Source organism: Hetaerina americana, unplaced genomic scaffold, assembly GCF_022747635.1.
Source record: "Hetaerina americana unplaced genomic scaffold, ioHetAmer1.1.p SCAF_6, whole genome shotgun sequence".
Lineage (NCBI taxonomy): Eukaryota > Metazoa > Arthropoda > Insecta > Odonata > Calopterygidae > Hetaerina > Hetaerina americana.
Window position 1 is genome coordinate 76,822,024 of NW_027287205.1, and position 120,861 is coordinate 76,942,884.

The window sequence follows — 120,861 nt, forward strand, 5'->3', positions numbered from 1 at the left end:
AAATTCCAATATATAAGAGCTTTAACATGACAGTAGAGATTTGTTTTATAAAGGTCTGTATTCTTTTGGGAATTTTATCAGATAAATTTTAAATCAGAAGTTAAAATACATACATTCATGCTAATGAATCTATTTTACGTATAGGCTATCTTGCAGACATCCAGTTCTCTTTGATTCTTCAATATTTTCAGTAAAACATGCCCAAACTTTACAATATCTATTTGAATTTTTGAACATACTATTTTTGCATTTATCAATCTATAATACGTTAAAATACCATTCTATTATAATGACGCATTCACTAATCAATGTGAAGATCATTACATTATTTGAGAGCTTTCATGCATTCCCAAAGTAAACCTTGATGCTAGTGAAAATAAACCTTCATTTGTAGCCATGTGAACTTTTAATAGGTACTGACTCTATTGGAAGATTACTTCTTGCTTTCCAAAGAATAAATATCGAGATTAATTATACAGCAATCATTATTATCATTAACTTCTAAAGTATGTGCCTTGTCACAGCATATGTTGACTTCCATTCTTTTCTAGGATTTTTATATCTTCAAAGAGCTGGTCTTTGTCTCTGTCTTTCTCTGTCATCAATTTTTGGTCATCCTCTATCTTTTTCCCCTTGAAATTTTGCAATTAACATAGCAGTGAGAATGGTAGTTCAAAATTGAATGTCTTTCTGAATTATTCATTTATGCAGCCTACCTTCCTTCAGATTTATATAGCACCACTTCTTTGGCTTCTGAACTCTTGAATTTTCTTATCACCCTTTTTCAAGTCTAATGCTATCTCTACAGCTCTTAACATCACTTCTTCGTTAGTGCCTATTTTACTTTTCAATTAAATTTTTCCATAAATATAACTGTTTCTGGCATCACTTGATGGAAAATCTTAATGTTGACATTGAAAATAAACAACTTGGCTTTTCCACATAGAATTTTTTTAACTATGATCTTACACCATAACGAAACCTAGATTGTAAATAAAAAAATTCCTAGATGGAAAAGCAAAGTGGTTTATTTTCACTTTTAAGTTTTCCATTTGGAAAGCCATCTGTAGTGTAATATTTCTTTAAATTCTTGATCTAAGGAAATTCCAGTTTAATATGTGTTGGTTTGACAGGATGATGATACATGATATTCTTCTTCTTTGGGGTAGAACTGTACTCTTTTTCCCTTTAGCAGCCAGGGCTACACAGGTCCCACTTCTATAGCCTTCTTGTAACAGCAGGCTTTTCACTATCTCACTGGTGACTTTTGGTATTCTTGTCATGAGGGTCTAGCTAAACCTTTAACAAGTGGATCAAATCCATATTGGAGTTCTGTCAACAGGAGCATGGCTACATCCTTATCATTAACCCAGCAAACATACCTTCAGATTTAGTTCCTAACTGTCGAAGAGCAAGAATCAACATCTGTAAATTTTTTAACAGTAGTGAGCACTGAAAGTACACATTCTGACATTGCTGAGAAAAAGTGAGCTGCCTTTGGAGGGTTAATCATTTAAAAACACTGGGTTCACTGCAAGCTTTTTCAACTATCCTTTTTCAACTTTGATGCAGATGAATTATGTGCGTTAAATCTACAAGTAGGATGCACCGCAAGTCCATTTTTGCAGGGCTGATTGATGGGAATCAATATCTTTTACTTCAATGATCTTCCAAAACCCTAAAAAAGTAAACTAAGGCCACCTTAATGGCATTTTCCAAAAATTATAATTTTTTGTACCATCCATCATTTTGATAGATTGTCTGTTACTTCCAAATGTAATGGATCCGGGAGTGTCTGAATTAATTTGAACCTTTCAATTACTAAGAATTATGGAAATGAAAATAAAATCACTAAATGAAGCCCTCAAAAACGTATATGAAAAAAGGCAAAATCTTAATAAAACATTGGATCTCATAGTTCAGATCCTAGATCAAAGAAGCTGTTTGATTTAACAACAGTTTTACTCTTAAAAAAATAGAAATTTCTCCTTTTAAATGGAAACATGATTTTATATTTGGTCAATTGGCTATTTATATTGCAACAGGCCACAAAATAAGGTTGATTCTATTAAACTTAGGAAAAACTACAATTATTTTTATTGTTAAAATGCCACATTAGCCAACTTTTTAAAACATTGCATCACTTTTTGGTGACCTGGGTCTAGTATTATCATATAATAAAGATCATTAAATCATGTCATTTTACTCCATGGACGATAACCATTTTTGCTTGTAGATACAAAGTTAGGTGCTATTCATTAACACTGTATGTTTTCTTTTTTTATTTAGAGGTTTAGAGTCAGTTACGAATAGAAAAACTGTTGGAAAAGAAATCTTTTTCGGAATAAGTTCGTGGATATATTTATGGCTGGTGAATTTTTAAATAGTAGCCACTTATTTTCCCATTATTTGTTATCAATGAGGAAACTTTAAATATCCAAGTCAATACAAATATTATATTATAAATCAAAATTAATCGCTGAAATGTTTTAATATTGTATGTTGTCATATTGATTTAGTACCTTTTGGATATAATACCAGTCTAAAGAGAAAGCCACAAAAATTAAAAAAACCTAATATTTTGTCAATTACTCATAAAAAACTAGAATTATATTTTCCTATTAGGATTGAAATTTTTTTAAAATAACTCTGCCAGTAAATAATGATATTCGGTTTCATAAAATCTCCTCATACTTATTGCATTCCATTTATTGCCATAGATAGTCTGGAGCCGGGTCCGATTCGGTATATTTATGATATACCAACTAAAGAAAGAATTCTACCGTGAAATAATATTCTTCCTTATGTTTAAAAAAATGACAAAAATATCACCATTGTATTTACCTGTGAATTGGTCTTTGCTGCTTGATTGTTCCTTGGGTCGGGCATAACTTTAATTCTGTTGTTCAAATTATTCAAATCGCCCGGAAATATTTGATGTGTTCTTTTGTTTTTCGTATCGTTGGTAATTCGACCGTTGATTGGCCAATAGTCGATTGCTTTTGTTTTCCCACAAACCATCGCTATTATTTCGGCAGTGATAATGGTTATCAATGACAGTATTTAAGAATGGCAGAAAATTTAGGAAAAAGACCTTCTAAGGGCATTCTTAAAACTTCATCGAGTTTTGAAAAGTCGGATGTACCGAAATCGTGAGTACACTATGTTCATTATTATTTGTACTTGATAGCTGGACATGCCACTTTTTGTTTTCACGAACACAGAAATAAATTCTCTGACAGATGTTCAAATAAGTTAAATTAAATGTCGTTGAATGCTTTTTGGCTCCTAAATAATATGTATGTTTCATTATTAGCGTCTTCACGGTTGGCCCATAAAACTTGTTGAATAATCAGTATACCCCGTTGTTTACTTAAGGAAATATAAGGAGACAAAATGGGACGAAATTAATATTCTAGCCACATTACACCCAGCGGATAAAGACTACGGTCACACCAAGATTGATGAACCAAAGACTCCGTACAATTATTGGGAAGACGGAGAAAGTCACTCGGGTGATGAAGCTGATGGCTTGGATGCGGATGTTCTAGCCGAAAGGTATGCATAGTGTTCAACTTTCACTCAATATTTATCACGGATTAATTTCTGCAATGGAATGCATATTAATTGCCTTATGTAGTTTAATAATTTTGTTTGTTTGAATATTAGAATCCAACGCGGTGCAAACATGCCGCCCAAAATCATGATGCAGGAGGAAATAGATGAAGAGGAGGAGGAAGAGGAAGAAGAACTTGATGAAGAAGAAAGAGGTAGCTATTGATGGATATTCTCATTTATTTTGCATTTAATTTTCAATATGTAAGGGCCTTATCGTCGATTTTCTTGTCTTAGGTAGCATTGGCATTTTATTTTTCAATAGATTACAACTTTTACGAAAGTAAGAAGTTTTATAAATTTGTAAGCGTTCAGCTTTAAGGTATCACGTTTGTTGACTACCATGTATTTCCACGAAAATTGAATTAGCTATTCAATTTTCGGAAAATGTAATTACTTAGAATATCCTTATTTAAAGTGATAACGATTGTGTTGTTTGATTTAGGATTCTAAACGTGTCCGAACAATAGTTCTGTCATTCAGGTGTATCTAGACATCTATATCATCTTAACCGTACATGTAGGTTCTCAGTGCTGTGCTCCAACGCATCTGAATGTATTCCAGTTTGGTTAATATCTTTATTAATTTTGAATTCTTGGCATACTTATGTGTAAATAATGTTGTACCCATTTATTTTTTTATTTCTGATAGTTTTTTTTGCAGTTGGATTCAGTACATCCATTTTTCCACCTCCTTTCAAACACCATACCCATTTTCTGCTCTTTCCACATTCTCCACTTCATTTTTTCCTAATAATTAACTTTTATATTTTTATTAACTTTTTGCACTTTCTTCTCAATAATTGCCACTTCACCAATTAGGGGTGATAATATTCTTGATATGTTAGCTACGAACTTAACCGACGAAGCCTTACTGAAACTAAAAAATGAAAAAGTGACCACAGTGCAGTAAATGTTAAGTTTCGGCTTTATGGGGTCAGAAATTTGAAGCCTAAAAGAAAAATTTACTTGTTTAAATGAGATGATAATAATGGCCTAAGGTGACCAATAGAGCCAATTTGCAAATTTTAAGAAAGATAGTAATCACTGAAATACTGAGAATACATGGAATCACTTCCTTGAGACCACACGCTCAGCAGTCAACTAGTTCATTCCCAGCAAATTATTAAAAGATAACACAGAACCTAGATGGTACAATGTGAATGTTAGTAAAGTATTGCGACATCATGCCAAAACGAAAAATATTAGGGATGTTATCCCTTGTGATAAAAGGAATGATATTACGGATTATTACAAGGTATCTAGGGTGAGTGCCGAGAAGAAATTTCGGGAAGAATTAAGCGAATCCAAAAGGAAAAGATTCGCGGAAAATTTGAAAGAGAATCTGAAAGCATTTTGGTTGTACATCAGAGAAGCTCAGGGAGATAAGTCAACAATCAATTCACTCAAAAAAAGAGCAACCAGCAGTTTGGGAAAGACTAACTTATTAAATTCCATCTTTCAAAGCATCTTACTTCCTAAATGTCTCACTGAATGTCTCCGATAGCTTACTAAATCCGCACAATTTAAGCATCAGTTGGCCGGCATAGCCAACGAATGGCTAAAATTGAAATCTCGTATAATGGAGTAGAATGCTTGTTGAAAAATATTAAGCCTAATAAATCCTCCGGGCATGATGAAATACCCACTAGTATACTTAAGGAACTAGCATTGGAAATTGTACCTTAACTAGAAATCATATTTAAGAAGTCCCTAGTAGATCACAAGGTTCCCAGTGATTGGAAAACAGCTAATGTAACGCCAATATTTTAAACTGAGACAAGGAGGAAAAGAGCAATTACAGACCTATTTCCCTCGCATCCATTTCATGCATGGTCATGGAACATACAGGTATACCTTTACCTGTATAGTTGCTAGTTCGATTGTGAGATCCCTCAATGGCCAGGAGTTATTGATCAAAAATCAGCACGGTTTCCGAAAGGGTAGATCCTGGGAGACATAATTTGCACTTTTTGTTCATGATATTTTTTTTTTTTGGCAGAGAGCAGTATTTGAGTTGATGTGGTTTTCCTAGATTTCAAGAAAGCTTACGACAAAGTATTTATGGTAAACTACTCAATAAGCAAGCATATGGCATAGATAAAATTATCCTGGTTTGGATTAAAGACTGAATGGTTGGGTACAAAGAGTAGTTATAGATAGAGTTAGCTCAGATGCAAGTTACTTCATATGCTCCCCAGGGAAGTGTTGATGGGCCTCTTTTATTCCTACGTTACATTAATGACATTGACTGTAATCACTGATACGATACATGTCCCACGTAGGTTTGGGTCTTTGCCCATGATGCAGTGGTTTACAGAGATATCCATAATCCTGAGGACACAGCAACTTTATCAAATGACGTTAATGCTCTACAAGCTGGTGCGACAGTTGGCAATTAGAATTAAACTTAGAATAGTGTGTAGTGATGAATTTTTGGAAAAAGAGCAATTCCCTCCTGAATGCCTGCTGCATCGGGTGCACCAAAATGGAATGTGTAGACTCGATTAAATACTTTGGCATTACCCTCACTCATGACCTCTTCTGGGTGAAACAAATGTGGAGAATATGTGGACTAGCTATACAAAAAAATAGGATTTATTAGAAGAGTACTAGGCAAATGTGATGGAAAGGTCGAAGAGTAATGTTATCTGTCGTTAGTTAGGCATCATTTAAAATGCGCTGCTAGGATATGGGATCGTCATGAAGTTGGATTGAGTGCCTAATTGGATTACTTGCAGTGAGAGGAGCTAGATTTGTAATTCATTATGATAAATGTAGTAGCGTATCAAAAACATTAAGAGGAGTTAGGCTGGAAGACGCCAATGGAGCCAAGGTTAAATTATAGATTAGAACTTGCATAAATTAGAAGGATGTCTAAAAGACCATTTTACTTCCATTAGGAATGAAAGCTTATAAATATTTATTGTCAATCAGTATCTGGTGAATTCATGGAAAGGACGTATTTCCTCAGTTCAGTTATGCTAATTACTTGAACTGGCCCATGAATCACTTCAAAGCCATTTGGCTGATTTCTGTGGGTCTAGATATTTGTATTTACTGCTTCTGTCAATGTCTAATGTGTGGTTAACTAATTAGTGTATGCCCATAATGCATGAAATGTGTAATGAAACTGTTTTTAATCAGCATGATACAATTCCTATCTGCTAGTACTAAAAGGAGGAACACTTCTTAGTGACTGGGATGTTTTGCTAAACATATTTTATTCTGATTAATTACCAACTTATTCTTTCAGCAAAACGGATCCTTTTTGATATAAAACGGAAAGCACATTACAATGAATTCCATGCCATCAAGCTTGCTCGAAAGCTTATGGAAAGGGATGAGTCTGAAGAAGATGAAGACAGTGATGCAAACCAGGAACAGGGTGCAGGGGTTGAGGAACATAATAAAAATGACAAACCTTCATCTTCCTCCACGACGAACTGAGTCATGTCACAGGGTAGTGCATCATGAACACATGATTTCACAGTGACTTCAAGTTTCAAGACTGAAGTGATGAGGCAAGACTTGCTCATTTCTCTTTAATATCTTAAGCTATTTACAGCATTGCCTGAGTGCTTAAAAGTCTGGGAAGATTTCCAAATCGACGAGAGGAAATGTGTGATACACAGCATTGTGACTGCTGTATCTTGGCATTTGTATTCCCTCCCCATTCAGCTATTTAATGGTGTATTAAGAGTTGCAGCTTAGAGTCCTTTTCATGTTTAAAGCCATAGTAATACCCTAGTAATATTTTGCTTTGCCTAAAATTAGCCTGAAGTGTGAGTTGAAATTTTTAGGAAAGCACAATAATGTAAATATTCTTGTACAGTATCTATGCAGGAATTTTTGCAGGCTTATGTACTGTCATTGGTATGTTCTCATTTCTAGCTGTACATTACAGCAATTTCTTTCTAAATTCAATAAATGTCCATGTTATTTTAATAACAATATTGTATTTAGTCATAGAAATATTTTGTTGTAACATCAATATTTATTTTCTGAATATAGAAATAAAATAATTAAGTGGTCGTGCAGCATTTATTTGGTATATTTGACATATTTGCTTTTAATAAGTTCATGGGTGATTTGAATAATTAAATGGATGGGGGTAATCCAAAAAAATGATTTTTCTCAAAAAATTCACCATTAATGCATCAAAATTTTGAAAACGCCAGCCACCCAAATGGTTTCTTGAGGCCTGGAGAGATTAAATCACTGGGGGTTAAGTCTGGACTGTAGGGTTGGTGTTCCAAGCATTCTTAATAAAATGTTTGTAACTTCCTGTGTTTGTCTTGCGGAAGTTTAATACTGATTGACTTACCGTCGTACTTAATCAGTAGATTCCCAAATTTTGCTATCTAATTGACATGCAGCATTTTTGTAATGTTCTGAGGTTTATTTATTGTCTCCTGGCCAAGTAGCATGCATGGCTATCATTCATCAAGTGATTTATAACAATGCTTGGGGAACTGGGGATCAGTACAGTGCAGTGGCTAAATGTACTGGCTTCTCACCCTGAGGGCCTGGATTTGAATCTTGGTAGTGGCTGGATTTTATTTGGTATCCCTTTATGGGATCCCTCGTTGAAGAGCTTTGTCAAGAGCACTGTAAGTGAGCATCTGTCTGTCAGATGAGACGTTAAACTGTGTGCCACCTTTCGTTAGTCTGCCGATTCCAACACCAGGGTTCTCTTCACCCTTCTCTCATTCCCTAAACTTCCTACCCTTACCAGCTGCTTTTATCCCTTCTGTTGTAAATGACCACTGTTGTTGGTTGCCTCCCTTGATAACTACTACTACTTGGGGGTCCTCCAATCAAAGAGTTTGGACATAGAGATTTGGAAATCATGTGCAAAAAAGGTTTTTTGTAGTGGTTTCTATGCTTTTTCCCTTCAACCATTATGTACATCTTATAAATTCTATATCCCCTCAGTTGAGACTACATTTATGGTTTTTTAATGTAGTCGCCAGGGGAAACCCCACAGTACGCGGCTACAAAAGGCATGGTATTTCAGCATGAACCATTCACTCATGACCCTTTTTTTTTGCATTATTCATTAATCTACTGACGTAGATGAAGGCCATAGAATATCTTTTTCCATTTCCTTAGGTGTTATTTCCCATACTTTCATGAAAATTTCCCTTCGGCAAAGCTAATGAGATCAACTGTGTGACCTTTACTGCAAACGGATCATATTTTGTTTATTCTAATAGTTTAAGAGTAGATCTACTTGAAAATTAATGTCCAACTATATTTTCTTTCCCAAGAAGGCATAGCATTCTACTCTAATCTAGTTGATGAAGTGCTAATTAGTCTGAACTGTAATGATTTTATACAAGATAATGTGGCTCCAAGTCTTATACTTAAAACAAATGAACATGACAAGTAACTATTCTGGAAAAATTCCTGTGTACTCTTTCATCTGCTGTTAGATCGCCTGCAATTGGCTAATTAATATTTTGAGAATTATGAGGGCATGAGACCAGTGGTGAAACTTGAACCATTAGGTTCGTAATCACTTAAGGAGGAGTTCAACCATTTGGCACCACAGAAGGTCACCTGTTGGAGTGACTTGAACCAAAATTCTTAGAATGTAAGAAAATAAGATACATTATACTAGTTTGTTTGAACAATTGAGAAAATATTGTGATTATATTCAAATGAAAAAAACCTTTGAGGATTAAGACCGAGTTAATTGCAGATGTTGATTACCGAGTAAATTGCAGTTGCCTTCTGATGACCTAATGTGAAAATAACACTAAAATTTTTAGAAAACCATACATGCCTACTTCTCACAGAGGATCACAAGACTGAGAATTGCAATGGTGTGACATGCTTGTGCATTTTCTTTTGTATGCTATTGTGATAAATAATGTGATTTTCCTTCTTAGATCAGTTCGCAATCATTGGATTTTGTAACTTAGTTTCATTGATTTGTGGCCATGAGTCAACTATGTGTGAATGCAGAATATTACATTTAAAGAATGGTGATAGATTTAGTGTTAGTCATTATGTACATAATGGTTATAGTAATTTGAGTGTGTTATGAGGAACTATGATATCCCAGGTGACAAGCCTGCCAGTCAGCATTTTTAAACTATTTTAATTTTAACACAAAATTGGGAGAAATAAAGAATCCTTTCACCAGACATTTTGAATTTTTTTCTAAACAGAACAACCTCTGGATTTAACCATATCAAATATGATAGAGAAACCCTTTTATAAATGACAAGACAATTAGTAAGAATATGCTTCATTTCTCACACCATCTCAATAAACATTTTTACAAGTTCAAAAAATATAGTACAATTCATTATAATCACAAATTATATAATCTATTCATTATGAAATCTTTCAAAAAAGGCTGACTACTGAATTGAGCAAATTCACCTCGCTCGACCCCTTCCTCTGAATGGCTTCTTCCCTTTACGACTAATTGTTGACACACTTTTTTCTGGTTGGAGAAGGTTGTGCAAAGCTCTCCACAGTGCCTCTCCATTTTTGATGTTACCCAACATATCACCAAGTTCACTCTGCAAAAAAAAAGGTTCACTTTGTGAAAAAACTGCATTTAGAAGTGATATATACACTATAGTCTAATGCACTCATAGCTAATCTAATTAAAACAGAAACATAACTTTATACTTTCAAAAATTCAATTCTAAAATTGAGGACTCGGTTTATGAGATAATGCAACAAATAGAAAATAATGGCTGAAATCATTGCAATGTATGAAACCGCTTGAATTCCACCCTTAATGCATACTGTCCATCTGTTGGCTATTTACGACAGGTAATGCACATAACACTTTCATGTTCCCAAAAAAAAGCCACAGGGGCATGTAATAATATCCAAAATTAATTAAAATATGCATATATGTTTTCCACTAAATGGCCTTGCATTCATCCATTATTGTTAACATAACCCCATTAGAGTAGGAACCATTTAATATTGTTGTCAGGACACAAGATATTCAGCATCCTACAAATGCTTGCCACATGAAAGGCTTTGTTTTTTGTTTTGGAAAACACACTGCCTGCTCCCCGACAAATATTTCAATACAAGCACATGATATGTTCACATTAATTAGGGAGCAATAGGAAATCTGCAAGACACTACAATTTTAGAAAAAAAAACTAGCTGTAAGAAATTATGAACAAAAGGGAAACAATTGCTTGATAAGTAGCCTGGTCAGAGTGTTCGCACATTGTGTGTGAATTAACTCAAAAGGTGAATAATAATGAATGTCTTGACAGAGATACTGTTACTGGTAAAATGAACTCCGAATGTGGAAGTGAGAGTAGCAGATATAAAAGATGAAGCAAGAATGCAGCAATTTCAGAATGTAAATATCATATGCCTTGACCAGGATTCGAACCCGAATGTCCGGTTGAAAGCTTTAGCCATTAAAGCTATCGAGGTATCCTCTTAAACTCTGAAATCTTGAGTTTAAGAGGACCCCTTGATAGCTTGACTGGCTAAAGCACTGGACCAGACATTGAGGGATCTGTGTTCAAATCCCAGTCAAGGCGAATGATTTTTACACTGAAATAGTTGCATTGAAATGCATATTAGCGGATTACTCCATTAAAAGTTACTGTTGCGGCATCTCCCGCAGTTTCTTTGGATGATGCAAGTAGTTTATAAGGAAGAAAAGGCAACTGGAAAAAATTCACTGTTTTGCTAATTTGCTCTGAAAACATTAGTTGTGCTGGTTTAATGGGTTCGGTCATTTAATGGAAGTCCTCCATTTCCTAATATACTCCTGTCAGTCATTCATTTTATTATATTTTAAACAAAATATGGCCTCAAGTTCTTTCTTCCTAAAAATATCATAAGAACAATAATTACAAACTTTCCAGGTAAATTTGTCAAATACTTAATATATAAGATGACATTGGGATTTTAGTAACCACATCTGGAGTTTTAAGAATATTTTTAAAGCTCATTTACAGGTATTTCAAAGGACTCCTTGAATTTTGAAATTATGTTTTTTATTGTATCTATTTTTACTGTGGTGAATTTTATTTATGGCATACATTAAGCATTCTTTATGACAATGGTGATAATATTTATTGTTGCCAGGATGTTACAAAGTAAAATATAAGACAAGCCAAAGAACAACAATCAGCTGTTTTACTGTTCCGAAGACTCCCAGAAACTCTTCCACATTCTAATAGCACTTGTCTATCAAAAAATGTTTGAGTTATTTCTTAAATGTACCCTTAGAAGGAGTAATTTTATGCCTGATGGCAGATAGTTGAAATTTTGATGCCCACATGAAAGGGGCACTTATTATACACAGCAGAAGAGTGGCAGAACAATTGTACACCAACACTCGGTCAAGAACTAAGCCCATGTACTTGAGCATTGGTGATTTGCTGTTTCATATTATCCTTTGCATACATACATAACTAATAAAGAGAGAGACAAGTTAAAGTTAGAATTTTCAATTCTTTAAAATGAGGTTTGCCATGGAGGTATTTTTGTTAGGTACCTCATACATATTTTTGGCATTAAAAACACTCTACAGAAGCAAGGTGATGCCGCCCAAAAAATGATTCTGTAGCTCATATGAGACTAAAAGTTGCCATAGCGAAACATTTTCAGTAATTTCAATCTACAATGCTTGTAAGATTTCGTACAATAAATCCACTTAACTTCACCAAATGAAAATTTTTTATAGATAACATCTCATGATAGATATTATTGATAAATGAACACCTCAGAGACAAAAATCAGTAGGTATTACCATGATATCTTTCAAAGGGACTTCAATTGACTTTGAGCCACCAAATAATGATGCATAAACTTATTGTGATAAGGCAACCAACGACATTAAGAATGCAAGTGGCCCTGTTAGGTAAAAACTTTCAAACTAGGAAATGACTTCCAATAAAAACCTGCAAAAATTGCAAATACTCTAATTAAGTTACTGAAAACTGGAACAAGACACTATGCTCTGGTATCTGTGCTTTGCTTTGACATTCAAACTCCCATATGAGAGAACTATCCTAATGCACTGCGCATCAACTATATCACACCCGACGTCAAGAAATTCTCATTGCTTAGTGATGTCCATGGGGAAGAGCATAAACATATGAACTTGGTTCTTGCACTCCTTAGAAGAATACATGAGGGATGGGGCATGCAATACATTAAAAATTTGCATTCAATCAAGGATGAATTCTCTCCACGATGGAAATTTGTTTTGATTTAATCACATTGGGAATATTCTGGAATTTTTAAGTCAAACCCTAGTGATGCGGACACATTTTGTTGGCACTCAATACCTAAAAATACACATATTCTGCTGCAAAGTAGCTTCTTCTGCAAAAGTTCTTAAACTGTTGCTGATTTAATTTTAAAGCTTCAAAAAGAATTTTGAAAATATTTACCATCAAACCTAGAAAACATACTCGTACATGTGAAATTGCATTTTTTGGATATATTTACAGATATGTCATGCTACCTTCTACGAGGGTCATCCGGAAAGTAGTACCCGTTCGTGCCGCATGAAGTGCTGACGACGCGAGTAGCCGCTGGACGAGGTCAGATAGCTTCAGTGGCTTGTCTGCCTTCTCTGAGCCAAGTTGCGTGACGCTAGCATTGCCTGTGTTGTTTCTGTGATTGTTTACAATGTTTAAAAAAATTGAGAACGCCGCCAGTTGTGAAGTGAGGGCAGTGATTAAATTCCTCAATGCAAGAAACGTTCGCCCATGTGATATTCATCGCCAATTAAAGGAGGTGTATGGAGACAATGTAATGGACGAGTCGTCTGTTCGGCGGTGGTGTCGCAACTTCAACATGGGGAGGGGGAACACACACGACGATGAGCGTTCGGAGAGACCGTCTGTCATTACAGACCAACTGGTGAGCTCAGTTGACGAATTCGTGAGGAACGATCGGCGCGTCACAATTGATGACATCTGTGAGCATTTTCCCAATGTTTCTCGAACAATTGTTCATGAAATTGTTAAACACCATCTGCATTATGCAAAAATTTGTGCAAGATGGGTCCCTCGCGTATCTCAATGAGCTGGCGGCGAAGGACTATGCAGCAGGAATACAGAAACTTGTCACACGTTATGACAAATGCCTTAATTTGCTTGGAGATTATGTTGAGAAGTAGTTTAAAGTATCCTCTTTCAAATAAAATTTTTTATGTTTGTTAATATTTACTTTTGTGTCTTTATTTCACGAACGGGTACTACTTTCCGGATGACCCTCGTAATAACCACATCTATCTGCATCCTACTAATTATAATAATAATAATTTACACCGTCTAACATTTAGGGCTTGACGTTGATGTGTAGTATGATTCCTCTAAACTTAAAAAACCTCACTATCTTTGTTGTAGAAGATATGCCCTTGTCATATGGACTGCCTCATATACTCCTTGCAATAAATATTTGCAGGAAGTGATTTCAGCACAATTAATGTTCAGAAGACTATACCTTAGCTTTGATAACCATTATAGAAATTACTGAAAAGCTGTGAGATGCACTGTTTCAATCCATCATAGTCATATTAAACAAATATATAATTGACATTTTAGCACAGCTTTCGAGCAATCAAAATCAGTTAACAACTTGGGCACAAAATATTAACTAAATAAATGCATTTATATCTGCAGGTATACTTGTATACAAAATATAAATCTGTAAGTTACCTGAGATAGTGACAGTAGGTGATCCAAAGACTTTCCTTTACTCAGCACATAATGAATGTTCTTGGTGGATATTCCTGGTAGCTTCCCCACAAAATCCTATGGAATATTTGAAATAAATTCATCAAAATATTTTTCATACAGGTTTTACATATATCAAACCGGTTTCACATACATCAAACAGGTTTTACATATATCAAACAGGTTGTCATAAAATAAGAAAAACATTTATCCCCATGAATTCATCTAATTTGTTGAGGTTTTATGGCATATATGAAGCAGTAGGAAATACTCTCTGCTGAGAAAATCTGTAGTATGGTGAAGAAAAATTTCATTCCATCTATTCCCAACAGTCAAAAATGAACAGAATTCCATAAACTCTAACTACTCTGGAAATAAAGGGTAAGTCATATTCTGGATTACAGGGTCCCAACGATAAATATCAGGACTGGTTCCAAAAATCAAAATTTATTGCTGTTATTATTACAATTACTTAATAATCTTCAAAATATATTCCTCCTCCATTGAAACACTTAGTTCGGCGCGTCTGCCACTTGTCAAAAGCCAACCCATCTGTATTACGACCATCAGTTGACCCACAAAATTTGCCCTAAAAAAGAAATATTTCTCATATAAAAATATTCCTTTTTCAAATTAAATGTTACCTTATAATGACTACACAATCATGATATAATTGATTCAATGACAATTTTTAATTTGAAGTTCAGTAAGGCAGAATTTTAACTCTACACAAGGCATACAGGCATAGAAATTACATGAAAGTCGGTTTCTGGAATAATGTTGAGAGCCTTTGTCGTCGCTGCTTGAACTGTCTAGATGGAGCCAAACCGATACCCTTTGAGCTCCTTTTGAGCTATCCTTTGAGGTAATAACGTTGTCAAGAAAATCTTCATCTTCCTGGATGCAGTCCAAATTTTCTTGTGAAATTTTCACCCACGACAGTTTTCTTTCCACACTCAAAGACTTTAAGCACCAGCTTCGCACACACTTTCCTCATCACAAGATCCTCAGTTACAATGGTAAGGACAGTTCCCACTGAAAGGCCAGCCTCCTCACTGATAACAGCGATGGTTAAAGGCCTGTCAGAGTCCAAAACTTTTTTCACTTTGGCCACCTGAGCATCGGTTCGAGCGGTCGTTGGGCGTCCGACGCAGTGCTCGTCTTCGATGAGCTCCCAGCCTTCCTTAAACATTTTGCACCTCTCAAAAAACCTTGTGCAGCTTAAGGCATCATCCCCATAAGCCTGTTTAATGAGTTCAAGGGTCTCCGACGTGGATATCTCAGAGTTTAACGCAAAAATTCACAGTGTAGCTTTGTTCAATGGTGTGCTCCATGCTGGTTCACAAAAATACACCTCCTGTTTGATGCATGCCCAGAGGCGACTCAACTAAAGTGCGCCTGAGTGGTGGGCCAGCCGACCGGTCGGACCCCATCCACTACTCCATTGAGGCTACAGCGAACCAGTCGCGATACTTATTGTATGGACCGTACAGATTAAGTTCAGACTATCTTATAAAAACAGCATGAGTTTTTTTTAGCTCTAGTGCAACTTATATTACTGACAACTCTTAATGACATTCTAAATGATGCATAGTACCCTAAAGATAAAGTAATTCCATTTAAATATCAAAATAAAATAGACTATGGGGTACTGCCAAATACCACAAAATTCATAAGTGACTTCAAACAAAATTATATGTTCATGAAGGTATTTAGCATTGATATTATGTTATTTATTTTACCCAATCGGATTCATTAAGTTGAAGATAATTAATTGATTGTTTTTATTAAATTACATCTTCTATGTTAAAGAGTACTATTTTCACTTTACGAGAAAGATCGCAGAACAGATTATGCTCATATTATCAGGTTCCACTGTAATGGACTCCTAACAATGAAATCTTACTAAAGACAACCCATTTAACGGATTTATATTTGCAGATTATCATTTCATCAAGATATCTTTCAAAAAAATTTAATGGATATTTTTACCAACAAAAAAGTAAATAAAACTATCATGAAAAATGCATGATGGGATGAAAGGGCAAAAAACTAATAGCAAGAGAAAATAATCATTTATGTACATTCGTTGAAAATCATTACTGTATAAAAGTTTTTTGACACCGATCGTAAACATGGCTCCCAACTGCAGCATTAAGAAAAAACTAGTGAGTCGATTCAGGTATTAATATTGTTTTTTAAAAGGGTGAATAGGAAATTATTCATTAAAAAATATATTTTGCTTATTTTCAACCATATTCTGAAAAATATTCCATTCAAAGTATATGCACCCACAGAATGCAGTGATGCTGCTGTCTTGTGACCCCTAAATATTATATGGCAATAAAGAGTTGAATTCTGTCTAGACTATGAGTGAATTAAATTTGCTAGGTCTGGATCCTTAAAGGTTTACTGTGCATGAGAATAACTATATTTTAAGAAACAACCTTGAAATATAGTTAAAATATAGACCCTGGCGTTGCTTGATTATGAAATATGCCTGAAGCACAAAATGCTTTTAATTTTATTGAATTATCAATGGCAATAAAGAAATTTCTTTGGGGAAGTAGGTCCAAAATTCACCTCTATCCCAGAGTTGAACTTGACAGAAGCTGAACTTGAAGTCATCTTTGAAGCACCATCATCCAAACCAACAGTGGCTGCTACTTCCGCATCAGGCTCATCTCTTCCTTGCTGATAAGAGAAGGGAAAAGTAAAAACAAAATCATTTTATTTACAACTCCATCCAAGTTGCCACAAATATTAAACAATTCTTACACATAAAAGTTATCATGAACATTAGTTTTGGTAAGGCAGCAATTTAAAGTTCAAAACTGTTTTCTTGGCAGCATTACTGCACCATTCAATATTAAAAAAAAGATCAGAGGGAGACTGCCAACATACAATGACTTGATTGCATTAGGATTCACACAGCTGTTCTTTGTTTTCCTCCAAAGGATTTTGTTGGGATACAAATGTGATCCAGTTTTTATTGTACCGATGCCATATATTCATTTTGCAACAAATAATCAGGTTGTACCAATAGGTGGTTTGAGGCATCACTTCGTGGAAGCAATTCATATTGTAAAAGAAAATATGAGTACTTTGTTCTTCCACATATATTTTATCACACTTGACTAAGGTTTCTTCCTGATGATGACTTTTTACGTCGAAACCTTGGTCGTGCATGATAAAATATATGTGGAAGAACAAAGTATTTTTTTTTCCCGATAAGTTGTATCAAAAGCTTCTCGAGTATTTTACCCATGAGGGCATTAGCGTACGCATAAGCAGTGGCATATGAATTTCCTGAGTTTGTTTCCTTCCCTTCCCATCATTAGTTCTTCACTGCTCTCAATATTTTCATTACTTAAGGGATTTGGGGTAATACACTTCAGCAGTTCCCCTGCAAAACAAAGTGACCACAAGTACTGTTCCAAAAAAGCACCACCAAAAGTGAACACTCCCTCCCAACCTAAGTTAACTCCATGACCCATTGAAAAATGATGCACTTATCATTTGAAGCGACTTATAAAAATTTAAATAATGATGCAACAAAATTTTTCTACAGCCATTTTTTTATAGAACATGACAGCAAATTACCAGTTCAGAAGATTTACGATTAGCCAATGCATAGGATGCATGAACTGAAGGAATGGGAAACAAACCTTGAGCTCATCAAATAATTCTGCGGTGGCATATGGTGATGGTGACCACACTAGACGCAGTCGAGGAAAGTGAATGGTGAGGAGTTGGAGCCGGGAGGCAACATCTGTATTACGACCATCAGTTGACACATAAAATTTGCCCTACAAAAGAAATATTTCTCATACAAAACATTGCTTTTTAAAATTAAATCTTACATAATAATGACTACACAATCATGATATAATTGATTTAACTACAATTTTTAATTTGAAGTTCAGTAAGGCAGAATTTTAACTCTAAACAAGGCTTACAGGCATAGAAATTAACCTCGGTTAGACAGAATATAGAATCTATACAAGGCAAATGGAGTGTAACTAAACTCAGTGAGCAGCCTACAGCTTAAAATTTCTTTCTAACATGCAAGTAAAAATTTGATCTTTAACTTGCAAAAAAAATGCACTTAGTCCATTTGAAACATGGTAACTGAAGATATTAAGGAAAATGAGGACAATGACTGAAACCGATTAAATTCAAATAATAACTAAATGTCTTACCTGAAGTACAAATGGTTTGTCTTTATCAAATTCTATAAGTAAAATTGGCCGTGCATAGTGACGAGTCATGGCAGTAGCTTGGTTGTAGAGCCGACCAGATATAAGTGATCCAATCAAATCACTTACACTCTTTCTTTCCACACAGATATCCTTTGTGAGAATGTAATCACCCACCTGTGAAATAATGTAAAAATAAGTACACACTGAAAATAACATCCATCAAGTTTAAAAATCATTTGTCTAAAACAATTGTATGCATAAAACCAAAATTTATAGAGGAAGAATTTTTCTTCATGAAAATTTACGATTTTTGATTGAGGCACCTCTAAAACATAGTTTTTGAATGCATCAACAGCTTCTTCAAGTGCCAAAAAACATTGGCCATGCAATTTTTTCTTGATAAACAGGAATAAAAAGAAGTCATTTGGTGCTAAATCAGGGCTGTGCGGAGGATGACCCATCAATTCGACATTTTGGCCAGGTAGTTGTTTCAGCTCATCTGTGGGAGCTTGCATTTCCATGATGAAGAATGATCCTTCGTTGCTGCTTTTTTCTGCATTTCCCCAAGCAGTTCTGGCAAACAAATGCTCATGTACCATTCATAAATCACGGTTGTACTACCTGTACATTGCTCTAACAGTACAGTTGCCACATTTCCAGTTATTTTGAAGAAAGAGGCGATCACGTACTTTGTGCACGAATCACTTTCGTTGGATTTGGCTTGTCTTGGAAGACCAGAATCCAGTGAATTGCTGTTTTGTTTTGGGCTCATAGATCCAAGATTCGTCACCTGTGTAAATGCTATACACAGCTTTTGATGCACTGCAATTGTATTTGCTGAACATTTCTTCGCACCAATTGACACGACCATCTTTTGGAGCTTTTGTCACATTATGTGGGATCCAACACGGACAAATTTTTTTCACAGCTAAATGTTCAAGCAATATCTTATTGATGCTCATCATGCTAATCCCCAAGGATACCTCAATCTCACGATAAATCACATGACGATCTTCCTTGACTATTCCTTGCACAGCATCAATGTTTTCTGGCACAACAACTGATTTTGGACGACCTTCACAACTTTCGTCGCTGAGTGAACGGTGTCCCTGATGGACTTCGTTATACCAGCGTTTCACAGTGGCAAAGGATGGGGCTTCATCGCCAAAAGTGGAAGTAAGTTGATCGATACACTCCTGTCTTGAAAATCCACGCCAAAAGTTGTTAAAAATCATTGCACCAAAGTGTTCACGAGTTTAGTTCATTTTTTCGCTGAAACAAAATTTTCGAGTCACTGTAAACAACACAAGTTATGATCAAACAACAAAATGTTCTGAAGAAAGTTAGCATTAAAAGGATCAAAGTTTCAGATGGAAAAGTCAGATGGCACCTGAAGCACTTAAAGAGTTGTCAAGGCTGAAAATTTAAATAGCAACCTTCATAGAGTTGACATCAAAATATTTTAATCTTTCTGATCCAAGTATTATTCATCAATTCTAACCTGACAAATCAGGGTGCATTTTATGGGCTGGGAAATATTTATATGCTAGCGCAGACTGTGAATTTCAGGATTTGAACTCACTTGAAGGGTTATTGGCTCCACATCCATTCCCCTTCGATGGATGATTGATGGAAGTTCACTAGAGAATTCCCTCATGTCCACTATCACCTTGCTTCTTTTGCTTGGATCAGCTGACACCTCCACTCTTCTGCCACCCATTCGACCCGACTGGCCACCTTTATCCCCAATACCACAGGCTTCCAGGGCACTCTTCCCCAAGTCTCGGTCCAATTCAGGGTTGGCTAAATCTTCACAGCGGCCTTCCCTCTCTTCAGGCACCACCATGGACTATTAAAAATAACCAACATTAACAGTTTTAAAATAAAGCATGCCTAAATTATCGTATAGATGTCAACAATTTTTTTATATTCGTTGGCAACAACTCCATCATGCTATTTCAAGGCGATGATGCCAAACTTCCTTACCAGAGAATGAAACATAATTAACCTGCTTTATCATATATTTTCCTGGATTTGGTTTATAATTTTAAAGAATAATGAACAGGGATAGGCATACTACCTTGATCAAAAAGTTCCCGGAATAACCACCGTGTGGCGCTCCCATCGTTCCGATTTGAGTTCTGTTTTTTTGTTAAATTGGTACATCTGTTGTTGATATTCCCTTTAAATCTTAGTGTCATAACTTGACATTTGCAAAAGTTACGGTCGGTTTTCGGTATGTCCATCAGTGCTTCCTGCGATTTTTCCATTACTTCCTCTCGGCTGCTAAAACGCGTTCCCCGTAATGGTTTTTTAACTCGATTGAACATAAAGAAGTCACAGGGAGCCAAATCAGGTGAATTCGGTGGCTGTTGGGTGGTATTTGTTGCATTTTTCGTCAAAAAATTACGAATAATGATAGCACCGTGCGACGGTGCGTTATCATGGTGCAAAATCCACGAGTTTTCTGCCCACATTTCTGGTCTCTTTCGGCGAATTGCTTCACGCGAACGTCTCATAACGCCCAAATAATACTCTTTGTTTACTGTCTGGCCTTCTGGCAAAAATTCATGATGCACTACACCGTTGTAATCCATGAAAACCGTCAGCATTGCCTTCTTTTTTGACTGAAAACGACGTGGTTTTTTTGGTCTCGGCTCATTTGGTGAACGCCATTCACTTGCCTGATGTCTGGATTGCGTGTCGTACTCATAAACCCACGTCTCGTCTCCAGTAATGATCCTTTTGATGAATGTGGGATCGGATTCAGCCTCGCAAATCATGTCTTTTGCGACGTCAACACGGTCTCTTTTTTGCATGAAATTGAGGTCTTTTGGCTCTGCTACACGACGGAAACCCAAATCATTAACCACAATGCCTTGGGCGGATCCATAGGCAATGTTCAAGTCCTCCGCTATTTCTCTGATGGTTAATTTGCGGTTATTGACCAACATTTCTTTTACTTTATCAATTTTTTTCACCGACTTTCGATGTCGATGGTCTGCCACTGCGTTCATCATCTTCGATTGACTCACGACCACTTCTGAACCGCTCGTGCCACTGGTAAACGACCGTTTTTTTTTAGAGAATCGTTGCCGAAACACTTTTCCAACATTTCCAACGTCCGTGCGCCACTAAATCCGTTTTTTACGCAAAATTTAATACAAGTTCGTTGTTGCAAATTTAAATCCATTTCTGAAATTGTAAAAAATCGCCAACACACACAGAGATAGATGTACTCTTGGCTACGTAACTTTTGCAAATGTCAAGTTATGACACTAAGATTTAAAGGGAATATCAACAACAGATGTACCAATTTAACAAAAAAACAGAACTCAAATCGGAACGATGGGAGCGCCACACGGTGGTTATTCCGGGAACTTTTTGTTCAAGGTAGTATTTAAAAAGATATGTTTTGAGATTCTGGTTTTAATTAAAACTCCAAGATTAACTAAATGTTACATTTAAATGTTCCACATTCCCTTACAAATCTTTCAGTTCAATTCAGCAGAAAAAATCACCACAAAATAAAACGGATTCTTCATGTAGACACAGCAAGAGATAATGACTGGCATATGCAAATGTTTTTTTATGACGCCAATACCACACAGGACATGTAAAAGAATATGAAAAACTTAACATAGAGTTACCTTATGTTTAGTTTTTCATATTCCTTTACATGTCCATGCAAACATAAAAGAGCAATTACAATACTTATTATTACGGTATTTCAAGAATTTAATGCTGAAGCTCTGTAAAATCATGAACATGGATGAAGGAAACAATGAGTATCCTACGCCTTTTAAGAGCATATCATTTTGGTCACATTTAAAGTTTGATAGGTAGCCACATGCAATCATAACTGTTGCATTAGAGAATAACTAAGATGAACAATTGGAATGCAGCTAAAATAATCAAAAACACGACACAAAGCTGTATCCTGTAGCTCAGCAACCCTCCATTTTATCATACCGCTTTCTCCTGGATTAGATGCTCAAAGGATTCTTTTTCTTTCCTCAAAGATGTTAAATAAGCTTGCTCCTCCACAGAACCCCCATACATCAAGAAGTACACATGGAGGGGGAATTCTGGATGGTAACCCTGATAAACCTGAAATCAAATCACAGACAAAATAAATCCATGAGATTTGAAATGTAATTAATGTAAAAGTCAAATTAGTAATTGTAATGTAAAAGTAAAAGTAGTAATTTTTAGAGGAGGCAACCGACAGCTAAGGTTATTTGCGCCAGCGCCATTAGGGATGGACTTTCCCGTGTGAAGGATGGAGAGAAACCCGGCATCGGCATTAGCCTACTCTTCGCGAAAGGCACCAGGGGGTCCGCAGCTTAATGTACCATCTGACGGATGGCATACTCACTAAAAGTGCCCGCCACAAAACACCTCAAGTTGGGATCGAGATGCCACTGAAAAATATTCAACACCGCTGGGATTTAAACCCGGGCCCTCTAGGTATGAAGTCACCACACTATCTCGATCCCGTTAAGTAATCGCACGCAGTTTCAAACATGTTAGGCTGGCTAGCTGACACACAATGTATTTCTTCTTAATTTCAACCTAAACATATTTTTGCAATGATTTCATACAGCACGTTGGTCTTAGTACTTTTCATGAACATCATTTTAATGAATCACATGCATAAAACAAGGTCCAGAAAAGATCAAATAGTTATGACTTCAAGCAGACAGTATTTTTAGGCCATGCCTTGGTTAAGGAATGGTCTTCGATATAAATATGAAACCAGACAGTAGGTAGCGAAAATATTTCATCATCAATAATGTTTACTGATGGTGTTGAAAAAAGGAAATAAGAAGAAAAACGGGCATGGCATATTTTGTCCAGACACACAATGTACAATGGGATACCGATTCATGAAAGAGGACAGAGAAGGTCACTATTCTTGTGTAAATGGGCATCTGTACACCTTATTGGGAAGAGGGCTAGGAAATACTACAGCATACTCTTATTTATTGCAACGCATGACCTTCATGTTAAGTGGTCACATAATGTGATTATTTGTGTTTTGAGATAATTATGCAGTTTTTTAAAAATAACAAGTGATCCGAACATTACAATTATTAATAAAAATAATAGGTAGGTTATTAAAATAAGTAAAAACGAAATAATAATGGTATGTACTGGATATATTGAGCAGCACAGAGCAGACAACATTACCAATCTTCAATAATGTTTACTGACAATGAATAAAAGGGTGGTGGATTTGCTGTGCTTCACTCTCTAGAATCCAACTTCTCCCATGAGCTGAAAATGGAGGATATCGTATCTCCGTAGCCTTAATTACTGATGATGATGCGCAGCATCGAAACCATGGTCATAGACCATTAAAAGTGTGTGGAAGTGTAAAGTTTCTCTTATTTTTTACCCTCATTACTCCCGAAATAATTAAATAATCTAAATAATAAACATCAGGAAATAAAAAAGGATACTCCAAAGTTCAATCAATGAAAAACTTTTTTTATTAATTTATTTTGATGGACATGATTTTCATAAAATGTCACGGTATGATAGTGCACCACAGAGAGGGTGAAAAGGTAAGTTCACAGCCTACTGTGCAAATGTACTAGGTATGTTCACAGCAGCAAAAGGGTTAAAAAATTATCATACCTTATGAATAGGATAAAATATAGTAAAGAGAAAGGATTATGAGTCTTCATCTATTGACATCAATATATGAAGAATATGTTTAATGGCATACCATGATAAATGTGGACAAGGATTACAAAGAACCCATCCCTAACAATAAATGATTGGGGGATGGTAAAATGTGGAGAACGGGGTTAAGATCAGTGAGGGTTGGTGAGATAATGAGATGTTAACAGAGGAGGGGTGATGGAAGGGAAGGGGTGGAGTGTGTGTTTGTTTATTGGTTTCAAATGTGCAGAGAGTAATGGGGAAGGGGGGGGAACAATTTGTTCTTTGCAGAGGGTTACACATGAGTTGAATGACATGCTTACAATTTCCATATGTTGGACGGCATTCAATGCTAGGCCTTCAGGCACACTATGTAGCACTTCTGGTACAAAGTCACCGTTGTGATTGTGATTTTATAAATGCTTGACGAAAAGGGAGGTAGAGCCAGAATTTTTAAAACAACTGAAATGTTCTTGAGTCTATTATCAATGTACCTGCCAGTCTGACTGATATAGATTGTATTGCAGTCATTATATATTAAGTTTAAGTGGGAGATTTGACTGATGGCTATTTTTCATAGTTTTTTCTTTAATAAATTTCCAATCAAACTGTGAGTGTAACATTGATTGAGACGATGGATTTTATGCTATCAAGTTCAATGTTGTAATTATTGGGGGTGAGTAATATATTTAGGAGGTGATGAATCATCGTAGTGGGAGGGAGGCTTATTTATGGGAAAAAAGAAGCCATTCGATATTATATAATCAGTATAAGTTGGTTTTCTGAAAATACCAAATACATGTTTTTGATTAACTAATGAGATTCTTCAATCTAAAAAGTTATCAGTGTGCTGTTGATTTTATTCCATAGAAAAGGAGAAGTTTGGATGCAAGGTATTTAAAAGTTTAATAATGGAATCTAAATGGTGGTTGGTGCCCATTCGAAGACAAAGAATGTCATCCACATGCCTAAACCAATATTCTATACATATAATGAGTTGAGTGTTTAAGCTGAATAATATTCCTCCGAGAGAATCAAACGAAGAGATTGGCTACAATAGGGGATAAGAGGGAGCCCTCAGCTAGACCATCTAAATGGCAGTAGAACTGTTACTGCTTATCCCTCACATTCAACACTCCCCAATCACCACTTGCCTTTTGCCACCCCTTTTTGCATTGGCCCTCTTCTTCACAAAACAATGCATAAAGGACAATTTTCAGGTCAACACTGTAATTTTACCTAATATTTGATGATTCAAGGTCAAAATTGATTTGCAGAAATAAAATCTGAGTGGAAAATAAATCTTCAACCACCAAGATCAGGTATCATGCTATTCTACAAAGTTAACCGATAAGGTATTATTCATGCAAGTATTAAAATTTGTCATTTCCTTATTCCTATTCATTTTTAAAAGCAATATTAATGCCAATGCAAATGATCACTATTTTTTTATTCCAAACAAATTTTTGTTCAATATTTTCAAACACACAAACATTCCTATCAATTATCTAAGCCTTAGAAAAATGACTCACCTCAATTTGCCTAACAGCAGATATGTCAGCATCATACATTATTACAAAATGTGGCAGGAAGCTTGACATTGTTCTTCCTAATATGTATGGGTCTTTGCCTTTGGTGGGCAGTATGAGGAGCTCAACATCCCTCTCTTCAATTGCTTCACTTTTTTCCTTGCCATCAGGGCTGTCTTCTTCTTTCAATTCTGCTTCAGATAATCTGTTCTGCTGGGTCAACGTAAGTGTAACTGTTCCATTAAGATCATCTTCTTCTTGTGCCTTTTCTTCTTCAGCCTTTGCACCACCTATGCCATCCTCAACCTCTACCACTCGCTCTGCTTCCAACTCACACACTCTCTCCTTCAGGATGTCGTTGCTATCCTTCCCTTCATTCATGGCCACTGCTCCACCAGAATGCTTGGATCCACTTAATTTGTTTTCTCTCATAGCCTTCTGATATAATCTACTTAGTAAAACCTTTGAGCCAACAGTCAAGTACTGAAATGGAAGTGAGAAAAGTTTTTATTGAATGCACCTTCATTTGGGTATTTCAACTTATACGAACGTGGAACTACAAACCATTAGCTTGTAGCGTGCGCATATACAAATAATTCAATCTATTGCTAATTCTTTCCTTCTGGTATGCTTGCAAACTGGATAATCACAATATTAATCATAAAATATTCACTCAGCAGCTTTAGATTTAGATGCAGAAAGTATATTGGTAACATTTTGAAGCTTCCTATTGTTAACATGATTCACATTTAAAAACAAGCATTTAGTATGTAATTACAGTGACCCTGGTCATTATTATAGCTAACATTCTATTAATAAGTCTTTAGCAGACAGCCCAAAATGTTTACCTCAATATTTTCAATTCCCCATTTTGACAATATTCTTGGTTTTCCACTTATTTCTTCAAAGGTGCAAACAAATGTGTAACTGTCATTTATACATACAAGTTAAATACACCATCAACAACAACATTTCCCAGTTGTGCCTTCACAATAAAAAAGTAATTTTTTCTTGTATCCTGGATAACAATACCGCTGTGCATTTATTCTGTTTCTTCTGATTAGAGCATGGATGGATTTAGAGCCAGGTTTCAGAGGTGGAGCATGATTCAACCATTGGGTTAAGTGAGAGATTGATGTTACTTAACAGTAAGACCACACACCAGTTCACTTTTCCTAACAAGAGTAATTGAAATTATGAACGATGGTATAAATGACTGCTCCTGCCCTTTCAAGTCAACAATGGGAGTTCATTCGTAAAATTGGCACCTTTGCTAGCCTGTTAAAAGTGAATAGGTAAAAGAAAACTGCTGAAAGTTCTCCATTGTAACTTAATCTTTTAAATCTTTTTAACAGTGAAGGCACCAAGGGGTCTGCAGCTTAATGCCCCATCCGACTGATGGCGTACTCACCCAAAGTGCCCTCCACAAAGCACCTCAGGTAGGGGTTGGGGTATCACTGAAAAATATCAACCCCCGCCAGGATTTGAACCTGGGACCTCAGGGTGGTGATTGAGTATGTTAGCCACCGGACCATCCCAAACCCCTCTCTTTACCATTATCTGCCCACAATACATTTTAATGATGAGCTCATTTATCAGTCAGGTATCCCCCAAGTGTTTCCCATCTCAAAGTTGTAGGGATATTTATCCAATTATTTTGCTGTACCTACCTCTTTCAATACTCTGCTGGTTCTAATATCTGCAACTCGAATCAAAACTTTGGTAACTTCAGGATTAGCAGTGCCTTGACTATTAGGAGATGTACGTATTTCTCTCAGAGCTTCAGAGAGAGCTTCCCACTTTGGACTAGTTTCCAGGACAGGAATACCTGCAAGTAGAATGATGGAAATGAAAATGTTCTCAGATAAATTTCACTCCCAGTAACATATCAGCATGCTAGAAGAACAAGCTAAGATTCCTGAAATGCACACAAAGGACTAGTTTGGTCAGGTATGAAAACAACATTCTTTTTTAGAAGTTACTTTTTCAGTATTGCATGCCATTAACACACCTTCGTTGAAGATTATTTATTATGTTTGGGTAGAAAAGGCAAACTATCATGGAGTATGAAAATTTCCAAAGTCGATGTAAGTTAAATGTAGACAACATTCACTGGTCCCAATTAGTTCATCATGTGCTTATCTTGAGATCCACACAATAAAATTCACTAGATCAGACTCATATAACATAATTATTGCTCTGGACATGTATTTTGTCACAAAACATGACTGGTTTTCAGCAGCACCCCACACACAAAAGTTTAAAATTGCAAAAAAATATAATATTCCAAGTGGTAGGGACATAAGGAGGAGAATGTGTTAGGCCAAGAAGCTTCCACAAAGATGAGGTAATTGATGACAGGAATATTAAGTAGGTATACTACGAAAAAAAGTGGAAAATTTGGTAAGGGGCTCTGTTAAGTACAGCTCAAAAACATGGTCATTCGAAAAACAGATATGCATAGATTGGAGGCCTCTGAGATGTGGAGAAAGGTGTAGAGAAGGCTGTGGAAGATACAACAGATGGAAAGGAGCACAAATAACAAAGAGGTAGTAGGTGGGGGAGGAGAGTGTGCTGCTGGGTGAAATGCAACTGAAGCAGGAAAGGCGGATTTACAGAGTGTCAATTGGCAATGAGATGTTGAAGACTGTGATCACAAGGAGAAAGTTAGGTAAATGAGGAAAGGAAAGAATAGGATAGGTAGGTGGGATGGAAAGAAGGGAGGAAGGAAGTATACGTAGAAGAAGAAGGGTTTGTTGTAGCGACTAGTGTCAGGTAGTGTTTTCTTGGAAGAAGCTAAAAAACGTATCAGTTTTCAGTCTGTGTCCATCCAAAACCTACCCTAACAGGTGGAATACCAAATAATAATGATTTTCAGGACAAAAATTCTTACTTTTCAATAAATGTTTGGAATTTACCACTCATATTCAATTTTCATTGCTAAAACTTTTTATCAAACTATAGAACTAGAAAAACAGTATTCCCTGAAAAAACTACAAAACTTTTCTTAAGTTTGTGAGACTTCAAGTAAAAACATGCAGTTCAGCATTCTATCCAAATTTAGTACACATCATATGAGCTTCACAATTCAATCTATCATTTTTGAACCATAATGTGAATGATATCGTCTTCTGCAAGGACTTAAGTCAACTTTATTTATAAATTTAAAAAGCACTGATTGAACTACCAATAATGAAATAAAGAAAGAGCCATCAGAACTGAAAGGCAAAAACAGCCACTCACCCAGACATAAGGAGATTAATTAGCTATAAAAGACCTAATCGAAGACACCAGAAGGAGAATTCATACAGTTTTGGCAAACGTAGCAATAATTTCAAAATATAAAAAACGGGAGTATAGTATCTGTAAATTCTACATATAAATAATACAGTGAGGCCTAGGGCCATCATATTTTATACAACAAAGATTAAGAATATGAAAATGACATGTACATACACAATTAATGGAGAAATTTAATGTATAGATCTTTTTCATTCTTGTACTGATTGACAACTTGGTTTAACTAAATGACATCCAACTAATTGGTCCCATCATATGATTATTAAGAAAAGATCAACATAAATAGCACTTTCATGAAAAAATTTCGATTTAAAATGAGGAATTTCATCTTACGTTTGTTTTCTTTGACTTCATTTTCCAGCTTTGCCTTTTTGCTACCATCTTCTTTTGATGGAGAGACAAGTTTATCAACTCGTGCTCGAGATGAAACAAAAAATGTTTCCGCAGATTCCAAGAGGGGCCACCCAGAGGAGCGCATTGCATATTCCATTGTTCGCAAGGGAGTGACAAGAGTTTCATAGGTCACACAGTCATACTGAGTCAGAGCCCTGTAAAATAAAAATTTTGAAAGTTCAACTTTTCAATGAGATAATATAAGCAATCACTGAAAGCTAGCAATTTTGTGGATATGATACTGTGTAGATGCATAATTATTGAAATGGCTTTGAAAGGATATAGAAGGACTACACAGCACTGATTCTTTTATTAGGCTGTAAAAACCAAGTTAGTCAAATATAATGAGCTCAAAGAAAACTAGACCTTAATCAATTATGATAACAATTGGGAATGATCCATTTTTCATAACACAAGGGCATGGGAACAAATATACAATACAAAAAACAAATACATGTAAATGAAAGGTTTGAAAATTAAAGCAGTAACTATGGCTAATAACGGACACCACAAATCCATCTCAACATTCAACAATCTCACAAAAATAGTTTTAAAGAAAACCAAGGATTATAAAGAGAGAAACAAACATTGACTTTTTGAAACACATTCAATAAAAATGAATAGCCCACGTCACTCTGATCAGTTAGAGCAACTATATGGGTATAAATGCATCAAAGTCCATTTGATCAACCAAGTTCAATGGCATATTTGTTTTGGGATCATACATTGTAATTAACATATTTCATGGGGACATAATGGAGGAAAAGAATAAGACTAGCCTGGGAAGGGGATTAAAAAGTGGAACATAATTTAATGAAGATGATTGCCATATGGGACTCCCGGTACAATATATTACTCTTAAATGTTGAGGAATTGCAATAATAGAGAAGATGGAAGAGGGCAATTTTTTTATCTATGTAATTTTCTTTTCCTTCCAGCTACATTTCAACCTTTTTATCCCTCCTCCCTCCCTTATCCTTCCTCTCTGGCCAACCCCCTCCACCTTATTAGAAGGTATATCTACAAAGTTTCCTTTTATGAGGACCATCTGATGGTGCTCAACATTGAAACCTGGGCCATGTTTTTAAATAAAGTGTGTGGAATTACAAATTCAATCATTTCATTTCTATATGTTATGCAAACTCCATTAAGTTACCCGGAGACAACAAATTATGATGGAGGGTTTGGTGAACACAAATGGCAATTTGTAGGGACAGAAGAGGGCAGCAATATTATTTTATATTTAATTATACCATTTTTTAATTGCGGTATAATAAGTAAAGCCATGAATCATTACAATTGAAAAATCAAATTGATTTCATTATATTTGATTTTAAATAACCAAGGATTTCATGATTATACATTTCATTAAGATCAGACTAATAATTAAAAATATTATATACACATTTATAGATGATTTAATAATGTTTAAATTTTCACCTTTGCAGAAATGACAACGTTTTCAGATCAGAAACCAACTGACGGCTCTTTATACTTAGTTGGTGCCAAATTGGATCCACATTAACTTTCAAATGTCGAGCAAAGTTTTGGGAGACAGCATTTTCCACACTCAATTCATCTGCATCCATCTAATTCATGCAAAAAGAAAAAGGGTGATATTTTTTAAGATGGCCTGTACCTCAATTCTAAATCAAACATTATAATTACTTAATTATTTAACAGAATAAAAGTTAATGATCAAGAAGAGTGAAAGAATAGTGGATGTTAACATTGAATAAATCACAATGAGACCCCATGGGCTTTATGACTCTCTTCATGTTACACATGCCAAATTTGTAAATAAAAACAAACCCTGATCATGGTCATAAAAATGCAGGCCACTACTACAAATATTTTAAATGTTCCGCCTCAATAAACGTTTTGACTTACATATTCTCTATCCTTGCTATAACTCTAACTCACATAGACCCATGTAGTTATTTATACTAACTGTATCATATTGTGCTGGATTACATTTATTCATCAGAAAGTTAATACTTGTGCACTGAAAATAATTCCTCTACCACAAAAAATTTATTAATTGATTTCCATGGGAACGACATTTGAGGTGCAAGTCATGTCAATATACTGAGTATCACCCATACTCATTCTACACTGGGTGAAATACCCATACGCCAAGAGAAATAACTTTTACCAGCTGATCGGTTGTAAGATAGAGATTTAGGGTAGGAGATATTTGCAGTTTCTACGAGTAAAAATTGTGTTTTAATAAATTGAAAACACTTTCTCCTTTTAAATGGTAGAACTATGCCAGGAATAACCCCTAAGCACAAGAGAATATAATTAAAAGTTGGAGAAAAAACTAAAAAGAGGAATTCTGGACAATAAGTTATGTTGGTATTTCTGAAATAGCTTCACATAAAAAAATTAAGGTGTTATAGTATCACTCTGTAGTACACATTTTTTCTGCATACTTTGCCTTTAAAATCTTGAATCAAAATCTCTGCAGTGGATTTTAGTGGAGTAAGAGGCTGAAGCTTCGCTGAGTATGTAAGCCTTTGCCGTCCCTGTAAGGTCATCAAGTCTACCTCCAAGGATTTCCAAGAGCCTTAATTTGTCTTGAGTAATGCTGTGCCCAGTGCAAATATGGTGTTTTGCTTTGTTTGATTCATTGTTTTTTATATTCATAAAGGAAAGTTTTCTTTACACCTAGTTGGATATTTTTGCATGTTTGGCTGTTATAAGAGGTATGCCAAGTATCACAGCTGAATTGATATATTAGTTCCAATGCATTTCAATTTAGATCTCTTGGTGTTACAAAACTGGTTTTTTTAAATGTAAAGTTTATCAAGTCATCTCATTTGGCCTGGGTGAAAGAAAATGCACAAGACAATTTAAAACCAGTTAACAATTGCCCAAGCATTTGCTGGAAGCTTACAAGAGAGTCATACATGAGTCTTTATAATGTCAATCAGACAACATCTTAACAGTGATTCAGGGCCCATTCCCTTCTCCCCTTAATTTTTACTCATAAATCTTAAGTAGTTTGCTTTCAAAGGATTGTGCATCTTTCCTCTCCCCTTAACCTTGACCTCCACTGATGAGAAGGGGTCAGCTGGCAACTGAACTCTATTACCCAACCCCCGCCTCCTTTTCCAAAATGAACTTCACCCTTTACTTTCACTTCCCCTTCTCTATATACTTCAGACATCTCTACACAGATTCACTCCAATATTGTATTCCAGGAACTATCACCCTTCAGTACACTGAAGAGGACCACATTTTGGCTCCAATATATATCTTTTTCTTCACCTTTTGTGCTTCTAATTCCTTTCTGTTTTGACTGGTGGCCTTAAGAAGCTTCTTGTCCCAAGGGTGAAATTAATTAATAATACTAATAATTTCCCACAAAAAATAAAAGAAAGTGTTTGGGTGCCATTCCAGACTTGCATTTAGTAGATCCCTATAATTTCCCCAAAAATCACTCGGCAAAAGCTTTCCTCCCTGCTAGAAGAGAATTATTGTTTAGAATACCATGTCGGGTAAATTTTAAACTGTAGATCCTGAGATATAAGCTCAATGGATGCTTTGTGTAATCATGATGATGCCTATGCCTTGAAAGGCATTTTTAACGTGGGCAAAACAGGTCTTCTGTACAATGTACCATCTCATAAGACCCAAGACATCACAAGTGAACCTTTTCATAGGGTCAAACATAGCAATGCCTGTTTCAATAGCAATACCAATTCTAATAGGACAAGAACAGCATTTAGCAACAATTCTCTGCGACAAGTAATGTTCAATGAACATTTGATTTCTGGTGATTTACATCCAAAATAAATTAATAATGAAAAGACCTATATATTACTCCCTTAGTGTTAGACAAATACATATTATGAGTGATTCAAAATTTCAATGTCTGAGAAGGAAGAAATGCAAATGGTATTTAAGGAAGGATTAGAGGTAAATGAAGAGGAGCAAAGTGCAATGACACCCTCTTGGCGAGGCCATCTTCACCAGACAAAGAATGATAAGTAAATAACTGCACTATAGGTGTTGGCAAGTGAGGAAAGGCAGAAATGTTTGTGGTAGAGTTGATTAGATTTATGAATTTGTTTTTCTTGAGGGTTTGGTCTTAATCTACACTGACGTCCGTTTTTTGTAATTGGAGTTCTTTTTTAAAGGCATGATTATCAAGTGGCCATACGAGAAAATGGTTTACAATGAAATGGAAGGAGGAATATTTTTCTGTAGTGGTGTAATGAATCAAAAGGGATGCAAAGGTGAAGATTTGATGCTTTTCTTTAATATTTAAATACATGACACATGAGACACCTAGACAAGAGATACTGTATTTAAATGTAAGTTCAGATTTAAATTTCCAGAAAAATGCAGTTACCAGGAACAGGTAAGTAATCTTCTCCTCAGATGTTTGTGCCTGTAACCTTCGATCATTGCCATTCAGCAAAGGGTGGCATTCAAGAAGTATCTAGGTTTGGAACCAAATGATAGTTTTGATGAAAATAGCAAGCAATGAATGGGATTTGAAATGTTATATGTTTATATTCCAAATTTTCAAACTTGGGTTCATTAGTTTTATACTTTGTTTGCATTCATATAGATAGAAAAATTTCAGTTTATTTTGATTATTGTATCATTATTATTATTTTCATTAGCTTAATGTACATAGTAGGAAGCTATGTACCAGAAATATGAATACAAATAACACAAAAAATAAACAACTTCTTCAAATTTCACTTCACAAAACAGTTGCATTAGTATTTTCTACAGATGCTAATTGGTATGACATGTTTCATCATATTATAGAATCTTGTCATATTAAATTTCAAACCACTTTCCTAGTTCCCTAAAGGATGCTTTTTATACACCCCTTTCTCCCGTCAAACTCAAGATCAACAGCAAAGACAAGTGACACCGACTCATAAAGCCAAGAGTTTATTACAATAAAATAAGAGCAACTTTGTGCACATTGGTTACACGAGCAGGAACTTCAAAAAACAGATTAAAAAAATAATGGTGAAGAAGTTTTAAAAATGGAGACTACACCTACCTCTTCGCCAAACATCCGTCTGTAATCACAATGGTTACTTAGTGCCTTAAATCCTACACCTTTCACCAAAGCCTAAAATATGGATGCACTTTCACAGATAGAAATGGCAATATCTCCAGAGGATCCAAATGCCAGTGCATGATGCAACAAACGAACATTCCCAGACCATTCCTCATTACTTCAATTGGCACCCTGCATCATTTAAAACTTTCTACTTATAACATTATAAAGGAAAAAAACTTACCATAGGATTAATACGCTTAAGCTCCTTTACGGTAAAATTCATGAGGTCTAGGAGAGAACACTGAATCTGCTGCATTAATGGACTTAGCTGCAAATGTAATTCCACCAACAAAGGCTGAAAATAAAATTTTAATTTTTGCAACTTGAAGATTTACTCACCATTTAATTTTTTAAGAAAAGAATAGATTAATGGTAATGTGACTTATTTGAAAAAAGTGATAAAAATTCAAATCAATGATAATGAACAAATAAACCACAGTAAAATTTTCAAGGCTTATGCAGTGATCACATTTGTTCGAAATACTGATGTGTAGACTCTGGGTACTGATTTGTACTACTTTCTATGATTGGAGCCAAAGGAAAGCACTAATGTCACCTAAACAGGTGATTCAAAGCAAATTTCGAGGCAAAAGCCAATAATTGTAATACTGAAAAATTAAGAAATAATCTTTTAAGTTTATAAGAATGAGCCATTGCACATTTCAATCATTTCAACTTTTATTAAATCACTTTTCCTTTGAATCAACTGTCCATACTTTCTCTAGGTAAATGTGATCACACCAGTTTATACTTTTACTGTTTCAATTCATACAATAAGAGTATACAGTAAAACCAAATTTAACAGATAATGATATTGCTGAATCAATAACAAAATAAAACAAACATTCAAACACAATTAGGGAAATGGTTACCTTTTTCTCGTTCAGTGACGATGCCACAGTTGCATGGAAGCGAGGCCACAACAAAAGGTTGCGGGCAAACAAGGCTCTCATCACCCTCTCCACTCGGGCAAAACCAACAGTAAACGCCTCAGGACAGTTGGAAAATGACTTCACAAAACCTGTCTAAAAGACACAATAATTCTAATTGTAGTAAATCCTAAGTGTCAGTAAATGTATTTCATAATCTTTCAAACGAACCATTTTGGCCCAAATTTTATACCACACCAAATGAAAGGCGACTAGGTTCTTTGAACTGTGTTTTTGGGAAAAAAATTGTTGAATAAAAATAATATGGGAGGAAGGCAGAATGTTTGCTAAGAAGAATTCAATGGAAATCACTTGTTGGTGAGTCAGGTCATTATTTACATACACCCCAAAGTAAGATACACCAAAGGGCCTTATTTCTTACCAATGCCCTATAAGAAATTCCAAGATAAATTTTCATTACTCATACTAAAGCCATAATCCTCAAACTAGTGAATATGGCCTATCTGCAAAAATTGAGGTTGAGAGGTACTCAATAGTGTGCAGTAAACTCCTAAATGTTGACACCATGCTCTTGCTCAAATTCCACCCAGCAGAAATATTCAAACAGTTGTACAGAAATCAAGATAAGTAATGGTTCATTGGTTTTCCTGTTTCAATTTGGTGATTGAGTCACCAAAACAATTGAGCAAATTAAAAAATTAAATTTAAATGAAAATACATACTTATACACTGTTCATTATTTTTTTGTACCAGTACCTAGCTCAAACTTTTACTTTCCTGACTCTTACCTTGTCTGATGGCAGGCATATGATTAATTTTTATAGAAAAGACTAGATTAGAGGCATTAAGACTCATAAAAGGGCCCTGATTCGGTGAGTTTTTATTGCCCCAATAGCCGTGGAGAGCACCTGCTAAGAGGACTCACAAATCAGTAGGTTGGTAATAGGTGAAGTGATATCACTGGAGATAAAACGACTGCAGGCATTCTCTCTTGTACCGCTTCTGTTTTGAATAAATGCCATGCTTTCAGTTACTATAATGGTAGGATTATGTTAAAACACAATAAAATGGAAGCAGTTTTGCATCAAACAGGTAATGTGTGAGTTCTGCCCCAGGAAGTTTTTAAAAGGACTAAAAAACAAGATTTTGGAATTTTTGATTCCTTGCAAGTTTTAAAAATATCTATCTTATATTAACTCCAACGCATTTGTTTTTCCTCCAAATACAGGGTGCAGCAACATAACTTCTTTTTTTATGAAGCAAAACCCCTTTAGAAAAGGAAGTTGTGATGACGCCGCCTATATTAGCACATATACATACCTTTTAAAAGTGCATTTATGTTATGCTTGATAAAAAAATTTTTATGAATAACTTTCCTTGAGGAGAAAATAATGTTGGTTAATAATTATGAAAAACCACTTCATGCTGCAGATCCATATAATTGCAATACATTCCTAAGAGAGTGATTGAGTCAGATGAGTTCCCAATTCCCTTTTATAACTCCAGTTTTTTCTCATCCCACTCCTTTTCTCTCCCCCCTTAACAATTAATGGCCAAGGACCCCCAGACTTTTCAATCCTATAATTTTTGTTTATTAAGTAATCTACAGGTTAAGGTAGGTTTGGATAGACACAACTACCAAATAAATATTTTGTTTATCCTAACAGAACACAACCCAACGTCCCACTCTACATCAAGTCCCTCTTCATCTGTGTGTACTTCCTTCCTCCTATCACATTGTCCTACATCCCTATCCTATTCCTGCCCTTTTCTCTTTCGCCTTACATTCTTCCCTCTATTTCATTTTTCAACATCCCACTGCCGATCAATATGCCTTTCATCCATTTTTTGTCTCATTAGGATCTCTCCCAACAATCAACTCTCCTTGCCCACCATACCTAGCACTTCCTCATTTGTTTTCCTTCCCGTCCATTTCAACTTCTCCATATTCACATTTCAAAAGTCTTCAATGTATGTCTACCCTCCTCCTTCAGTGGCCATGTGTTCACACCATACATAACTATGCTCCATATCAAAGTTTTGACGAGCCTTTCCTCAACATCCCTGTCATCAACTTGCACCTCCTTGTGAAAGCCTCTTTGCCTAGTTTGATTCTTTTCCTTACATCTCTACTACTATGACTATTTTGGTCCAAAACACTTCCGAGATACAAAAACTTTCACCTGCTCTAGTTTTTGCACTCCTATTTAAATGTTAACCTTGGCCTTTCTCTTTCTGTAAAATTGCATTACCTTTGTTTTATTTATGTTGATTATCATCCTATATCTATCGCACTGAATTTTCACTCAGCAATTTTACGAATTCCCCTCTAACTTTCATACCTATCTCTAGTTCTTCCCATGCCTCTTCAATAATTTCCTCAGCATACGTATACATTGAACAGCATCGGTGATGACGGGCAACCCAGCCTTGCTCCCCTTCATAACACTGCCCATCCAAACTTCCCATCTCCCACTTGCACCTGAGCAGTCTGAAACATGTTCAAGTTGCCAATTAGCCTCCTGTCTCTCCAATCTATTCCTATTTTCTGCAATACACTCATTAGTTTTCCCAAATCACTCCATCAAAAGCCTTTCCAAAATCTGTGAAACAGGAAAATACGTCCTGATTGTAGTCTATATTCCTTTTGATTAGTGATCTCATTACTGCAAAGGAATCGCACATACCTCTCCCCTTCCTAAACCGTAACTGATCATCTCCTATGTAATCATTTGCTTGCTCTTCATCCTTTTGTTGATGATCCTGCGAATAACTTTAGCTGCGTGGGAAGTCAAACATATTGTTCTGTAGTCCTCACATGATGTAGCCTTTACCTTTTTCGGAATAGGAACTAACACTGATCTCACGAAGTCTTCCGGCCGGATTCCTTCCTCATAGATACTCCGAATCAGCCCATACAGACTCTTCCTACCACATTTTCCTAACCCTTTTAGTAGTTCCACAGGAATGTTGTCTACCTTCATGGCATTACTTGATTTCTTCTCCCTTAATACCCTCTCTATCTCATCATCGAGTATGCTAGGACTTAAGCTATCTTCATCTACGTCAGGTTCTCTTTCTATGTCTAACCTTGTTGCCAAAGTCCTTTACCTAAACAGTGCTTCTATACATTCTTTCCATCTCTCTTGGATCTTTTCTGGGTCAACTATTATCTTACCCGCCTTATCTCTAACTATTAGCACAGATCTTCCCTTCTCACTTGCCAATAGTGATTTAACATTGCTGTATAGTGCACTAATTTCACCCTTGCTCTGCAAACTTTCCATATCCTTGCACTGTGTCTTCCACCACGCTTCTTTTGCTTTATTTTACCCATCTCACTTTCACTTTCTCAGTCATTCCTCATACCTAAACTGAAGTCCCTCACCTCATCACCACCTCTTTCTCTGCTTACTGTTGCTGCATTTCAATCCCCCATCACAATCAAAAGTTTCCTGGCAGGAACACAAGCAATTATGTCCTCTAACAGATCGCATATCCTATTCACTTCTTCCTCCTTATGATTGCTTGGAGACATGCATACCTGAACAATGACCAAGTTCTTCAACTCTGCTTTTGTCTTTATCAGTAATATTCTAGCCATTGCTTGCTCTATGTTGACAATGCTTTTTCCTAACGTTTTAGTCAATATTATGTCAACCCCTCGACCCCTGCACTGTATATTACTCTATGACTATCACTCCAGTAATCTCAATACTATAATGGTTGGCAAATTTCATAATGACTACAACCTTCCACCTTCACAGACTAACTAATTTCTATTGACACTGTTGACTTTTTTCAAGTCTTTTGTGAAAACGACTGTACATATTAGCTGCCTAATTAATCGTCCATCACAATTTCCTTACTAAAAAATATTTTGCACGCAAAATAAATTGCACTCACCTTATTTCCTTGCCTGAAGAGACGCAATGCAAATGCCTCCTGGCAAGACTCCAATATACGATGGGCACGGCACACCAAGAAGCCAGTTACATGATCCAGAGGTACTCTTCCCTTCAGCAAATCAACCACTAGAATCCGAGCTGATACAAAAATAACACCACCGCCCATGTAGAAGGTTTCCCTAGTTTAAGGACAATGTTATTAAGTTTTAAACATGACCATATGCTCCTATATAGTATAAAAAATTGATTTTGGCAACACTAAGAATAAATACTAAAGAACGTTATGAAAAGTCTAGGAAGGGCCATCAGTAACTGTATCTTCAATGTGCTTATGAGTATAAACCATCAATTTGGTAACAATTACATGGTAATTAGCCATAAGAAAATATCTAAACCAAACATCTACTAGTTAACACAATGAACGGCAAGAGCATCCTTTCCAAACTTCTCACAGGCAAATATTTTTTCAAATACTCAATCTACTGGTTTCGCTAAAGGATTGTATCCAAGATTTGACTCTGCTGTTACCAGCACAGGCAACCCTAGCACAAGGAAATTATTTTTCAGTGCTGCCTAATTTCACTCTTATTCTGTTGTATTTTCAAGTGTACATGAAAGAGTAAAATTGTTATTTTAAACTTGCAATCTTTAAGACTGATTGTTGAGGAAAGAATCAAGAAAGAAAAGGCAACAAAAATAGCTGCTGTGGTCATGAAGAAAACCTTCAATAGCATAGCAAGGCAATAGCAACTCACACTATCACATGAAACTAGTCAAGTTAAAGGAGAGGACAGTAAGTAGAATTTGCAGGGAGACGAGAAGGCAGTGATAATGGGTGGAACACGCAAGGAAATTGAGATGGAAGAGGAAGGACAGGATTGCTCACTTGCCCCAAAAGGTCATCATTGTAAATGTATAGATGGAAACCGATGAATAACTTAAAGCAGATAGAGGGAATGATGAATCCCTTGGGACATGAGATCACATTTCTTGAGTTAACTGATGAAAGATTGTGGCTCTGTCAGAGACTGATGAGGAGTTGACTGAGATTTTTACAAACATGTAATATGTCCTAAACAAATATTACAGCCTGAAACTGAATCAGAAAAAAACAGGAGTCATCATCGCCGGGAGAGATTGATTCCTGGAATATATTCAATGGAGTATTCTTAGAAAAACTGTTAAGAAGTTTGCTACTTATGAAACAAAGTAACTTCAGATGGAAGAGATTCAAGAGGAACAATGAGTAGTACACTCAAAACAAAGATTGCTTTTAACAATTGAAAGGATACTTTAAACTTCCTACTCCACCGATATGGTACTGATAACAAAGCTGCTCTGTGGAGTACATTTGTTACATGATGATTAGATATGGACAAGAGGGCAAACAGGAAATGGCTGGAGGCTCTAGAGATGTAGAGCTACACAAAGCTGGATACATTGACTGATGAATCAGAAAGTGCGGAAAGTGAGGAAAATAGGCAAGTAAGCAAAAACACAGACGAGTGGAAAAGAGGGCTGGCCATCTGCTGCAGCATATGGGGTTGGCAATCTCAGTCCTGGAAAGGATGGTAGAAAAAACTATAGAGGGCAACTTATGTTGGAGTACATAAAACAGATAATGGAGGATAAGGATTGTAGTCTGATTTTAAACTGAAGAGGATGGCAACAGTAAGAGATCTATGAAGAGCTATAACCAACCAATCCTGATGATTTGATAAACAAATAAAACAAAATCTGCAAAGAGGGGGTTAAAATAATCTGCTGACCCTGAAGACATCCTTACTCATGTCTGATTAAACCTATTGTAAGGTGTCTGACATGTGATGTAACTGGTAAAATCTGGAAAATAATCAGAATACCCCATAACACTGACAGATTAGCATTTTTGAGAAAATTAGAGAGATTACAAACTGATTTGAGAAGTCATTATCCCCCACACGATTCACCAACAATACAAGAAAGGGCAAAACCAATAATCTCCTATGCATCCAAAATCGCTCCTCTTTAGAGAAATGCTCCTCTACATTTCATTTTCTAACACTCCCTGCTGTATATAATTGTGAATAGCACATATAACAGCTTTTGCTATACCATGAGCATCATTCATGCAGATTAAAATGGGAAGTTTATTACGGAAATTGTAGTCTCCTAAGCCTTCACGACCTTTATCTTCATTCTATTATAGCTTATTTTTTTATGATTTCACTGTAAATTATGAACATAAGCTTTACTCATCCATAACAAAGAAATCAGGCTTAACTTTGTAGAAATGAATATATTATATTAAACTAGTTAATTCTTATAGTTTTTCCACACTTCATTCTTAACCCTGACAATGGTTTCAACAATTTATCATTATTTTTTCACCTTAACATGAAAGTAAAACTGCTGAAACCAAGGCCTGGATTAATCACTATGCATTTGTTTAATTTGAATTTTTTTCATTTCCTTTCCTTCCACTCTACTCAAGCTCAAGACTGAATTCATGTATGTAGCTTACAAGTACATTAATGTTTCCTTTAACTTCAGTTACACAGGGATATAAGAGTCCTTCAAGAAGTTTCTCAAGCACATAAAATAAATTTGAGTGAGGATGTTTGCACAAGGAGTTGTTTGCCATACCTTTCAGAGACAAGTACTTCAGATGTAATAACTCTTGGCATGGGTGAAACACCACTCAGGGCCATTTGGGCCAGACAATGTTCCTCCTCTGTAGGTGATGCACCAATTACAATGACAAGATTTCCTTCATCGCTGTACACTTTAACTAAGGACTGAAATACTTGATCCAAACCCAAGCCACTGAAACAAACATTTAAAAATCTCTCGGATATCTGGATGATTTATAAGCAATAATAATCCAATTTTTTCTTGAAATTCACAACAAAGAACGTAATATATACTCACCGAGCAGCCACCAATAACCCATCTTCATTCAATATGTCCAGAAGCATTTGATTCTCAAATTCTAACATTTTGAAAGATATTTTCCAAATATTTCAAAATGAATATCCTTTGTAAACAATAGACTTCAGTGATGGGAGAAAAAATTTCAGTTTCTCAAAGATTGTAATATCACCCCTATTTCAAGAATTGGTGATATAAATAAGCATAAACCCTTCATCAATCATGTACACCCTGTTATAAGTAATAAAAACTACAACTAAATCTTCACACATCTAAAAAAATGCCATTGATCACTTATTTTTAAATGAATCTTCAACAACTTTAACAATCCCACAAAAAACTCAACACTTAAAATAAATGTTTAGTAAATACAATTTTTCCTGAAATTTTTACAAGCTTAACCAGATATTTCGCATAGAGAATGATAAACTCACAAGTTTTGGGTGACTACTTAACCAAGTTAAGGCACAGTTAATTTCACTCTTTAAAAAATAATATTATGCAAAACTTTTGCAGTTATGCACTTGTACAGTTAACTCTGGGTCAAAGGAAAAACATCTCAAAAATCAATTCCAACAAGGACAATATCAAACTCCATAAAAATGGTTCTTCTTCCTCCCTGCTCTCCTCTTCTATATCCTGAAAATAAATTAAAGTTACTTAATATGCCGGCATGAATCTGATGGAGTGATAAAGAAGACAAAGAAGAAATTGTAAATAATTTGATTTAAAGAGCACAACATAAAAAAATCAGACTTTTTACCCTAAATTTAAAACCCGACTTTCTTAATGTCATCTAAATCCAATTGTTAGTTAATGAAAACATTAAATTAACAGGGAAATTACTGAATATTTCAATTTTATAAACATAAACAATTACTCATTAGTGAGCCTGAACTTTGCAACCACAGTAGAATTCTTGTCTGTCAGATATTAAGCTGTCAAACAGTCTGTTTTGAGCTTAATTAAAGGCGATAAAACTGAGCTTTGATCACGACCGGATGTTAAAGTTAACCTTCAGTTTAATGAGACATGATAAAACTGGGCCTAAGTATAATAACTATAATCCTTTTTAAGTAAAATTGGAGATCCTGGACAAAACAACACTGGCTCACTTATGTATGTCAGTAAAAACTCAAATCGATCAATTATAATTGCATCAGAACATAATTAGAGTAGAAATATTTCAATTAAATTTCCTTAATGCAAATGTACCTACAGATCAATATTCATCACTTTATTAATACTGCTACAGTTAAATAGATATTTTTCTATTCAAGACGTGTGATACTTATCATATTTCATTCTTAGTGAATTGGCCCGGTCTAACATGGGAAAGGATAAATTAGTGAGGAAGGTGAAAAGTTCAAGGGGAACATGCAGTAACTGATTTCAGTCCAGATGAGTTCAAGTTTAGGATGCTGACCATCATGGGGGTGCATTTCACAGGCAAATAAATAAAATTCAGCCATGCAGACCTATTTGAGAGAAGATGATAAAACTAGCCTTCGGTAATCTTCTATTCCCTTATGTTCAAGCATGCCCCCTCCCCCCATCTGACTAATATCACTGCTCCTCATGGATGAAATGAGGAATAGCATGCACTTTGTGAATTTGACTTAATGACAAGTGGAATTTATGGCTCATCAACTGAATTTCATAAAGTATTCTCATTTCCTTCATCAATCGCCCAATTAGCTGAAATGATATACCTACTTTTGCAGTACCAACCAGATTATCCAGAATATAATGAGCCTATGGATTTTTTATCACTGTATTTAGCTGTGTAACTACTAATTATGGAGTGCAACTCAAATGTTTTTTATTGAACACCTTACACCAATATTTTTATCAGTGATGAACATTGATTATACTGCATACACGATATAATGATTTTACTGTGCATCACTATCTTAAGGGGTGACTGTTACAGTGTAAATATAGGACTTAAACCATACCTACTTAAGAATTCAATGATTTCTGGCTCAACTTTGTGGAAGTTCATGTTAATAAAAAGAACAATGTACTTTTCCACTGTTCTTTATTGATACTACTAATTTCAATGCTTAGGCATCATCATCAGGTGCAAATTACTCAAGTTGCGGTCCATTTATATACCCGATTGTTGTGGGGGAAGAGGTGGGTGAGAGAGGGGAAGGAGGGGGGAAAGAGGAGGGTTGTTAAGCATCAGGAAAAGCAATTAGAGGGGTTCACAGTAGGGGGGGGGAAGGGTAGTTAGGTCTTTCCTTGCAGGAAAGGGATGCTTCCAGGATTAGGTTGAGGTATTCAAACAATAAATCGTTGACCAAATGACCCTTTTTCCGAATCTGAAATTGTTCCAAAAAGCTTTTTACAATGTGAACACCCTAAAATCATTCTTGAACACTATGAAAGACAAAGTGGAAAAATAAAATAAAAGCGGCATTTATAAGTTAACTCATAAGAACTGCAGTGCTATCCATAGAGGCCAAACGGGGAGATTATTAAAAACACGAGCAGAAGAACATAAACCCTGTTTTAGGAAATGTGACCTCGCACAAACTCCCTTCGCCAACCATCTGTGAGAAGAAAATAATGGCAGCAATTTCAACCCAGAACTGATACACCAAATGAACAAAGAAAGGATGATGGACCAGTGGGAACAGCTGGAAATCAGAAGGAATTCGAAAAAGGGGCATTTGGTCAAAGATTTATTATTTGAACACCTCTCCCTAATCCTGGAAGCATCCCATTCATTCACAGAGAGACCTAACTACCCTTCCCCCTCACTGAGAACCCCTCTAAACGCCTTTCCTGATGCTTAGCACACCTCTCCTCCTTCCCATCAACGCCAATCAGAATCTCTCCTCTTTCTCCCTCTCCTTCCCCTCTCTCACCCACCCCTTCCTCCACAAGAATGGTATATAAATGGACTGCAATTTGACTAATTTGTACCTGATGATGCCTCTGCATTGAAACTACATGGGAAGTACCTGGCCTGACCTAGAGATGGCAGTAGTTGTTTGAAAAATATCACTGTATTAGAAAGTATGCAATCTATAAAGTATATGTTTCAAGTTTGAAGAAGTCACATTGTTTAGTATTTGTTTGGCAGCCATCAATAGTGAACGTTTTCAGTGAATTTGTGAAAATGGAGAAAATTGGTCATCATTATGTGATACAATACTTATATTTGAAAGGCCTCAGTGCAACCAATATAAAAGTTGAAATGGATTCTACGCTCCGTGAGTCTGCTCCTTCATTCACAACAGTTAAATATTGGTAGCAGAGTTTAAACGAGGCTGTACGAGCTCAAGACAAGCATTGCGTTGGTCGGCCAAATGAGGTTACGACTCCAGAAATGGTGAAGAAAATCCACAAAGTGATACTGGATGATCGTCGACTGAAAGTGCACGAGCTAGCTCACATAGTAGGCATTTCAAAAAGTTTGGTACATTGCATATTAACTGAAAATTTGGACATGAGAAAGCTGTGCCGCGTTTGCTCACATTCGAGCAAAACCAGTGTTGTGAAGAAGTTTCAATTGAGTGTTTAGCCAAGTTTCACAGCAACAAAGTAGAATTTTTGCACCGCTTCATAACCATGGATAAAACATGGGTCCATTACTTCACACCTGAAACAAAGAACAATCATAACAATGGATTCAAAAGGGAGAACTGGCTTTAAAGAAGACGAAAACCGTGGGGATCGAGATGGTGCGGCGGCTAACCTACTGGCTTCCCACCCTGAGGGCGCGGGTTCAAATCCCGGCAGTGTTGAATATTTTTCAGAGGTATCTTGATCCCTACTTGAGGTGCTTTGTGGAGGGCACTTTGATTGGGTACGCCGTCCGTGGGATGGGACGTTAAAACTGCGGACCCCTTGGTGCCTTTCGTAAAGAGTAGGCTAATGCCGACACCGGGTTTCTCTCCACCCTTCATCCTTTCCTGTCCATCCCCAATGGCGCAAATGACCTTAGCTGTCGGTCGCCTCCCCAAAAAACTACTACTACTACGAAAACCGTTTCATCTGCAGGCTAGGTCATGGTGTCGGTTTCTTGGGATGCGCGTGGAATAATTTTCATTGACAATCTTGAAAAAGGAATAACTATCAATGGCAAGTATTATGCAAATTTATTGCAACATTTGAGTGAAGAAATCAAGCAAAAACGGCTGCATTTGGCTAAGAAGAAACTGAGGGTAAAAAGAAACTTAACATTTCCACAATAAAGATTTAATATATCACGACCATGGTTTCCATGATGTGCATCATCAAAACCATGGTCATGAAATATTAAATCTTTATTGTGGAAATGTTAAGTTTCTTTTTACCCATATAATGAAGGAATTCCACAAATTTAACCCGGAAACTGTAATGTTTAAGAAGAAACTGTTGTTACATCAAGACAATGCACCAGCCCACAAATCCGTTATTGCAATGGCCAAAGTTCATTAATTAAAGTTTGAATCGCTACCTAATGCACCCTATTTGCTAGATTTAGCCCCCTTGGATTTTTTTCTGTTTGCAAACTTGAAAAAATGGCTTGGTGGTGCAAGATTTTCCGACCATGAAGAAGTGATGTCAGTAGTTAATGGCTATTTTCAGGAGCAAGACAGTTCATACTATAAAAAGGGTATCGAACTTATTGAACATTGCTGGGAAAAGTGTACACAGCTGAAAGGAGTTTATGTTGAAAAATTAATACATATTTTTCCAAAATATTTGTCTTTTCTTGAGGGTTGGGTACTTCTGGGACCACCCTCATATTATACATGTGTTACAGAAATTGAAATGAAGAAATTAATAACATTAACAACACATGAAGAGTAATGAGAATTATAACTCAAAATAGTGATGCAAAATCCTACTGCTTGAGATGACAAAAGAAAAAGGGGAAAAGCAGCTGAGTGAAATGAGGGAAGGTATACTGGTTTTACCAGAGGTTTTTACCAGAGGAAAATGAACTGGTGAAGTACTTCCCTAAATGTTGTGGATAGAGAGTTTTTAGGTCACCTGGGATAGTTCTACAGATGGCATGCTGTAACATGAAAAGATTTTTCATAGATTTCCATGCGATGGTGTGCGACAAGAGTTTTATTGTTCCCCTAGTGTTTCTGTGGTAAATTGAGCTGATGGGGAGGAAATTCTTGTACAAGTATTTAGGTGTGTGGTTTGAAAATATCCTATAGAAAATTGAAAGAATATGTGAATGCCCACGACCTTCTCGCTCTAACCAGGATATTTTTGTAAATGAGTCAGAAATATGATCGTATTTTCTAAGATCACTTATGAACCACACACAGGTATTATGGGTCCTCTGGATGGACTCCCTTTTGATGGGGCTTATTTTCAGTAAATTTTTTATACCCCATTGCAACAAAGCAGCAAGATTTGAATTCATTTCATTACTAATTCTAGGTAGGTCGCAAAGGCAGGAATGGTGATATATTTCTAAATCATCGTCATTAAGGTGATGCAATCAAAAATACCTTTACTTATATCATTTATCATCATCATCATCATCATCATCATCAGTATTTCAATCCAAGGATTGGTTTACTGCAGCCCTCCATTCTACTCCATTTAATGTCAATGCCCTCAATCCTTGATACCCTCTCTGTTTTACGTCCTTCTTAATTTCTCCCTAATATATGTCTCTTGGTCTTCCTCGTGGAACCTTCCCTTCTATTCCATTCCTAATCAATCCATTGTGCCTCAATGTGTATCCAATCCATCTATTTCTTCTTTGCCGTAGCGTTCTCCATATGGTCCTAGCCTCTTCTGCTCTTCTATATACTTCCTCGTACTTTGTCTGTCCATTTAATCTTCAGCATTCTCCTCCAGTACCATGTTTCAAAGGCTTCTATTCTTTGCTGGTCCACTTTTCCAATGTTCCAAGTCTCAGAATCATAGAGCACCATGTTCCACACAAGTCTTGATGAATTGCTTCCTTGTTTCCAGTCTTAGGTTCTTTGAATATAGTAATTGCCTCTTCTTCATGAATTCATTCTTCCCATGGGCTATTCTTCGCTTGATGTCAGTCGAACTTCTTCCATCCCATGTTATGCTGCTGCCCAGGTAGATGAAGGATTCCACTTGCTCTAGTTTCACCCCTTGAATGGTGATAGCCTCTCTTCCGCACATCAAGATTTTAGTTTTCTTCTTGCCGATGTTCATATTATATACCCCCAGTTGAGTTGCCCACAGGTCCTCTTGCATTTCCGCCACTACTGCGATGTCATCTGCAAACCGGAGCATGTTGATTTTTTCTCTATTTACCTCGACTCCTTTGATATCCAATTCTTGTGTTTCTTTTATTGCCTCTTCCAGGTATATGTTGAATATTGCTGGCGAGAGGTTGTATCTTGTATGCTGAGGTCTTACTCCTTTGTTTATTTTGGCTTCTATTCTTCTTCCATGTTTCGTTTGCACTGTTGTAACCTGATTTTTGTAGAGGTTATGAATAATTCTTCTTTCATTGTAATCCAATTCAAGCGTTTCTAGTATCTTGAAAATCTTTTTCTATTTGACGTTGTCGAAGGCCTTCTTCAAGTCCACGAATGCCACATATAATGGCTTATTTACGTCTCATTTTTTTGGCCAGAATTCTCGAGCTGAGAATTGCCTCTCTTACTCCGTGGTTTTTCCTGAATCTGCGTTGATATTCTGAGAGATTTCCTTCTATTCTTACTTCTATTCTTTGGCTAAATATCCAAGTAAGGATTTTTGATGCTTGAGTCACCAGGCTCAATGTTCTGTGTTCTTTGCATTTATCTGTTTTCAGTTTCTTCGGCATTGCAATCATTAGTCTTCTGGTTTCTTTCTGCTGCCGTAGCTATCTTTGATTATTCTATAGAGGGTATCCTTTGCTTTGACCCCTAGTGCCTTGATTATTTCTCCATTTATTTTCTCAACTCCTGGGGCCTTGTTATTTTTCAGGTCTGCCATGGCTCTCTCGAATTTGCTTCTCAATATCTGCGAACCCCAATCGTCTTTACCTATCATGCTTTCATCTTTTTTAATTAAGGCATCTTCTAGTGGTTAGGGAGCTTGAAAGAGTACTTCAATTTATTCTTTCCATCTATTCCTAATGTCGTCATCATCTATTAGTATTTTTCCATAAGCCATTGATTTCCTCGCAGCAGCTTTCTATCCATTCTTCCTTTGCCTTCTTGCACTCTAGTATGACCTCGTTCAGCAACTGTTTATAGAGGTACTTTTCACTCTCATTTCTTGGATTCTTATATTTTATTCTTTCATCTATGTGGCCTCTTATTTGAGCTGTTATCCATGGCTTCTTAGATATTTCAGCCTTACTCACAAGGAGCTCATCTGCCGCTTTGGTAATTATATTCTTCATTTCTCTCCATCGACAATCGGTGCTGGTATTATCATTATTTCCTTCTACTTCCCTTTCGATGGCCGCGGTTAATTTTTCTCTTGCGCTCTTTTCTTCCAGTATCTTTGTGTTCAATCTGGGTTGTTGTGTCTCTTTCTTCATCTTCTTGTGTCGCAGTCTGCTGTCCATGATCACCAGGTTGTGATCATATTTGCGCCAGGGTAACTCTTACACTTCTCAACTTGGTTCTTATATCTCTTCCTGACAAGGATGTAGTCAATTGGGTATCGTGCTTTGTCTCCAGGCATCTTCCACGTGTATCTTCTTCTCGGATGTTGATCGAAGATGGTATTAACCAATACCATGTTTTCCTCGTCACAGAATTCTATCAGTCTCTCTCCCACGGCAATTCGTTTTCCCAATCCGAAGAATCCCACCATAAGTCCCTCTTGCCCCTTGCCGACCACAGTGTTCCCATCTCCCATTGCTATGAGGTTTTTCTTTCCTTTTAATATTCCTAGAACCTCTTTCAGTTGTTCGTATACTTCTTGTATTTCCTCTTCTGAATGGCTGGATGCTGGAATATACACATGCACTATCACTGTGTCCATAGGCTCTCCCTCTAACCTTATCATCGGAATCCTCTCACTGTATTGCCAGTACGATTTGACTCTTCTTGCCCACTCCTTGAATATGATGTCCACTCCTGCAATTCTCCATTTATCTCCTGAGTGCATATATCACCCTGTATCCATCGCTCCAGAAGTCGTTGGTCCCAGCCCACTTACTCTTGCTCACTTCTAGAATGTTGAGTCCCAATCTGTCCATCTCCATTTTGGTACTTTCCAACTTCCCGCATGCTTCCAATGATCTCACATTCCATATCCCTATCCTGCATTTATCCACAAACAAAGCCATTAAAAAACTTTTACTAAAACTTCCATAGGAAATTTTTATTTTAAGGAGAATGGTAGCTGTACTGAGAGAGGACTGAAAGCCTGAGTATAGAGGATCACGTAAGTCATTTTCATTTAGAAACTTTGAGATTTGTTCATGTAAGAGTCTCTCAAATGCTTTTGATTATGGAAGCAAAATACTGATTTGTCAGTAAGCAGCAATGCTGGCAGGAGTGGATTTTTTTAAGATAGGACAGACAAGGGCACATTTCCAGAGCAGGGGATATGCTCCAGCTACGATAGACTAATTAAAGGTATAAGTAATAGGAAGCAATTTGGGAAGTAATTCGTGTATTAGAGCAACTGAAATTCTGTCAGCTCCATCTGAGGATGACTTAATTTTTTTAAGGGCCTGCAGGAGTTGCATTTGTGTAATGTAATGGTAAAAATTTTGAATGAGCTTGCAGCAGAAACTGGAGTTGGTCCAGAACTAAACAGATTTTATAAGAATTCATTTTTTACATCAAGACCTATTTCTGTCAGTGAGGTAGAGACTAAACGGTTTAGACTGTCTAAATGCAGTATCAGATAGTAGGACTTTTTCATCTATGCACTTGAAATCGCAAGTAAGAATGAATTTCTGCTTAAATTTAGGACATCTAACTAAGTATGCTAAAAATAATACATCATGCATGGATATTCCTGGGGCAGAAAGTTGCCAGTATGTTGTGATTTGTTCAGGGTTGGCTGTAATTATTGCATCAAGCCATGTGGCTGATGAAGATATATGATTAGTAGGTCCTAGGGGAAATGCACTAAAGCCATGGCATAGAGTTAGTAATAGCTTTAGAGTCATAAGTTAGGGAAAAAAAGTCGGCATTGAAGTCACCTGTAATAATAACATGATCATAATTCGGAATGTGGGAAGAATAGGTTTCTTCCAAGTTGGCAAAATAGCCCACCTTAGGTGGGTGGTAAATGATACCTAAAAGAATTTTTTATAGGTTGAAGGTTATATCTAAGAATGGAAACTGGGGTCTTTTGCAGTAATTGGAAGAACTTTTTAATATCATTTTGGACGAGAGATCTTTTCTCACCTAGACACCTATGCCTCCACCACCCTTACCACTACGATCATATCCATCCATAGAAGTTGTAGCCAGGAATATCAACAGACATGGCAGACACACGAGGCTTCAGCCAAGTCTCAGCGATGGAAAATGCATGAATGTCATTGTCAGGTAAAAGTTGGTGTAATTCATCAGGGTGTGCAGAGAGACTTAGGGCATTGAGGTAAATTATTTGAATAGAACAAGAGTGAGATTTAAAAATGTTGGACAAGGTTAATTGATTGTTACGGAATTTGCTTGAAGGTACATATTATTCACGTAGATCAATGGCTGGAGAGGAAAGATTTCGAGAAGTAGTTTTACCTTCAAGTTGGAAAGAGACGAATTCCGGTGCAGTAGGGTTCAGGGGTAATGATCTGTGGTGGCCTTCAGGAAAGAATCCTGTGGCAAAAAGGTTTAGGGATGAAAAGGTTTGCTGAAATGATATTTAGTGAGGGTGTTACGAAAAGACTTGTTTAAATTTTCATATGGAGCATGGTTTTGAAGGGCATGAAAGCAAGTTCATTTAAGCTAGATCATGGACAGATTGGACGCTTTTGAAAAGTGGGTGCGGAGAAGGATAGAAAAGGTAAGATGGATTGAAAGGTAAACAAATGAAGTGGTAATAAGTAGAGAAAGGGGTAGGTTAGCAGGAAGCCAATTAGTAAAGGAAAGGTGCTTGGAGAGCATTTTGATAGGCAATGGAATGCTGAAGGGGAGGCATGGAACCGAGGATAGGCATGTTAGTCAAGTGAGGGAGAAAAAGGCTAGGAATATGGGAGAAAATGAAGGCAGGCAAGGAGATATAATGAATCTAAGAAAGGTTTATTGTTGGGTGGGGTAAAATTGTATCTTGGACGAGTTTAAGAAATGTAGGGATGTAAAGTATATGAGGGTGGTTCAATAAGTGTTAGAAATGAAGAAAACATTTTTGTTGTTTTTTAACATAGCCCCCTTTTAGAAAGATACACTTATCCCAACGTTTCGGCCATTTCCTTAAACCCTCCAAAAAATAGGATTTGTCAAACTCTCCAAAATACGCCTCTGCCTCGGCAATAACTTCCTCGTTTGAGCCAATTTTTTTTCCCACGAGCCATTTCTTCATGTTAGGGAATAAGAAAAAGTCATAGGGAGCCAGATCAGGTGAATATGGGGGGTGCGGCAGCAATTCATAACGTAGTTCATGCAGTTTGGCGGCGACAACTCCGGATAAATGTGCTGGTGCGTTATCGTGGTGAAACAGCAATCACAGCACCCATCGGGCCGACAATTTTTTCATCGCCAACTTATCATGTAAAATATTATGTTCCGGTCGACACACCCACGGCCTCGGCTACTTCGGCCACTTTCGTTCGTCGATCAGCGAGAATCATGGCATGGACTTTTTGAATGATTTCCTCGGTAACCACGTCTGCCGGGCGCTGCCTGGTCGTTCCTCATCAAAAACAGATGTTCGCCCATGTTTAAGTTCGTTGAACCAATATCTAACTGTGGTCATAGATGGCGAAGTGCCCCCATAAACATAATCCAACTTTGCTTTTATCTCCTCACATTTCTTCCCATCCAAAAAAAGCGAATTACCGAACTATACTCCTCTTTTTCCATCTTAGCGAAAATCACGAAACACATCTTACTCGAATGGCTGCCAAATCCAAACTATCCCTTAAATCAGTCTGAAATTTGTTTCACCGTCATTTGATAGATGGCAGCACACGATGATAACATAAACTTCCCTCGGGTATGCCCTTTGTTGTCAAACAAGGGTACTTATTGAACCGTACGTAAATCCAAAATCTACCTCAACAACATACTACCACACAATAATAATATTAGTACATACAAGTCCTATCTATGATTTCCATATGGATTTAATCTATGACCTAAAACAAATTTGGCAAATATATGCTATCTTCTAAATTTCATTAATAAGTGAAATTTTTCTCAATATACACCAGATCTGAGTATAGAGATCCTACATAGGATCCACAGAGGAGATTACCTAGTGGTCAATAATCAGTACATAATAGTATAAGCTGTACCTGGGCCTGGTTATCATGTGATTATACATTATCAATTTTGATAACAAAGTTGTCATCATTAATTTCCAGTCGCAAGAGCTGGACCTGCTGTAGGCTAAAACCTGTGAGTCATTTGGTTCTCTGCAGTGGTGTGTCTGCCAGAGAGCAGTGATGATGGCTCCAGACTGCCCACCAGTCTAATTGCTGTGGGCTTGTTTGATTTATGGCAAACCCATAAGTTCAAGTCAGCTAGTGTGTCATGCAATCCATTAAACATGGCAGCAAATAAATCTATGTCAGTGCTCTAAAGCACTGCACTCGTTTAATGAATTTTTTACTCATAGAAAAACGGATATGATTTTCTGATATGTTATCCATATGGAAATCAGTTATGTGTCCTGTCTGATGAATTTTCTTTAATAAGAACTATTATATGATCACTTAATGACCAATGAAATGATAATTTTTATTTATTTCATGGTTATTAAACTTGGGGTTTATTGAAATACAATGTTTTGACACTATGCCTCCTAATGGGCAAAGGGCTTATAAAAATATTATTATCAATGAAAAAAATATTACATAGAAAGAAAGAAAACACAGCAGTTCCACATTTACACTTTATTCAGACGACCATGGTTTCACCACTGCGTGGCATCTTCAGGTGGAGATGATGCAGTGGTGAAACCATGGTCGTCTGAATAAAGTGTAAATGTGGAATTGCTGTGTTTTCTTTCTTTCTATACGATGGAAAAATTCCACGGAGTAACGGCTAAAACAGTCTCTTATAGAAAAAAATATTGTTTAAATTTACATGCAACCCAACAAGCCGTCTTAAGGGCGAGTGGCAGGAGGTGTTAGGGCACCACTTGCAATATTAGATGCAATGATATGAAATCCAAACAAAAAATACTTATGTCCACCAATAAAGACATATATTCATGCAACACTTATTTTAACTTACACACAAGCAAATGCATAAACCAGTAATTAACATACACAAGCACATCTTCCTATGAATGCACTAGATTTCTATGGAGTGTTGAATCTTGTCATCATTTGTATTTCGATTTTTTTTACTATTTCTATAGACTTTAATATTTTAATATTATGAGTTTTGAATGTCCCAAGAAAGAACAAATATTTGTATCCATACGGACTTGAATCTATCTCCCTCGAACTGTGTGCTGCCTAATAGTGAGTGCTCATAATATTACCAGACCTGCAAAAGCTTCTGTGAGCTGTGCAATTACGGCTCATACGGCCGTTAATTCAAAACTAAGATGATAAATATTTTTCTAAGTAATTATATTTCATGAATGCTCACGATATTTATGAGTGTTAACCCATCCAAAAATTACCAAAGTGTTCAGTATTCCATAAGTAGCTCACCTCAATTCTGACATTATTCTCTCCATTTTCCGGATATTTCAAGTTGATTTTTCTCCTGCTTGGATCGGTATATTTATATTTATCATCAACATTCACATGAGGATCCTTCAATGACACTTCAACCTCTGGTTCATCTTCCAAGGCGTTGTCTTCTTCCTCGATAATGGTGTCTACTGTATCTCCATTTTCTTCCGTTTTTTCTCGGAAAATTACTTCAAGAATAAAACGACTAATTTCATGAGATGAGTAGCCGTATATTCCGATACCAATTGGGCGTCTGAACCTGAAAGGATAGAAATTCCCTTATTATTTTCAGAATGCCATTTGATACTAGGACATGTAAGGAAAAAAGCTTATACTTTTGGTGATTCTGGACACTAACCTTTTTGGTATGTGAACTATATCATTTCCACAGGTCGCTGAATGAAGGCAATATGTAAGGGGATCAAAAGTAGGCTTGCTTAGGAACTGTGATACATAGAGATCGGCATCGCCTAGACTAAATAGCCAGGGGACAAGATTAGGTTTCTCACAATACATTACCTAACATATAAATCATAACCAAAATATATAATCAAATTTGAACAAATGATTGTCGACAAACACATTAAATTGATTTTACATCTAACAACTCACTTTGTCACGAGACTCAAAGTAATGGGGCCCTCGTACGTCAAAGTATAATAAGAATAATTTCCACCACTAACTTGACCAGCTAAAGAGTGCAATAAATGATCTCCAAAACATGGCAGTATGATACTCTACAATAAATTTTTGAAAATTAATGGGGATTCCATTTAGGGAAATTTCATTAAGGAAAAGTTACAGCTGGATTACTTACGACAAAAAGTAAAGTCACAAATAATGCCATTCTCTAAAACGTTTCGCCGATAAACGTGCCATCACCTGGTAGATCAACCACAGCTCTTATATTAAATGTTGAATCCTAGGAAAGGCATTCAGTTATTCAGTGTTAAAATATTCCTTTACGTGAAACCTGGTATGAGGTGAGCTTAACTGTCAAAGATACAAGGGATAGGAAGCAGCAACCACTGGTGAGTTTTTACAGCATCAGGCTATTATTTTAATCTATGGTATATTATATTTAAATTTTTCGCGTAAATAATAGATTCAAATTTGCAATTACACAAAAACGGGTTGCATTTGTGATATCATGGTATAATCGCATTCTTAATCTTTGATCGAATGTACAACGGATTACATCTTCACCATTACTGGTACTTAAGATAAATAAATGCGCCCGATAAAAATTACTTAAATGTAAAAAAAACTCAGAAGTTGAACACTCAATATACGAAAAGTTTCTCCATGGACTTCAGCTGAAAACATATGTACACAGGGATAGAATGAGTGAATATATATTTACAGAGGATCTTCTATACGTCATCAACGTACATTTGTGATTAATTATTTATTTCAGCAACAAGTTACACAGAAAACGTTTTAAGTACCTTCACAGGAATGGATACACAGATTTTCACAGATATGAAACACCGATACGACGGGCTCTCATGTGTTCTCCAAACAAGTAGTTAAAAATCAATTATGTACTTCACTTGTTATTTGTGCTACGAAAAAGCCAGATATGAAAGGTTAGTGTTGCCCATCACTTGATCGTTTATATTTATATGCATAATAAATGTCCTTCCCTTCCAGTTTCCAATTTTTGTCTTGTCCATCAATTGATGAAAGTTGTAATATGGTACCTAGATCTGTTGTATGTTTATGGTCGATGTGTTATACCGACAATTTGTGGTAGAAACTATTGTATTTGTCCTCTCTCTTTCATTTATTCTATTACTTGATTGACTATTCACAAGGATGACAAGATTTTAGGTAACCATACTTAAACTTCCATATTTTAGTCTTCCTTAATTAGCATTTAAAATGATAGGCTCTCCTTGCGTAATTCAATGAGACTGAATAATAAATTCATTTCATGTTTTATAGGTATCACCGTTTTTGCTCTCCGGGCCTGATTGGTGGCCCGCGGAATCATTGGGCTTCCCATAAATTCATGGCTTGTCATTAGGGGCCGAACCACCGGTGTTGACAAAACACTGGTGGTTAAATAGGGTGTACCATTAAAAAACTTTTTCTTTCAAAATTAAACGGCAGAATATGTAACCAGTGTACTAATGGAATGATACCTATTTCTTCAATTCCGAAATGTTGTGGCAAGATGACGAAGACCATTAAAAAACTCACATATGACAAATAGCATTCACATTGCCTTAATACAAACGATGAATTGATCAATCTTAATATGTTATTTTTAAAACATGAATCTTTGAAAAAGATTTCAATTTTTACATTTTTGTCCTTGGCTTCATTACCAGGAGCAGAGAAGTCTTCCCTTTGGAAATTGAGAAGGCAATGACCAACGCATTTGTAAAGGTGACCATGAAATCAACATTGTCTAATTTTTTTCGGAAGGAATTAACCACATAAAATGTTTTCCGTTGCCAGCGAGCAAAATATTTGTCCACCATCAATAACCAGAGGGAAATGAAAGGTTCAGTTGGAAATATCTTCCTTATTTCGACATAGTATTTTCGTGCGGAAATGGCATATGGCCTGATTTGCCCGAAGTGTAGGGAAACCCATTATCACCTTCAAAGGCTACCAATGTGTACATTTCATAGCATTCAAATATGCTAACAAGTTACCTCCTAGCAACTGTATACCAAACCAAAGGCTAAATTTCCTCCTTCCAACTGTTTTTAGTTTCGAATGCGTTTAATTTTATGGTGTTGTATGTAGTTCCTCAGGTATTCAAAAGCACTCACCAACAGTCACACACAACAATGCACTCATTCAGATTAGTTGTTGAAATTCTGAACTACTCTACCTAGAATCAACAGTCACAGCTACCACATCAGTTATACATAGAATAACAAGTATAGAACAGTGCATTTATGCATGCATACAAACTCATTCGCACATTCTAGTCTGTAATTCTGTGTAATGGAATAGGTTTGGGAAATAGACAACACTGATGTGCCTAGGCTGCTTTGCCATTCCTACTTTAATGCCAATGCAAATTAGTTTCAGCCATGTTCCTGGAGTTCTTTAATGGATTCTTCCTTGGGAAGCAAATAGCATTAATTCTACTCTAATATCATCAAATTAGACAGCATTTACATTAAAATACCATAAAATTCATCTTTGAATTCATAGCACATCACAAATATTATCTTCTCTGATGAAAAAAATTCGTCCATCTTCTTTTTCACCAAAACTTGCTATTGCTTCGTTCATTCTCCAGCATAAGGCATAAGAATAAAACAATTTGAAAACAGTATTTCAATGCCTGTTGTCTAAAAGTACTTTTATTACAAAAATTGATGCACAGAATGCCATTAAAAACAAAATCCCTTGGGGATAATTGCTCCTAATACTAATTGCGCCAGATAGGTCGAAGGGTAGGAGCAGCCACGTCAGCCCCAGCTGCAAAGGCATCTGATCCCAGTGGGGCAGCCATGGAGTGATGGTGTTAAAAACACTGCTGAGGAAGGTAACCACCTAAATTATTAATCCCAAGGTTCTCATGATGGGAACGACAGAGAAAAAAAAGTATAAAGAAAAGAAAAACACTTCCCTGGCGACATTCTGAAGTGACTTCTATTGCATTAGAGCTTACATTATCTATGACTATTCTTTGTACCCAACCATTCAAACGCCTTTAAACCTGACCACGATATTCTTATTTATGCATAGGTATTCATTTCCAAGATTTATATTATGGACAGTGTAGAGAAAATGAGTCCTGGTTATCCCAGGCATGACTTCGGCCCAATTGTCCATGTGGCATGTCTGGCAGTGGAAGAGGCAAGGCTTCCGTGGTCATCATCCCACAAAACCCTTGTAAAGCAAAACCAATAGTGGTAGCAAAGAAGAGGCTGAAGAAGACCATATTAGTTAGAATAGAGTTAAAGCAGAGGTGGCTGGTTAGGAAATGGAATGTAGAAGCATTAACTGGAATGGTAAGAAAGGAGTATCAGAAGATGAAATCATGAGTGAGGGGGAAAGAGCTGAGTACTATCAAGGAAAAATGGAAATACGAGGGTCATCCGGAAAGTAGTACCCGTTCGTGAAATAAAGACACAAAAGTAAATATTAACAAACATAAAAAATTTTATTTGAAAGAGGATACTTTAAACTACTTCTCAACATAATCTCCAAGCAAATTAAGGCATTTGTCATAACGTGTGACAAGTTTCTGTATTCCTGCTGCATAGTCCTTCGCCGCCAGCTCATTGAGATACGCGAGGGACCCATCTTGCACAAATTTTTGCATAATGCAGATGGTGTTTAACAATTTCATGAACAATTGTTCGAGAAACATTGGGAAAATGCTCACAGATGTCATCAATTGTGACGCGCCGATCGTTCCTCACGAATTCGTCAACTGAGCTCACCAGTTGGTCTGTAATGACAGACGGTCTCCCCGAACGCTCATCGTCGTGTGTGTTCCCCCTCCCCATGTTGAAGTTGCGACACCACCGCCGAACAGACGACTCGTCCATTACATTGTCTCCATACACCTCCTTTAATTGGCGATGAATATCACATGGGCGAACGTTTCTTGCATTGAGGAATTTAATCACTGCCCTCACTTCACAACTGGCGGCGTTCTCAATTTTTTTAAACATTGTAAACAATCACAGAAACAACACAGGCAATGCTAGCGTCACGCAACTTGGCTCAGAGAAGGCAGACAAGCCACTGAAGCTATCTGACCTCGTCCAGCGGCTACTCGCGTCGTCAGCACTTCATGCGGCACGAACGGGTACTACTTTCCGGATGACCCTCGTATATCAATAAAGGATATTGAAAGCCAGAAAAGAACCTTTAGTAACAGTGATAATAAAAGGGTAAGAAAGCCATGGATCAGAAATTAGATGATTAGAAAGATAGATGAGAGAAGGAAATGGAAGAATCTACACAAGAGTTATGAAGAAGGAAATGATAAGAGTTAAATAATTAATTGATATGGGTAACAAATAGAGCAATAGAAGCATGGGGGACAATGCAGTGCTAGTATAAGGAAAGTTTGCAGAGGAAGGGTGAAATGGGTGCACTCAACAAAAAGATTAAAACACTATTGGGGAATAAGAAGGGAAAATGTATGCTAACAGTTGAAGATAAGTCATGTAAAGTACAAATCAGAAATGATTTGAGAGAGATGGAAGGAATAACAGAGCAGAAGAACTTTAAGTTAAGGAACTTAGGCCAGCAAGATTAGACATAGAAAGAGAATATGAAGAAAGCCTAGGTCCAGCAAAACTTCACGATGAGATAGAAGGGGCATTAAGGGAAATGAAATAAGACCGTGGGGATGGACAGCATTCCTGCAGTATTACTAAACGGTTTAGAAAAATGTGGGAGTCTTTATGAACTAGTCTCTACCCTCTATGAGACAGGAATCTGACCAGAAGACTTGGTGAGATCAGTGTTAGTGCCTATTCCAAAAAAGGCAAAGGCTACATCATGTGAGGACAACAGAACAACAAGGTTGATTTTGCATACAGCTAAAGTGATTCTCAGGATAATCAACAAAAGGATGGAGAGCAGGGCAAATGATCACTTAGGGAATGATCAATTTTGGTTCAGAAAGGGGAGTGGCATGGGTGATGCCATAGCAGTAATGTAATCTTAATGGAGAGGAATATAGAGTATGATTGGAAAATTGTGAATTTGGAAAAATAATGAGTATGTTTTGTATGTTTATGAAAATAGGAATAGATTGGAGAGATAGGAGTCTAATGCTCATCTGTACATGTCTCAGACTGCTCAGATGAGAGTGGGGGATGAAGAATCTGGCTGGGTAGTGTTAGGAAGTGGAGTACGGCAGGGTTGCCCATCACTAATGCTGCTCAATGTCTATGTTGAGGAAATGATGAATGAGGCAGGGGGAGAACTGGAGATAGAATGAAAGTTGGCAGGGAATCCATGAAATTAGTTAGATAGGCTGATGACCAAGCTATAGTTTATCAGTCAGCAAAGTGTTTTCAATCACTTCTGAATGCATTGAAAATTCAATATAAAAGATATTGGATGAGAATAAAGTAAAAAATAGAGGTTATGCAAGTTTATAGAAAGAGATGGACTAAGTTAAATATTAAAATAGTACGGCTAAAACTAGAGCAGGTAGAACAGTTTACATACCTTGGAAGTGTTTAGGACAAAAAGGTCACTATACTAAGGACATTAGGAGAAGAATTGCATTAGACAAAGAGGCTATTACAAGGAGGAAGGAATTGATAACAGTGACACTGAGAAAAGGCTCGGTAAAACCTGGATATGGAGCATACTTGTGTACGGCATGGAAATATGGTCATTGATAGTCATTGATTGGAGGTTTTTGAAATGTGGGTTTGGAGAAGGTAAAGTGAACTGGAAGGAATACAAATGATGAAGTGCTGGGTGGGTGAGGCGACTGAATTTCTGAGAGAAACCTAAGAAGACAAGAAATGGATGTAAAGCATATTGATTAGCAGGCTGACATTGAAGACTGAGATAGAGGAGAGAATTTTAGGCAAATGAAATAGGGATGTTAGGCAGAATGAAGGATGGAAACAAATATAAGGAGATGAAGAGGGGCTGGTGGTAGAGTTAGATGTTGGGTATTGTTTTCTTAGGGGATAAAAGATATTTATTTGGTAGTTGTGTCCATCCAAAATCTACCTTAACCAGCAGATTAGCTATAATGACATGCTTCTGGCTTTGTGAGTAGTGTGTAAGAGGTACTTTGTCCAAAACCTTTTAAAATCAAGAACAATCACAACCAATGAAACACTGCTGAAAAGTTTTGATCTTTCAGTTGATTTTATGACAATTAATTATTTTTTGATGCTGTCAACTTTGGAAGATAAATTTGGACAAGAATACATTGTATGGCGGTGGTGCTCTGACTAGGGCTATGATTAACAATACTCCAATCTTATGCAGTGTTGCAATTTCATATATACTAATTTGTTTGGAACCTTTTTGTTTGTTTTGTCAAAATGTCTCCGTTATCCTCTTACCCCACATCTCAGAGGCCTTCAATCTGCCTTTAACCCCTTGCATCAACAGCCATGTTTTCAAGTCATGCCAAAATCAGCTCTGTTTGAAAGTATCCACTTGTTTTACTTACATGAATACCTAAGCTACCTTTCATCAACTCGCATACCTTAGGAAAAACCCTCTTCATATATGTGATTCTTATTTTTTTTTAAGTAATCTACCGGTTAAGGTAGGTTTTTGGACTGACACAACTACCAAACAAATATTTTATTACTCCTACCAAAACACAAAATCAATCATCCTACTCTATATCAGGTCCCTCTTCATCTCTGAGTACTTCCTTCCTCCCTTCATCCCGTCCAACAACCTTATCCTGTTCCTTCCCTTTCCTCTTTTGCCCAACATTCTACCCTCTATCACAGTCTTCAACATCCCACTGCCGGTCAACACCCCCTTCATCCACTTTTCCTGCCTCCATAGGATTGCTCCCAACAAACCCCTCTCTTCGCCCACCATACCAAGTACTTCCTCATTTGTTTTCTTCTCTGTCCATTTCACCTTCTCCATTCTTCTCCACACCCACATTTCAAAAGCCTCCAATCTACGTCTATCCTCCTGCTTCAATGACCACGTTTCCGCTCCGAACATAGCTACGCTCCATATCAAAGTTTTTACGAGTCTTATCTTAACTTCCTTACTCAAAGTCCCTGTCATCAACTCCCTCCTCCTTGTGAAAGCCTCTTTGCCTAGCGCAATTCTTCTCCTTACGTCCCTACTACTTTGACCGTGTTGGTCCAAAACACTACCGAGATACGTAAACTGTTCCACCTGCTCTAGTTTTTGCCCTCCTATTTTAATGTTTAACTTACCCTTTTTCTTTATAGAAAATCGCATAACCTTTGTTTTATTAATATTGATTCTCATCCCATACCGTTTGCACTGAATTTCCGATTCACTTAGCAATGCTTGCAACCCCTTGGCTGACTGACAAACTAAAGCTTGGTCATCAGCAAACCTAACTGATTTTACGAATTCCCCGCCCACTTTCATTCCTACCTCGAGTTCTTCCCATGCCTCTTTGATCATTTCCTCTGCATACAGGTTGAACAGCAACGGTGATAATGGGCAACCCTGCCTTACACCCCTTCCTAACATTGCCCATCCTGACTCCCCGTTTCCCACCCGCACCCGAGCAGTCTGAGACATGTACAGGTTGCGGATTAGCCTCCTTTCCCTCCAATCTATTCCTATCTTCTGCAATATACTCATTAGTTTTTCCCAATTCACCCTATCAAACGCTTTTTCGAAATCTACGAAACAGGCAAATACCTCCTGGTTGTGTTCTATATTCCTCTCGATTAATAATCTCATTACTGCAATGGCATCACGCGTACCTCTCCCCTTCCTAAACCCAAACTGATCATCCCCTAAGTAATCATTTGCCCTACTCTCTATCCTTTTGTTTATGATCCTGAGAACAACCTTAGCTGCGTGGGATATCAAACTAATTGTCCTATAGTCCTCACATGACGTGGCCTTTACCTTTTTCGGAATAGGAACTAAAACTGATCTCACAAAGTCTTCCGGCCAGATTCCCTCCTCATAAATACTACGGATCAGCCCATATAGCCTCTTCCTCCCACATTTTCCCAAGCATTTCAAAAGTTCCACGGGAATGTTATCTACCCCCACGGCCTTATTTAGTTTCATCTCCCTTAATGCCCTTTCTATCTCATTGTCTAGTATGCCTGGACCTAAGCTATCTTCCTCTACGTCATGTTCCTTTTCAATGTCTAACTTTGTTGGTCTAAGCTCTTTACTATACAGTTCTTCTACATATTCCTTCCATCTCTCTTGGATCTTTCCTGCGTCAACTATTACCTTACCGGCCTTATCTCTAACGGCTATCGTTGATCTCCCTTTCTTACTTCCCGATAAAGATTTAACTATGCTGTAAAGCGCACCGATTTCCCCCTTCCTCTGCAGACTTTCCATATTCTCGCACTGCGTCTTCCACCATGCTTCCTTTGCTTTATTTGTTGCCCGCCTCAATTTATTGTTCAATTCTTTGTACTTCATTTTGCCTAATTCTGTATTTATATTCTTCCATTTTCGCCGCTCATCCATTTTTGTAATCATCTCATCCGTGATCCATGGTTTACGAGTCCTTTTAGCGTTAACGGTTCCAATAGTGTCTTTTGCCGCTTTAGACAACCCTTTTTTGATACATTCCCATTTTTCTTCAATAGTACTTAGCTCTTTACCGTCCTCCATGATTTTCTCTACCGCCTGTTTGTATTCCTTTCTTTTCAACCCATTTAATGCTTCTACATTCCATTTTCTAACTCGCCGCCCCTGCCTTACCTTTTTAAAACGTACGCTACATATCATAACAACTAAATTGTGGTCTGAGTCCGCATCCGCTCCCGGGAAGCTGTGGGAATTTATCACACTGTTCCTAAACCTGTGTCTAACCAGGATATAATCTAGCTGATATCTTCCCGAGTCACCTGGCATTTTCCATGTATACCTGCGTCTTTTGTGGTGTCTGAACCAAGTGTTGGTGATAACTAACCCCTGTCTCCTGCAGAACTCAACTGCTTTCTCCCCGCGGTCATTCCTCGTGCCTAAACCGTAGTCCCCCACCTCATCACCATCTCTTCCTTCGCCTACTGTCGCATTCCAATCCCCCATCACTATCAAATGTTTCCCTGCAGGAACACATGCAATCATGTCCTCTAACTGATCGTATATCCTATCGACCTCTTCTTCCTTATGGTCGCTCGGTGGCATGTATACCTGGATAATAACTAAGTTCGTCGGTTCTGCTTTTATCTCCACTAGTAGTATTCTATCCGTTACCTGCTCTATGTTGACTACGCTTCTTCCTACCTCTTCATTTAATACTATGGCAACCCCTCGTTGGCTCTCGTCCCCACCGCTGTATATTATTCTATACTTATCACTCCAGTAATCCCCGCTATCTTTCCATCTCACCTCGCATAGACCTATAATATCTATATTTCCCCTTTCCATCTCTCGCTTAATATTCTCCAATTTCCCCGTCCTCATCATTGTCCTAACATTCCACGTTCCTATTCTAACTAATTTGGTCTTCTTCTGCGTCTTCTGTCCTGCTGCTGCTGGTTTTCCCTTGCAAGGGTTTCGTGGGATGACGACCGCGGAAGCCTTGCCTCCCCCGCTGCCGGGCACGACACACGGCCGATTGGGCCGAGCCCCGTGGTTGCCAGGACTCAAAATATCTCTATTGTCCATCACATTGTTCTTGGGAATGATAATTGAGGTGGTTTCCCGTTGCCTTCCTCAATAGTGTTTTTAACGTGACACCATCACTTACTGGCCGCCCCACTGGGGTCAGACGCCATTGCAGCCGCCTCACTGAGGAACAGACGCTGCGTGGACTACCTTTCGTCTGGCTCCTAACCTTCGACCTATCTGGCATGGGTGACCCTACCAGGAGCAATTTTTATTACTCCCGCCAGTACAGCTCTAGGGGTCATCGGAATGCACAAGCCCTTCCACCACGTCAAGGTTGTAGTCCGGGGAGGGGTCATTCTTATTAATTGCCCTAATGAGACTGTGCCCGCCCTCTTCTAAAATGCTTCATATGCAAGTGGACCTCTTTTGGTTCAAGCCAATGCATGTGTAGCACCATATTTTGCAATGCCTTTTGGCAAAGATTGTGACTCTTGGTCTGAATAACTAATTTTTTAAAAACAGTGAAACCTAATTCATTTTATGATATGGTATTGCTTTATCTCATTAGGAATGGGAATCACTGCTAATGTAATCTTCCATCAAAATTCCCTCTTCATAAATGAGCCCATCAAACACAACAACTCTCATTATCCTTAATGTTTGAGTAGTTCTGCAAGAATTTCAATTATATCAACTGTCTCCTGGCACTTCCTCCTTGCCCCAGTTAAGTCTTCTGCAACACATTATCTTTTCTTCTTAAGGGAAACTTCCTTACTCTATTAAATTTTACACTACACTTCATCAACACGAAATTGTGATTGGAATCCACCTCTGATCTTAGTTTTGATCAAGCCATTCCTAAATCTGTGCCTAAACATGATATTATCTGACTGACTTTGTTTCTTCTGTGCATCTGTGTCTACTGCAGTGCTTGAAAAAGTGTTGGTTAAAAATAAGCCATTTTTTCTACCAAACTCACGGGTTTCCTCACAATGGTCACTTTTTTTTGCCAAAACCTCACTCCACCAAGATTCTCCATTTACCGACAACCACACTTATATTCCCATCCCTATCAAAGGCTCTTCTAGGTAGAGTTGCAATCATTTCATTTGGACTTTCAATCGCATGCACTACTTCAGCCTCCTTATGACTACTTAGAAATTAAAGTGATCAAAACCCATTAGCAGTGTTCACTTCAAGAAAACTAAATAAAATTTGAACACCTAAATAATGATGTTTGCTTGAAACAGTTTTTTGCTTATGGTTTTGTAATAATTTGTCAATGAACGTTGTTTTTCTGCATTTATATTTTGTGATTTATAATGACATTTTTTGCAATTTTTTATCAATGAATTCTACTCTTCAAGAAAGAGCTGAAATTCAATGCAAGTACTCAAATGTGCATCCTCTGATTTCCAACTTCTATTCTGAATAACATGTGCTACCCTTTTACCAGAGAATGGAGTGTTGCATTCACAAAGCATGACATTATGCTTTTATTCTATTCTTTTTTCATTGCAGTTATCTCTGGAACAATTTGGATATCCTGAAGAAACACTTTAAGAGTTTTACTCTAATGGCCATGCTTTGGAATTATCCTTGCCTTATGGTGAAGTCTATGTTGAAGGTGGGGGTACCACTCCAATTTTGAGGAGGAAAATATCCCTGCTTAGGTCTTCCGACCTAAATTTGGATGTAAGATGCTTCTTAAAACATGCTATAGACAATAAACGATTGTAATTAAAGTGGAAGTATTTAATTGTGATATTTGATAACTTCTTTTGATGATTTGTAAAATATTCTTGTAATTTTCAGCTCTCAAGAAATGAAATTTCATTGATGCCAAATTTCAACCATTTTTAGCGCTACCCTTGTTTGAAATCGTGGAAACCTTTGAAACCTAGAGGTGCACTGTACTATAAGTTTACATTCATGTGCGGCATTTTAAGTCAAAATTAATTATACTAATAGGCCATACCTTATGGAATTTGTAAAAATCATATTTCAGACAAGTCCTTGGGAAAATGACTTAGAAACTGAATTTGTTTAATCAACGCTTTGTAGGGTAATTAAAGAAAGCCGTGTCAGATTGCACCAGTTCGCGTACTTCTTGAATAGACCTTGTATGTGAATTATCAATTTTAGATGAGAAATTCAAAGCTCTTTCGAATGACACTATAACCTGAGTAACTTAGTTTTGACTTAGGGGCAACCAAGTCGCATGAAAAGCAAACTCATTGGAATCTCCCCAGAGAGACCAGGAGAAGAAAACATCATTAGAATTGAATGTGGAACTATCTACGGCATTGATCATAGAATATACCTTTTCCCATCAATACAATTTGCTTTAGTAAACTGATGAGCACATTTACCAGGCAGGGATAAAGAAGAATGAAATTTGTGCGTGAATTGAAAAGGAAAATTTGGGTGAAAAATGCAAAAGACATTTACTTAACAAGGACATTTCAGCGAAGGAAAAAGTAGTTTCCTCGTTCAGTGACATGGACTCCCTTAAAGATTTTATCTCCTTCCTCAATAAAACAACCTCTGCTTCCTTCATTTACATCATTCCCCCCACACAAATCACATTTTTAGATGCAAAAATGTCATACTCTCCACACTTAACAGTAAATCCTGTACTCTCTACCTATCCAAGGTCACCATATCTCCACTATCATGATTCCCTGGATGAATTCCTGTCAAGATGTCATGCCATTCCAATCCACATTGGTTATCCAAACTCTCTTCTGCACAAGAAATTCCTAAAACATGCACATGAACATGACGTTGATAGGATATATGATCAGTAAGAGGACATACAAGGGTCATCCCAGAAGTACCCAACCCAACAAAGAAAACACAAATATTATGGAAAAAATGTATTTATTTTTCAACATAATCTCCTTTCAGCTCTTACACACTTTTTCCAGCGATGTTCAATAGTTCAATACCCTTTTTATAATAAGAACTGTCTGGCTCCTCAAATTAGCCATTAACTGCCGACATCACTTCACGGTTGGAGAATCTTTGACCACCAAGCTATTTTTTCAAGTTTGCGAACAGAAAATAATCCAAGGGGGCTAAATCTGGCGAATGGGGTGAGGCATGAGGGAGCAATTCAAACTTTAATTCATAAATTTTGGCCATTGCAATAACAGATTTGTGAGCTGGTGCATTTTCTAGATGAAATGACACTTTCTTCTTAGCCAAATGTGGCCGCTTTTGCTTAATTTCTTTGGTCAAATGTTGCAATAAGTTCAAATATTCACCGTTGATGGTTTTTCCTTTTCCAAGATTGTCAATGAAAATTATCCCAGAAAACCGATGCCATGACCTTGCCTGCAGATGAAATGGTCTTTGCCTTCTTTGGAGGCGGTTCTCCCTGTTGAATCCATTGTTTTGATTGTTCTTTTGTTTCAGGTGTGAAGTAATGAACCCATGTTTTATCCATGGTTATGAAGCGGTGCAAAAATTCTGCCTACTATGTCGGCTAGCTAGTTCAGTCGACGATCATCCAGTATCACTTTGTGGATTTTCTTCACCGTTTCTGGAGTCGTAACCTCATTTGGTCAACCAATGCAATGCTTGTTTTGAGCTCGTACAGCCTCGTTTAAACTCTGCTACCAATATTTAACTGTTTTGAATGAAGGAGAAGACTCACAGAGAGTAGAATCCGGTTAAGATTTTATATAGGTTGGGCTGAGGCCTTTCAAATATAAGTATTGTATCACATAATGATGAGGAATATTCTCCATTTTCACAAATTCACTGAAAACGTTCACTATTGATGGCTGCCAAACAAATACTAAACAACGTGGCTTCTTCAAACTTGAAACATATGTCTTTTAGGGTCAGGCCAAGTACTTCTGGGACCATCCTCATAGTCGTGTGTTTCTGCAGGGAAATATTTGATAGTGATGGGGGATTGGAATGTGATGGTAGGCAAAGGAAAGGATGGTGATGGAGTCGGGGACTATGGTTTAGGTACGAGGAACATCGTGGGAGAAAGCAATTGAGTTCTGTGGAAGACAGGGGTTAGTCATCACCAACACTTGGTTTAGAGAACAAAGAGACATGGGTTTACTAAATGACTCAGAAAGGTATCAGTTAGATTATTTTCTGGTTAGGCACAGGTTTAAGAACAGTGTGATCAATTCGTGCACATTTCGGAGAGCAGATATGGCCACAATTTGGTTGTTATGAAGTAGAGTGCCCATTTCAAAAAGATAAGGCAGGGGTGGCGGAATAGGAAATGGAATGTAGAAGAATTTATTGGATTGACAAAAAAGGAGTAGCTGTAGGCTGTAGAGGAAGTCATGGATGAGAGAAAAGAGCTGAGGGCTATTGAGGAAGAATGTAAGTATATAAAAAAATGGATATTGAACATCACAAAAGAAATTAATTGAATTGTGAATAGGAAAAGGACAAGGAAACCATGGACCATGGATGAGATGATTAGATAGATAGATGGGAGAAGGAAATGCAATAATGTAAATACATAGAGGGTAAAAGGAAGTACAAAGAGTTAAATATTAAATTGAGACCAATTACAAATACACTAAAAGAAGCATGGTGGAAGACACTGAGTGAGAATATTGAAAGTTTGCAGGAGAAAAATGAAATTGGAGTGCCATGCAGCAAGGTTTAATCACTAACGAGAAGTAAGAAGGGAAGAGCTGTGCTAACAGTTTGAGACAAGTCGGGTAAGATAACAGTTGACACAGAAAAGATCCAAGAGAGATAGAAGGAATACATAGAAGAACTGTACAGTAAAGAACTTGGGCCAACAAGGTTAGACATGGAAAGAGAACATGACGTAGAGAAAGATAGCTTAGGTCCTGACATAGTCGATGATGAGATAGAATGGGAATTAAGGGAGAAAGGCCAAATCAAATAAGGCCATGGGGGTAGACAATACTCCGGCAGAATTACTAAAAAGTTTAGGAAAATGTGAGAGGAAGAGTCTACATTGAATGATTCGTTGCATTTATGAGGAAGGAATCTGGCCGGAAGACTTTGTCTGATCAGTGTTAGTTCCTATTCCAAAAAGGTAAAGGCTACATCATGTGAGGACTACAGAACAATAAGTTTCATTTCCCATGCAGCTAAAGTTGTTCTCAGGTTCATCTACAAAAGGATGAAGAGCAAGGCAAATGATTACTTAGGTGATGATCAGTTTAGGTTTAGGAAGGGGAGAGATATGCACAATGACATTGCAGTAATGAGATCACTAATCTAAAGGAATATAGAATACAATCATGACGTATTTGGCTGTTTCATAGATTTTGAAAAGGCTCTTCATGGAGTGATTTGGGAAAACTAATGAGTATATTGCAGAAAATGGGAATAGATTGGAGAGACAGGGGGCTAATTGGCAACTTGTACATGTCTCAGACTGCTCAGGTGCAAGTGGGGGACGGAAAGTCTGGACGGGCAGTGTTAGGAAGAGGTGTAAGGCAGGGTTGCCTAACATCACCAGTGCTGTTCAACCTGAATGCAGAGGAAATGATTAAAGAGGCATGGGAAGAACTAGAGATAGGTATGAAAGTCAGAGGGGAATTTATAAAATCAGTTAGGTTTGCTGATGACCAAGCTCTAGTTTGTCAGTCAGCCAAGGGGTTACGTGCATTCGAGGCATATCACTGGGGTAATCAGTATAAATAAGTGAAATATATGTATGAGGTATTCTGGAAAGGTTACGCTTAACATTAAAATAGGAGGGCAAAAACTAGTGCAGGTGGAACAGTTTACGTATCTCGGAAGGGTTTTGGAACAAAATGGTCTAAGTATTAGGGATGTAAGGAGAAGAATTGCACTAGACAAAGAGGCTTACACAAGGAGGACCTAATTTGGGACAGGGATGTTGACTAAGGACATTACGAAAAGTCTCTTCAAAACTTTGATGTGGAGCATAGTTATGTATGGTCCAGAAAAATGGTCCATGAATTAGGATGATAGACTTAGGTTGTAGGATTTTGGAATGTGGCTTTGAAGAAGGATCAAGAAGGTGAAGTGGACAGAAAGGAAAAAATGAGGAACTGCTTGGTATGTTGCGAGAGATGATGGAATTGTTGGGAGAAATCAAAAGGAGGTGGGAAAACTGGATGAAAAGCATAATGATTGGCAATAAGATGTTGAAGACTGTGATAGAGGGGAGATTGGTTGGCAAACGAGGAAAGGGCAGGAATAGGATAGGGATGTTGGATGGAATGAAGGGAGGAAGGAAGTATACAAAGATGAAGAGGAGCTTATGGTAGAGAGGGAATTTGGGTTGTATTTTGTTAGAAGAAACAAATCATTTATTCTTTTGTTGTGTCCATCCAAAACCTACCTTAACAGGTAGATTACCTCGAATGAAAAAACTCAATGTTTTGTATGAATTCACATCTCCTAATTACAGGCACCTTTATCTAACCATTATAAGAGGAGGAAAGAAATAAGTGGAGGAAGACAGAATAGGGAATAGAAAAGAAAAAAGAGATGAAGGAAAGATGGTATGGCAGAATATATACAGGATATGGAGTCGTGTTTGCTCCATGGAGACTGGGATGTCTAATTCTGGATGCTTTTAAAACCAGATGCATCAAACCTTTACAACCATTTATCACCTTATATGAACTGTGGTTAGACATTTACATGACTAATAATATTTTCATCAAATTTGTAAGACTAAATATCCAAAGAGCTACTTCAATACATTGTAATAAAATAAAAGTAGTTTGTATTCACACTCAAATCTACATAATCAGGTTTCAATGCTTCATCATCATAATTGAGGTTTACCTGCTACAAGCGGAAGATGGATGTTCATAAAGGTAAGAGATATTTTTCTTCATAATAGTGATTGAAACAGGATAAAACATTTCTCATTCACACAAGATTCAAACATTTCTAAGAGGCAATATGTTTAGGATTACTATAGTCATGATTAATTTAAGAATTAAATGGTTCTCTCATATTTCTTATCACATTTATTAAAAGCCATTATTCAAAGACATGCTTGTACAGCAATTACATTACAACTACTTTTGGACACCAGGAATTAGAATGCTGTTTTCTAATTGTTTTATTCTCATGCCTTCTATCGGAGAATGAACGAAGCACAAGCAAGTTTTGGTGAAGAAAAAGATGGACGAACTTTTTTCATCAGAGAAGATAATATTTGTGATGTGCTATGAATTTAAAGATGACTTTTATGGTATTTTAATGTAAATGCTATCTAATTTGATGATATTAGAGTAGAATTAACGCTATTTGCTTCCCAAGGAAGCATCCATTAATGAACTCCAGGAACATGGCTGAAACTAATTTGCATAGGCATTAAAGTAGGAATGGCAAAGCAGCCTAGGCACATCAGTCTCGTCTATTTCCCACACCTATTCCATTACACAGAATTGCAGACTAGAATGTGCGAATGGGCCAGTATGCATGCATAAATGTACTGTTTTATGGCTTGTTATTCTATGTATAACTGATGTGGTAGCTGTGACTGTTGATTCTAGGTAGAGTAGTTCAGAATTTCAACAACTAATCTGAATGAGTGCATTGTTGTGTGTGACTGTTGGTGAGTGCTTTTGAATATCTGAGGAACTACATACAACACCATAAAATTAAACGCATTCGAAACTAAAAAGTTGGAAGGAGGAAATTTAGCCTTTGGTTTGGTATACAGTAGCTAGGAGGTACCTTTTTAGCATATTTGAATGCTATGATATGTACACATTGCTTTAAGTTCAAAATTTAAGGTGGTCTTTGAAGGTGATAATGGGTTTCCCTACACTTCGGGCAAATCAGGCCATATGCCATTTCTGCACTAAAATACTATGTCGAAATAAGGAAGATCTTTCCAACGAACCATTCATTTCCCTCTGGTTATTGATGGTGGACAAATATTTTGCCACGCTGGTAACGGAGAACTATGTATGTGGTTTATTCCTCCCGAAAAAAATTTCGACAATGTTGATTTCATTGCCACCTTTACAAATGCGTTGGTCATTGCCTTCTCAATTTCCCAAGGGAAGACTCCCCTACCCTGGTGATGAAGCCAGGGCAAAAGCGTAAAAATTGAAATCTTTTTCAAAGATTCTTGATTTAAAAACAAAATATTACGATTGATCAATTCATCGTTTGTATTAAGGCAATGTGAATGCTATTTGTCATATGTGTGTTTTTTCATTGGTCCTCGTCATCTTACCATAAGATTTTGGAATTGAAGAATGGGTTTCATTCCATCAGTACACTTGTTACCGATTCTGCCGTTTAATCTTGAAAGAAAAAGTTTTTTAATGGTAAACCCTAATCAACCACCAGTGTTTTGATAACACAGGTGTTTCGACCCCTAATGACAAGCCATGAACTTATGGGAAGCCCAATGATTCCGCGGGCAACCAATCAGGCCCGGAGAACAAAAACGGTGATACATATTAACCCCTGAAATTAATGAATAATCAGCCTCATTGAATTACCTAAGGAGAACCTACCATTTTACATTCAAAATGACGAAGATAACATAGTTGTTATATTATGGTTTCTTGCAGTCGTATCATCCTCGTCAATAATAAGTAATGATATGAAGAATGAGGGCAATGCTTCCACTAAAAACTGTTTGCATACCACAGAGGCCATAAATATACAACAAATCTAGGTACTTTATCACGATTAATTTAATGGGCTGCCATAGTAAAAATCAGTATAAAACACACCAGTGTAGGGATTTCAATATGCATATACATGATAAGACGGTAATATGTGGCATTACAAGTCTCATTTTTGTGGCACAGAAAAAAGTGAATGACGAATTTGGTTTTAATTATCGCATCTCCCTGTAACTTGAACTCACAGTACACTCGTACTCCCTCCATTTACGTTAATGAGTGGTGATAGCAAATCTTATGCTCTTGACCTAGTATAGTATCGTAAAGGCCCAAGACTGAACTTGACTCACGACGGAAGAGCTTTTCTATCTCCCTGTCCAAGTAATTCTCGGGATCATACATTTTTCTCAATAAAATTAATACACGACACCCATTTGCACTCCATACGTAAACCATATGTTCTAGTATAAGATCCTCAGGGCCGTTACTTTGTGACGTGAGTTGAATTAACAGGCCTTCTTTGCATTCGTTGTTCGCCTAGTGCAACAGATGAATCTTACTAATGCATTAAGAGAAGAGGAATACAAACGTTTGAGGCAATTTCTACACATTTATAGCAATAAAACACGTTATGACGTCCAATTAAGACATTGAAAAGTGTATCTTCGACAGCATGTGACTCTCACAACATCAGAGGAGCAGTAAGCGACCAAGTATCGCATTCCATTAACGTTTGCTTTCTTTTTTTCTGCAAATAATCTCTGAAGATGGCAGCACTCTTGATATCTGGTTTTAATTTTTGGCGCAACGCTTATGTGTCTTTAAGTTAATTGTTTAGTCAGGTTATTTAATTGTTGAAAACCTTGTGCTCTCACTATTTAACCAAATAATAACTTACGTTATCCGAAGCTTGTTAACGTTATTTGACTGTCATTATTACCATGGAGCCTGATGATAACTTCGCCCTTATAAATTCATATAACATAGAAGAGTTACAGCCGAGGCAGTTACCGACGGCAGTTACTTATAATCAGGTATTTACTGTTGATATTAGCTATACACAATCATATACTAATTTAAAACATCCATAAGACTAGAGTTTTATTCTAGATGTTGTGTCAGGTGATGAAAATTGTCGACTTCACAGTCACCGCACATTCAGTGGTTGCATTCTCTCGCATCCATCTGCCACGGAAAGGTTACTTTATTTTGTAGCCGAATGTATATGACCTCCCACCAATATCGTTGTTTGATAGCCTTCTATTTGCATCCTAAATTCTCGTGCTTTGATAATTTACTATTTTGGAGGCTAATGATGATATGAAATTTTATATTTAATTCAAATGATACACCTTTAATCTGTAATCAAAAGATGAATAGTTCTATATGCGAGCGATTGTGCACACAAATGCCCTATTTCTTAAGTTGTGCAATTAAAAGTCACACTATCTCAAACTTCCCAGAAACTCGTCCGGTTAACATTACTCTCATGATGTTTCATAAGAACCTAATGATGATTATTACTTTTTATTACCATGTAGGTTACTCCCACTCCGATGGTTCCTGATGTTTCCTTGGTTTTTGACGGCAATAAAAAGGATTTTAGAAACTTTTCTTCTAGACGTCCAAGTAATCCCGAGCCACTGCATGAAAATGGGATAAATTCATGCAAGAGTGATGAAAATGGACCGAGAAGAGTTAAACCCATACCAATTGCGCCGTTTCCAAATGAAACCTATGCATCCTGGAGAGCTCGTACAATTACTGCCCAAAGTTCAATCGGCTCTAGACTTCCAGAAGCTACCTTAAATAGCAGTAACGTAAAACCAGATGGTGATGACATTGAAGACAGATTTTTAGCAATAAAGGGGTTGAGGGACACCCCAAACATGCCTTATGGTAGAAACTTGAATATTCAGAAGACAGGTCATGAGGCTACCCTTCCAACCTTTGACGTAAACACTAATTTGTGTTCAAATGAGCAAATTCGTAATCTGGAACTTGGAAAGAGGATTATTGAGGTTACTAGATCACCTCATCAAAAAGGATCCATTGCGAACGCATGTGAAATTCCATCCAACCATACCAATCCATTCTTAAATAAACCTGTAATGTCAGGTACTTTCCAAAGAATAACGGGTGACTACCATGTTTATCCTAAATCTACATTGGCAAACAGGGAAGATGAGGATGATTTTAGTGTGTCAGATGAATACCAACCCTCACAAAGTCATCCAGTGTTGTCTAAAGAGAAACATGGAAATAGTAAATCTTTGGTAAACGAACAAATGAATCTGACTAAATATCCACATCAAGTGGGCCCAACCACTATGCGAAAAGAGCTGGTTGCCAAGACCAGTGGTTCAAACAGTGTAGGTGAAACATCACTTTCACATAAAGAAGAAGCATCGATTAAAAAGCGAGATGCGGTACGTGACCTGTATCGTATCGTACAACTGCAAAATGAGCAACTCAAATCACTCCAGGCTCAAGTGGAGAAGCTCCTCAAAAGGAATGAAGTGGAATCACCGAGAGTTTCTGCACCTACTAGTTCAACGGGGATAGGATCCGTGGTCAGGTATGTTGAAGAGGGCACCCAGACGCCCTCGGATACTGCAGACAAGTCATCTGTGGGTGTGATGACTAGCTTCATAGATTCAAGTAAGGCATACTTGGGTGATTCTGCCACCGAGAACAATCCAAATTGTAAATGCAAAGGGTGCCACTGTGGCACAGCAGGCAGTGAAATGATGAGCAATGGCAGGGACTCGAAAGAAAGGAATTTGCAGGAACCAAATCCGAGGAATGAGGTGGGTGTCGTAAACAATCCCATCAGTCAGAAATATGACGGGCCAAGTTCCATCAATGCAAGGAAGGTCCAACATGTGATTGAGGAGGAGGACGAAAGTGACAAAAGCTCACAGAGGTTAAATGAAGAAATGGCTTTGAGGATGAGGGAAATGAATCATCAGAATATTAAAACCAATGACCAAAAAAGTAATGGCGGTAGAGGGTGTAAGGCAAGCCTAAATAAGCCATTGAGCAATGGTTCAAGTGCTGGCCGGTCTTTGATGGGGAATGGAGGCTTGGAAGGAGGTAAAGTGGTAAGGAGAAGCTCAAACTCGGAAACAGGATCACGAGATGGAAAAAAGAACCCAGAGAAGAATAGACAGAAATGTAACCCATTGGGAAACCAGAAATATTGTCAAGAACATAACTTGGGCAATCAGAGGGCCTTAGTTAGCAAAAATCGGCAAAATGATGATGACATGACAATGACTCTCAACGGGGTTGATCTTCAAACAGTCACAGAGCCTCAACTAAGTCCAGAACCATCAATTCATGTTGATATTCAAGATTATCATGAGTTCTCTGGTGAGGTGGACTTGGATGATGACAGGTACTAAATCGTATGAAGTATATATATTTTGTGATAAACCATGACTAACTTTTTATCACTCATGCTGCTTTATATTAACTGTGTGGCTGATTTATTCTTGTTATGTCATTATAATAATGATCTTTTAGTCTGGAAAATCTGTTCTTCCAATTCCTCCTATTCCATGTGTCTATCCAGCACTTATCAGCCCCAAGTATGTAACTTTTCTCTCTGTGGAAAAAGAGTAAACAGTTATTGTTTCTTTGCAAAAATTAAGGATACACAACACCCACTTCTTTCTGCTAAGCTGTCAAAATTATATGTCATTACTAGAAATGGAAATTCTATAGTCATCCTTTGTAAACCAAGTAACAGGCTGAAGATAGGGACAACACCAAAACTAACTGTGACAGGTAAAGCAGGGATGCTGTAATCTGAGAGCAAATACTTGAGAAATGTCTAAAAAACCCTGTTAATGAGTAAGTTGGTATTTATCATCTAAATACTCCATCTTTCTCCTTTCTTGGGAGAACCTAAGTAACAGGCTTGAGTTGTGAGCTCTGCCTTTTTTTAAGGAGATTTCTGAAGAGCCTCTCTTGAGAGAAACAGGTTTAGAGTCTGTGGTAAAAAAACCAATGTGTCTATCCAATAAATGTTTTATTCAGTACTACTGGGAAAAGCGGCAGCAGCAGGAGAGAGGAAGCAGAAGAAGACCACATTGGTTAGAATAGGAACGTGGAATGTTAGGACAATGATGAGGACAGGGAAACTGGAGAATATTAAGCGACAGGTGGAAAGGGGTAAAATAGATATTTTAGGTCTATGCGAGGTGAGATGGAAGGATAGCGGGGATTACTGGAGTGATCAGTATAGAATAACATACAGTGGTGGGGACGAGAGCCAACGAGGGGTTGCCATAGTATTAAATAAAGAGGTAGGAAGAAGCATAGTCAACATAGAGCAAGCAGGTGATGGATAGATTATTACAAGTAGAGATAAAAGCAGAACCGATGAACTTGATTATTATTCAGGTAAACATGCCACCGAGCGACCATAAGGAAGAAGAGGTCGATAGGATATACGATCAGTTAGAGGACATGATTGCATGTGTTCCTGCAGGGAAACATTTGATAGTGATGGGGGATTGGAATGCGACAGTAGGCGAAGGAAGAGATGGTGATGAGGTGGGGGACTACGGTTTAGGCACGAGGAATGACCGCGGGGAGAAAGCAGTTGAGTTCTCCAGGAGACAGGGGTTAGTCATCACCAACACTTGGTTTAGACACCACAAAAGACGCAGGTATACATGGAAATTGCCAGGTGACTCAGAGAGGTATCGGCTAGATTTTATTGTGGTTAAACACAGGTTTAGGAACAGTGTGATAAATTCGCACAGCTTCCCGGGAGCGGATGCGGACTCTGACCACAATTTAGTTGTTATGAAATGTAGCGTCCGTTTCAAAAAGATAAGGCAGGGGTGGCGGGTTAGAAAATAGAATGTAGAAGCATTAAATGGTTTGAAAAGGAAGGAGTACCTACAGGCGGTAGAGGAAATCATGGAGTATGGTAAAGAGCTAAGTACTATCGAAGAAAAATGGGAAAGTATCAAGAAAGGGTTATTGAAAGCCGCACAAGACACTATTGGAACCATTAACGCTAAAAGGACTAGGAAACCATGGATCACAGATGAGATGATAACAAAAATGGATGAGCACAGAAAATGGAAGAATGTAAATACAGAGTTAGGCAAAATGAAGTACAAAGAATTAAACAATAAATTGAGGCGGGCAGCAAATAAAGCAAAAGAAGTACGGTGGAAGAGGCAGTGCGAGGATATGGAAAGTCTGCAGAGGAAGGTGCGCTGTATAGCAAAGTTAAATCTTTATCAGGAAGTAAGAAAGGGAGATCTATGTTAACAGTTAGAGATATGGCGGGTAAGATAATAGTAGACTCAGGAAAGATCCAAGAGCGATAGAAGGAGTATATAGAAGAACTGTGTAGTAAAGAACTTAGACCAACAAAGTTAGACATAGAAAAGGAACATGACCTAGAGGGAGATAGCTTAGGTCCAGGCATACTCGACAATGAGATAGAAAGGGCATTAAGGGAGATGGAACTAAATAAGGCCGTGGCAGTGGATAACATTCCCGTGGAACTATTGAAATTTTTAGGAAAATGTGGGAGGAAGAGGCTATATGGACTGATTCGTAGTATCTATGAGGAAGGAATCTGGCCGGAAGACTTTGTGAGATCAGTGTTAGTTCCTACTCTGAAAAAGGTAAAAGCTACGTCATGTGAGGACTACAGGACGATAAGTTTGATATCCCACATAGCTATAGTTGTTCTCAGGATCATAAACAAAAGGATAGAGAGTAGGGTAAATGATTACTTAGGGGATGATCAGTTTGGGTTTAGGAAGGGGAGAGGTACGCGCGATGCCATTGCAGTAATGAGATTATTAATCGAGAGGAGTATAGAACACAACCAGGAGGTTTTTGCCTGTTTCGTAGATTTCAAAAAGCGTTTGATAGAGTGAATTGGGAAAAACTAATGAGTATTCTGCAGAAAATAGGAATAGATTGGAGGGAAAGGAGGCTAATCCGCAACCTGTACATGTCTCAGACTGCTCAGGTGCGGGTGGGAAACGGGGAGTCAGGATGGGCAGTGTTAGGAAGAGATGTAAGGCAGGGTTGCCCATTATCACCGTTGCTGTTCAACCTGTATGCAGAGGAGATGATTAAAGAGGCATGGGAAGAACTGAAGGTAGGAATGAAAGTGGGCGGGGAATTCGTAAAATCAGTTAGGTTTGCTGATGACCAAGCTTTAGTTTGTCAGTCAGCCACGGGGTGCAAGCACTGCTGAGTGAATTGGATATTCAGTGCCACAGGTATGGGATGAGAATCAATATTAATAAAACAAAGGTTATGCGATTTTCTAGAAAGAAAAAGGCTAAGCTAAACATTAAAGTAGGAGGGCAAAAACTAGAGCAGGTAGAACAGTTTACGTATCTCGGAAGTGTTTTGGACCAACACGGTCAAAGTAGTAGGGACGTAAGGATAAGAATTGCGCTAGGCAAAGAAGCTTTCACAAGGAGGAGGGAGTTGATGACGGGGACGTTGAGTAAGGATGTTAAGAAAAGACTCGTGAAAACTTTGATATGGAGCGTAGCTATGTACGGTGCGGAAACGTGGTCATTGAAGCAGGAGGATAGACGTAGACTGGACGCTTTTGAAATGTGGGTGTGGAGAAGAATGGAGAAGGTGAAATGGACAGAAATGAAAGCAAATGGGGAAGTACTTGGTATGGTGGTCGAAGAGAGGGATTTCTTGGGAGAAATCCTATGGAGGCAGATAAAGTGGATGAATGGGGTATTGACCGGCAGTGGAATGTTGAAGACTGTAATGGAGGGCAGAATGTTAGGCAAACGAGGAAAGGGAAGGAACAGGATAGGGATGTTGGATGGGATGAAGGGAGTAAGATAGTACTCATACCTGTAGATGAAGAGGGGTCTCATATAGAGTAGGATACTGGATTTTGCATATTGTTAGGAATCACAAAATATTTATTTAGTGGCTGTGTCCATCCAAAAACCTACCTTAACCGGTAGATTACCTAATAATAGTAATAATATAACTACTAGTTTAGACATCATTTGGATCATCCTCAGGTACAAAGTTAACACATACAGGTCAATGATATAGATATTTCCTGTGTAAATGTGAACATCTTAATATTTTGATGTGTGTCTGATCACTCGCAAGGGATTAACTTGCCCCGCACCAGTCTCAATATTCCCATCCTTTGCTTTTACAGTGGTATAAAAACTATTTATGGCTTAAAGAAATTATATCGAATATAGTCTCTGATATTGTTTCATTGTAATGCACATATTGTGGGTGACTACGTCAAAAGTTACTGTTGCTGCATCTCTCACAGTTTCCTGTAATAGTCAATTGTCATACCAATACATTTCAATATTTTTTCACTCAAGGCTGGTTTATTAATCTTGCAGTTTATACCCAAGTATACTTTTTACTGCATATATAATAATTTAGAAGTACATACATACCGTACTTTGGACCCTCCTCTACTGAAGTTCTTCAAATAGAATCTTTTGTTTGCTCAGTTTCTTTTTGCATGTGGATACTTATTCTTTAAGAATAAGATCCACTTTATAAAATCTTCCTAGGTGAATAATTTTATCATTTATATTTAAGCTGAATTTCCATGTTAGGTTCTGGATTATGGTAACTAATTATATTGAACATTTCCAAGCAGTCAAGCTTTCTACAAGCCCTAGTTTTCCATGGTTATCATGCTGAAGTTTTGCTAAAAATTTACATTTTAAATATGCTGTTCTAAGGCTTTCAAAAGAAATATTGTTTAACCTCAGCAGGAAAGATAGTGTCAATCTTTTGCTAGGCTTTAATACAATTGTTCTAATAGCTATATTCCTTTGTTTATATTATGATGAGTAAACAAAATAATAGCATTCTAAAATAGTTCTCAAATTTGCTACCTTTGGTAAAAACATGATGTTTTTAAGAGTGATGTCAGAGTAAATGATACGAGAATCATGTTGGAAAAGTTAATGAAATACCTATTTTTAATTTGTATTTGTGAGAATCCATTTTTCTTAAATGTTTTGTGGCTAAGAGACTATCTTTGCTAATCATATGACAAAGTTATCTTTCATTATTTCACGCTTAATTTAGCATTAAGTTATTTGATATTAAATGAATCTGGTGCATTACAGCTATTATTCCGAAGACTCCAACTCTGGAAGTGGTGAGGGAGAAAATCTGGAACATCATCAGATCAATCCCTCAGAAAATGAAGATGGTGATCAAGAGAGACGGAATGGAAATGCCAAAGTGGGATGGACATTCTACAATAATGTTTTGGTAAGTATTTTAAAATATGCTTCCCTGCAAAATTATCAGAATTATGCATGAACTTTGAATAGATATTAAGGCCAGAAATAGGCAAACAATTAATGTGTAGTATTGTGTCCATCGTGGTATCATCAAAGAAATAATTGAAGTGGTTTCTCATTGCCTTCCTCAGCACTGTTTCTAATGTTACACCATCAATTCAAATGGCAACCTATTTGGGATAAGATTCATTGCATTGGTCAAAACATGTGTTTAGTAATTATATACTCGGAAAGAATGCTCAGGTGATAAGAGATGGTAGCATGCTTTAAAATCAATGTTCATTTTGATGCAACTTTTTCAGAGTGTAAAAATCATCCCTCTTGACTGGGATTCGAACCCGAATCCCTCGATGTCCAGCTGAGTGCTTTAGCCAGTTAAGCTATCAAGGCATCCTCTTAAACTTAGATATTTTGCACGATTATGAATGCCTGTGATCTATGTATGGTATTTCATCACAACATCTTGTTTCTTTAAAGCCCACAAAAATTAAGAGTGAAAAAGTTTTCGTCTTAATTTGACCTAGCTTAAAATTTATAGGACCAGGATGCAAATGTTTTTCATTTTTTTTCTAGGGGCAGGTAAATAAATTATTAGAGGATCAGAAACTCACACATCTCTCCCCTGCCATTAGGGAAGAAAACAGTCAGGATGTTCAGTTACGTCCCCCAGGGTCTGTTGACTTGCAATCCTCAGATCCAGCCACGTGTTTACCCCTGCCCAGGACACAGCCTCAAGGTACAGATTCTAATAATCAGAAGGTCATGGCTATGCCCACTTTGGAAGTTGTTCGCCAAGCCACTCTGCAGCACCTCAGAACACTTGGCATTGACCTCAGCAGTGATGAAGATAACAGATTTTCCTCACCGATGCAACCAAACCACATTCCAAATCCAGGATTGAAGGACTTCCATGACAATAGAAGGGTGACTTTTGATGCAAATAGTAATAGAGGGAAATCTGCTGGAGACATGCGTTCCACAGATACAAGCCTCAGGATAAAATTGCTGGCCTTGAAGTACATGAATGACGAACAACTTGCTAGATGTGGGTATTTGGACCTCAAGGACAGTCTTCAACCAGAAGCACCAAGAGTATCTGGTATGTAGTAGCACCATGCATGTGATAATGTTAATCCTAATTATCAACTATTAATTCCAAAACGTGAGCAATATTTATGTATTCACGCAGTGAACAATATAGAAATGTGCACTTATTGGCATTGTCAGTTCAGTAAAAGGGATGCATTAAAACAAGATGTTTCAGGATGTGGGAACAGATATTTAGGTAAATTCTATACAATATTGGATGAACTTAACCTTGGTATAGAATGTGTTTTTAGTCTAGATCAGTCAAAGAAATTTTTCTCGAACTCATCTGACTTGCGGTTGTATTCTCTTGTGGAAGGGAGTTTTTTGAGGAGCATACATCATATGTTCCTCAAAGATGTATAATCCCTGTATAATTGATTTGTTGACCTGGTTTAATATGAATGATATTCTGTATTTGTACTAAATGTATGAGTATAAATTTTTTAGCAAACAGCATTAGATAAATAATAAAGAAATATGGTAGGTTTAGAATGATTAGTGATTCTGTTGAGGCTCGTTAAGATTCCCAGTATGGTAAATTAAACAAATATGTATAGTTTAAGTATTTAAATAAATGCTGTTACTGCAATCAACCCGGAAAAGTGTGTCATAGGATATTAGGGACTTGAAATATTTCAAAATGTGCATATGTACTTTAAAATATTTAAACTAGCTCTTATATAGCTATGTGGAAAACTGATGCACAATAATTTGGTTGTTAAGTTTTATGTATTCAAACCATTTCATGGATTTGTGAACATTCATGTCAAGAAAGGAAGTATTATTTACAAAAATATTTCAGAATAAAATAGTTTCATGTGTGACAGATTGCAGACAATTGAAGATAAAACAGTCGTACTTAGTCATTGTGGCAGTAATCACATGATATGATGCAAATTGTCTATGGGTCTTTTTTCCAAATTTTTTCAAAAGAAGTTAGCTATGAGATAATTGTTTATATCTTGTGACTATGAAATGAACTGCAAATAGCTGATGTTTAAAGCTAATGTTGCTTTCATAATCCTTCGAAATAATGAAGATAGAAATGCAGAAATGCGCTGTTAATGTGGTGACATCATGCATAAACCATGCACTTCTGCTTTCACAATCACAGAACAGTCTCGAACCTCCCGTGTTATGTATTCAGTAAATTGCTATGTCACAAGAAAACGATGTATACTGCACATAATAATTTATGTTTAAAATTTACATACATTAGCTTTTTCTTAATAAAGACAAATATTATACTATTCATTTGCTGCCACGACACATTAAACAATGTTCCATTGTGGTTACTGTCACAATAATAAAACTTTCTAAACAGCCTGTGGCACATTTCATTTGATATGTTTGGTTATAAAATAAATATCAGTTTGTATGACATTAAGACAAGTTTTACGCCATGCCTGTGAGGGGCACTTTCAAGCAATGTCTTACTTTCAGGTAAAATAATGAGCTTTTCAAACGTAATAGGGGAACATCCAGGAAAAAGTATGTCATAATTTATAACAGTCAAATCTTGATTAAACTGTTTTGCAGATTGCTCATGCTATTTTATTTTGCCAGCAGATCAAAATTTTTTGATAAAATCACAATCGGAAAGATAATGAAATCATTTGAAACTTTGATCTATTTATTAACACATTTGAAATGCCTTGACTCTCCCTCCCAGCCCTGAGGAATCCATATTCTCCAAAAAGCAGGCAAATATACAGTTTTATTATGGGACAAAAAAGTCATTAACTATCTGCAATGCATTATTATAGGTATCATATGATGAATATGAATCCAAATACCAGCGATCTTTGTCAATATTGATCCTTTGACAATCATTATTCATTAATTAGCATGGATAATCAAGAGTGTAATGTATATGATAATTCCAGTGACCTCCTGTACCACATAAGTATTACATTGTGGAGTGAGGATGGCCCTGTCTAGTGTGAAAGTGTCACGTGGTTTCATGTTGGAGTGAAGAAATGACAATAAGAACTAACATTTTAGATGGGGACTCCCAATGACAGCACGACCCATTAGGTATGTGCTTAAGATTTCTTTGGTTGGCACCGCTTCTGGTCATGGTCCCCTCATATTTCACTTTCTTCCATGTCCACTCTCCCTTGCTCTCTCTTGCATCTATCTCAATGTGGCAAGAATTTTTAATTTGTCTGTAGCCTAAGTTTTCTCCACAAATGAAGCCTGGGAATTAGTGTGTTTCATCCTGGAGAGGATGTCAACAATTGGTAGAGTTGAGGTCAATTTAAGGGGAGAAGACATTGTCATAACTGAGGTGGTATTACTGTACGAAGTGGGTCCCAAAAGTAATTGTAATTTTTCAGTCTTGCATAGTGTGCCATGAGTTCTCATCACTAGTTCAAACAATGAATATACTTACAAGTGCAACATCGTTTGCATGAAGCAATATGAGAAAACATTATTATTTGTTAACAATTCATGGCTTTTGCACCACCACAATAAGACGCCTGCTCACACTGCTCTGCTTGTTCCTGAATTTTTGGCCAATGACAGCACTTTATTAGATAGATAGTTAGATTTATTCGCCATAGAACAATACATAATTGTATGAGCATTGATTTGGGCATAATTATATTGAGTTGTCAGCCTCCATATGTGCCTGACATTCCCCCGTGTAACTTTTTCTTTTCCCACAAATAAAGGGAACCTTAAAGGGCTGTTATTTTTCAAGGCAAGATGTGATTAAAAACACATTGCTGAGAAAGCTAATAGCTATACCAAAGATCGAATTCCAGAAGTGTGTCAAGGCATGGGAAAAGTAAAAGCATAAGTGTGTAATACATAATGGGGACTACTTCAAAGGGGATAACTTTATTATAGATGAATAAATAAAGTAATTTCTAAATAATTCAAGTACCCATTATTTATTGAACACACCTTGCATAACTTCAATGGTATACAATTACTGTACTTATAAATAAATAAAATGTTTGTGATGACTGCAATATTAATTAAAACTAATTTCAATGGTATACAATTACTGTACTTATAAATAAATAAAATGTTTGTGATGACTGCAATATTAATTAAAACTAATTTCATAATCATATCAATTGATGACCCATAATTACCAATCGCACAATGACAGAATAAATTCCATGTAGAGATGGAGGAGGTTTGGTGTTGCTTAATCAGTGCCTTATGTTCAACTTCTTGGTAAGTCCGGAGCAATTTGTGGTTTGTATATAAAGTATAAGGAAAAGTTTCTAAAAAATAGATACATTTCAGATATTGCTATAATACCTCCAATTTCTTCAAAGTACAACCTTTGAGCATTGACACACTTTTGCCAGCAGCTTCTCCATGACTGAAAGGCTCCCTTGTAGGCAAATTTATTTATTTATTCAGTATTAGTCCGAAAACAGCACATTTTGGCCTTTACATCGAACTATTAACAACGATAACAATGGTCACGTTTACAAACACCCAAGCCCTAGATGGAGGGAAACTCACCCAGGCGGGATGCGAACCCGCGACCCTTGGAATGGCAGACGAGGACGTTACCCCGCCGCCACTGGGGTCGGCAAATTCAGAAGGTCCTTATGGGTATGTGCGCTGGCTTCTTTGATGGCACTTAGGGTCCCATGGTGGTGTCCTTTGTAGGAGGATTTCTCTTTTGGGAATAGGAAATAGTCTGCTGGTGCCAATTCGGGAGTGTAAGGGGGTTGGACAATCGTCGTGATGCCGTTGCAGGACTTCGCAAGCAGACCCTCAACTCTGCTCTTGGTCATTTGTCAAAACCTTTGGGACGAGTTTAGTGCGGGTCTTTTCCATTGCCAAATTTTCAGTGATAATAGTGTGCACTGTCATCTTATCAATGCCAATGCAATCTGTGATCATGTGCACACTTAACCGACAGAATGAATTTCAGCACTTCACGCAAAAATTGTTACCAATTCTCTTTTTTTTACAATCCTTGTATATTGATAGCAATTCCTTCTTGATGCGATTCTTGACACAATAGTTTTTATCACATGTGCACTATGTTTCGTTTTCCAGAACAACCTCAAGGGATGATTGGCGAGGTGTCTTCATCTGCTGACTTTACCCTATATGGACTAAATGGCACGAACCTGTCATTTGCCACACTGCGGTATCTTCAAAGGTATCATTTACTGCCCACCAATGGAGTCAACCCTGTAGGGATATGGCGGCACCAAGATGAGCATCAGCAGGCAAATTTCATGGAAGCAGCTATTGCTAGAGGTTATTCATTAATTCTGTTCTAATAGCTTGTTTTTCCTATTACCATAATTTCCCATTGATAACGCGCACCCTGAAATTTGTAGTTATCATGAATTTGTATAGATACCGCGTGCACAGAGCTTCATAGTTATCTTGAACGCGTATAATGTCGCGCATCTGTATATACATAATTATATATATATATATATATATATATATATATATATATATATATATATATGTGTGTGTGTGTGTGTGTATACATATACAGGTACCAGATCTTCCTGGGAAACCATAACCGGCACAGGGAAAGGAACTGGCCCCCCTACCCAGATGTGTGAATTTCACGAGCCGTGTAGGGCTTGGTACTGGGTGAACTCTACTATCACCTACCAAACCGACCTTTGGGTTGATTACTGTGTTTATGGTTTTTTTATGGTATACATAAATACATATATGATACATGTATACATATGTATACATATATAGTGGCTTGAAAATGAAAGAAAAGACTCATTCAGTTTTAAATTCTTTCCATTTACAGATAATTTAATGGTAGAAATGATTGTTTTATATGTATGGTCCTGTTTCTTTTTAATTCATTCAAGTTTATGTATTGAAATGAAATTTGATAATTATTGAGTGGTTGAAGATGAAATAAAAATAACTCCCAACTAAAACATTAAGAAAGCTCATAAGTTACCTCCTTTATAAATGAATTCAGAGGTACACCATTAATGGTGTTTCAACTTCTAGTCTAGTTGGGACGGGACAGGTTGGGATTTGAATTTCCCATGACCTAGTTAATATGGTTCATCATTTTAGGTCACTGGGTCAACTTTGGCAACAGTGTCATTTAATCTTCAAGTCAGATTTAATAATATTAAAGTTTATTATTAATTTATTATTATTATTAAAATTAATTATTAAAATTCATGTAAATCCATGAAGCTTAGGGATGCAGGAAGTGCTGTGGTGCAGTGACATATTGTGTTATTATTAATTATCACATGACCACTCTCAATTCAGTAAAACTAAAATTCAAGGAACTTATGGAAACAAGAAAGCCAGAATGCTCTACATGTAACAGTATGCATGTAAACAATAATGAATGAAATAAAGGGATCATTTATGTATGGATTTTTTGTTCACTCCGTAAAAAATTAAATATCAATATGAAGAGCAATAAGGCTTGTCGAAATATTTTTAAATTTATGCTAATTTAAAAGTGCAACCCTTGTAGTTAAGTAATTGTTGCATTCTATATGCAATAAAAAAGTTGAGAAAGTAGCTAGCTCACCTACATTATTTGCATTCCTATATCATACCATTAATTGCTTTATTCAGATGTTAACATTGGTTTAGCCTGAAATTTCACATCCATAAAATCTTCACATCACTTGCTTTCGTAATATTTTCTGGAGATAAATTTGAGTTATTATTTATTTATCAGGAGCAGACCCAGGTAACACTAGGAGCCCTGGGCAGATTGACTACACTAATGACTACTTGGAAGGTTTTCGACAAGGAGCAAACTTGGCGATGGACAGCAATAGTCAAGGTGTGAAGGCACAATCAAGTACGCCAGCAAATAAAATTGATTTTGTTGTACCAAATGCTAAAATGGCAGATGCAGGGAAGGAAGTGTATTTTCACCAGAAAACTGGAGATTTTCCTCAGGTTACTGGGGAAGCAAATGGCACGGGCAACCAAATGGGCTACCCAGGGAAGAAAGTAACAGCCAGGCAAAGAAGTAAAGGGAAGCAAAGAGGTCAGCAAGTGTCAAGAGATAGGAATGGACATGAAAGTAATGGAAATCAGAATCCAAGCCTGCCTGAGAAGTGTAATGATGAGAGATTTCCACATGGAAATATTTTAAGAGACAGTGACCCAAAGCAAAGAATGCATATTAATTGTCCCAAGTCAAGTAATATATTGGATATAACTGCATTGAGGCAACAGCCTAAACTCCTCTAACTGTGTTGTTCTACCCCCTTCATTATTTTTGTACTCCTTTTGTATTTCAATGATGCTGGTGTTGAAAATCAGTATGCATAACCTGAGATATTGGTATACATAATGAAATTCATATATACATTGTGATTGAATTTTTTTTCCACTAACAAATGAATGTGACAAATTGTAATATTGTATTTGTTCATAGAGAATATCATTGCAAATATTTTAATTTTATTATGCCATTTGTACAATGAATAGAGTGTTCAATATTTATAACTATAATTTATGATATATTTCTCCATATATAATATTGATTTTTAAATGAAGAATAAAGCAATAATTTAAGCAAGAAAGACGTTTTACAAATTTTGTACTTTATAAAACACATTAGTTTGCCATGAACCTAAGAGAGCAAACAAATTTCAATTTTTTTATGCATATAGATTCTGGAATTTCATTAACTATGTACTGTGAAAACTCCAGTCTTGTGGATTGTCACTCTAGTTAATGAAATATGGGTACATATGTTGTGTATTAAATATATGAATAAAAGTTTTGAAGGAAGCTGACTTTGTACGACTCACAAATACGTTAGATGGTAAAATGTATTATTTCACAATTGTGATATAATACAGTTTCTAAGATAAAAATAATAGTTTGTAGTAACTTGGTGTTCTTGGTGTTTGTGGTAACTTGGTGGAATGGTTCCATATTGAATAATGTTAAAATGAAATTTTGTAACATCACATGAAAAATTAGCTATATTGCCACTCATCACTGAATTTTAAAGTAATTTGGTTTAATAACTGGAGTAAACTTGCTTGTACAGTAAGTATGGAATCTCCTCTAAGCTATGAGAAAGTTTGTGTCTAATTAATAGATCTCACCAAAGTATTTAGCATACTAGAATACACGACATTTCTCTCAGTAACAAAAAATTCCACACCTCTACCTACAACTACACCAGCTGTCACCCATAGTAGTAGTATTTAGGGAAGATGACCGATAGCCGAGGTTATTTGCGCCATTAGGGATGGACAGAAAAGGTTGAAGGGTGGAGAGAAACCCGACGTCAGCATTAGCCTACTCTTAATGAAAGGTGCCAAGGCGTCTGGAGCTTAACTTCCCATCTGATGGATGGCATACTCACTCAAAAGTGCTCTCCACAAAGCACCTGAAGTAGGGATCAGGGTACCACTGAAAAATATCTGCCGCCTCAGGGATTTGAACCCAGGCCCTCTCAGTTGGAAGCCAGTACATTAGCCACCACTCCATCCCATTCCACCCATCACTCACTAAATGCTCCCATCCATACTCACTCTCCACCCGTGATCACCATATCTGTAATAACCCACACTTTCTTGGCATGGTTCCCCATAATTCATATAACTCTCTTCTATACCACAGTTAACCTTCTCAAAGAAAAAAATCCCTCGACACGTTCACCCTCCCAAAACTTTCCAAGACATGAACTTGCATACCCTCTAAATTTGCGCAGCAAACTTCCCGGGAATTCAGTCCCTCAAGCATACTCTCAAAAAACTCTTTCCCTTTCTGACAAACCAAAAAACAACAGCAAACATATTGCATGAATGTTACTTACTAACTTTTAAATGACCCATCAATTGATCAGAAAATTAAAATCCACCAAGCCTTAATCCAAATCATCCTCCATCCACACCAGTTCCCAGCAACAGACCAAAATGCACAACATGTCCCATCTTCACCATTCCTTGCCTCCCCTCTTAACAAATCAATTCTCTCTTCCCCCTACCTATATTCTCTCCTACCCTTTAACTAGAAACTTTATTTTATCTTTTTTATTTCTTACCTAGTTTCTTTTTACAACACTTGTTTGAATCCTGTATGCATATATTTTCCTGATATATACCTCCATGGTTTCTGGATAATAATAATAGGTTACAATGCAACAATTTCAGTGTGTCAAAATCATTTGCCTTGACCAGGATACAAACCCGGATACCTCGATGTACGAATGATTTTTACACTCTGAATTTGTCGCAATTTAATGCTTATTAACAGAGAAAGGAATTGGCCCCCTTACCCTGATGCGTGAACCTCACACGCAGATAGGCTTAGTACTGGGTGAACCCTATCATCACCTACCAAACCAACCTTCAGGTTGATTACTGTGTTCATGGTTTTAATGCATATTAGCAAAGTTTCTGTTGTGGTATCTTGGCATTTAATAATAAGTTACTCAGAAGATTACGGTAAAATAAAATAGTTAATTTGAAGAAAAAACACCTTCAAAGTACATCTTGGTTTGGCTCCATTAGGAATGACACTGTTTAAATAGAATTTTATGCAATTCAATTACAGATGAGCACCCATAAATTTACTGGGTAGTACACATTACATGCCTTGAAGGATATTTTCACTTCAGGGAGTAATACACGTGCAGGGAATTAATTATTGCAAATTTGCAGAGTTTAAGGTCATATATATGAAACATGTTATTTGATTATTGCTTGCATTACTTCAATTGATCACAGCAAATATTGATGGTAGATATATATGTACTGGAAGAGTCAGTCAATTATATTCACGGAATGATTTCATCACCTGAAATTTGTTGGCTAAAACTCAAACAGAAAATAAATGGCACCCAAAGAAACTAGACTAAAACATTCTGGGGAGGAGCAAGATTTCATAGAAATGAAAATGGCCGAGTTTTTTGTGCTTGAGGAAGCTCTGTCTTCAAAATCAATGCAGCAGTATATTTCTTGGGATTTTTAATGACTGAAATAGTTTTCCGGTACTAGAGTTGTGGTATTGTTGCTGCAGATTGCTAATTTGGCAAATATATCACCTAGTCAAAGAACTTAGGTATGTAATGGAAAAGAGGCCTAAAACCTTATTGTAACCCAAACTGATTTTTGGGTACTGATATCAGAAAAAAATTCTTAATTTTTTTTTTAAACTTATATTTTAATATTTCACTTTCTATTACACTTAATGGACAGCAGTCCCCAAAATCCATCATGAGATGTGTTACAAGATTTATATGACCCACAACAAAAACAGGAGGGGCATTAAATGATTTATCTCCCTTGACTGATTTCCAAATCTCCTTTTCTGTACTTGGATTTTACAATGGATGCATTTTTCAATGGCTTGAACCATAGTAACCTGTTGCATGTCACTAAGGAATACTTGCAGGGTATTTTGTAGGTGTCAATGAACGTGGTGCCTCTTATCATTTGTAACTGCAACAAAATAATTCAGCAAGTTACTTTCTGCAAGCAACATGGTTTCAAGAGGAGCCAAAAAAGTGGATCAAGGTAAGGGCAAGAGAGAAACGTGGGTGGAATATAAATTCAATTGACCCTCAAAGTGACACTCAGCCAAAACACAGACAAGAGCACCAATTGCCATTATAGATATATGAGGCATATGCGTGTATATAGTTTCAAACAGCAGAAGAAATCATGGCAAAGCAATAAATGACTCATGATATTCGGAGATGGAAAATAAAAAATAAAAGCCTACCTATACTTCAAGATTTATATAAAAAAAACATCCAACTGAAAGCTCATTTTATTCAGTACGAGGTTTTAATAGTTTTGATCAATATGAACGTATTTGTACATATTTCATGCCCAGTACATATTCTGTTTTTTCTCTTAAAACTTTGCACATCTTGTCCTTTTACACCTGTTCATGTCTTGCTGGCACAGTGACTTGTCCTGTACATATAAAAAAAATTGTACAGCCACAAATATACATTATCATCATTAATTATAGGAAGAGCAGAAGGGGAATACCAATTTCATCAGCGCTGCCTAAGCCTTAGGTGTAGCTACTCATTTTGGATTCATGGGAGTCATTAATGGGGAAAGGAGTTATTAAAAATCTATCATGTTTTCTTTCCTTAAACATACATACATGCACTTTATTAGGAATTTGGGTTTCATCGAGTAACCATCAGGTGATGAGTGCCTTGAACTAAGATAATCGTATTCACCTCAATTTTATATATATATATATATATATACATATATATATATATATATATATATATATATATATATATATATATATATATATACACACACACACATATATATATATATATATATATATATATATAAAAGAATATGGGTCGCGGTAGTCCAGGGGGTGGAGCGTTGGCCTACTGACTGGAGGGATAACCCCTAGAGCTGTACTGGCAGAAGCAATGATGATAATTGCTCCTGGTAGGGTCACCCATGCCGGATAGATCGAAGGTTAGGAGCCAGATGAAAGGTAGTCCACGCAGTTCTGTTCTGACCCCAGTTGGTTGATTGATGACCCCAGCCATTGATTGATGGCGTCGCATAAAAAAACTATTCAGGAAGGCAATGGCAACCAACTCAATTATCATTCCCAAGAGCATAATGATGGGCAAAATAGGGAATATGAATCCTGATAACTACAGGACCCAACCCAATCGGTCATGTGTTGTGCCTGGCAGCGGGGGAGGCAAGGCTTCCATGGTCGTCATCCCACAAAAACCTTGCAGGAGAAAATCGACAGCAGCAGGACAGAAGAAGCAGGAGAAAAAGACAAAATTAGTTAGAATAGGAACTTGGAATGTTAGGACAATTATGAGGACAGGAACATTAGAGAATATTGAGCAAGGGATGGAAAGAAGAATAGATATTTTAGGTTTATATGAGGTGAGATTAAAGGATATCGAGGATTATTTGATAGTTTTAGAATAATACACAGCAGCAGGGATGAGAGCCAACAATGGGTTGCCATAATACTTAATAAAGATGTAAGAAGAAGTATAAATATAGAACAAGAAACGGATACAATATGACTGGTAGAGATAAAAGCAGAACTGAGACTCACTTGTTCATTGTTCAGGTTATTGGGGCAGTCAGTGAGAAATAAGGAGAAAGACTCCAGAAGAACATAAAAATAAATTGAATTATTAGACCTAGGAAGATGAAATGCCAATATGAAAAATCACTGTTGGATATTGTGAATGATTTCTCCTTTCCATTGGTTGTAGGTTAAAATTTCTTTTAATTTCCAAAGTAAGATATTAAAAAAAAATAAATTATAGTAGTTACCTTAAACATTTACAGAAGATTATTTTTTCCCACATTTTTTAAATAATATTATAAGATAACCTTATGGAGAAGGTATTTTTTTGAAGACATAACTCATCACACCTAATAAATCACCCTCTATTTTTTCCAAAAAATGTTTTGTGTTAAAAATGTTATTTAGAAAATATCACGTCATGTCCTAATTGATATTTAAAGAGATAGATAAAAAATACTTCAACATCAACATGTATAATCTCATGTTGCCACTGTTCCTATGATCCAGTTGAATATTTAGTTGACATAGTTTGCAAAATTAAGCTACAAAGCAACCTACGGAAACAATATTTGTAAAAATCTTTTTATACAGTCCCTCCAGGAACTAATCCTACCTACCATCCCTATGGCAAGGAAGACACTTAGAGGGTAGAAAACCAGCCAACATTTGATCTGACTAAGAATCTGAAGAAAAATACAAAAAATGTCACAAGTAAAACCTACACCAAAAGAAAAAGGCCCATTTTTGAGAAGACTATTGCCTTAGAAAACAACAAAGGAATGATAGCTCGATGCTGACTGACCAGCATTAAGTCAAGAGGTACCTCAATTTCTGATTGTTGTAGATAAACCGCAGTTCAGACCACACGAAGGAAATAAAATCATAGCAATCCTCTGTGTTGCCCTGAGAGACGACAAGCAATAACTTCCTTAACAAAAGAGTAAATATCATGTAATTGAAGGACATATAAGACATAGAGTATTGGTTGCTTTTCAAAAAGAGTTCCATGGGTGATGATAGTTGAACCATCAGATCCATGTGATTATATTCTTATCGCAAAAAACTATTTATGGTGCTCAATTGACCTAAGGGTATCATGGCCCCTCTTTCCTCGTGAAATTGAAAGGGAGCACAATCTTTAAATGAAATTATTGTTTATGGCAAAATTTTCTCGGAATTTATTCATATATTAAGACAGGTACATACACATTAATTTTCCAGCAACCTGAATAACTGGGTATCACAAATAGAAGGAGGATGGTACACATTATCACTGTTTTTAAGTTTTAGTTCGGTAAATTTTATTTTCCAATTATTTGTTGAAGGATCTTCAATCAATCCAAATAGTTGCTCAAACACACCACAGCACATATCGTACTTATGCAACGTTCCACAGGCCAACACAAGAACAAGTCCGTGCGGATCTTTTCTACCATGCACACCATTTCTGGACATATTAGGATGAAAGTACACGCTGTATTTAGACTTCATATCAAGAAATAATCTTACTACTTCGCTAGCATTCCCTTGAACTTCTTCCCTACTGTCATGCATCTCTGAGAGCAACTGTAATTTCATTGAGCAATCTGGCCAGAAATGCTCCACACCAAAATGTGCTTCACCAGAACCATCGGTGGCTTGATTAAGAAGATTGTAAAACCACTGTACGAATTTGAAAGACATTAGCAACACTTCAGAATCACTTTCATTAATTTGCAGACTGTCAGCACTTGGATTTTTCTCTGCGCAACTAGTTACCTGTGAACACCAATGAATGAAAATAGATATACACCAAAACACAGAAAGATAATATAAAAATTGGAGTTTGTGCAAGATTTTTACCTCAGTAGAGTAAGTTAATGAATCCCAATACTGCAGTGTAACTTCAATTAGCTGATGTTTATCTAGAGTCGGGCACACAGAAACACTCTTTCCATGCAGATAATTGAAAAGCAACTCCTTCGTTATTTTTTTTCTTCGCAATAATGATGATAATGTATCCGTGTGCAAAAGAATGCATTTCTTGGCTTCTATAATGATAAATCCTGCTTAATAAAGATGAATGTATAGAATACCTACGGTTTTAAGATATTTTACCTACCTTCAACCGATGTCAGTGAAACCATGTTCGCCGTGACAGTATTAGCGAGTGAAATCAAATCTTGCACTCGCATATTATTTAAAAGATCCTCAATAAAAGCCTGCTGTTGGTTACTGAGCATTTTTAACTATGGAAATCTTGTTATAATGTAACGACAGAATTGATTGTAAAGTATACACTTAATCTACCTGAAAGCATTCACATGACTTTGCTAGGACGAATAATACAGTATTAAATAGGAAGCATCAAAGACAGCCATTCAGGCAAAAAAACGTTTTTTTATACCCATTACGGAAGACGTTTAATGCTCGACTTCGTGTGACAAAGAAATGTCACGGATAGTGGCTTAGATACATTTTCTTCATTTCACATATTAAGAAGCACAGACAATTTATCTATATATACAAGTATATCAGTCGAGCAGTCCTCAATGTATAATCCGCGAATTATACATAAATTATTTTATACTCCCAAGTACTGACTTCGCCAAAATATACACAATACTTTAGTAAAAAAGTGAACTACAAGACTCGCAACAGCGATTCCGACGGTTGGCGAGCGCAATGTAGTGCCAAATGCGAATTATAGTAAAATTGCCAAAATCTGTTCTTCTCCCAACTACTATACCAGTTGGTTAATAATGAAAGCAAAAACACGCGAAATGTACAGATTTTACTGCTAAAGTTGTATGGCAAAGAAGTAACTAAGAAAATATGTACCTTGAATATTAATATGTTCATTTGTATATGCACACGATTTATATATTTCTTCCTTGACCTAACTTAATTGTACATAGCCTATTATTTCGTATAATTATTTTTTTAATACTGTAGTAATTGATGGCGTTATTTCAGTTCAAAGTTGTTATGTAGGTATTATACTTAAGAAATTGAGTTAACGTAAAGGCATATCAAATTCTCAAGCAAGTAAAATCAAGTGTGTTTTACTCCAGTGGAATAAAAAGAATAAATTTTCCCAAATTGTTTGTACGCAAAAGAAGCTGAGCTGTTTCTTTTTAAATTAGTATACTATATACTTGTTCCGAGGGAATACATTTAAAGTCGTTCAATGAAAAATTAGCGAATATATTTACATATTACACGAAAATACTTTCCTGGTACAAATTTAAATAAAAGGTACTTATAACAATTAGCAATACGAGGCGGTTATAATTGGCAAAAAATATAGCAATAGAAAATAAATTAATGATATAAAACAATAGTAACATCTTAAAAATAGCGAGTAAAATGATGGAAAGCCTAGAAAGAATTACTATTGCCATTAAGAGGCTACTCAAGTTTCCAAGTGTCTCCCGCAGTTGAATATTGCAACTCGAGTTATTCGTGGTCTCACTTCGATTTGAGAAATATATTTATACAACCAGAAGAAATATATTCATTTATTCCTAGGCGCTTCAAGTTTAATGACACAAGTGGAAGCAATGGTGTAACTGGTAGGGGTATTTCGCATAGTATATAATAATTGGAATTTTGAGCTAGCAACAGACTTTTGAACGAAGCACGTTTGGAAAAACTTAGGTTGACTAAAATTGTTTAAAGTGTAGCAGTTTATTATTTTTAAACTTAGGGTAAATTGAAGTTTTATTAGTCACTTTATAACCTCCTGTAAGTAGCAAGGCAATTATGAAGAAATATTTTTGATTAGCAAATTTACTTCCATCATTTTATTAATTAAAACTCAGGCTCAAAATGATCATTAGCAACCAATGAATATAATTTGTATCTGTCCCTCGAGATGAGATAGGTGAATTAACATTTTGCCAGTCATTGCGGTTGTAACTTGCACTTTAATTTTGGGTTGTCGTGCGTTGACGACTTAAAAAAATATTGGGTTTGGTAATCATAAATGCAATGGCAATTACTTGAAATATTTTGTTTTCAATGCTATCAATTTCATGGAATACATAGAACTTAACTCTTGGGGCGAAGTTCTTTTTAGAAACAATTTTATTGGCAGTTTTTCAAAAGTCAGAGTGGATTAATTACTTTTGACGGGAGCATTCAAGAGGGATAGAGGGCTTATTAAACCCTGTTCATGCATCACACATCACAATAGGACTGGCATAAAGATTTTGGATGCAGTCATGCACGTAAGTAAGGGAGAATTCGATTAATGCTTGCACCTTTTCACTAATAAGCTGAGGAAATATAAGGATTAGAAAGAGTTACGCTTGAGCTTGACAAGGTGAGCATCAAAGTGATTGAGCCAGGTTGGTAGATGATCACACAATAATTCTCAATATATGATGGTATTAGTGCAGGGTGTTAACTATGGGACGAAGGTCAATGACCAGAAAATCAAATTAATGTAATCCTAAAGCTATAGGATGACCAAGTTTAACATTTGCATGAAAAATAGGATAGAGCCATTGGAGTAGTTCCCATATTTGGGAAGTATAAAAAAGCAGGGAAGGAGTATTGTTACAGAGACATTAGCAAGAAATGATGACAGGTTTGCTAATTTAACTTGCAGAGGAATGATTGATATAGACTTTCATACAGAGGATGGACTGTTAGAATCTTAAACCTGATTTTGGAAGAAACGGAATGAACTTTTGCAGGCTTTAAGATATGGGTCTCATGAAGAATGGCAAAAGTAAGATGGAGAGAGGATTAAGGACAAAATATAATGGTTGGAGAGAAAACCAGGCTGCTCATGGAAGGTGGAAAACATGGTCAAATGAGAATGCAAGGGTAGTGTGATAGAAGGGAGCACGTTAAGACGGTAGAGGAGAAGAAGGAAGAGACTTTTTGGATGGATTGAAAGCCGGTAAAATGCATGAAGACCTAAATAACCAAATAATGTAGGGTAAAATAATAAGTAGTACAATATTTGGCATGTAATAATTGTTATGGACCATTCAAACTTATCTCTATTAAGTACAGAGCTTGTGATTTCCCAATTCAATACTGGCTAGATGTAATTATTAAACCAATGCACTAAACCCCATTTTGGGATAATCTACCTTGCTTATATTTACTCAGTAAACACGGCATAACTAATATACTCCAAATGGTTTAATATGCCCACCACAATGCAACAATTTCAGAGTGTAAAAATCATTCGCCTTGACTGGGACTCGAACCCAGATCCCTCAATATCCGGTCGAGTGCTTTAGCCACTTAAGCTACCGAGGCGTCCTCTTAAATTCTGAAATTTTGGGGCTTTTAAAGGAACTAGATAATGTGACGAAATACCGTACATACAATGTCACAGGCATTCGTAAATCTTGTTCCTTTAAAAGCCCTAAAATTTCAAGGGTTTAAGAGGACACCTCGATAGCTTAACTGGCTAAAGCACTCGACCGGATATTGAGGGATCTGGGTTCGAGTCCCAGTCAAGGCGAATGATTTTTACACTCTGAAATTGTTGCATTGAAATGCACATTAGCGGATGACTCCGTTAAAAGTTACTGTTGCGACATCTCCCGCAGTTTCTTTGGAATATACCCACCACATTTTCAACTAAATGGTTAAACCTGAAGTTTTATAGAGCACAACCCAAGATTATTCTTTTTACATACCATTCAGATAAAGAGAAGTAATCACTGTCAGAAAAATAAATTTTCATCAAAACTTAATACCTGATGATGTTTTTTTTGCTTTTTTGTTTTTGCAGCATAGTGAGTATACACTACACTGAACTGACAGGACACTCACATTGCACAGCAAAACCAGAAAAAAAACTAAATCACAACATTATATTGCTCTCAAACCTTTGCAGACTTTAAAATAAATCTTTTTTCAGAAATTGATCTGTATGAATGGCTTGGTTGCATATCAGTCAAAATTAGATACATAGTAGTAGTAGTATTTAGGGGAGGTGACCGACTGCTAAGGTCATTTGCCCCATTAGGGATGGACAGGAAAGGATGAAGGGTGGAGAGAAACCCGGCGTCAGCATTAGCCTACTCTTTACGAAAGGTGCTAAGGGGTCCGCAGTTTAACATCCCATCCGAAGGACGGCATACTCACTCAAAGTGCCCTCCACAAAGCACCTCAAGTAGGGATCGAGGAACCTCTGAAAAATATTCAACACCGTCGGGATTTGAACCTGCACCCTCTGGGTGGGAAGCCAGTACATTAGCCCCCGCACCATCTCGATCCCGAATTAGATATATAATTACACAAGATGCAATACACTTTTTTTAGGGTAAGACTTCCGACAATAGAAGCAGTAGACTGAATTAGTCAGCAGTAATGAAAATATGGCCCCATAGAAGAATGATTCAAATAAAATTGACAGGCTAAGTAATAAATGGAAACCTACCCAAAAAGCTAGAGAAGGTAAAAAGATATGACGCCTATGATCATAATGGGGGAACCAGAAGTAAATGACAGAAGAGAGCCCAGGATGAATTATCGGAAGTAGGTAATGGACTGGCAGAAGTGAGCCTGGAGGAATGAGGAAAGTAATGGAATAATTTTCAACAGGATAGACTGGACTATTTATCAGATTTAACTCTCAGGTTGATGAACCATGACATTATCAAAGTTGTGTAAGTTTGCAGGGTCATAAGGCATGCCTACAGTCTAGATCAGTTAATACAATATTAATTTAAAATAACCACATAAACACAGCAATCAACACGATCAGGTCAGTTTGGTGAGTAATGGTAGAGTTCACCCAGTACTAAGCCCGACAGCGAGTGAATTTCACACATCAGGGCAAGGAGGCCAGTTCCTTTCCCCCAGTTATGGTTTCCCAGGAAGTTCTGGAGCTTATGGTGCCCAGATTGGCTTGCCTGGGAATAGAACCCGGGCCCTCCAGTCAAGAGCCCAATTCTTTACCTCTGCACTACCACGACCCCCCCCAAATTAAAAAATATTCTGCTAATTAAATCTTTAGATAATTACTGATGGACCCATTCTTGACTAAAACTGTCCGCTATCAATACTTGGGTCATTTATGATCACTTCTACTTTTAAACTACTAAACTCAATACATCCATGTTGACTCTATATTAGTTAAAAAAAACTACAACTCATATTTTGGCTCAATTTTTATTGCACCATTGTAATTTTTACATAATTACATTTCAGCAAGAATTTCAAATCTTTAAAAAAACAACAAAAAATTTGAATACATTAATACAAGAATCAGGACCTACATGCATTACTATGAAACCAATCATTTTTAAATTTTTTCTAATGGAAAGAAATGGCTTATGCCTGACTGAGTTTAATTTATCATCCCTTACACTGGCCATTGCCACCAACCAGTGATAAAGAATGAATCATACATTTCATGCTTCTACATAAATATTACTCATTTACAGGTTTGGTTGAAATATAACCGTAAATTATGTTACAAGCACTTTTGCATGACTCTGTACTTTTAAATTTGAAGAAATGAACAAATGAGTAAAAACCCAGTCTCTCCCAAAATTAATATTAAATAACAGTAATTATCAACAAGTTAAATAAATTGAACTAACTATTTACATCTTCTTACAACCTCAATGGTCAAACTGAAAAACTTTCCCCACAGCCACAGGTGCCCTTAATGTTAGGATTGTTGAAAACAAATTCGGCCGAGAGATCACTCTCAACATAATCCATTTCAGTCCCAAGCAAGCTCAATTGTGCCTTTTTGTCTATGATTACTCGAACACCTGAAAAAGAGTTCAAAAAGTTGATTGCATGATAAGAGAAACAAAATATACACAAGCAGGAGATTAAATAGACACAATAATTATTTAACAGCAACAAAAATATTCACAAATGTGTTTTGACACAATACTAACAGTCACAGAAAGACATTTATCTATGACAGAATCTAATTGAAACAAGAAGTGCTGGCTGAGGATAGTTATGTTCAATGGTATCAAAAAGTGGTATTTATAGATTAATTTTTTTCTCGGGCAAAAGACATACATAGTATTACTGAAATATCCTCTAATTGTGGCCACAATATATTAATCATTCTATAATATAGAATTATCTCAATGCATATAGACATTAAATGTGGAAACAGAAAATAATTATAACCTAGACTACAGAATTTGACTAACTTTGCAATACACAATTACACCTTTTTGCTCTCACATAAAGATAAATCATAAGCACAATTTTCTAATCACACAAAGGCAAAAGGTATGACTTTAAAAACAGATTGTGGGTATACTTTAAGCATGCTCAACAGCTTCAATTGAATAATTCTACGCTTCAAAGGAAGTTAGATGTTTACTAGCATCGCTGAAAAAACAATAATGAGGCATTGCAGGAAAAATATCAATGATTTGAAAAAGTTCATTTCCTTGATAAGGGATTCTTATATTTGATTGTTTAGGATTAAAACCTAAATTTCACAATTTTTTTAACCTCAAGCAAAATTAGATTATGCTTGTCACAGACATTAGGCATAAGGATAAAAATATAAGAATAATGAATGAGTGAAGAGTTCACACACATTCTTAAGGCAACATAGAAAATTCCTTATGTAAAATTACTGAATTCATCACTTAATGGAATGATTTACTGCTGGATTAGTGATGATTTTTATGGCAATTGACACAATATGTCCACAGTGATTCACCTGCCTAGTTGGAAACAAAAAATTCCTTATACACACAATGAATGCTATCTACCCATCACAGAAAAATGAAATATCCAAGTTTTTTTAAGTTATACACCCCCCTCCAACTCTTTCAGTTTATGTAAATACATTTATAACTCCATGTATGAATCACCAATAGTACTCCTGGATTACACCCTTGGGCACATTTCCCCCATACATAGTTAAATGACCTAACCATCACCATTACTGAAGACAATTTCAGTTTTCCAGTGAAATTGAACATCTCAATAGTTTCAGCCTCAACTTTGTGGAAGTTCATTTTAATAAATGAAAAAGAAAAACTTTACCAAAAAAACCACTTTATTTCAGGTACGACTAGTTTCGACGGCGTCATCTTCAGGCACCTGAGGGCGACGCCGTAGCGTCGAAACTAGTCGTACCTGAAATAAAGTGGTGGATTGGAACAAAGTTTTTCTTTTTCATTTATTGAAATTGAACATTCTTAATGTTCAATTTCACTGGAATAATTTGGCAACATGTTTAAGTTTGTTTTTGAGACAACAACTCTTTGGATTTTACGTTCTTGATAACTTACATTAGAGAATATCCAAGTTAAACTTAGCCTTAGTACTGTGATTCTCTACGTGAATTCCTTTGCGGAATAGTTAGCAATGTTCTCTTTCACATATACTAGAGAATGAAATATATCCAAACTACTCACTGCCATTATTCTTAGATCAACAAAGAGGGGTCTACCAGGCTCGCGAGGAACTGAGTTAGACAATTTTGTATTTACATGTCACTTCGGAAACCTGACACTATTTAAATAAAAAATATTTCAATTTTAAACAATCAAAATAATTTAAAATACTGATTAATTTTTTTGCCTTTAAAGTTGTACAAGAATAATCATTATTACCAACAACTCTGAGATAACAATGGCTGGAGTGTACAAATTAAAGTAAATCAAATTCAAGACACGATTCTTGCTATTTTTCTTTCACTCCTTTTTTTGTCAAAAACAGGCATTTGGAAGAGGAATAGTGACTGTCAAGCAAATGTACACACAACAACCTACCTTAACACAGAATTTAGGCTAGCATTTGGATCAGTCTACTCATATGCAGTGCTTTTCCCCAGCCTTATTGGTATGGTTGTTCATTCCTATGCTTTTTCACAATTGTCTCCTGAGCATGTTACAGGGAAGTTAAATTCATGCAAAGTTAACTTAGCGGTCACCAAAATATGAACACCCGTTTGGGTAATAACGTTTCATCAATTCTCAAGCTCCTGCATTACATGACAAGCAAAAGAAATAAAAATAATTTCAGAAAAACATTAAACATCATAATACTCATGAAAACGTTGATATATACATTCAATGAATGTCTAGTTCCTTGATATATGCAAACCTTGGCTCTGAGCAAATGTGTCATGCTGCACGCTCGTCTATCCAAAACCCATTGAGCAACCAAAACAAAACAAGATTCTTGAGTGCCATTTTTATGAACTGAGTGGAAGAAAATGAACACAAAACTATCACTCTATTATTGTACATATCTCTAATCATCAAGAAAGTACTAAAAATCAATAAACAAGCTCGTTATTACAACTGACCCCAGCAGATAATGATTGCTTGCATGAAACAATCATTTCAACCACCCTGCAAGAAGCTTTGAAATATATTTACAGCTGACTGCAGAGCTATACAACAAGACCTTTTCATTTATACATTCCAAGCCACAAAGTGACATGTAAGACTGTGGAATACAATTGAAGAGAGAACAACAGAGATTCCCTCCATATTATTTAGTAATAATCAAGTCAGTATGAATGACCTCAAATTGTACCATAATTCAAATATAAAAATGTGTAGTCCTTTACAAAGTAATGATCTATCAATTTTATAAAATAACAACCACGAATATGTCCTTAATACTGCACCAAGTTTAGTGAAATGAGGTTATCTTATCTAGACTGTCCTTCACAAATGCCAGTACTATAAATTCAAATTTAATGCTTGATTTTGATTTAACATTACAAATAGTTATTCCTAAATAGGAAGGCATAGTCTAAATGTGACTTTCATTAAAAACGCTCTTCCATGTTACAAAAGTAGCCTGTATCCTTTCCCCTCTGATAAGAAACCCATCTGTAGGCAGTTCCTCCCTATAGAGACACCCTTATATAGTTAAGTGGAAGGGAGGGTGGAAAGTAAGTGAAACTAAAGGGAAAAAGGTGAAGGCAAAATATTAACTAGATCATAGCAAGTGTGTACTTACTAATAATGAGTCTCAAGGTTAAAAAATACATACACTTAATTATAATGGGCATGTGAACTCTCCACAAAAGTTAATGCAAATGCTAAAAGGATCATTATTTTGATCTTTTATAAGATATGGCTTCAGTTCTCTTTGAAAAAATGAAAAACTATAATAAAATATCAAAACAATCAAATCCCTATGAATTGCAATGAATTCACATATTAATTGTGTTTCAACATTAAAATGAAAATTAAGAAAACAGAGTTGATGTTTAATCATAAGTATGTAATTAATTTATTAAAAAATGCAGTAATACCTCACATTTATACACATTCAAAGAGACAAACTGAGAGGCAGAGCAGCCCATGTTTGTAAGCTAATTTCTTTTAACCCTTTCAAGATCCCAGATGAGAAAACAAAAAAATTCACATCTTACATCCTATTTAAATATCAATTTTCACCATGCATGCAAATTATTTCTGAATGCCCATCAAAATTAAACCCGACAACAGACTAACTTTTAAATCATTTTAGCAGGTATTTGCCAGTTGCTGTTTTACTTAGCAGTTCACAAAGCTGGAGGAAAAACAAACCAGCTCATAAACTTCTTTTTTTTGTCTTGCACCAGCTCTCACTAAATTAGCTGCTAATTATTAAGAGCAACCATTGATATAAGAGCATTTAATTTAATACTACCTGATGATTACTAAGCCTAGCTAGATGTATCCATGTACTTAATGGTACTTTGCATATTAAAAACACAATCATAAATGGCACTGTTTATCTACATTGTGGTATCAACATTTATCAATCGGGATTGGTGCTCCCATGCAATTCTAATTGCTAAAAAGGCTACAGTAACAGCAGCTATGTCTTAAGTACAGAACAACATCATATGCCACGGACCTACAAAATATACACCATGCAATAGCTCCATTGTCTACAGTCAATTTAAAATTTGCAATTATGGCATGCATGTGCAAGAAAAAATTCTTCTTCTTAAAAAAACCAAGAATGGAGGATATTGTTGCAGAAGTGTGGTGGCTAACAAAATTGATATGTCTTCTTCACATTTTACACTCTGAATACAATAATATAATTTACAAACGTTGCTATTGAGAAAAACTGAATTATGGGCTGAATCACCTGAGCATTCAAAATCAAGAACTGCAAATCATTCAACCGCATTTGAAAATCTTGCAACAAAATAGATAAAAATTGTACTTGTTATTTTAAAGAGATTTTTATGTATGGTTCACTTTTAAGACTCGAAAAAATCATTTTTAAGATATCCTGCAAAAGTGCCTTTTACACGCTTTTAAGGAAACCCATCTTAATTTCATAAAAAAAGCTGGTTAAAATTGTATGACTAACGAAAAAAGAAATAAATGCACCGAAGAAAATCTAGAATGTTCGGTGACAGCAAAAATATTATTCGAAGCATCAGGACAAATCATTAACATCATGAATTCCCTCTTCATTAATTAAGTATGATGTAAGCAATAATGATTTTAAATGTGGTTTTCTTTGTGCATTGCACTTATCATCCATGCAATATAACATTTTACCACTGTCTTTTTTTTACAAATATAATTCGGTAATAAAACACAATAATTTATATCCAGCACATTTCAAGTGATAACAATTAAACAGGTCAGCTAGGTAACCAATTCCTATACTAAAATAAGCAGGGAAAATATGTGGCTCATATACTTATTACTAATGCTAACAGTGTTATTTTTAAGGAGAGGCCAAGCACACTTGGGCTTAGAGAAGCTACTATAATACTGTAAATTATTTTTTGGTCCTAGTATGGCAGCATGGAAAAATAAGATGGATAATGCTTTTATCAAAGGGGATAAAATATTATCCACAGGCTTACATGCAAAAAATATATAAATTTGCAATTAATAATAATACCAGACTGGGCACTCAATAAATAATTATTCCTATAGTTTTACTACACATTAATCATGCAAAATCCTTAAAGTTCACATACACAATTACCTCCAACTGAGAAATAGAACATTGGAACTATAAAAATGCATGAAATTTAATTACAGAAATAATTTTGCAATAAGGTAGCAATGGCTGCATATACAAGGTGAAGCAGAAGTATCATTAATTTGTAACTAATTCACTTACTGTGCACATTTTATTGCAGTGTGTGGTCTTAAAAATGTTCAAAATGAACACCCAAAATCTCTATTAAGAAACCCCTTCGCTTGAGTTGTGGCAGTTTTCTTTTTGGATTGCAATTTGTTAAAATTAAATAAATAAAATTCACAAAAATCTTTTACCCCACCATAAGAGAGAAAGAGAATAAAATTAGCCCATACGATTAAGAAAACCAATGCTGTGAATGTACGAGTGAACAAAAATTTCACATTGCAATTTACACCCCCGCGGCGGCCTGTCGGATATTCTGTAGATGAAATACAATCCCCATGAATTTTGATAAATGGCTGCATAGATTAAATATTCCTCTAATACATTACGAATAATATTACTTTAAACATTGATTGGACAGTAAAAGTGGTTAACATATTTTCATATTTTAGCTACTGTTGTACCTTTCTCCACATTTAACATGTGAAAAGGAAGGCTGAATAAATTCACCAACAACGGTGGCCTTTACATTGTGATGAAGTGAAAAACTCACCCGAGCAATAATATGAACCGTATGAACGAGCGTTTGTCACTAATTCCGATATATTATATACAGCAAACAATTACTCCGACTGAAAATTTTATTTTTACCGTAAAAAGGTCAGTAGAAATGTTAAAACTACAATTGAAAAGCCTCACTGCTGCCTGCGGATAAAATAATTTAATAAAACATAATTCGTGTTGATTAAGTCTCCACCAAGTAGACATTTAAAATTGCAATATATAAGAACTGAAGGCTATGAAATAAACGTATAAAAACAGATGACAGAGTGCAACCCTTCATCAAATAAAGTACGTAAATGGAAATAATTACGCAATTATTAAGTTAAGTTACTGATACTTCTTTCGTGAATATTTAACGAAAATACCATTCGTATCCCTGTTCAAAGTACGCTACTGTATTTATGTGAAATGTTTATTACCATCTTGAATTACTTCTTCGTCGAATTTTTCCTTTTGCGTTGCATAGTCGAGAGTATAACTCAACCCATTGCAACCCCTCTGCCTCACTCCAACTTTCAGACCAACCTGAAAATAATTATTTCGCAATTAATGTCGGAGCTAATAAATAAATCACCAATCAAATCTCTCAATGAGCACAGGCTTAATTCACTCACGTATTCAGATTTTCCGTGCAGTATCTCTCTGATTTTATTAACGGCTGCAGGCGTCTAAATGAAAATATCCTTAATGTAAAATAATAACCTTTTTCACGATACATGGTTAGCACAAGGACAACATCCACGACGTTAGGTATTCAAAATTAGGCCCAACAAAAATTGATAGTCTAAAAACTGAACAATAATTCATGCATTCACCCTAAATCACTAATAAAGTGTCCTGAAACGCTTACTAACCAGCACCAGGGCAGCACGAGAAGGAATAACTCTTTTCGTTCCTGCGACCGCTCTCACAGTTGCCGCGGCGACCAATTTACTCGCCATTACTAAGTTCTGTGACACTTAGAAAACAAAAACGCATCATAATTAATGAACTACTACGACGCAAAATTCTACTTTTTTAACCTGCCAATATATAAATTGATGAGCAAAATTTTGACATTGATGTCCTGGAGTTAAGGTTCCTTCGACAATTATTAAATTTTGAGCAACATGTTAAAAAAATTCTGCTAAAATCGGTATTTACCGCGTACGTATATTTACAGCTGTTATTTTAACTGTGCTAGTTAAATTCCACTTCCATGGATAAATAATACGTTATCATTTCATTATTAATTGTTCCTAATTAGAACGTCATTACAAAATCATATTGAATCGTAATGAAGTAATAGACCAGAGGGATTAGCAGGATGAAATCGATTGAAGTCCTTTGAAAACTATAGAAAATTGAAGATTTAATGCCTAGGATAAGTGATTTCTAAAACAGTTTCCAAATTCTACACTGACAGCAGTATGAGGATGGCCCCCATCGACACAACGCTGACGTCACGTTCGGATAGCCTCGGAACCGGTCGCAAGCTTATATTATGCTCCCAGAATTCCTCAATAGGTGATGTCCGCCATAAGTGCTGGTGGCTGTACGTTAGTTGCGGTGCTGGACAGTCATATACCCAGTACGGCCTCATGCAGCATTCTCCATCGCAGATCAAGGAAAAGTTACTGAAGGCATTGGACAAGGAATACAATGTAAGGATTTAAATATGAATAGGAAGCGGAAATAACACAACCAGTTAGGGTTCATCAGAACAAGGCGTTGAAATGCACTGTGAAAGTGGCGTGTCTGGCCCAACTTTAGGCTTTGACTTTCGAGTATTTTAAAGCAAAAGTATAACCCATAGGAAGTTAAGACGCCCACTGTTACAATCAGTAAAAATCGAAGGTTCGGATAAAGTCATTAAAATGGCTGAGAAGATTGAAGGAACCTTTAAAACTCTTAGTGAAAATTAGTCTTACGGAGCTCAAGAAGTTGATGTCCTACCCCCAGTCCTGCTCTCATACGCGGCACGGAGCATGCGTAGTGAAATCGGTTTGAGAAGATACGGGCCCTTCAATTTACTCCTTACTGACAACCCAATATGGGTTTTATCCTGTAACGTCCTCTTGATTCGATTTTCGATCGCCTTGACTTTTTTTGGTACCCTCCTATTTAGGACCTAAATCTTTGTGTTAAGAGTTAGATATCGTGAATCAACATTTAGTGGGATAATTTTTAATTTTCCTTGGGTTGTTTATTTTGGCAGCAGATTTGGGCGAGGTAAATATTTCTACAACTGATGCTACAATTGCGAAATTTTGCCATTTCGAGTTCTACCGTATGGATGGAATAACTCGGTCATTGCCACAGCAAATGTCTGAAATTTGTCTCCAAGGTGTGGCTCACCGTGGATACGTTTCTACACAATTATAATAATAATGCATTTAATATGGCGTCAAATTAATAAAGGATATTATTAAACTGAAAATTACCATTTCCGATGTTCGGGTTTTACATGCTACGTTTTCTTTTCGAAACTATCACTCCGATTTGCATTTTTGTTTATCTTGACTCCTATGAAATTTTCCTCAATTACGGTTCCATTACTGTTATTTAATAGTTTGAAATTTAATTTTGTGATTATTAGTACTGCTACTGAAAACTTATGCTTAAATGGTCTTAATGAAATATTCTTCTGCATTTCTTTGTTTTCTCCTGTAATCAGTCAATGTGATTTTCCCTTTTCGTTTAAAATTGTGGCAGTATTTTGTTGCGTATACATCTCTTTCTCATTAGGCATTTTAATATTGTATCAAAAATTGGCCATTCATAATGTACTAGTCATGAAATTGTTGACTTTGGTTGACAGATCTCAGGCTTTACTCTTCATGCTGGCACAATAAAGGTTATTCGACTCATCGTATACGGAAATACATGAAAGATTTCTATTTGTAATATTTGGAAATGTGGCTAGATTATTTGCAACAGATATAACTGTGTGATGTAAGTTTACATGCCTTTTTGCCTATTAATAATGTTGCTTGTATGCCTAATGTTTAAGGTGGTGGACATGGCAGCCGTGGTTGAAATTATATCTATTCTTGAAAAGACTCCGATCACAAAGGAAGCACTCGAGGTAAAGTTCTTTATCGATTATATTTTAATGTTAGTTTAGGTTTAATGATTAGTTAACATTTAGTGTACATCCGCTATCTTTCATCGTCAGATTTACACTATAGTTTTTGCTCTATGCATGAGGTATCTATATTTCCCTGGCACCATTTAGGTTCCATGTAGGGCGTCTGGCTGGTGTATCTACACCAGGCATTTACAATCCACGATATATGAATTCTGCTACATGATCGGAAATTAATAGTATTTCGATTGGTTAACAGATTGAATGTCCAGGCGGTTCTGCTTAGTGAAATTTGGCAGAATACATTGAATTTAGTTTGAAATAGTTTTACCGAGTAGCAATTTCAAAAATTTGATGAGATTAAGGTTAGATATTGGGAGATAATTGTTAATGTAAAATTTGATATTGGATTGTTTTTGGTAGTTATGAACTTAAAGCCAGAATAAAGAATTCTTGCTGCTGAATTGCCTTCTACATCCATTAGATTTGTCGTTAAATTTCACTCTGCTGTTTTTATGCTACTTGAGCCATCTGCAATTTTATCAATCTCCCTAAAAGTATTTCCCTAATGTTTTACATAATTCTTTTGTCATTTATCTATTGTTGTCACCATTTTGATTGTAGTATAGTTGTTGAAATTGTCTTTTTTCTGCTTGAATTTGTATTAAATCATAGTAAGTCAACATGAGTTTATGATGAGCAAATGGATGATGATTTTGGATAATCGAGAAAACGTTATTAACCGTAAAGATGAGCAGTTAAGTGCCTGACGCATAGAGGAAATGAGTAATATCACATGCATGCTGTTAGTTATATGTGAGGCTGTATGCTGTTTATGGTAGCCATTTGATCTGGTGAACTACTTGTTGCTATCGACTAAAAACACACCGCTCATTACTACTGTGTTGCTGTATGTTACGAAAAACACGTAGCCACTTGAAATTTAAATATCCCAGCATGCATATCTGACAATGTTACTTGCAAAAAATTATTGGTTTTATTAAATGTAAATTCTGCATTGGTACGTGAAAATATCTAGGCTAGTAGTGGAGTATACCAAAGTGTGATTAGTGTCTAGGTTGCTGTGGCGTGTTAACTTATTGCCTTTCATACCAGCATAAATGCAAATGAGCATCACTCCTATATTTTCCATTTGAGGCTTTCTGAAAGTTGTGGGAATGTCTAGAGTGGGCTTGTTATGGCTGATACACATATTGCATTACTTCTGCCCTAATGAGAGACAGCAATATTACAGTTTTATTTTAATAAGCTGGGTTTCATTTATATATCATATTTTGATGATAATTGCTAGGATCACCTTTCATTGTGAATTATTTTTTAACATAGTGTAGTAAGAACCGTAGTATGTTTTAGGTGATGCAACCGCAAAATATGACTTCTGAAAATGCTGTTACTATTTTAATCTTGAATATGGGTTTCATATCATCTATTCCCCATGTTAAATGTTTGATTTTGCAACATTTCCTCCCTTATAAAATGATTTCCCCTCTGAATCAGTGTTTCAATGATAGCTGGTTTGAACTCTTCCAAGTTTAATTTATAAATTTTATCATTAGTTCATGAATGTTGGCAAAAATTCATTATTGTATTAATAACTTTTTTGAAGTTTAGAGAAGCTTGCCTCCCACCCTTAGAAAATGGGTAGAACTCTCCAATCTCTTGTCTTCTTCATTAGTTATAGCAGATCAGCAACATTCTCGTTTTTCTCAACGTATTGCCATTTTTATAAGTTAATTAGCTTCAAGAATGTCATCTTTTTCACATCCACCATAAACAAAGGTGAATGCTTGGCAGTCAAAGACAGCATCTTTGATTAGTTTCGAATTTAGTTAATGTCATCTCACTTGAGTAGTTATTAATGATTAAATCCAATGCACTCCCAACTCTTTTGGTTATTCCGACTGCCTCACAGCATACACCGTACTTGAGGTACATATATTAATTAGTGTCACAAACTTATTATTATAAATTAATCCCCAAGCATTCCAGAGGATGTGGGTATTCCTTCAGCTTTTCTCTTTCCTAGATAATACTGTACCAGTTATAACAGAGATGCCAATAGTTAATTTTTGTGAATGGCTGCTTTATACATTCTCTCAGGCAGTTACTTAGTTATTCAGTTTCCTCTCTGTCGTATTCATCCCTAATCTTTGTTTTTAGTTTGTGTTTAAGTCATTGTTTCGGAAGTCTTTTGTAGAGTTGGTAGAAATGTGAGTATTCCTCATTGAGGAGTGTTAACAACTTCTGCTTAACAAGCTCATTAAGTTATTATCAAAAGTTTAAACAGCAAATACTAATTAAATAAATACTAATTAGAATTTACTCCAAAGAAAAATATTTTGCTCATGTTATTGGTAAGTATGTTTGACAGGAAATTGATAAATTCAGGTGAAGAGTAGTAGTGTTCAGTATTTTTAGGGTTGTCTATTGTAAAGTTTTCTGAGTCAAAATTATTAGGATTGAAATAAACAGAAGTTTTGGATTTGATTTTTTATAGTCAATATGAATTTGAATCATCTTCTCCAAAAATAGTTCTTTAAATCTTCCAATAAACATTTTTGTTTGGGTTATTTAAAAATGTAATTTATTATATTTGTAGCTTAATTTATGATAGATATATGGTATTAATACCATTAATTTGGAGTATTGTATTATCAGTTCACCTAGGCATGCTTATGGCTATAAATTAAGCTGGCTGTTTCTGCAAAGATTTTTTCACATTCAGGAACAGGAAAAAGTCATTATAGGGAGGATAAGGAACACATTCGTGTAAATTTTTGGGGGTATCGCGATTTCATGCTGGCTCTAGCAGAATCCAAAATGCAGAAATGTGTACATTACTGATACCACTCTTAATGTTATTTGGCTATCTTCTCTCACAATGTCAGCAGCAGTAGTGATGCCTGCTTCCTTCATTTGAGATTTCCTCCCCTCATTAAACTTCACTTCTAGCTGTGCTGCATGGAAGAACTCTCTCCACAGCACTCTCATGACATTGCATGGCTCTGGGCTGATGATTTGTTCTGGCGAAATGAAATTTTAATACATATGTATTGATCATTGTGTATGGTCCATTGTTGCCTTAGGTGGACTCTTTCAACAGTTATTACTGGTGCAATATCTACCCAAGTCCGCAGTATACTATTACCACTTAACATGCAGGGCATCCATTTTTCCTGCGTTAATTGAATTTCTCCTGGCAACCATTATTTCATTAACTTTTTCATTAGTTATTATATCTGTTGATTTCATTTTTTTCATTAATTGATAGAAGAATGTGGTTCCCATCATGGATGTGGATAATGATTTTTAACGCAGGGCCCTAATCTCAAACAGATGAAAATTTTCAACAGGTATGAAGGAAAAATACAATCACAAAAACTACCTTAAATGGTGGATTACCAATAATAGTAATAATTAAAAGGAAGATTAAATTTTTGAAAAATAATTCTAGATTGGCAACCATGCGCTAATATTAGCATGTGAAATATTGTGGCATCATATGTCTCGAACAGGCTGATAGGGAAAAGCTAAACGCATTGACTTATAAATATGACTAAAACAAATTAATTAAAATGAGGAATTAATGTAATACTATCATCCCACTTGGGTATGTGAAACATGGAAACCCTTATGATTATCAAATGCATAGACTTCAGGAGTCACTCCCACACCATTGACTGCTCAATCAGACTAATATTAATGCCAGTTCATGACGATGAAATAAGTCATCAAGTGCTCTCCTACTCATGTTAGTGAAAAAATAAGTGACTTCCATGACCCTTATTCACAAACACTGGTTGAATGTGCTCAAACCACTTGAGCATGCCATTTGGGTGCATCTACCTAATATCATGTAAGGGCGTGATGCAGGGAGTATTAGGTCACCACCCATAAAACAAAAATAAACCAGAAGCAAAACTTTTCATGCCATGGAAAGAGGAAATTCATGCCAATTTACACCCACAGAGATGTATGCATTCATACAAAAACCATTTTAACTTACAAGCATTCAAATACGTATACCATCAACTAACATACATATTCACCTATGACTGTACCTTATGTCTACGCAGTGTTTAATCTTATGCTGACTTGTAAATCAAGGAGGTTAAATTACTTAAGAATACATTGTTGATGCTGCTATAGTCTCTCCTTAAAATATTCCTTCTCTCCCCAGAACTTTGCTTACTACTCTTTTTACATTTTTTTAACACTACTGATAACCTGGACAGGCTGTTTTCTTCTGCTGTGTATTACTCTGAAAATATTTTTTTCTGTAATTGTGCTCTTTTCCATTTGTCTGAACAGACCAAACATTTACATTCCTATATTCCCTCTTTTGATCTCCTCTTCATTGTGTCATAATTTTTCTTGACTCGTGTCATTCTTTCATTTGAAGTCCTTATTCTAACATTAACGGTCCTCTATTAGTTTGTCAATTAATTATATCACCGAAGTTTCATCGAAAGGAGACAAAAAGAGAAAATATAATTCCATAAAACCTAGCATTTTGTGTGCTACTGGGATCTAGAGAAGAAATAGAAACATCTTAGTTAAGATTTTTTTTAAAAAAGGGCGAAATTGTGTAGCTGTATTGTTGTAAAAAGTTGCAAAGCTTGTTGCAATACCAAAAAAGCATAGATACAGTTCACATGAATGAAAATTTCACTATACATTTGGTTAATCGGTTTTATATATGTGGAAAGAAACTTTCCCTTGGTTGATAAGTTTAGTAGTACTCCAAAGCTGATCTCAGATAATGAAGGCAAATGATCAGAATTCCTGTACTCAAAACATAGGGGTAAGTGAACAATAATGCCAAAAAAATTGCGTAATTGACATTTTAACCCTGGATAAGAAAAATTGTTGGAGAAATGAATGTTTTCATTCCTTAACTTAATATATTTATTCTTATATGTTCAAAGCAACAAAAACAATAGAAGGAATTTTAACATACACCATCATTCACAAGAGTTGCTCATAACAGATGGCGTAAATTTTCCTTGAACAGCTTTTTTCTCCTTGTAATTCTTAGTCTTTTATCAATATCAGAATGCTTTAGCAGCATATTCATAGTACATACATTTCTTATCTAGTCAAAGCTGTATATAACCCGTGTTCCCATAATTTGTGAGTGGGTTTGAGTAAAACTTGGAATTTCATAATACCCCAGTAAATAACAACTGTTCCAGTCCAGAACCTCATTACATAGGTTCTGGGAAACCAAGAATGAATTGTGTATTTTGTTTTATTTTATACTGCATTTTGGGGTCAACAACTTTTCCACAATGGATATATTTTTCATGCGCAAAAGTCTTCATCACTTGCCTAGAATGTATCCTAAGTCCAACTGCTTACTGTGCAAGCTGAATGCCTTTGCTTGTTAATTGCATGTTGATAAGACAAGGTCCAAGAACGTGAGAGATATGATTGTCATCTAAGCATGAATCCCTTGGAGAATACTTAGCTTGTTTAATGTTTTCCACTTGCACACATGTGCCAAAATGGTTTTGATTGGCCTCTTGATTGATGAAAGGGGTACAAAAATGTTTTCATGATGCGAAATTAATACTTATTATGTTTTGTTTCAGACTACAAGACTTGGAAAGTATATCAATGAACTTAGGCGCAAAACAACCAATGAGGTCCTTGCCAAAAGAGCTAAGGATCTTGTCCGCAGATGGCGTGACATGATCCTCCCCCAAGAAGGAAAGGAGCCACCCCCAAGTGCCCCCCCCAGTGGAGGGGCAGGCTCTGTGAATGGAGGAGGCATTGGAAGTATTTCTAGTGTCACAGGGGTCGGGGGAGGTGGTGTGGTTCCAGTCAGCCCGGCCCTCGTCCCCTCATCGAATAATGCCCGGTTTCCACTGCCCACGAGGACCACAGCCCATCACCCCCCTCATCCAAGTCCTCCCCCCACTTCCACGGCAGGGGGCACAAGTCCTGGCCTGCCAGCCCCTCCACCACGAAGCCCCGCCTCACAGCCTTATGCCCCTAATGCCGAGGCAGCCTCTCGTACCCATGCCTCCAACAAGAGGCTCCGGAAACGGCCACCCCAAGTGCCAGTGGTGAATGGTGGTGCCCCGTGGGTGGAGGCTGGTGAGTCGAGTCGGGACAGCTTTGACTCTGCTGGTAGTCCTTCAAGAAAGAAGCGGCGGAGAGATGGAACTAGGTCAGGGTGCTTATCGGCAGAGACTTCTCCCCCCATTGTGCCCGATGTCTCGGATAATGATATAGTGAAAGAAAAGATAGCCTCTATTGTTAGGACTCCACGGGTGAAAACGACACAGGAGCTGTTGGCGGACCTTCAGGCGAGACGTGGGGGGGTTCCATCTGCTGGCACAGCAGATGAAATTCGACAAGGTCCAAAGAGGACCCCTCACAGGACGCTCAACTCGATTGTGTCTGGTGATAGACGGGACCTGAGTGAGGTCTCGAGGAACAAGAGTGAGCACATGGAGAGGTTCCTTCAGTCGACTGTCACAGCAGTGGGCAGTGGTGAGGGGGAGGAGGAGTTGGACAGGTCTCGCATTGAAGTGAAGGTTGAGGGGGGCAGTGCTGAGAAGGAAATAGCAAGGACAAGCACATTGCCTGTTGTTACAGCGGACAGCACAGTAGAAGAAATTTTGTCCAGGCTTCCTCCCATAGATCCACATGTTCTCTCAGAAGAAGAGGAGGGGGACAATGAAGTGGCAGTTAGTCCATTGTCTCCGGCATCTCAGGAGAGAGAAGCAATGAAACTACTTGAGAAAGTGTCGAGTGGAGAGCAGTTAGAGGGAGTGACTGGGAATTATGGAGGATTGCGGGAGTCTGAAAAAGTCTTTCGAGAATGGCACGAATGTGTTTCCTTGCCAACACTGGATGGAGATTTGTTATTGGCCCTTCCTTACACTGTGGTTGATTGATATCGACCGTTAAGACCCCTACAATTAAGCCCCAGTTCAAATTTATGGTTCTCTTTATCTTTCCACTTGTACTTTTGGAATGCTTAGAGAAGATGCACATTCATATTATTTCTTGTGTGTGCAATCAATGAGAAGAAAATTGTGCCAGAATGTTTGCATTGGGAAAGGTTGCCACCCGCCAGCCACTTCAAATATTGAGTGAATGTATGGAGAGTATGTTTCTATAATTCTGTATGTTCTTACAGGTAATGTTGATTAGGGGAAATATTTTTTATCTTTATGAGTACCCTTGCTGTCTTGAATCCCATAAATGTTGAAGCATTTTTCATCAAGTTGAGTGCAAAATTCTTTCATATTTTTTTTTATTAAAATAAATTCCACGCAAACTATAACATTTGTGACTGTCAGTGTGGAACTTCAGTGAAATTCTTTCAGGCATTATTGCCCATTTTTTGGGTGTTATTTTTAAAAATAAGAATGCTCTGAATTTCATATTTTTCAAACATCTTGGTTTTCAGATGTCATGTCTAAATGTCATGAATTATTGAATGTTGTTAGAATGCCACGCCTCACATCTCGGTTGTATTGCATTGTCAGTATTGAGTGCATAATGATGGATGCCTTGAAATGCTCTAGCCAAGAAAAACTATTTATGCTTGCTTTATAAGAATCCTGAAAATTACTATTTGGAACTCAGGTCATATTTTATAAACTTCACGCTCAAAGATATATTTTATAAGTCGGTATGGGAAACAAATTCTATCAAGCTGATTACAAATGGCCACCTGGTATTTCATTGACATATTCATTGTACTTAAAGTAATTTGTTGCTCAATTTTGAAAAATGCTGTTTGAATAATATAATTTGTAAATTGAATGGTTCTTGCCTGGTTAGGTGAAATTAGTATTAATATCATAACCAATGAGTGATGGCTTTTATAGAATTTTGTGGCTTGCATGATATTACCCTTTCCATGATTGCATTTGTTAGTTTTAATGATCAAATTCATTGACTTTCCGTAATTGGTTAAAATCAATTTTATACAAGTTTTATATTCATTATTGCTGAGTTTCTTAGAATTTGCATACTATTGATGAACTATATTTGTTAAAATCAATGTAGTAATCTGATTGATATTGGAAGTGAAAGACGAAAGTAGCGCCTGAATCATCTCCCTGTGGTGTGCCTTATTTTCATTTGAATGTATGAAAAATATATTTGTGTAAATTCTCTCGTGAAGTTTAAATACTTGGCTTTACGTGACTGTGCCTTTCTTAAAGCTCTTAAGGGCATAGATATGACAGTAACCTATAATAAAAAAGAAAGTACATTACTTTAAGTATTGAAAAACAGTTGTTTGGATGCAATAGGATTGTGCCATTATTAAAATTTCTTTCATAGTTTGGGGTGCCATCTTGAGTAGTGTTTTACACATTCATTTTATTTTATATCATAAATAACTGGTTTAGAATTTTGTGCAATAATGCTACTGGAATATTAATTATTGTTATAATTACTTATGCTTTAGTCCTAGGGGTAAATATTACCTTTTTCGTACTCTTTATTTTCCATTTGCATTCTAGTTTTATTAGCCCTTTGATGGTCTCATTTACCAAATTTATGCATTGATGAGTTTTAATGGTAACTACCTTTCTTTTGTGAACTTTACAGATGAGCTATTGCTGCTATACTTATAAAAGTCCATATAGTCCGTGCATTTTTTTAAAGATACTTTTATTTCAGTTGTTTGCATGGGAGTACAAAAAACTAAATTTATTTTGGAATATTTTCCATTGGTGCCACTGGGTATAAGCATGGTCTGGCTTTTATCAGTTGGAGATATGCTACTCTATGTATGTGTTTTATTACTTTTATGGGCTAGAAGGACTTGGCAGGGTAAGATAATGCTTCTCAATTAATTCAGTATTTATTTCTTAATTTGAAAATTGAGTGTGAGGATGCCTTGTGTGTGTGTTTGAGTATATTGAAGTGGCTGATGGGGAAAGTGGAGAAAATATCTTTTTTCTTTTTTGTTGTAGTTGCTGTGATCATAAGTCATGGGTGACAGTAGTCCTTGTGATTTTTTTGAAAAGGTTCCATGAGGAAAGATTGAAAGTACATATTTTTATGGTTCTTAAAATGGGGTCCAGGAATCTTATGAAGCTTGCATTGGGGCAGTTGAGAACAGTGCCAGTAATACAGGGTTGGATGAATTAAAATAATTTGATAACTGCAGAGAGAATGTCCTTTTAAAAATGTCTCTTCTCTGTTATTTGGAAACCAAATATTGAAGTGTCTTCTTTGCCTTGTATAACTTTCCCTACAATTGAAGTCCATAATCGTTACCTCTTTTCTGTTCCAAGTTTATAGGTTGCAAATGTGTAGCCTCTCTAGGGATATTGAATCCTGAAATGTTTAGACATCCGTGTGAGCCCTAACCCTCATTCACGGACAAAATGTTATGTTGATACAAGATGGATGATTCCGATGCTATTGTAATTATGATATATTTTATGATTTCGTTCATTTTGTACTTGAAACTGTACACTCAGTGAAGCGGTGTGATAAATGGCACCATATTGGTGACACGTTGAATTAAAGAGATGAAAATATAACTTTCATGAATTTTTAATTGTATGTTATTCCCTTTTGGGATGTGTGTTTGTTATTTATTTGTTGGTTGATTGAAATATTGGTTGGTGGAAAGCAAATGTGGTACTGTTTTCTAGTTTGCTTTATTGAAACAATTAGAATATTGAACCCTTACAATTTCCTGAAAGTTTCCCTTGCTGCATTAGAGTAGACCAAAGGATGTTTTGAGTGCAATCTAATACCAACTACTTGCATTGCACTATGCATTCTTCTGCACCGTTTCTACCACCTTTGCTAATTTGACCGATATTTATATCCCAAGGTGTGCACTGATGGCTCCCCTTTTTTGTAAATGCTACTTATGAATGTATTTCTTCTCCTGATTGATATCCATCATATTTAGTGCTTTGTTCATTTTTTCTCAAATATTTTCCATGTAGATGAACTGATTTGTCTACTTAGGGCTGGAACCTAGCATTTTTCTT

General features: G+C 36.4%; 7 protein-coding genes and 1 long non-coding RNA gene across 13 annotated transcripts; 4 read left to right on the plus strand and 4 right to left on the minus strand.

Annotated features, from left to right (window-relative positions):
* The first annotated feature begins 3,007 nt into the window (after positions 1-3,007).
* LOC139695316 (protein phosphatase inhibitor 2-like) lies at positions 3,008-7,650 on the plus strand. The gene is made up of 4 exons (XM_071594021.1): positions 3,008-3,152; positions 3,379-3,558; positions 3,670-3,770; positions 6,871-7,650. The coding sequence occupies exons 1-4, from the start codon at positions 3,070-3,072 to the stop codon at positions 7,062-7,064; spliced, it is 558 nt and encodes a 185-aa protein (XP_071450122.1). The 5' UTR covers positions 3,008-3,069; the 3' UTR covers positions 7,065-7,650.
* A 2,222-nt stretch (positions 7,651-9,872) lies between these two features.
* Positions 9,873-42,320, minus strand: mei-9 (DNA repair endonuclease XPF mei-9). The gene is made up of 16 exons (XM_071593540.1): positions 42,209-42,320; positions 41,924-42,103; positions 39,297-39,477; positions 35,373-35,525; positions 34,682-34,795; positions 30,846-30,994; positions 29,346-29,560; positions 27,383-27,540; positions 25,716-26,195; positions 22,486-22,623; positions 20,096-20,362; positions 18,514-18,687; positions 17,980-18,120; positions 16,895-17,005; positions 14,294-14,389; positions 9,873-10,153 (listed from the first exon to the last, which is right to left on the minus strand). The coding sequence occupies exons 1-16, from the start codon at positions 42,274-42,276 to the stop codon at positions 10,007-10,009; spliced, it is 2,772 nt and encodes a 923-aa protein (XP_071449641.1). The 5' UTR covers positions 42,277-42,320; the 3' UTR covers positions 9,873-10,006.
* Positions 42,321-42,751: 431 nt separating this feature from the next.
* On the minus strand, positions 42,752-56,492 carry LOC139694986 (UPF0669 protein C6orf120 homolog). 3 transcript variants are annotated; one of them, XM_071593541.1, is made up of 6 exons: positions 56,414-56,492; positions 55,783-55,887; positions 55,578-55,702; positions 55,324-55,440; positions 54,942-55,224; positions 42,752-42,847 (listed from the first exon to the last, which is right to left on the minus strand). In XM_071593541.1, the coding sequence occupies exons 2-6, from the start codon at positions 55,810-55,812 to the stop codon at positions 42,752-42,754; spliced, it is 651 nt and encodes a 216-aa protein (XP_071449642.1). In that variant the 5' UTR covers positions 55,813-55,887; positions 56,414-56,492. The 3 variants fall into 3 exon arrangements, with proteins under 3 accessions (XP_071449642.1, XP_071449644.1, XP_071449643.1); XM_071593543.1 differs by having other exon boundaries at positions 56,358-56,460; XM_071593542.1 differs by lacking the exon at positions 56,414-56,492 and having other exon boundaries at positions 55,783-55,981.
* LOC139694987 (uncharacterized) lies at positions 56,388-66,932 on the plus strand. Of its 2 annotated transcripts, XR_011702255.1 has the most exons (4): positions 56,535-56,554; positions 56,783-56,798; positions 57,302-57,359; positions 66,714-66,932. It is a non-coding gene; the product is annotated as an uncharacterized lncRNA (long non-coding RNA). The 2 variants fall into 2 exon arrangements; XR_011702254.1 differs by lacking the exon at positions 56,783-56,798 and having other exon boundaries at positions 56,388-56,554.
* Positions 66,933-77,036: 10,104 nt separating this feature from the next.
* LOC139695281 (SCL-interrupting locus protein homolog) lies at positions 77,037-89,537 on the plus strand. Its single transcript, XM_071593977.1, has 5 exons — positions 77,037-77,186; positions 81,922-82,069; positions 82,675-83,200; positions 87,226-87,432; positions 88,865-89,537. The coding sequence occupies exons 1-5, from the start codon at positions 77,056-77,058 to the stop codon at positions 89,386-89,388; spliced, it is 1,536 nt and encodes a 511-aa protein (XP_071450078.1). The 5' UTR covers positions 77,037-77,055; the 3' UTR covers positions 89,389-89,537.
* A 5,840-nt stretch (positions 89,538-95,377) lies between these two features.
* LOC139695098 (uncharacterized protein C3orf38 homolog) lies at positions 95,378-96,820 on the minus strand. Of its 2 annotated transcripts, XM_071593726.1 has the most exons (4): positions 96,596-96,820; positions 96,311-96,498; positions 96,052-96,239; positions 95,378-95,967 (listed from the first exon to the last, which is right to left on the minus strand). In XM_071593726.1, exons 2-4 carry the CDS (start codon positions 96,429-96,431, stop codon positions 95,419-95,421), a joined length of 858 nt encoding a protein of 285 aa, XP_071449827.1. In that variant the 5' UTR covers positions 96,432-96,498; positions 96,596-96,820; the 3' UTR covers positions 95,378-95,418. The 2 variants fall into 2 exon arrangements, with proteins under 2 accessions (XP_071449827.1, XP_071449826.1); XM_071593725.1 differs by having other exon boundaries at positions 96,311-96,820.
* Positions 96,821-101,318: 4,498 nt separating this feature from the next.
* Positions 101,319-109,227, minus strand: MagR (Iron-sulfur cluster assembly 1 homolog MagR). Its single transcript, XM_071594334.1, has 5 exons — positions 108,931-109,227; positions 108,642-108,745; positions 108,402-108,455; positions 108,207-108,312; positions 101,319-101,945 (listed from the first exon to the last, which is right to left on the minus strand). The coding sequence occupies exons 2-5, from the start codon at positions 108,726-108,728 to the stop codon at positions 101,797-101,799; spliced, it is 396 nt and encodes a 131-aa protein (XP_071450435.1). The 5' UTR covers positions 108,729-108,745; positions 108,931-109,227; the 3' UTR covers positions 101,319-101,796.
* A 98-nt stretch (positions 109,228-109,325) lies between these two features.
* On the plus strand, positions 109,326-120,416 carry MED26 (mediator complex subunit 26). Of its 2 annotated transcripts, none has more exons than XM_071594331.1 (3): positions 109,326-109,430; positions 110,780-110,854; positions 116,470-120,416. In XM_071594331.1, the coding sequence occupies exons 1-3, from the start codon at positions 109,368-109,370 to the stop codon at positions 117,781-117,783; spliced, it is 1,452 nt and encodes a 483-aa protein (XP_071450432.1). In that variant the 5' UTR covers positions 109,326-109,367; the 3' UTR covers positions 117,784-120,416. The 2 variants fall into 2 exon arrangements, with proteins under 2 accessions (XP_071450432.1, XP_071450434.1); XM_071594333.1 differs by lacking the exon at positions 109,326-109,430 and adding an exon at positions 109,926-109,998.
* The last annotated feature ends 445 nt before the right edge of the window (positions 120,417-120,861 follow it).

Bases quoted from the DNA above. Each gene is read 5' to 3' on its own strand.
- LOC139694986 (XM_071593541.1), bottom strand. From the start codon at position 55,812: ATGGCATTATTTGTGACTTTACTTTTTGTC. The intron at 55,225-55,323 runs GTTAGTGTCCAG...CTATCCTTTCAG, and splicing joins ATAGTTCACATACCAAAAAG to GTTCAGACGCCCAATTGGTA. The intron at 42,848-54,941 runs GTGAGCTACTTA...ATTTATTTTCAG, and splicing joins AGAATAATGTCAGAATTGAG to GATATAGAAGAGGAGAGCAG.
- LOC139695281 (XM_071593977.1), top strand. From the start codon at position 77,056: ATGACAATGACTCTCAACGGGGTTGATCTTCAAACAGTCACAGAGCCT. The intron at 83,201-87,225 runs GTATGTAGTAGC...TTCGTTTTCCAG, and splicing joins AGAAGCACCAAGAGTATCTG to AACAACCTCAAGGGATGATT. The intron at 87,433-88,864 runs GTTATTCATTAA...TTTATTTATCAG, and splicing joins GGAAGCAGCTATTGCTAGAG to GAGCAGACCCAGGTAACACT.
- LOC139695316 (XM_071594021.1), top strand. From the start codon at position 3,070: ATGGCAGAAAATTTAGGAAAAAGACCTTCTAAGGGCATTCTTAAAACT. The intron at 3,153-3,378 runs GTGAGTACACTA...TGTTTACTTAAG, and splicing joins AAGTCGGATGTACCGAAATC to GAAATATAAGGAGACAAAAT. The intron at 3,559-3,669 runs GTATGCATAGTG...TTTGAATATTAG, and splicing joins GCGGATGTTCTAGCCGAAAG to AATCCAACGCGGTGCAAACA.
- mei-9 (XM_071593540.1), bottom strand. From the start codon at position 42,276: ATGTTAGAATTTGAGAATCAAATGCTTCTGGACATATTGAATGAAGAT. The intron at 34,796-35,372 runs GTAACCATTTCC...TTTTATTTTCAG, and splicing joins CGTCACTGAACGAGAAAAAG to CCTTTGTTGGTGGAATTACA. The intron at 18,688-20,095 runs GTGAGTTCAAAT...ATTATTTCACAG, and splicing joins TGGAGCCAATAACCCTTCAA to GTGGGTGATTACATTCTCAC.
- MED26 (XM_071594331.1), top strand. From the start codon at position 109,368: ATGCAGCATTCTCCATCGCAGATCAAGGAAAAGTTACTGAAGGCATTG. The intron at 109,431-110,779 runs GTAAGGATTTAA...CTAATGTTTAAG, and splicing joins CATTGGACAAGGAATACAAT to GTGGTGGACATGGCAGCCGT. The intron at 110,855-116,469 runs GTAAAGTTCTTT...GTTTTGTTTCAG, and splicing joins TCACAAAGGAAGCACTCGAG to ACTACAAGACTTGGAAAGTA.
- MagR (XM_071594334.1), bottom strand. From the start codon at position 108,728: ATGGCGAGTAAATTGGTCGCCGCGGCAACTGTGAGAGCGGTCGCAGGA. The intron at 108,456-108,641 runs GTTAGTAAGCGT...ATTTTCATTTAG, and splicing joins CTCGTGCTGCCCTGGTGCTG to ACGCCTGCAGCCGTTAATAA. The intron at 108,313-108,401 runs GTGAGTGAATTA...AATTATTTTCAG, and splicing joins TGCACGGAAAATCTGAATAC to GTTGGTCTGAAAGTTGGAGT.
- LOC139695098 (XM_071593726.1), bottom strand. From the start codon at position 96,431: ATGCTCAGTAACCAACAGCAGGCTTTTATTGAGGATCTTTTAAATAAT. The intron at 96,240-96,310 runs GTAGGTAAAATA...TTATCATTATAG, and splicing joins TTCACTGACATCGGTTGAAG to AAGCCAAGAAATGCATTCTT. The intron at 95,968-96,051 runs GTAAAAATCTTG...TGGTGTTCACAG, and splicing joins CATTAACTTACTCTACTGAG to GTAACTAGTTGCGCAGAGAA.